This window comes from Agelaius tricolor, unplaced genomic scaffold, assembly GCF_023055355.1.
Source record: "Agelaius tricolor isolate 1412-34295 unplaced genomic scaffold, bAgeTri1.0.p SCAF_1, whole genome shotgun sequence".
Classification (NCBI taxonomy): domain Eukaryota; kingdom Metazoa; phylum Chordata; class Aves; order Passeriformes; family Icteridae; genus Agelaius; species Agelaius tricolor.
In genome coordinates this window covers 105,740,476-105,845,520 of record NW_027269261.1, presented here as the reverse complement: position 1 = coordinate 105,845,520, position 105,045 = coordinate 105,740,476, and the positions used below count along the sequence as shown (strand labels likewise).

Sequence of the window (105,045 nt, the reverse complement as noted above, 5' to 3'; positions counted from 1 at the left end):
AATTGCAGAAATGGTGGAAAAATGATTATTCAAAATGATTCATAATCTATTTTCTTGTAAATGAGATTATAAAATATATTTTTCAGATGGATGTCTGGGCAAGTCAAAACACTTTCTTTGCACAACATTACATAATAAGTCTAAGTGAATTTTTATGTTATAATAAAGCCATTGCAATGCACTGCAGCCACTTCAAAACTACTTGGTGTACATTCCACTTTATATAAAGTTATAAATACTTCCATCATCACTGACAGCAGTAAAAAATGCTAACTTTTAAGTGTCAAGAATGTTTCCTACATCTATTGTAGCTTCCAGTATTTTTCTAGCACAAAATGTAAAGGTGCAGAACTACTTTTAAAAGAAAACAAGAACATTTATTTTGTGAGAGTTTATGACTTCTTAGCAATTACCTCATTGCTTTGTTAGTTTAGGGTTTTTTTGCTTTTGAGCTGTGTAACGTGGGAATTGTTTTCATGTATTCTGTAGTGAAACCACCCTGTCAATGGCCACCATTCCCTATTTAGCCTTTCCACAAAGCTGAGTTCTGATTCTACTGACATTTATACATGGAGATAATCTCTGGTATGTTCATGTGTGCTTGCACTTACACAAAAGACAATCCAATAATCAAAAATCTTGTTGCTAAGTTCAAAATACTTGTGTCTAATAAATCAAGCATGTTAAAATTTTCATCTAGTTTTCATTCATTTCCTTTTTTCATCTATTTGAACTAATAGTCTGACTCTACTCTGCAGGTATTTAAATAACAAATAGTATTTTAGAATTTGACTACAGTGCTGATACATGGTACATTTCATTTGTAGATTTCTAATTCCAATATTACCAAATAAACAGGGTCTTACATACAGACTGTATTTAAAAAACAAACACAAGTCTGATCAGTTTTCCAGTCTACCCAAGGTGCTTTAAGAAGTTCTGAGAGAATAGCTGCATTTGTCATTTATTCATTTTGTCTTTTCATCTGTTATATATTGTTAGAAAAATGTGTAAATAAAACATCCAGCCATTTGGAAAGCATTTAAACATAGGCTGTATGTTGTACATCTGTTAATGTACATCTGTTAATGTATTTTTGCTTGTGTCTTGTCTCACTTCATCACTGCCTGTGGAAGAGCTCCCCAGAGATGAATCCATATCCTTGAACACTTAAGGTGCACCTCTTGTTTCCCCTGCCTTACCCCCTGTGGCAAAGGCCGTGGATAAAGTTTGTTCCCTTTATGAGAACTGAGTTCTGTAATTCTGTGATAAAACCAGGACCAAGAGTGGGACTCCCTCGCATGCTCGCTTTCAGTAGCAGCTGGAAGTTTGTCCATCCATAAGCATCACTACAGAGTTCCAGCTGTGAGTCAACGCTGGACAGACTTAAAACTTCTACAACAATTCCGTCCGTGGAAAGCATGCTCAATCCTGCCATTCCATGTGACACAAAAAGGGCAAATCTAGAATGCTTCAGCCAACACTAATATGTAGCCTAACTGGCACTGACAATCATAACAAAAGTTTCTTGAATTTTCTATAGATTTATACGAGTCAGTTTTGTTACTCGGTGTGAGTATTAATATAACTTTATGCAATGATCAGAGCGACTGTGGGTGTTTTAGGCATTTACATCCATGACGCTGAGGGGAGGGAAGGCAGCGATCCCAGCCGTGAGTAATGTGCCGGCCAATGGAAACCTCTGCTCCACACAAAGGAATGGAATTGCCCAGTTCCTGCCTGCGGAATCATCCCAGGGTCGATACAAGAAGAGCTGTTTACTGCAGGTGATTTTTTTTTTCTCTTCATGCCTTAAAATAAAAGGAAAAAATCCAGGTAGAACTCACAGAAGTTAATGTGGATATTCAGAATAAGCTACTTGGAGAATTGTCCTGCTTCACAAACACTCCTTACAGCCATACCCTGGCCTGACTTTGAACGCTCACACTCTGTAGCTGTGCAGCACAGAAGTTATTATGTATTTCAGTGTAGGGCCAGTGCCCAGAGCCTGTCCACTTCGTACTTACACCACTTACAGGCGTAGCTACCAGCATTATAAACTTCTTCATGCCGACCCCGTACTGGAAGCACGGATCACACTCCGACTACAAGTTACCCGTGGAGGCACGGAGCTAATGCGCCTCCCATGGGCCTCCTGACACTAGCGCAGGCGGGAAGGTGAATCCCGTGTTGTTCATCCCGCTTGGCTCTCCCCGCTCCCGGCCAGGAGCCGTCCCCGCCTCCCTGCCCCGCCGCCGGGGCTGCCCGCAGCAAAGATGGCGGCAGCGGGCGCTGGCGCTCCGGCCGCGCCGAGGGGAGCGGGAAGCGCCGCCCTCAGCAAAGATGGCGGAGGCAGGCGCCCGTGTGTGCCAGGCGAGGGTCAGCACCGTGACGCCTTTCACTTCCGGGGGAGCGCCAGCGGGCGCCATATTGTCTTGTCCGTGAAGACGAGGAGTGATAGCGGGGGCAGCGCGGCCGCGGAGCGGCGGCACCGGCGGCGGGAGGCGGGGGAGCGCGTAAGTAGCAGGGGGGCTGCGCTCGCCAGCGCTCCCGGGGGGCCGGCGGGTGTCGCTGACCCGCTCTTCCCCTTCGCTCCGAGTCGAACCGGGAGGGCGCCGCGCGCCGCGGTGGCGGCGGCAGCAGCTGCTGCTCGCCGGGCGTGAGGAACCGGCGGCGCCGACAGCGGAAACCGGCGGCCAGGACGAGAAGGGACGAGCCGAGAGCCGCTCGCCCTCCCCCGCTGCCCGTCCTGGGGGAGCGGCGCGCCGCGCATGCGCGGTGAGGGCGCGGGGGGGGGCCCGGCGGGGACCCCCGGGACCCTCTCGTCCCGCCCGCCCCCCCGGCGAGGGTCCCCGGTGGGGACGGGCCCGGTGCCGGCAGTGCGCATGCCCCGGGGCCGCCCCGCGCCGCTGCCGCTGCCCCGGCGGCGTCGGGAGAGGCCGGTGCCGAGCGCGCGACCTGGCGGGGCCGGCGGTCCCGGGATGCTGGAGCGCGCGGCCGGGCCGGAGCCGCCGCTGAAAGGGGAGGCAGCGGCCGTGGTTCCGCGGGGCGCAGTGTCTGCCTGGGTTGGCCCGTAACCCAGTTAGGGGAGCAACATGTGCGCTGGGATTTGGGGCTTGGCTGTGTCAGCAGCCTGGCTCCCGCAGATGAAATGTATTCGTGGGGTATTTGTGCTGTTTCATGGGTTTCGTGGCCGCTCCTATGAATTCGTTCCACTGGAGGGCTCCAGAGAACTGAAATTCACACAGCGGCATTTGCGAGATACCTGGACCAGTAGCTTGGCAAACGCAGGGTGTTTTTTAATGGATTCTCAAACAGATTATGGGTTTGAAAGCCTTTTTGCTTTCAGCACTTATCCCTGTAGTTTCTCTGTACATTAGACAATCCCACAAAGTTGTTGAAGTGAATTTTAATGGGATGTGCTAGGCTTTACGGTTGAGGATGGAGACATAAAAGTGGTCCAAGGGCAGGAACCACTCTTCTGTGAAGACAGGCAGAGAGAGCTGGGATTGTTCAGCCTGTATTAGAGAAGGCTTCAGGGAGACCTTACTGTTGGCTTTCAGTACCTAAAGGGAAGGAAAGGTACTTTTGTACATGAAAAAGATGGTAAAAGGCTTGTTGCCAGGGCTCTGGGTGAGGGACAACAGTATTAAACTGAAATATAGATTTAGACTGAACATCAGGAAGAATTTGTTTATGATAAGGATGGAGAAGCTGTGGAATACGTTTCCTAGGGAAGTTGCACGATTGGAAATGTCCAAGATCAGGTTGGACAGAACTTTCAGCAACATCATTTCATGCAGGATGTTGAACTAGACGGTCTTCAAAGGTCCCTTCCAACCCAAGCCATTGGATAATTCTGCGATGTACTACCCCAGCTGAAATTTCCAAAGCTTCTGTAACAAGAGATTATGCAGAGTATTCAGCCACCTTGGTTGTTGATCATTTCTTCTCTTAGAGTTAACACCTGTAAATGAGCAAGCAAACAGTCTGTTGGAAGGTGTGGGATACAGGAAACACGGGTTGCCCTAAGGCTTTGTTTTGAAGCACAGTCAGCCACCTTTCAGAGAAGGGGAATGGTGGTCTTCAAAGCATAAAGCTTGTCTACCAGCAGACAGTATTCTAACATCATCTTCCAAAGGCAGGGTCACAAATACCAGTGCAGTCCAGTCAACACCTGTACTGTTGGTAGGAGTAAGAAACCTCTTTTTGGAGTGCAGCTGCACTAAAGATGGCTCTTATGGGGGTGACAGATGCTGCAGCTCCCCTGACTGTAGAACAGAGGGGAACTGAAAGTCTCTGCTTTGTCCAGGCACAAGCTGCTGGGATTGCTGACAGACAAGCTCCTGGTTTTTAATTTGTTTGGTGCAGCAGCAAACCTTGTGTCATCTCTGCTGTGAGGCCATGACAAGACTTCCTTTGTCCCATATGACATACAAACTCCTGCTCTGATAAGAATGCTTTCAATACTTTGGGCTCAGAGGTGTTGTAGGGCTTAAGAGTCCACAAATTTAGCACAGTTCCACAATTTTTTAGTGGTTAACTCACCTGATAAGCTGTAGTGGTAGAGTGGAGTTATAACCATGTTTGATTTTTAGTTAAGTGCAGGATTATGTAAAGATTCAATGGGGAACAGGAGTGTCCAGTCTCACTACTTTTCATGACTGAGATATGTGGTGATTCTAAGTCTGCTTTTGGTGACAAATAATATTTTGGGTAGGTTTTATTAAAGTCTTCTTGCTTTCATCACTAGCTGATCCCTTATTAAGTGATAACTGTATTTATCATTGAGGTTAATATCTGCTCATGACTAGTGAGGAGTAGTTGTTTATTTAGTTATTGGCACTACTAATTTTTGTGCAGAGCATGTTCATTGCAGAGGAAGTTGCAGATGGACCATTCACTTCGGAAAAAAAAATAATGCTGTGTTACAGGGCTAATTGAAAATCCTGCATCAGGACTTTCAGTGGAATGATACATGAAAAAAATAATCAGATTGGATGTTTTTTTCCCCCAAAATCCAGCACAGTTTTGACTTAAACTGCCTAAGTTATGATAATATTTCTGTGGTAGTAAATGTTCTAGCAGTGATTTTGTTTTGGTACTATATTATAATCAAATAATGTATTTATCTTTATGTCTTAGAAATAGAAAAAATAATTAATGGTACCTGGATGCCAATATCTGGTCCTTTTGCTCTTTTAAAAAAGTTGTGTTCAGCTCAGTGGATATGTGGATGTAAGTTTGTATTGACAGACCTTGGAAGCTGTACTGCTGGAGTGACTCCCTGAAGAAGATTTCACAGTACTTTTTTTTTTCTTTTAGTTTTTTTAAATTCGACCTTTGTTCATGCTGCTTCATCTTGTTAGCATTGTAAATATTACTCAGACATACTGATGTGTGAACCAGGTTCTGGGAAAACTTAATGGATCCTGAGCATGCTGTTTTCATCAGTTCTTTTTCTGGTTCTGTATTTTGGATCTTGGTTACACATTTGAAAAGCCTCTGTTCTTCAGTCTGAGAAAGAACAGTTCTGATGTTAAAAAATGCAGTGGAGCAAATTTTAGTGATACACAACTATAAGTGAGCTGGAAGATTTTACATGTTTTTTGACTTGTTATCATACTAACAGATCCCAGCAGACACAAAGGTATAGATAGCTTCTGGTTCTCAAGAGGAGAAGATATGCACAGTATCTGGGCATGAAATACTGGGAGCAGCTTAGGATGGTGCCCTACCTGATGGCAGAAGTCTTTGGCCAAGTGAAAGTGTAATGAGTGAAACAGAGTAGTAGGCAAGACAGTTACTGTAACTTTTCTGATTTATTCCAAGCTTAAAGCACACCATAAATACTTGATTTTCTAATCAACAGCTGAGTATAATATAGTAGTAAATATTAATATAGTAGTAAATATTAGTTCTCCCAAGTAAAATGAAAGCTGGTATGTTTTTGTCTGAGTGATGGAATGCATTTGTTCTGACTCTGAGTGAATGTGTCTGCAGCCACTCTGTAGTAACTTGCAGGGTTTGTTCCTATGTGGGTGCATAGGATGCAGCACTTTTCCAGACTCCCACATCCTTTTAACTGCAGAAGTGTTCTGACTCACCTGGGTCTCCTATGCTAAGACCACCACCTAATGATAATTCTTGTGACACCCTTTCTGCATTAAATTTTTCTTCTTGGTAGGGGGATTCCTTTGGATGTGCAAAGCTATTTTTCATTTGCAGTTCTTTTCAGTTGCACCTCTTATGTACAAATTCTTGCAGAAAAGTATCTTTTATTCCAGTGGCACAGTCATGGAAGAAGTGCTCAGTTTACATTTCCTTCCAGTTGGGAGCACTTTGAAATGGACATCTTTGGAGTTTGTACCATGTCTGTCCATTATTGACTTTGGATTCCAGCGTGGTTGGATATTGATGATACCATGGAGGAGCTGCTTTTTCTAATTCCTTGGGAGAGCTCTGTAAGCTGTTGGTGTGGTATCCCCAGAGTATTTATCCACTAGTTCAACCTCATTGGTGATGTCTTTGCTACCGTGGCCCTGTTGAAGCAATAGCACAGTGGGAGGAAGGTGAGGGGGGAAGCAGCTCTGCAGCAACACTTGTTCAGTTTGAACTCTTGGAGGTATTGGCCTTATTCCTGTCTTTCTACTAACTGCCCTGATCCTGGTGTGGTGAATGTAGTATTAGGTTTATCCTGCTTGCACCTGAACAGTTCCACAGAATTCATCATGGAAACTCATCATGAACTTTCAGTCACTGTGCTAAAACTTGAATGAAAGGTAAAAGCCTTACATTAGAATAAGGCACCCACATGAAAGATCAAGAAATCAGGCTATGGATTTCAAGGAGCTCTGCTCCTGAAACATCTCCACTTTCCTTTAGGTTTACCTTCAGAGCCTATATCTATATGAGATAAAGAAACTCTGCCCACAGAGAATGTAATGCTTTTGAGATCCTTCTCAAGATGGGCTGTGGATGACTTGTGTAGCCAGGTTCTACAGGGAACATCAGAGACTAATGTGCCTTTGTGGTTTCAAAACCAGTAATTGCAGTTTGTTACAAACCAGGACTCCTACCTCTTGGGGTCTTTCCCTTCAACTCTGTAGACCTAAATGTAGGCAAAAAGTCATGGCTGCACTGCCAGGTTACCTTAGAGGATGTGGAACATCTCTAAACCCTGAGGTACAAAGACTAGCTGAGTAGGGATTCTCCAAGTATGCATGTTGGCCTGCTCTTTCAGCTTCCTTGTTTAATGAGATGATGGATATTTCTCTGCTAAATGCCATGCCTGTTTGGAATGCCTGCAAGACAAATCTTTAGTCACCAGAAAAACTCCTGCAGCTGTGTGTTAAGAGTTCAATTTGCAAGTAAAACCTGTCAGGCCATATTGTGTCATATATTGACCTGCTCTTCAGGAATGATGAGTAGCATGATCAGAAAAGTGATACAACAGCCTCCCCTCAGCATCAGAAGGCTCTTGATTTCTGGCTGTGGGGCTCTGTAGGTTCCAGAATCCTTAGTCTGCCTGTCTACAGTGTTGAATAAACCACCACCACCAGGGTGTGCCCTGAAGATCAGGTCAAATGATATTGTTGATCTCTTCAGCTCAGGACACAGCAGTGTGTGCCACTCTCCTTCTAGTGACAGCTTGACTCCTAGATTGTCTCTCCTGATTTCTTGGAGTTGAGATAGTCTAGCTTCTAACAAATCCTTGATTTCATATTCCAAAGATGACTTCTTTCCTCATTTGTAAGATATTTCACTTTCATGGATTTCCTGACAAGCCATTCAGAATCTGCTGCAGAAGCTGTTGAGCTCTAAGGTGTTCTGCATGGTTAGGAGGGTGTGTAACATTGGTATTAGGAAGAAGCAATTGGCAGAGTGATGGGAGTTACTTAGAAGGAGCAAGAAAGTGTGTACAAGATGCACTCATCAGGACAGCTTGGTATGGTTAGTTATCTTCCTGATGCTTTTCTGGAGCTGAGCTAATTTCCTAGGTCTCTGTGCTTCTCATCTTGGACTAGCTGCATGAATTGGAGCAATTCAGTTTATCCATTAGCTGTATTAAATTTTGTCTGGGGACAGATCTTGCTTATCTTTCCAGGGGAAGTTTCTTGATATTTTTCAGTTCTGCTGCAGCCAATGTCATAAAGCATTTAAGGAAGATAGTATCTCCAGGGTGACAAGCAGGCTTTGTCTTTTGACATTTCCAAGACTGAGCCTGAGACGCCATGGGACTGCTCTTCTCCAGTGTTGAGAGGTCAGAGCACAGTTAGCTCTGCACAAGTGCTGTTGAACTGGGGGTGGATTTTAGGAGTTTACATTATGAAACTGCCTAGGTAGGGTTGTCCAAGGAACCTGAGTGAACCTGTTACTGCTCAAGTTCTGTTGGTGGCCTTGTCTAAAAGATGGCCCCACCTTTGGCATCAAGGACCTTCACTAAGCACTGTGCCATTGGTGAGTTCTTGGGAAACTGTGCTCTGCTTCCTGTTGGTGTGGAAATATGTAATGTCCTTCAGGATAGCTGTGTTTTCTGGGAAGTACTTGGGGGAGTCTCCCAGAGTTAAAGGTGAGCTTGTGAATTATCACTCAAGACTCTGTTTACTGGTAAGTACCTTCTAAATGTGTGCTTTCGGTGTGTGGTGTGTCTGAACACATCATACAACTATGTTGGAAAATACCTTATTATGCTAACAAATAGGGTGAAGGAGATGCCTTTTTTCCCTAGAAGAACAGGTTAACATTGAGGTGTAATTTGTAGTTAAGATGCATGGTACAATCAAGGATGGGAGTGGAAAGGTGCCTTTAAAAATATGTTCTTTGTCTTTACACAAAGAAAAGTTAGTTTAAATACAGTGGTAGAGAGTTTGACACCACATTTAAATGTTTCTGAGTGCTGTTGGCTCTCAGAGGTTGATGGTGATCGAGGTAAGTCCTGTCTATATTGGTGTCTCAGCTTTTATCATCAGCAGTGCAGCCCTCATCAGCAGTCCTGTCAAGGGTAGCACATTTTTGTACCAGTAGTTTGCTTTAATAAGTCTTCAGCAGATTCTAGTCCAGCCTTTGAATAGAAATTTAAAAAGAAAAAACCCCAACACATGAAAGAACGTATTTCAGAACACGTTTGCTCTTAGGAGCTCCTGCAGGATTTTCAGGTATCTTGTGAACTTTCCATAATCTGTTAAATACGTGTAACTGAAATTAAATGTGAGTTGATGGGGTGCTTTTCTCATGTGATTGTGCTTCTGTATAAAACAAAAAGAATCCTGAATTGGCTTCTGTTTCTTCATTGGTAAACAGATTTTTAATAGATTCAGGTTCCTGTACTGTGATCTGACATCAGGGAACAGCTCTTGAAGCACCAATAAATGTTCTTTTGTTTATTTGTGTGTGTATGCTAGAGAGAGAGAAGGAAAGAAAAAAAGGCTATGTCCAATTGAATTGGAGGGTAGAACAGCTAAGTAAAAGAACCTTAACCCATCATTGTAAAGGAGGGATAGTATCTGCGTTTTCCTTTGTAAGTAGGTGCCTACAAAATGGATCCATTCTTTAAACCTGTTGCTTTTCAAGCCTGTTTTAGGTACTAGTCATCACCAGTATGTTTTAATGACTGCTCAATTGAAGCACCCCTCTGTTACTGTCTTGTTAACCTTTTAAATGAGTTAATTTTAGCCAGTGTTCATCTCCCTCCCCTCTACCTTCAGTAGAAAATAAAGTTTGTTTCACTGTCATTTGGATGCTCTGCTGTGTATTTGGCCTTAGGTCACTGGTGGGAAATAGAGCTGTCCATTGTATTAGGTGGAGCCTTTCTTTCAGGTGATGCTGATTTGGGAACTTGTAAGAAATAAAAACTTGTTTATTATTTGTGTGGCAGTATCCTAAGTTAATTTTGTCAGGGCAGGTTTTAGTTAGTAGGAGAGGATTTTGAGTATCTTTTCTCCATTTATTAATTACTACCTGTGTCTTGGGTTGTTTCTTGTCATATACATTAGTACAAGAGGTTCCAGTTGTTTCAAGCCTTTAAGTTACTGGTTTAGTGGGTGAGAGGCATTGTTTGTTGATTTTGGGTTTGTTTCCTCCTCCCCTGCCTTGGTATAGAAGGTGAATCCCTTGCAGTAATTTTAAAATTACTGCGAACAGGCTACATTTTCTCTGCTGTGTTTCGTGAGTTCTTTGTGAAGTAGTTTGTGCCCTTTTCTGTTTATGGACTCAGGTTCAAAAGTATTATTTTGGTAACTCACATCTGGTTTGTTCATTACTGTATGACTTGACTTGATCTGGTTTTATTTTTGACACCTTTAAAATATTACTAGGAAGGAAACTGTCTGTGGGTGTCTGACAGGACAATCCTGAGATTCTGTTGAAAAGTCCTTTCATACTCAGTAAAGTTTTACAAGCAGAATACGAAATTACATTGCCTTTATGTAAAAAAGAGTAGCATCAAATAGCACAAGTGCTTGTTTTACTTACCTTTTAGAACATGACAGCTGCAAATGAGGAGCTAAAAACAGGTTGGGGTTAGCCTCTGAAACTTAAAAGCAGATGGAATTATTAGACACTGCAGTGCTTAGCAAAATAATTTTTTAAGACAATGAACCATTTTTAAATGCCTGTAGTAGATAAAAAATTATATCAAGTATCTTTTTCATGTTTACCTTGTACCAGTTAGTGAAAACTTGGAGAAAATGCAGGAAAATAAGTGGAGAACTAAATAGCAGGGGAGTCTGTTTCCCAGAAAATGATGGTGTCCTGCTGTTCCAGGTGACCATAAAGAGAGAGGTGCTACAAGTAACCTCTTCTGTTCAGTGGCTCTGAGCCACATGTTCAGTCTTCAATATTAAAAATTTTGAATATGGCCTTCTCTTTTAGCCTGTATATGTTAAGATTACTTCTATAAACATTTTAAGGTGCAAATTTTATTCCTTCCATATTTGTGTTTCTGTAAAGCAAACATTGCTCAATAAGGAAGATGTATTGAAATAAATAAAAAATAGTTTTGGACAGTTTTCACATCATATTTGGAAAAGGGCTTCTACAGGTATGGTTGCATAAAAAAAGTGATGTCATTGCTTTAGTGTTTATGCAGTACATATTTCTGATTAGTAATGAATGTGTTTACACTGAATTTGCTAATAAAGCTGTGTACTTGAAAGCCAGCATATTTTATAGTTACCAACCTGTGAAAATCAACATTTCTTCAGGAAAACCGTAGAAGTACAAATGTAATACAGAATTAAGATGTTACAAACCAGGACTTTGTGGTTGAAACCAAGCTTTCAAATACAGTTCACAAACTAAAATTAGCTGCTTCAAATAGCAGTGATTTTAAACTAGTTTGTTTTTGAGTGGCATAAATTGAATTAATCAAACGTTGAAGTTCTTCAGGGTTTTACACTGTTGTTGCTGTCTTGTCCTAATGTTGTGCATCAAAATAGAACCCAGTTCCATGCCTTGACCTATTGCTTTGCACTTCCCCACCTGATTTCTCTCCCCAGAATAGAAGGAGTAAGATGAAATAATCTCTCTAGGGCAAGGAGAAGACTGGGCCATATTATGTTGCAGAGCAGTGGATCAGCAGCTATCTGTGCTAACAACTAAACCCCAACAGTGCTTTTTATTCTGGCCCTGCAGCCAGCTGGCACTGAGGAAAAGCCTGTGGCCTTCCAAACTAGACTGGACAGGTGTGATCTGCTTGTGGGGTCCCAGGTGCATGCAACACCTGAGACGTGCCTGGAAGCAGCCAGGGGGTGTGAGGTGGCCTGGGCAGTGCTGTTCTCTAGTGGGGACGTGGTGGGGTCCTTCAGCCCTTCCTGTAGGAGGGTGGGCTTGGCCTCAGTGTCCTAGGGCACAGTAAACTGCTGATGGGGCAGCAGGAGGTGAGTGAATGCTGCTGCTCCCTGAGGTCACTGCCTGTCTGCTTTATCCCTTGGCCACCATTTCACATGCCACTTGGTACAGGGCTGCAAGGTAATATATCTTTCCCACAAGATTTATTTGAATACCCTGTAAAATAATAAGGCAGTAATTGTCTTAAGGGCAGGTTTTACTGAGATGTGGAGGCATTTGTTGCCTTAGACCTTATTAATGATCTAAACAAGTGCTTCAGTTTGTCCATAGTGAGGATCAAGGCCTGAGAGTAAAGGAAAAAAAAGACAGAATGCTAAGTGTCCATTTCAATTGAGAAATAGATATATAATCATGTTATCTGGAACATGTTTAAAAAAATCTGTAATACTGCAGATTTTAGGACAGAGATAGAACAAGTCCAGTAAAAATAAATCTCATCTAATCCTACCACATAAAAGCTGTGTGTAGGAGGTTTCAGTTTAGTTGCCTGTGTAGATGTGGTCTTAATATTGTTACACTTTGATAAGCGAAATTGGTATTTACCTGTGTAATTTTTTTTTGCATTCAGTTATATGCAAAGCGGTCTCATTAGTGGAAAAAACAGCCTTTTGCTGAGTTTTAGTGTAATTCCACAAACTTGTTTCAACATACTATGTATTGAGGTAAAAAAATGCTACCAGAATTAGTGAAATCCATGTTGATTATTTGCTAGTGGGATTTAACAGCTGGAAACAAAGGGAGCAGTACCATGAGGCTCTGCACAGAAACCCCAATTCTTAAAACTTTTAATATGTAAACAAATTTATTTTGACATTTGAAAGAATCTTTATTCTGGATGGAAAGATGAACTGAGGGAAGGAAAAAACATTTACTTACCTTTTCCTTTAGGGTGAAAATAGTATTTGCAGTTACCTTCTTGTATCTAGTGTATGAAATATGTGTCTGTGAATACCTGGAGAGCTAATTTAAGGGATCAGCTATGTTACATTAAGTGCATTAGTAGCCACCCATACACTCAGCTGGTATAAAAAAGTTAATTTCCTAGGTACAGATAAAATTGTGAAAAGAAAGAGACAAGAGACAGGGCAGTGTCTTCACTTATTAAAGGTTTGGATAGCATAAAAGTATTAATGAAATGGAAAAAGCCTCCATACTTAATTTGGCAAGAAAAGGTAGTGAAAACAATGAAGTATTAGATAGGTTTTGCCCAATACTCCCCCTGTTGCCAAAGTTGATATGGTCTTGTTTGAACCCCCCCCAAAATGCAGCTGAAGGTTTCAGAGCCACAGGTGTAGTTTTTGTACAGTGTTGACAGTAAGTGGTTTCAAACCAAAGGTGATCTACAGTTTTTCTGATAAAGGATTTCATTTGACAGTAGTATGCAAAATACAAATTTGTGTTCATCTCTGCACGGGCCAGTGCTCCTGATTTGAGTGCAGCTCTTTGTGTGGTGCACTTTTGTGGAGTGATGCTCTCTGCCCATGCACTCATGCAGTCCCTTGTTGAGCTGGCGAGCGCAGGATGCCTTTGTGAGCAGGTTCCACTCCAGCAGCTTTGTCCGTGTGCCGAGAGCAGGCTCTGTCTGTGTGTCCCGCTCCCTCGGGGCCACTGGGGCTGCTCCTGGCTGGCCACCCAAGTGGCACTGGCTGCTTTGAACTAGTTTGCTCTGAAGCAGAGAAGCTCTATTCATCTATTCTGTATTGCACTTGGCTGTGAACCATGGCTGGGTCCTGTATGCTGCTCCTTTTACCTCAGGGAATGAATTTTTCTCTTTCTTCTAAGTTTGGAGTGTTTGAAACAATCTACATGCTTGATGTTTTAACAGTGTGAACTCGGGGATTGTATGTTAAATTCCATGAGGATATATTCATTGAGTGGAAAGCCTGTTCAGAAGTTCTTAACAGATTGGCTAGGGCAGATGGGGTCACACTCAGTGCATTCCTACCATACTGGTTTTTGGGAACAGCTGCTGGAGTCAAGCATTCCCAGAACTGTGCCTAGTCTTTGTCTTTGGAGAAGCTCTTTGGAGCAATGCAGGTGGCTGCTCTCAGGTCTTCCATGTGTGGCAGGTTAGGTGTGTGACTGCAAGAGCTGCTGTGCCATTGTGGGCACTCCTGCCTGGAGTGCTGTGCCTCAGCACATTGACCCAGAGCTGGCCTTGGAGCTTCGCTGCAGGCAGGCTGAGGAGCTCTGCTGCTGCCGTCTGGAGCCAGGGCTGCTAATGCCTGCTCAGTGAGGATATATATACAGCACAGCAAAAGTTGTTTCTCATGATTTTAAGGGGCAATGTGGTAATTGTGTGGTCATATTTATTTTTCTTTCTCAGATTTGAAGGTTATATTTAGAAGTTAACAGTCTGTACAATGCATAACATGCATGCGGGCACTGTCTTGTACCTGTGCAGTTCTCCTGTGCAATCATTAACAATGTGTTTTACCATTTGGTGACTTTTGTCTTGCTTAACAGCCTTGCATGACACTTGTTTGAAGAAATACACATCTTTTCCCTAAGAAGCAGGCAAAGATACCAATCATGCCTTTTGTATTTTGACTTGCTTTAAATTGCATTTATTGCCAGTTGAGATCTTGTCGTACAAACTTGTCATATCTCTCCTTGAACATCATTTGGTAGTTAATTTCTTTGTGAAAATACAGAGAAATCATACTAGACTCCTGAAATCTTACAGTAATATTTCAGATATTACTCCAAAAGGATGAACCATTTCCTCCAGCTTAAAATATTAAGCCAGCATTGCTTCAGCTTGCTTTGCAAGGCTTAACTATATCTGCAGTTATGTAAGTTTCAGTTATGTGATATTTCATGGGCATCTATTTAAACATACAACTATTATTTTTAGTTGAAATATAGACTATATAAAGACTTAAAAGATGTGGGATCAAGGTGGACAACCTTGGCAGCAATGGCCTTTGAACCAACAGCAGTGGATGCAGTCATTTCAGCACCAGCAAGATCCAAGTAAGTATATAGAAAGCTTTGTGGATTCATTCTTTTAATGTGTTGTCATTTAAATTTTTGAATCTTCGTAACAGAGTATGACTCATAGTTGCCTTTGTAGCTGCTCTCAAGATAGTACATTTATGATGCTTTTCTGAACTAGAAAACATAGAAAACGTACAAAGGTTCATACAAATGTTTTCACATAGTTAATATATAATATGCAAATACAAGCAAGAAACCTGAGTTATCCTACACAATTTAACAGTATTTTACCAGTCATACAGATCAACATTTAGACCTCTGTTACTAGATATGTATCCCTGTCAGTTCTTTAGATAAGCTAAATCCTTTGTTTGAGAGAATATGCTTTTTTATTCAGTACCTGTGTGGCAGAAGTATTAATGCAGATTTTATATACAGAAAAAAAAAAACTCACTGGAAGACCAATGCAGTTCTTGATTTAGGTTACAGCAGTGATAATCATGATCTCTTGTTTGAATTTTTTCCCCCACCAAAACCACCAAGTGCTTTAAAGAGTAGAACATAATATACCTTAAATTGAGAATGAGGTGGCAACATTCAAAATATCAAGAGAAATAGAGAAATGGATGAAAGTGCAGGTGTGTATTTAATACTAAGGCAAAGTGATCAGGCACACAAGTTTTACTGTCACTTTAATTTCTGTTAAATTCACTGGAAGGTTTTCCTAATTTGATAATAAGCAGAAGACATACTGGTGTTCTTATCTGAGAGTGCTATTTATTTATTTATTGATAGGAATGGCAGTAAAGAAAAAGAATGGGAGAGAGAACTGTAACATAATATAGGGGTTATAACAAGGGTTATATGAAGAGGGTACATTGAAGAATAATTTTCCAAATATGTATCTTTTTTACTCTCAGATATTCATGAATTTATAATATAAGGATAGGTATATTAACTTCTGATGTCAAAATTAGCTCACATATAAAAAAAGTGCATTACTACCACCCATTCAATGCTAATGTGAATGTAAAATAATCTGCCTTGTGACATTTTGAACATATGCAGAGAAACTACTTCAGCAAGTGTGTACACTGACATTTGCTTTGTTTCTTTTACTGTACACTGTGAATAAGTTTAAATGGTGCTCACAGTGCTTGCTGAAGGTAAATATTGCCCATTTATCTTGAGCAATAAGGCATGCAATTGAGAAACAGTGTTAAACTTCAGACATACGAGTTCTAACCTCTTTAACTTCCTCTGTTTATTTTAGGCCAGATTGACTGGGCTGCATTAGCTCAAGCATGGATTGCTCAGCGAGAAGCCTCAGGGCAACAGAACGTGGTGGAACAGCAAGGAATGATGCCAAACGGACAGGATATTTCAGGAATAGAGTCTGGTCCAAACAACCATAATAATTTTCAGGGGGATCCCAATTTCAACAGAATGTGGCAGCCAGGTTTGTTTCCCTTCCTGTTCATTCATTTTTTTCATGTTTTTTCATTTTATTCTTGTCAGATTTTTTTGGTGCAAACATACCCTGTCCCTCAGGCTTCAAAAAGCAAAACTACCAGTTGATTTATTAATCACAGCTCCTACTCAGAGAGCTACTGTTGCCTCTCCTGTCGTGTAATACCTGCTTCTGGCATCATCTTGAAGTGTAGAATGAGTTCACAGTATAACTGATGCTGGCTTTAGATGTCATAAAATCTTTAAAAAGGAAGATCAGCGAAATTCTGTGTGAAAAATATGGTTTTATTGCGTTTCATGTACTTAGGATTTACCCTTTTAACTTAGGTATCTGATTGTCAGTATTTTTCAGTCATTATAAGTTAAAGTTGATTGTACTCTTCTATTAGTATTGATTATTTTCTGTATTTTTTACTTCCTCCAAACTTTATTTTTTCCCAAAAATTAATTTTCTTTTTAAAACTTCACAAGATACCACTGGTAATAAGAATGGGATAGAAATAGGTTATTTTCTCCTAAGAATTTTTCTGAAATTATTTTCTGAAAGCTGGGTTATGACGCTATACTGTAATGCAATTTGAAGTGTATGAGCAACATAGTAAGCCTGTGTGCATGTCCTGAGTTGTTTTGGGGAAAACTGCACTTCATACTTGATTCTGTTAATGGTTGAGAGAATAACGCTCCCAGTTTTCACTGTCACTATCTGAATTTATTGAAATGTAACATTTAATATAAGTAGGCTTAATATGTTATTGGTAGCTTTTATATGTGCATAATAAAAGGGATGTAGTTATCAGGTTTCACCTACCTGCACTAGACTACAAGTTACTGTAGGCACATGTGAGAATTTTTAACTTTTTTATGTGGAAGAGTGTATTCTAGCTGTATTTCTGTACAGTAAGGAGAAATTTTCACAGAAATAGAAAAGCTATAATAGCACTTTTTAGTTGCTACAGTAATAGATGCAATTATGATGCAGATGGGAAGGACAGTAAAAATTAGAAAAATGTACTGAAGGACTGGATGGAAGGTAGGAATTAACCTGAGAGGCTATAATCTAATTCTGTTACTGGTGAGAGTTATAAGGCAGCTCTGTCATGGTCTATAAGTATCTGTATAGTGCACATAGTTTTTGTCTTTTTAAGGAGTCAGTCAAAAATTATGGCCACACGAGCTATTAATTCATTCCTTGGACCCTTTTCACTCTGTTAGCCAATTGTAACATGTGTTTGAGGGCTTACAACTATAGCTTATTCTGGGACCTGTGCTAGATATTGGGCAATCCAAGAAATCATCCATTATCAGGACTCAAGACTTTGGAGCACAGGTTTCAGTGGTTCCAGTGGTTGTGCTGCTTACAGCACCATTTTCCTTCCATAGTAGGTATTTCAAGTCTATTATGCAAAATAGTAAAATTGCTCCTTGCTTTCAAAATTGATGTAGAGAAGTAGGAGCAGGTTTTTAAGTTTAAGCAATTTGTAAGTCTTGTGGTGAACTCATTATTACTAGAAATTTATAAAAACAAATTTACAGGATGTCTGTACCTGTCCAATTCTGTCCCCCAACTGCATGGTTCAGTTCAGCAATAGCTATTTGTATTTCCTTTGTTTAGTTGAAGAAATTATTGAGACAGTATAATATAGTCTGCAGATTGATGATTCTTCCTTGCTTTATCATCTGTGATGCTTTGAGGAACCTTGTGATAAATGCAAGAGCACTGAGTGATTGGTGACTCATATAAATTATACTAACTTGGTGTTGAATTGTATTCTGAATCCTGAACAGAATGGGGAATGCCTCACCAGCCCCCTCACCCACCTCCAGATCAGCAGTGGATGACTCCAACCCCCCCAGGTCAAATGGAAATTGTTCCTCCGTCGGAAGACAGCAACAGTCAGGACAGTGGGGAGTTTACTCCTGACAACAGGCATATGTTTAACCAGAACAATCACAACTTTGGGGGACCTCCCGATAACTTTGCAATGGGGCCAGTGAACCAGTTTGACTATCAGGTGAAACATATTTGTTACTTTAATACTGTAGGCGCGCAGAGTCCCTCCCATGGATGTGTTCCTCTAATATCATCTAGCGGCGACTTTCATTCTTCAGTTCTACCAACATCTACAGAATCTGTTATCTGCTAAGATACATTTTAACCAAACACTTGACAGAAGATACTTTAAAGTTCTCAGTTCTGTTCAGAGGCCAAAGGGTTTTATTTTTCTACAGTATTAATAAGAAATGGCTGTTGTCTGCAGTATTAAAATGAATCACTGTGTTCCAGTATATAAATTAACATTATGTAGCTTTGTGTTTAAAAAAAACAAAAAAGAGGAGAAGGAAAAAAAATAAATTCAGAAAGATATGCTTAAATACGCTAGATAATGTACCACAGGAAACAGTCCTGTATTTGCAGGGAGATAGTCCAGATGATCCATTCATCTTTTCCATATCTATCTACTGTGATTCTTTGAATAAACAATGGTTTTTCTAAAAAAAAAAATAAAAATCCATATCCACTTTTTTCTTCATTCAGGCATATAAGTTGTATAGTATAATAAACATGTAGGTGGTTTTGTTGCTAATAATAGCAGGGTGCATTGGACAGACCTTCAAACACAAAGAAGTTTTGTATCTTCCCTCTATTTTCAGTATTTTTCTTCAGATCTCCTGATATAAATGACAAACTAGCAGTCTAAAAACCTACTTCCTGTTCATAAACAAAAAAAATTTCTGCCCATCTTCCTGCATTTGTTATCTTCTAGGCTATTTTTTATCTTCTAGATAATTTTTCCTCTTACAATTCTCTTGTTCAACACTACTGTTAAATAGGGAATAGGGAACTAATAATTTTCCAATACATGAGTTTGTTATAATTTTTGTTTATTGTCACGGGACAAACTCTTAAAATTAGCTTTTCTTAAAACTACAGGAAACTTGTTTTGCATTGAATGAAAGAGATGCTTAACCTGAAATTGTAGTGGAGAGTGCCTTAGTGCTAGTCACTTAAATACTCAGTGGAATATTTGATACTGTACCCTTTTTCCTGAACACTCTTCTCAAATAGTTTCATTTGGCGTTTCTAGGTAGTAAATATTAAAATAAAAAACTCCTCATATATGCCTCAAGACTTGTGATTTTTGGGTTGTATAGAGATTGCCCAGAACCCAGGATCTGTACTAAAAATTGCATATTATGCATTTAATATTTTAATCATATCAACCATATTAATAAGATCTGTGAAGGATTACTGGAAAGTGCTCAGTGCAAAATTCCTATGTAATAAAAGGCTGGTCTTTAAATTTTTGTTCTCATGCTGTAGTTAAGACTGCTAACATAGCTAGACTTTTAAATCTTAGTTTTGTACACTCTTTATTTAACTGCATGCTCTGATGCTAAGCTGGCATGGAACTGATGGAGATAGATGGTGATTATAGAGCTTAATGTTTAGCACAGTGTGAAAGGAGATTGGTTGAAGCCCTTTCAGGTTTGTTAAGTATCCTTGCTTAAGTCTAAGTTTAGTCATTAAATATTTAAAAGAAACTTGTTTCTTGGGGACCACAGTAAAAGAGATGGAGAGATCTCAGTAGCATAGAAATCATGGATTCCTACTTGCATGGATTTTTGTAGACCGACTTGCTCACATGCTGCATTTAGTGTTACCATGTGAAGAAAAATAAACTGCATTACTCTTTCAGCATGGGGCTGCTTTTGGTCCACCTCAAGGTGGATTTCACCCACCTTATTGGCAGCCAGGACCACCAGGGCCACCAGGTCCTCCAGCACCTCCTGCACCTACTCAGAATCGAAGGGAAAGACCCTCATTCAGAGATCGACAGCGTTCACCTATTGCGATGCCTGTGAAGCAGGAGCCTCCCCAGATTGGTACATGTTAACCACTCCTTAATGAAAAATTTCAAAGCTGTATTTCATAAAGAACTGCAAAATTTGAAGACCTTTTTTCTTTTTAGTAGCAAGTAAAAGCAGGGAAAGAAAAAGCAATTTTAAATGTTTTTTCCACACAATCAGATGTGGGACTTGTTTTGATGGGGATAGGGGGTTTACTTCTTTGTTTAGGGGGATATTTTTATTCCTTTTTGTGGGGGGAAGGTTTTTTCATCTTGCAAAACTGTAAACCTTGCTTATGTAGATGCTGTGAAGCGTAGAACTCTGCCTGCCTGGATTCGTGAGGGCCTGGAAAAGATGGAAAGAGAAAAACAGAAAAAGTTGGAAAAAGAGAGAATGGAGCAGCAACGTTCACAGATGTCTAAAAAAGAGAAAAAGGAAAGTGAGGAGGCTGAAGAAGGGGATGGCCCACGGTTACCTCAGAGAAGTAAATTCGTAAGTATAACTGCTTGTTTTTTGCTCAGGTTTGTATTTCCTGAAAGGTATCAACTTTTTAGTCTCTTACAAGGAGAGACTCTGCGTTCCTGGTTACCTCATTGCTTTTGTTTTTTAAAGTAAGGTTAAGCTGCTGCTCTGTTGATAATTGCTTGATGTTTTGAAGTGTTTAATGGCTAAGAGGTAGAAGTTTATAATTTGATCTGTAATAGCAAAGAAACAAGGAATCGGACTTTTTTTTTCCCTTTTGGAATGTACAGAGTTTTTGAAAGTCAGAATTCCAAATCAGCAGCTGAAAATATTCAGATACCTGTATTTGCTAAACTGAGCTAATTTAGGCAACCTTGCATTGCCTTCATTTTAGCAGTTATATTTTCTGTAGTCCAAAGCATATGTCTGGCAGGGAGCTGACAACTAAGTATTTTCTTAACTTGTGTGGGTACCTGTACCTGCATATTTTTTAGGAAGGGAGAAAATAAATGGTTTTATGATAACTTGTAATACAGATTTCAGTACAAAGTAAATGAAGCTGTCTTATTAAAAATAGAAACTGAGGAGTTTGATATTTAAGTTTTTCCTGAAGTGTATGATGCTCTACTTGTAGGACAGTGATGAGGAAGATGAAGATGCTGAAAACACAGAAGCTGTAAGTGTTGGGAAAATCAGCAGGAGTCCATCCCCAGCTCCTCAAGAGGAGCAAAGTGAACCAGAAATGACAGAAGAAGAAAAGGAGTATCAAATGGTATTAATAATGTAGTTCTCACTAAGTATTTCTGTTTAACTGCTCATATTTTTCAGGCATATCAAAGTAAATCACTTTTTCTATGCCTGATGCTGTCAACAGAGGTGCAGTATGCATTGTACAGTAAAGCAGGGTTATATTTGAGAAACAAGGATATCAGTTATGTAACTCATATTTTGCACAATAGTGAAAGAATGTAATGACTAAAATCTTTACATTGATCTATACTAATTCTAGATTTTGTTTCACTTCACAAATTTCTGAAAACTTTTAGTGATTAAGTGCACCCATTTCAAATCTGTGCTTCAGCCTCAGTTCCTATGAAAGGGTATTTAAGAAATATATTCTTGCAATGAAGTGCTACAGCACTAAATCCTAGATCACCAACAGTTTCACTGTGTCTGCACAACCTTCATACTTGGGAATTCTTGTTAATTAAGGCCCTGAATTCTACTAAGTTTGATGAATATATTTTTGTAGAGCATGTGGCCAAACATAAACGACTTGGGGAACTAGCTACCACCTCAATTTTTTTTTTCAATTTTTGTAGAAAATATGTAATAATAAAATGCTGCATAAGTAACCTCTGATGATCTTTACAGGCAGCATACCAGTCAGAAAAGTGCTCTTTATTTTTTGAAAGAATAATTGGAATCAGTCTAAGTACATTGCTGATTTAGATATTCATTGTTATAATCATTTTAGACATTAAGATCAGTGCCTGGATAGCTGTGTGCAATACATGCAGACACAGTTCACAGTTAAAATAGAAACTTTAGAGTTGTGAAATCAGGTCACATTTAAACAGCTTCAATCTTTTCTTGGTTTTTTAGTCATGTCTTTTGAAAGAAGTTATTAAATAAAATGTGCAGGAGACAACTTTCATAGTCATCAAAAGAAGTGAAGCTGTATGGATATAATTTGAATGCAGAATTTATTCAAGATGTTTTGGCCTTTAATCGTATATGCAATTTTCTTCAGATGATGCTGACAAAAATGCTGCTGACAGAGATTCTCTTAGATGTCACAAATGAAGAAATCTATTATGTGGCCAAAGATGTTCACCGTAAAGCAACTAAAGGTATGCTGGGTTTGGGAGGTTTTTTCTTTTTAGTTTCTTCTGCAAAAATTCTGTATTTGCATGTCTTTAGAACATTTAACCTCCATAGTTCTCCCTCAAGAACAATTCCAGTATAATGCATCCAGCTTGGTAGAGTTCAAATCCAGTAATCATGTACAATTGTCATGTGCAGTGTATTGTGAGTTACTTGAGTTATTCCATTTTTTTCATACAATTCATTTCAGTTAAAATGGTACCTGTGTGTCAATGGCTCTTGAGTTGTAGCTGTTCCTTACTACTATCATCTTTATCTCAAAGCTGTTCAGAAGTGAAAAGAGATGAACTTTGAGTCCTCAATTAGTAATTAATTTGCTTTTGCTATTAACATGTATTGTACTTACAGAACAGATTATTTTAACATAACAGAGTTAATCTAAGTATGTAACTACTGAAGTTGAAAATTATGTCCAGATGCTGTAACTTGGAAAGTGATTTATGAGTATATATTTGGGTTTTTTCTGTTCACTGTTAATTTGCAGTTAAATTCTAAATCTTCATGGTCAGAAAATCTAGAAGTGGTTTTAAATGGATGATGCGTTTTTAATGTTTCTTCTCTCCCTCCAAAGAACAGCAATAGTAGTAGATTTAACAATACCATAGACTCATGACTATGAAATCGTGGCTATTTGTGTTAACATGTTGTTCCTGTTGTTGATGTGATACAAAGCTCCTGCAAAACAGCTGGCACAGTCCAGTGCACTGGCTTCCCTCACTGGACTCGGTAAGTATGTTCCTTATTTTTGAGAGGGCTTAAAGGGGGACTTTCACTTTTGCCTTGCATTTCTAGAAATTGCATTTTGAAACTAGATTTTAATTGCCTGGGAGTATGGGTCACTTTCTGATAACTTTATCATTATCAGCACCTTTGTTTGTTCCACAGGTGGTCCTACTGATATATAAGTGGGATAGTTGCTGAAGTAAAGGACTAGGCAGTGTGATTTAGTGTATGAGAATCTTGCCCTAATTTTGAAAATATGTAAAAATTTTAGATAAATTTACTTGTCAAAGTATGATAGTTTCAAAAGCACACTGCAGCCTTCAAAGAAAGGAATACTATTTCATACTTTTCTTCTGTTTTGATCCATATGAACGAGAGGGGAAAGTTGATAGAAGAGTAATGTGAAAGTCTATAAATAAAAATATTATAATCTTTGTCATTATTATTTTATTGCAAAGCTACATAAACACAAAGGCACCCATATCATATACTGCCAGAAACAACACAGGAAAGAGAGATTGAAATTCCAGCTTGAGACACAACTGCAAGAGGTTTCTCCCAACATGACCTTTATCATCTAAAATGTACTACAGCAGTGTCAGTGATCAGTTATGTGTTCATTACATGGAATATTGATGAATTAGATTAAATGTTATCATCACAAGTATTCATGTTTAAAAACTAACTCAGTAAAGATCCTAAGGACCTCAGACTGAAAGAAATCCATGTCATGTTTAAACTGACTTTATCCTTATCAGTCCAGTAGTTAAATATCTCAGGGGGAGAAGAAAGTCTGTTTCTATTCCATCTCCATACCTGTCAAAGTGCAGTGTTTTCTAAATCATATGGAAAAAATTGTTATGGCATTCAGAATTTCTGTAGCCTTGGACTATGGAGGCAGCTGAAGTCATTTCAGAGATGTCCTCTGGGAAAGATCCCAGACATTTTCTGTCCCGTTGCTGATACAGAGGCAGGCACTGTTACAGTCTCCACAGGGAGCTTTTTTGCCTTTCCATACAATGGAAAAAAAGTACCATAGTCACAGTGGTTGCTTGCTGAAAATAAACAAGCTGTTCCAGAAGGAGTAGAAGCAGACAGTGACCATCATTGCAGATACGGGGGCCTTGAACACACTGGCAAACAGCACTGGCACTTACCAGAATGAAGTGACTTCTTCAGAGAGAGGAAGTGAAGGAAGGGCAATGTTACTCTCCTCTTTGCCTCACAGAAGTATTAAGAGCAAAGCTTAATCTTTCCTCGTGATAGACTGGACTTTATGCACGCAGGTGGACTGGGTGGTTATGGATCAGGAGACAGTGAAGATGAGAGGAGTGACAGAGGCTCTGAATCATCTGATACTGATGATGAGGAATTACGACACAGAATAAGGCAAAAACAGGAAGCGTTTTGGAGAAAAGAGAGAGAACAGCAACTACTACTAGAAAAACAGCTAGAAGGTAAACCTTATGATGTCTTCTTACTGTGCCACTGTATATGGAGTTTACTACTTAGTGTATGTAAATTGATGGCAAAGAAATATGTTTTAAGCAAAAAAAATATGAAACTGAATTTTATAAATAATATTTTTAAAATTCAAATTTAAAAAAGCCAAAACCCTGTGATTTACTTCTGTTTCTCCATACAAGGTAAGGTTTGTCCTTTTGTACAAGTAATGTAGGCCAAAATGGTAGCACATTTGATCCCAGTGCTGAAGAGCTGTCTAAAGATGGATGCAGTGTTAAAAAGTCATGAACCAAGTTCACAGGCTGGAGGAGAAAGTGCTATTATGATACAACTTAAAATTGATGGTTTCCTCCATTAACTTTTTATTTAAAAGCCTGAAAATAAGACATATGGAGCCTTTAATGAAAGGCTGGACTAGCTAAACTTTTGGTTTTCTTAATAGTCCTGTCTCTCTTTGAGTGTTGGAAGATGTATGCATAAAAACATGGCCATGTGGAGAGTGTCTGAGTGGTGGCCTGTGACCTCTGTCTTCTAGTGCAGGAAGCCAGATGTCAGTGTGGAGACATCTCCATGGGACTATTTGCAGAAATACAAAAGTAGGGTGTAAAGCAGCTGATTCTGTATATCCATAATACTGAAGAATGCTAGTGCAGAGTCTCATTTGCAGCAGTGTTTTGGAAAGGCAGAAGATTTCTGATGGACAATACAGCATTATCTAATATACACTGGCTTCAGCCTGTATTGCCCAATAACTTGGGGACCAGCTGGAATTGTTTTCTGGGTTAAATTTGACCATTAGCTGCCATTTGAACCCCTCTGGGTTTCTGGATGCAGTTTTATTCCCTAAATTAATTCAGGAAATGATGGCCCACATCAAAAGCCCATTTTTAGTTAAAAAATGTATGTCAGTTATTTTTTCTGGATTCAATTTAAAATGGGGAGATTAGGTTGGCAGTGATGCAAAGAATCCTAGATTGAATAAAAATAATTTTTATTTTTGAAAACCTCTGAGAAATGCTCTGAGGGTCTCACTTTGTGAGAAATATGGCTTCTTCAGACCAGACAGTAATCCTCAAACCCAGATGAATGGGGCTCTGAGAAAGGCAGGAAGCATCAGTACTTCCTGCTGTATTGATGAGGAGTCTTGTAGGAAGCAGAAGGGGAGAGTCAGGTGTGCAGAAAGGTTGCAAAAGGAAAAAGTCTTTTGTGTAGATGAGTTTGGGAGTTCGGATGTTCCAGGATATTTGTTTGAGAACTTCATCTTAAACCATTAAAACATGGAATAATATCAATACTTCTAAAATGACTGGGCTCTACTTCTAAACCAAGAGGACAACTTTTCTAGAATTATAAGAAGAGAGAGTGGTTTGTTAAGTAGTTGGTATAGTGGCAGTGTTTGAATTATGAGTATTATGAGAGGTGCTTGGAGACTTGGTTTTGTTAATGTAATGGTGTGGAAATTACTGACATACTGCTCAAAATTATTTGCATTTTGTTTTCTGTGTACTTCTTTTTTCAGAAGAAAAGCTACAAAATGAAAAAGTTTCAAAAGAGATGAGTGAATTTACCAACAAAGAACAGAATAGTAACTTAGCATCACAGGAGGCAAAAGAAATTGAAGCAGATATGGTTCATGAAAAGAAGAGATCTCCAAATGCAGTCGCTCCTGATGTAGAACTCAAGAAAGAGGGTAAAGAGAGGACAGGAAGGAGTGGGTCAAGAAGCTCTAGCAGTGGTAGCAGCAGCAGCAATAGCAGGAGCAGCAGCAGTAGCAGCACAGTATCCAGTTCTTCCTACAGCACTAGCTCAGGTAGCAGTCGCAGCACTTCACGTTCTTCCTCTCCCAAAAGGAAGAAGAGACACAGTCGCAGTAGGACCCCATCACATAAAGTTAGGCGCAGTAGAAGCAGGAGTTACTCCCACAGAAACAGGAGAGAGAGGAGTAGGAGCAGGGAGAAAATAAGGGAAAGGAGAAGATCTAGTAGAAATCACAGTGCTGAAAGGGGGGAGAGGCGGAGAAATCGGAGTCCTTCGAGAGAGAGAAGCTGGGACAGACGTAGAAGCGGCAGCCGCTCAAGAGACCGGCGAGCCAACCGTGCGAGCCGCAGCAGGAGCAGGGACAGGCGTAAAGCTGAAGAGCAGCGTAGAAGCCCTACTGGAAATAGGCACAAACATAAAAGTGAGGGTAAAGATCAAGAAAGGAAGAAGGAGCAGGGTGGAGGTGTAGATAAAGACAAAAAAAAGAACAGAGAAAGGGAGAGAGATCAGGAAAAAAGAAAAGATAAGCCCAAAAAAGAGGAAAAAGAAAGTAAGGCCGGCAATCATGATGACAGTAGATTAAAGAGAAAAAGAGACAGCGAAAGAACTTTCTCTCGCAGTGATTCAATATGTGTGAAAATAATAAGACAGGATTCCAGACAAGAAAGCAAAAAAGTTACTACCAAAGATAGCAAAAAACGATCAGGCTCTGAATCTAGTGCAAGGAGTAGTTCTGAATCACCAGGAAGCAGTAAAGAAAAGAAGTCTAAGAAATCGAAGCATATTCGGTCATGCTCCATGGAGAAATCTCAAAGGTCTGGTAAGAAGGCAAGCCGCAAACACAAGTCTAAGTCACGATCAAGGTAGTATACTTTTTAAGTATTTTGTCTGACTTTTTAAAAGTTTTTTTATATTCGTCTTCATGTGTACGGCATATGAACCTTTTTAATAAAGTATGGTATTTATTAAACTTTTTGTCTTAGGCAAAAGTAACTTTGGAAAAATCTTTTAAAACTATTAATTACTAAGCCTAAAGTGTGTGTGGGTTTGGGGGTCTTTTATTTTTTCCTATTAACTTTTTCCCCCTTTTCCTTTATTTTTCAGATCAACAACTCCTCTTCGTCGTAAACGCTGAGGAATTTATGGCACCAGTGCTATGACGTTTAAAAATTCCATGAGTTATAAAAGGCTTGTCTCATTATAGAGGCACATTGTGGCTATGTAGGTGAAACCAGAATCCTTTTTTTTATTTGTAAATAGGTGTATTTTTTCCAAATGCTGCTCAGAATAATAGGATTTCTTTGTATTACATTTTTTCAAGAACGGTAGTGCTTATTAAGACTATAAAACAGGCCATTCTCTTTCAGCTGTAATGTTCTTAAAATTACTATTGAATGTACTGTGATGTCAATAAAGCTCTTTAGTTCATTTTTTTGTTTAAAATTCTTGCACCTGAATTTTGTGGTAAATGGTAGAAAGTACTTAAAAAAAAAGAAAAAGAAAAAGGCAGCTTTTTTGGTATAACAGATTTTTAAAGTACTTGAAAAAGATTTAACGTGAAACACTTGTAGTCCATGGACATTATAAGATTACTTTATTGGGGGTGTGGAAGAACAGAGAAAAGACATCTTATTTTTCTTTAGATATGTGTAATAGATTTTTTAATAACCCTTTTTTTTTTTGGTCTAGCTGGTACTCTATGCTGTTTGTGTAAAATATGGGTCACTGTAATCCAAACTATACTTAAACAGACTGAACCCCATTAGGAATATGTGCGATGAACTGATCTCATGTGGCAGTGTTGAGCTCTGGAACTATATTCCTCACCCAGTTTTCAGAGAGATCTTTGGATGTTCAGGCATATTACACACATCTCACAGTTTTAGATGTTTTTATGGGGCATGTTTATAAACATCACTCAGTACAGCACTGGAAAACTGACAATAGGTTAACTTTACATTTTGGCACATGCATTAAATGTGTAGTGAATATTAAAGCTGGTTCTTAGTGTCACAAGAATTATGACTCGTGTAAAGCTGATACATTGGTGTATTAGCAATGCCACTAAATTTTTGATTTTAATATTACCATAAAATGAAAGAGGTCACTGATTACCTCCTTAAGGAAATTGACTATTGCTATTAGAAACAAGGGTGTGAAATAATAGAAGTTAAAAAACAAACCAACAATACCCAACTCTAGGCCAGTGACTGTTACAGAAGAACATAAATTCAGGGAGAGATCTGTGCCTAAAAGGTCTGGTATGACACCAGTTGTGAAAAAGGTAAAATGCTTAACATCGAAGTAAGTTCTCTTTGATTGGCTCTATCTTCTAAGAAGAAATGGTACTAGTACAGGCAGCTTGGAAAGCATGTCTTCATGAATAGATAAATCCATTTGACTAAATCAAAATTCAGCTATGCAGCTTTTTTCCACTGTAATTTTTTTCATAAATAAGATGCAGAAATGAACTGCTTCAGGGCAAAGAAATGCATTTTAACTATGTGTTTAATAAGCAAGCTAATTGCTAGTGAATACATGCATGTTTATCAAAACACTGTTACAGATAAATAATCAGTTATAAATTATAACATCCCCCTCAATTATATCTTTCACATAGAGTAAGCAGTCATATTTATTAGCAAAATAAGGCATAATTTACAACACACAACTTTTACTTGCATTGGTAAGAATATAAATAATTATGTATTGATCCAATCTCATTACACTCTTGGGTCTGGGTAAGAGTGAGGAATTTTTGGAAAGTAGGTAGCATAACAGTTCAGATGTCCTAGAAGGATATCTTGTGAGAGACAGAAAGAAACTAGAAATAAGCTTAAGAAAAGCTGTTGAGGAATACAGTTTCCAGGATGCATTGAATTTGATTTTCAGTTCAGATTTTATATTCTCTGTCTAATAATAAAAAAGATTGTGTATGAAAAGCTTTATATACTCTGCCAACAACTGGAATTCTGTCACTTCCTGTAAATATGAAAATTATTTTTTTGACACAAATGCACTTCTATGGGTAGTGACTGTATGCCAATAAAAAGAGCATACGATCTCTGTATTTAACTGTTTCAGAAATCTTACTCATCACTCAGTAATTACATACATGTTGGTACTCTTGTCAGCATCACATACATTAAACTTCTTTGGGCTTTGGAAACTCCCCCTAGGAATGTCTTTCACCAGAAAAGGCTAAAATTACTACTGCTCTTTTAATTCCATACACCTGAAGTTATCCTAAAATGTGCAAATACATACAAAAATGGGAATGTATCATTTTAAAATGAATGCTGCAAAAACATTTCAGTGCACTACAGGAAAGCAATACATAGGATTTTGAATGTCATGCAGCAGCATGACATTTGGAGGCATTTCCCTTGAAAACTTTTTTAACAAATGAGGGATGGTGTGGAATCAAATGAATAATGATTTCCATGCAAATTGTTCTGAAGGTGAATACAAGCAAGCCAATGTCTGTATGTACCCCAAGGAGCCTGCTACACCATGTAAGAACAAGAATTAGCTGTGGCTATGCATAGGCCAAAAAAGAGTAGTATAGTAAATATTCTGACTTTAAAGATGGAGCAACTACATGTGTTTTGTGAAATATGGCACAATAACAAAAACTCTGTTCTGTATTTGAAGCTCTGTCTCATGGAATAGCTACTTCTAGTTTCAAACAAGCTTGTCCTGTTAAGTAGAATACATGGCCAGTGTGCATGTATTTACTTGCTTGTAAGCAATTCTAAAATCAAAAATATAAAAGCAATGGCAATGTAAGGTTTGCCTGTCTTGCTCAGATTTTGCGTTTGCCTTGCTAAATGAATGACAAGCAATAAAGTTGAAAATATGTGGATGCATGCCTTGAAGGAAGGCTTAGTTTTGTCTCTGAACAAAACTAAGGAGACTGAAGGAGACTATCCATAAAAGATTTGTTGGAGCTCTGTTTCTTTCAGTAGCTCTGAGGTGTTATTAATAACTCGTAACTCCCGTGCACTGTGAGCTTTGTTGGATAGAAATCAGGTGAGTAGAAAAGTGAGGCAGTTACATACTAAGCAGGTTTGCCTTATGTTTAATTGCTGTCAAGCTTTTCTGAGCCCTTTCAGCAGTCCTTATTTAGCTTTAAAAAGAAAATAATCCAGACTTTAACTACTACATGAATTATACTGTATTTACAGGAGACCTGTAAACAGGCAGATTTCAAGCAGTGAGGGTTGTATTACCAAGCAAGGTCAGTTCATAAAGCAGGCTGGCACTAAAGGGAAGTCAACCAAGACTGGTTATACTACTCCAAATTTCCTGCAGCCCGGAGGATGCTCCTGCCCTTGGCGTTGTCCAGGCCGTGCCTCCTGCATGCGGATGCCAGCATCTGCACAGCCAGGCAGGGAACCTGGCTGGGATCATCCGCCTGGAGGCACGGGAGCGCTGCCAGCTCGGCCTTCACGGCTCACCTTTGCCTTGCTCTGCACTGCTGCCTTCCAGACACCTTTGGTTTTCACTGGGCGTTCTTGTTGGACCTGCAGCTCAATAAAGTGTCAGAAAACGAATCTTTAAAAAAAATGGCTTAATTCTTTTCCATTTGTGTGTATCAGCTCTGAACTGCCAGGGCCACCACCTCAGACCGGGGCCCTAGGCAGCAGTGCCTGTGAGGGAGCAGGGAAAGCAGAAACCCTTCTCGTTCCTGGGCCTCAGCCTGGACTTCATCTAAGAACCGTGACACGGCAGCCTCTCACAGAGGCAGCGGCATGCCAGCTCAGATGGTTCCCGTAAGGGGGCTGCTCCAGGCCAGCTCGGATGGTTCCCGTGAGCGGGCTGCCCCAGGCCAGCTCGGATGGTTCCCGTGAGGGCGCTGCCCCAGGCCAGCTCGGATGGTTCCCGTGAGCGGGCTGCCCCAGGCCAGCTCGGATGGTTCCCGTGAGGGCGCTGCCCCAGGCCCAGCCATGCAGGGGCCCAGAGGTTCTGCTCCAGGCGGCAGTGCCGGCTGCTGGGATCGCTTCCCTCTGAGCCGGCCCCGAAGCGAGGACTCTTGTACTTTGAGCTGTGCCCTGCAAGCCCGGTGTGTTTCTTGGTAATGAACGGGGCTGAGAGCTGTGGGCTCGTCGCTGTGTCATCCGAACGAGCCTCTGCTTGCGGATCTTTTCGTGTTCCAAGACAAGGCAATGACGGGGCACACATTAAAGCAGAGTTGCTCCAGATGAAGCCCTGGCGACAAGTGCCACGGGGGCTGGCATTCGCACCGGCCCCAGCACCGGGCGGAACCTTCCCGGCGCCCGCCCGGCGAGGCAGCCGGCACCGGCGGCCGCGGACCGGGGCGGGGCGAGAGCGCGGCGGCGGCGGCGGCCATGTGGGGCGGCGGGGCTGCCCGGGCGCTCACCCGCGCCCTGCGGCGCCGGCGGGCGGCGGCCGCGCTGCCGGGGGCTGCGGGCGGTGAGCGGGCGCTGGGTGGGCGCGGCAGAGCGGGAGGGACGGAGGGAGGGCCCCGGCGCGGCCGGCGGCAGGGGCGGCGTTACGGGGCTTCGCTTCGCCGGCTCCCTCACAGCCGGGCCCCGCAAGCCTCCGGCCGGCGGCGGCCCCGGGCGGGTGTCTGGCAGCTGCCGGCCGCGTCCCACGGCACTCCCAGCCCGGCGCCGGCCGGACGGGAAGGTGTTGTTCCCTTGCCGCCTCCTTTGCAGTCCGGAGGTGTCTAGATCGCTCCATCGCTCACTGCGGCCTAAAATCGTCTTCAGGGGGTGGTTTACTGTGGGTACAGTGAGGCATTGCTGTGATTCGGGGGCTGTTGGTGACCAGGCAGCAGCTGGATGTGAGCGAGTGTTCGCAGTACCAGCGGGGGCTAAGCAGGAGCGGACAGCAATTGCAGGATATTGTCCCTGGCCTGTCTGTGCGCCGTCGTTTGCTTAGGTTTCCTTACCGTACAATGCAAAATGAGTGTGCGGCTGTGTACGTCTCTTTCCCATGCATAATAAACCCAGCACTGCTGAGTGTGTGTGTGTGCACAACTCACGGTCAGGGTAAACATTTTGGGGAAGTTCACACTAACTGAAACATTTCAGTTGCATAAAAAGCTCTTTTCCATTCAGTCTCTGAATGTGGAAATTATGTTCAAATTCCTGTACATAATTTGAGTACGGCGGTGGTGAACTAGCATACATTCTTTTATTTGATCCCCAACTCCGTAAGTACAATAGTGAGCAAATGTGCAAAGATTTGCATGGTTAGTATTCTGCTAGAGCAGCACTCTTACAACTAGGTGTTTTGTCTCTGACTTCTTGTAAAGCTGATGCTTTCCATTTGGATGTCTTTTATTTATGCAGATGACCATGCTGATCTGTCTTTTCAGACAGGTCTGAGAGATATCCCTCAGGACTCCAACAGGAAAAGACAGCTGAAATTTGGTATTACCTTGCCTGTCTCTCTGACTGAAATGAAAAGCAACATGTAAGTATTGTAGCTAAAATTACCCTGTGTGGTGAGGTCTACCCTTTTCTGTAACAATTTAATTTGACTTCGTGACTTTGTGACAGTGTCACATGGAGTTGTTTTTATATCTCACACGTTTGAATGTTTGGTGTGGCCTCTTCTTGTTTTACTAATTGCCAGCTTAAAAATGACAAGCGTGCAGCCATCTGTTTGGGAAGATATATTACCCATACATGTATGATATCTGTATGCTACCAAACAAGTGGAACTCGAATGTCTAAAGAAACATGAGTTTTAACTTTTTGCATTTTCTGATGCAGTATTTGTTTTTCCCATATTTCAGCTGACACAAAATACTAGTATTGGTTTAATGACGTTCAGCTTTCATTATTTAGGTTCACTGTGAAGAGACCTTTCAGCACTTCACACTCATCAGTGGATTCAAAGGAAATTAAAAAATTCCAGCTCCTTGCACATAAGTGGTGGGATGAAGAAGGAGAATATGCAGCCCTTCATTCTATGAATGATATTAGAGTGCCATTTATTAGGTATGGTTTTGAAGACAGATTTTTTTTTTTTTTAATATGTACTATTTCTGTATGACCTCAGAAAATACTGTAAAAAAAGCTAATTACCAGTACTTAAGATAACCACAGCATCTACTGAAGCACCTTGTGGGTTTGACCTTAATCACATCCCTTTTCTTTCAGAGATACTCTGTTGAGCATGAGTAGTAATTATAATCTGGGAAATCCACTTTCTGGAATCAAGATTCTTGACGTGGGCTGTGGAGGAGGACTGCTAAGTGAGGTAAGAAACAGTGAGCTCTGTGTTTTCTTCTTAAAAGGCGTGCAAGGTATTTGAATTGTTGTACTAATTACACTGCTTAATTTCTAATCCTCCAAGGAGGACTTTTTCTCTTCTATGATATGTTAGTTACTGAGTAGAGTGCAGTGCATTCATACAAAAAAAAAAAAAACATAGAGTATTTGGTTAGCATAGTGGTGGTGGTTTACAGAGAATGAAGGAGTTGGTAATGAGAAATTCTAAAATTCTGAGATTCTGAATCAGGAAAATAAGATTTCAAGCACTGTAAAGTAAAGGAGAGGGGAAGAATGATGAAAAAGTCCTTGAATACTTCTTCTTTTATTTTTCTTTTTTTACTTTATAAGTCTAGGCAGGAATACTTGGAATCATGACATCCTCATTACCAAAGAAGCGATTTTTGTTAAAACCTTGTTCTTACACATTCATTTATTTGAACTGCTTATCTTCAGTGTTTTACATGGGGGTGGGGATTCTCACCTTTGATTTGATCTCATGGGAAATGCCTGGAATAACATCAAGCACCCAAATCATACCTCTCCTGTGTCAGTAGAGATTGCTGTGGTAAAGGGGCTGATGTGACAGTGGCTTCCAGAGAAGTCTGCACAGACTTGGGACTGAGAAGTTACTGTTTGTGGTGGAACACTGTCCACACAGGCTCAATAGACTAGGGATGGTTTGTGAATTTAGGGTTACAGACTTACTATGGGAACTTCCTCAGCATCTGAAGTGAGGTGTTACAAAGGGACCTGAATCTCTCCCATGTTTTGTTTCTTTGTTTTTTCTCCTCTTTTGAGCAAAATCTTGTAGTCTCGTGAGAGGGGTCCCTCCAACAATGCTGGCAAAACTGGTGTGCTGCATCACCTTCTCAGGCTGAACAACTGGTGAATTTCAGGTTGGAATATCATACATGTGGTCATGTTCTACAGCCTGTGTCAGTTTCAGAAGAGGTGATGACTAAGGTGCTAACCTTGGAGTAAGAAGACACTGGAGAAACCTGAGTGACAGCCAAGGCTGATGCTATCCTAGTAAACATCAGTGTTTAGTTCTCAGCAGTGAGAAAGTCCCAGAGATAATCACATATTAAGTAACCATTAAAAAGATATGAGGATTTACCATTACAGGTGGATGTTGAAGAAAGTAATGACAGTAATTAAATAGGGCATTGTTTTCTCCCCTTTAATTACTGTGTTGATTTTCCCTCTTTGTTTTTCCTGTATCAGAGAGTAGTAGTGGAAGAAATCTTTATTTGCTGTAACAAAATGAATTGAGAACAAATTATTCTAAAAGACAATTTAGATGTGTGTATAGTCCACTATATAATTTTCTAAGAAAATTAACACCACCTTTCCCAAATCTAAAGGTGTTTTTGCTTTAACAAACAAAATAAAACTGCCAGATCAGAGCTCATAATTTACTGTTTTTGTCTCGTGTTGATGCATTCTGCATCTTGTATGTACATTGCAAAAGTTTCAGAAACCTTTAAGTAAATTGTTTTCATGCAGAGAATAAATTACACTTTTTTTTTTTAGCCTTTAGGTAGACTGGGAGCTTCAGTTACTGGAATTGATCCTGTGGAGGACAACATTAGAACAGCAGATCGGCACAAGTCATTTGATCCAGTCCTGGCCGAGAGAATACAGTACAAGTCCAGTTCACTGGAGGAGATTGTGGAAGAGTCTATGGAAACCTTTGATGTAATAGTAGCTTCTGAAGTAGTGGAGCATGTGGCTGACCTTGAAATGTTTATCAAGTGTTGCTCTCAGGTGTTAAAGGTAAGAGAGTTTTTGCTTTCATTATTGGGAATATTTATTCTCATTTATTATTGTGGCTTTTTAAAAAGAGCGTGAAAACACATCTGCACACATTTCTCCACTAAGTCAGAAGCATGTTCTAGAAGTGCCTTCCATTCTTCTCCATGATGCAAATGCATCTTCCCAAATTCAGTAACCACAGTTAGGGGAAATTTATTTCTCCAACTCAGCCTCAGAAAAGTGTTAAGGCATTACCTAAGCATTGCAGGTTTGCATTGCATCACGACCTTAAGGAATCTGGGTGCATCTGATTTCACACAGGTGAGAGAAAATGTGGCAGTGCCACTGTTGATGGACAGCCGTGGCTCAGACTGCATGGGAGCTCTGTGATGATGTTTCTGACACAGGATTTTATTCCAGCACTAGCATCACATCAGATGAGATCCTGGATTACTTTTAAAGGTTCCTAGTTAAGCTTTGGAGATAGTCAGGGGGTTATTCATCTTGATGCTAGGTCATTTGCAAAAGAAGGATGGTAAGCTCAGCACACAAGTGGGAACTTTTCTTTGATCTCTTTATCTTTCTGGTCATCAGAAGAAATATTAATTATTTCAATTGAATGCACTACTAACTTTTAGCCTGCTATGCTAGGGACAAAGAAATTATCCCTTATTTCTAACAAACAGTCCTTTAAGGACTTAGAATTTGTTTCTGGCTTTGTTTCTCTGCCCATGTAATTATTAAAACAAGCATGGCATGGCATTCAGCAGTCTCAGAAATTAAGGAAGTGTTTCACATTTTACTTTGGTTTCAATTAAAAAGTGCTTTGTGGTTTTATTTTGTTTTTTTGCTTCATTGGATTTTTGGTTTTTCGTTTTGTTTGTGTTTTTGGATTTTTTTTTTTTTTAACAATAGATATTGTATATGCTTTAATACCTTTTATTTATCCATTTCCTGGGCAGAAAATATTATAAGTGACTTTTCTAGGTGTTCTTTGGGCTAGGGAATAGTTTTTAGGCCACCCAGGACCTGATTATGTTGATTCTTTGAAGATTCCTAAGACATACTGTTAGAAAATTATATTCTTTCTTGTAATAATATGTTATAAATATCTATCCTGGGATGAAATTACTTCTTAGTCTTGCATTGTGTAGACTTTGACATAGACAAATTATTTGTCTTAATGTGATTAAATTTACAATTAAAACCACAAAAAATTCTTCTAATTGAACATTTTAATATTTTAATTAGCCTGAAGGTTCTTTATTCATTACGACAATCAATAAAACACAATTGTCCTACGTCCTGGGAATTGTGGTTGCAGAAAAAATAATGGGGATTGTACCAGAAGGAACACATGAATGGGAGAAATTTGTTCCCCCTGAAGAGCTGGAGCGCCTCCTGGAATCAAGTAAGTTTCAGGCCAGATGGTGGGAATGGAGAGAGAATTCCAAATGGTCCCTGTAGAAATGGCAAGGGGGTAAGTTAGGTGGGGTGAGTGCTAGCAACAATACACAGCTTTTCCTGCTTGAGTTAACAGTCATATATTAAGAGTATGGTTCCTGGTTTAAAGACACTGCTGCTTGCTGGATTTTGCATAAAATAAATTAAATTGAATCCTAAGAATGCAGTGATTACTTGAACAAAATCACTGTTGCAGCTGCCCTCTGTTTAATAGCCTAAATAAAAAACTCCAATGTTTTCCATTGTGTTCTGGTGACAGAATGTATGCTCTGAAGTGGTTCATAAGCTCTAGGTCAGGTTTGAGGAATTAACTGTGTTGGCACTCTGGGGCTGCACTGCTGCCACTGCATTGTTTGTCGCCTTTCCTTTGGGAGGAGGCATTTTTATTTTTGGTTTGCTGCTCTGTGTTCTCTATTCATATTATGTTACTAAAAGATTTCTTCCAAAATGTGAAGATGAAACCTACCACAAATTCATTAGTCAGTTCTTGAGAAACTCTGTGATACTGATTTTAATTATATCTAATTAAGTTACCCTGGTTTGATTGCTTTTAAAATAGACAAAGCAATGAGCTGGGAAGAATTCTGCCCATTGCCCTCCTTCACAACAGATGTTTTAAAACCCTCTCACCAAATATTTCACTTTGCTCTAGTTCACTGCAAAGAAGCTGAAGTATGAGTGCAGCTATTCTCTTGGCAAGGCCTTTTCCTGGCACTTTGCAGTGAAGCCAAAAGAAATATGACTAATACTAGTTCACATACTGGTGGTTTTTTTCAGTTCTTCCTTTGAAAGGAGAAGCAGGTGCAGGGGAGTGATTTGTTTTGGAAGGGTGTTTGTTTTCTGCCTTCCATGCTGTATCCTGCTGGGACACAGCAGATCCATGCAGTGAACTGAGTGCTGCTCAGCCAGAATGATAAATCATTCTTTCTTTGCACTGAGTCCTTGATGGCATTCATCTGCCTTTTTCTTACATTTTTCCATTCCTAAAGGGAATCTGAAGAATCCTTGCAAAGATGTGCTCAGATTTTGGGGTGTGTGATGTCAACCTGAAGCACGTCTCCACCTCCAGAAAACGTTACCAGTCAGCAAGATGGGGAGTGTGAGGCTGGGGTTTTAGCAGAGCCCTGTAGCTGCTGCTGGTGCAGGGCCTGGCACAGAGCTGTTAGAGCCACTGCCAGGAGCAGGACCTGCTGTCAGCAGCGATGCCAGTGGCACTGCATGTCGGGGTGTCTGACAAAGGCCAGCTTCCCCCCCAGCCCAGAGGAAGAAGCATGTTTCAGGCTTGCTGTTCTAAAGAGCTTGATGTTGCAGTGACTTACAACATTTAAGAACATCTGTTGCTTTATGTGGCTTCTTTCTTTCCCAGATGGCTTTTCAGTGAGGAGCATGAAGGGGATGCTGTACAATCCGCTCTCGGGCTCCTGGAGCTGGGTGCAGAGCAGGAGCCTGAACTACGCGCTGCACGCCGTCAGGGCTGCGGCTCCCCCACAGCCACACGCCACGGACACCCTGCCAGAGACAGACGTTCAACAGCGCTCAGCCACAGCTGGCACAGCTGGCACTGCCCCAGACAGCGCTGTCTGACTGTGCTGATGGACTGTCACCAGAACAGAAAGTGAGCTTTTACTCAGATGGACACAATAAAACCTTTGCCAACAACAAGCTTCCTGTTTGCATCAATAATACACACGCTATTTTTGGCCAAATACTTAGGGCGGTCTCAAAAAATCAAGTGCCCACTATCTCAGGAATCTTTTAAGATTGAAATGAGCAAAGCTTCTAAAGAATGAGTATTTTCATGAGAAAGTAGTTTCAAATTGTTGGACAGGGAAATGCAAATTATTCTGTTGGTAGCTTGGAGGGAGCTTTATTATGTGGTGGTGTTTTCAGTCCTGCTGGGACTCAGTTCTCCACAGAATAATGGCGTGGATGTAGAGTGAGTTAAAAACCACAATGCTGTACAATAAATAAAATGCCTTAAGTATTTAAGATACTCAACTCTGTAAAAATATATGAAACACTGAAGATCTACAGAGACTTTTTTCTGTAATACACCTTTTTCCCTGAGCAGGGGAAACAAAATAGCAAACCCTTACTGTTGAGTCCTGCTCTTTCTGCTCTTTCTGTAACTGTGAAATGGAAGAAGAATCTCTGAGACCAGAGCGCCTCAGCTGTGAAAGCACCTTCACCATAAAGATACTTGTATTTGTGCCTATTTTTCAACTTTCTCCCTTTGCCCAAATAAAGAGAAGCTGCAGGTAAAATTTTACTAAGCAACCAGAGCTCCATGCTAGAAGAATGATACATGAGCAGTCTGTCTTATAACTGAGGTGCTATACCTATTTTTTAATGTTCTAGAGCCCAGGTAAGGAAAAGTAATTTACAATGAAACAGAACTTTCTAAATAAAGTGTCTCGTGTGTGTCTATGACTGCATCTCCTTCCTTCTTCTTTTTCTTTCAGCTTGTACACAGCTGGAAAGGTGTCTTGTTTTTGTTTGCAGGGATGAAAATAAAACTTTTTTCCCCCCATTTTTCTCCCTGTTTTAGTTGCTTGTGCATTTCTTCTGCTCTAGAGGTGTGCTGGGCTAAATTAATTTTTTACACATTTGCATTCTTCCTGCTTTGCTGTATCTGCATGTTGCCTTCCGATCCAAGTTTCCTGATGGATTTGATGATGCCCAGAAGAATATAGTTAATTTATAATGGAAATAATAGTTATTCATATCTAAGAAAGATTAAGTAGTATCTGGTGTGATTGCTTCCATGACAATAAGTTCTGCTTCATAATATTTCTGTGGGCTATAGCTTGGCTTTGAGAAGAAGATTGATCATTATGTTAAAAGTTTACTGATGGAGAAGCCACTACACCAGTAAAGAAATTGTTCCAAAGGTTCATCAGTTGAAGTGGTTTAACCTTGGAACCTCACCAGTGATGTCCTAACATCCTCATTTTTACACTTAAGTACCTCTATAAGCTGCAATTTTGAGTTGTCACCCCTTAATTTTCTCTTAGATAAGTGGTCTGAGAGTAGCTCTTGCCACTACATGTGAGTTTCCGAGTTCACGTGAAGTTTTGTGGTAAACATTGTTTCTGGAGCATGGCAGTGGAACTGGCTGCAACAATTCATTAATGGTTTCACTAATGCTGTCCACAGGAGGAATACATCATTCCCTGTCTGCCTTTCTCCTGCAAAGGAGTCTCTGCTCCATTGGTCATGCATGCAGTGTGGTGCACAGTGTTCAGGACAGGAGTGATGCTGGGAGAAAATGAGGAGTCAAAAGAGATAACCAGTAGTCTTTGCTCCTAACTGTGTTCAGGTGTGTTAAACCATGTGCTCCAGTGAGTTCCCCTAATCAAATCACCAAAATCAATCTACAACTGTATGACTCTTGTTTCAAATTTTGCCAGCAGCTCTGAAAAGCACTGAGACCTGGACAGGTTCCTGAGGTAGCCAACAAGAAACATCCCCCATGAGGTAGTCCCTCCTCCACTGATTTGTTTTGAGATTTGTCAAGTGAAATTAATGTTATAAAACTGTCACAGAAAGAGCTGATTTTTGTTTTATTTAGGAGCCCTAAGTCCAGATGCTTGTGTGACTGACTACTGTTATCCTGGCTTTCTCATTCTTTCTGTTTTTCCTCACTTCATAGATTCACAGAATATTCTGAGTTGAGAGGGACACAGATTAAAAATGAATTACTTGTTACTTGTAGTTTTCATTAAACTGAACCACCTAGGGAAAGGGTGTTTTGTTTTGCTTTTTTCACTGTTATTTCTATTGCATAGAGGACAAAAAACCTTTGATGCTGCCTGGGTTCTCTGTCCAAGCTCACTAGAGGGATCCTGTACCTAGTGATCAATGGCTGGCATTTAAAGCACAAGCACACGGACCTGGTTAACCATGGATACCTCTGGTTTTGACAAAAACCTTACCACAAGCATGTAATCTTCTACTCCTACATGGGTATTGGTGCCCTGTCAAACAGGGAGAGTTTTGAGAGCAGTGTGGACAAATGAGTTGGGACTGCTTGAACAACTCCTTGTACCTTTAGTATGTTTCCAGATGTCCTGATATGCTCCATCCCCAGTCCTTACCCCTCAGTTTTCTTCTCCTGGGGATTATTCTAACTACTCTGTGCTGTGAATATGTACAATGCACTTGTCCTCCAGAAACTTTTTTCTTAAAATCTGTGCCTAGAAAACCAATGACATTTTCACACTTCTCTTAGCCCAGCTGCTGCAGAAATTTGATAGATGCTATTGAAATGGACAGAATTTAAATAAAATGATTTTGCAAATGTTTTGTCTTTCATTTTGCAACTTGTTCATGTTTATGCAGCCATAGCTTCAGTGCTTACAGGAACAGTGGTGGTAGGAAGTGAAAAAAGCAATGTCATTGCAGCAGGCATGCACCCAGGACTAGGGATGAGGCAAGAGGTGATTCTTGCCTTAGGATAGGGAAAAAACAATATTTGAGGCTTGCTCTTTTTCAGCCTCTGTGTTTATTTCTGGTTGTATACCCTTGACTCTCCCATTACCAGCCATTTATTCCTGCAACAAAACAAATCAGAGTACGAAGCTGATCCTGGAAAAACAAAAAAAATCCAGCAGAGCAAACAATGGTGTTCTGGGTGGTCTTGGCTATTCAGCTGTGGTTTGGCTTGTTGTGTTGTTTCATCTCTCCCACATTGCTCCACATGGTCCCAGTCTCAACTCTTTGCTCAGACTGATTCTTCTCTGAGGTGTATATTTTTTTCTGCTTTCTTTCCTATTTTATTTTGTTTCCCTGGGATGCTGCTGGTGGTTGGGCTGTTCAGGGAGCTGAATTTTCCCACTTTGGAGGACTAGTGCCATTTGGGAGGTCAGCACTGGGAGTAAATGGAGGGAGAAGATGGGACAGAACAGCCCCTTGAGGGGCAGTAGGCTTTTAGGCTGGCTCAGCCTGTCTTGTGGAACATCACATTCAGATAATAATTGACACATTAATTGTGCTCAAGGCCAACTGGAGTAGTATGAGAGCCTCAGAGGAGATCTGCATTTAATCCCCTTTTAAAATAAAAATACAACTTGAAGTTTCCATGGTTCCCATTATGCCATCTTATTGCCTATTGTTCCTTTGTGGTCCAGTGACATTTCATGGCCATTTTTGCAGGACTTGACAATTTCTTTCCTCTACATTTCCACTAAAACCCTGTGTCAGGTTCCTTGGGGATGGAAAAAAGAGAGAGAGAAAGGAGTGGGAAAGGAATTGTGAAGCAGCTGTGAGCTAAGAATAATGAATATCTTGTAGGAAGTTTTTCTGAAAATGGCTTCTGAAGTTTTTCACTCTGTTGAAATCTCAGCTTTAATTAAAAAGAAAGGCAACAAACAAACAAACTTATTTTCCATACACTTTTAATAAATGCTTGAAAGGAATAATCCCATGCAATCTAGAAGTTTAGAAGTCAGAAGACTCAGTGTCTGTAATTAGCGTGATGAAGCAGACTGGAGGAGAAAAAGTGAGACAGAACATGAATTACTGCATGGGTGCTGATACTGCAGGGGTTTGAGAGGTGCCCAAGAGTGGTGCCTGGAATGGGAGAAAGCACTGAAAAGCCAGAAACAGAAGGAGTGTGAGCAATGCCTGGAAGAGAAGTATGATTCTGACGGAGAGGAGAAATGTGAAGCAGAGGTGTAGAGAGGGCAGTCTGGTTCTAGTGTGCCTTTGAAGAGGAACTACTGATGGAACTATGATGATGGAGAATGGCTCTGTGTCAGGCTGAAGCATAAAAGTTCTGGAGTTCAGCCTCCCACTTGCTCTTGCACATTAACCTCCAGTGCCTCATTCCAAATGCCTACACCCTTGCTGAGCTCCTAGAAGGAAAGGTGGTGACTTACTAGTCATGAGTTGCAGACAGATTACTCATTCATGATGTTCTCCAGGTTACAGGACAAAATTCTAATCACTTAAAGTTTGTGCTGATGGCAAACCTTTTTTTATTGACACGTGTTCCACTGAAGCAATATGAACTGTCATGTTGTATTAGAATATAGGGCTAGAAGGACTGGGATTTCACCTAGACTATAAAATCACCTGACCTGTCTTGACTCAAACAAGCATTAATTGCACAGCCACCTCTCAGTGCATTAGGAATTCAGGATACATACTTTGATCTCCATTTTATTGTGCTTGTACTCCCCTATGGAGTCACTCCAGTGATATGATCAATATTCACTTACTTGTTCTAAAAAGATATAATATTTTTTTCTTCCTAAAAGGATTGTGAAGACCATTAGTGTTCCATTAATAAATCTGAAAAATCTGTTGCATCCTCATGAGGTATGTTAAACCCCCCAGCCCCCCAAAAAAACCCCAAAACAAACAAAAATTTAAAAAAATGACAAAAACCCCCACAACACCAAAACAACAAACCCAAACAAACAAACAAACAAACAAAAAACCCCACCAAAACCAATCCCAAAATAACTGGGAGATTGAATTGCTAACATTGCCTTGTATGGTAGCTGTATTATAAAAACTTACAATAGTAGAAGATAGAGAAAATGATATGGTGTTTATTTTCCTGAGTTAGAATACGCACATATAACCTGCAGACATAAAATAATTAAAGTAAGCAAAACATACAATAAAGGATAGCTCAGAAGGATGTATCCAAATCAAATGTAAATCAGGAGATTTACCTCAAATGCCCTGTGATGGAGCATAGCTCCAGCAGTGACACACGGGGCTTTGCCTTCCAGCTGTTGCAGAAGTGGCAGCTCAGCACTTTGCCTTCCTTGATCCACCTCCGAGCTATGCTCTACAGAACTGACAGGACCTGGCTGTCCCTGGGGGACCCCTTTGGGGTGCTCCCTGCCTTGGTCCAGCTGTAACTGGGGAGGTCCTGGATGGGCACAGCCACCCAGTGCTTGCTGCTGCTGCAGAATACTGAGCACTGTGTCTGTCTCTCCCACACACAGAGATGTTAAAAACCAGTAAAGCCTTATGCTGTTCTTTCTAAACAAAGCACTACCACATTGCCTTTTGATGTCAAAGAGAGGTATGTGTTCATTATCCTCCTCTCAGCCCTCCCAATCCCAACAGCAAGACCATCTAACCTCTCAAGAGCACAAAGTTTTGGAATACTGAGGCAGTTCTCTGACCATGGACTTGTCCAAAGGCCTCTGTTCTGCAGCCAGGAAAAACAACCCCTTGAATTTAGAACCACCAGAACAGCATTTCTCAGTACCCATAGTAAGATAAGTCCTGCCAAAGCTGCCAAGCAAAGGTGTCTGCTAAGAAGAAATATGTGTGTATAGGATGGGGTTTGGGTCACACTGCTATGGCTGAAGATGAAGTGCTCTGGAGAAACCTTATTTTTGCCTTCTCCAGAAGAAATGTGAGGCCCCAGATGAAGACACTGAAGTTGCTGAAGGTGTTGTCAGATGAGATGATGTCCCTTGAAAGGATAACTAAGGGAGGAAGCTACACAGGCTGAAAAACTTAATGGCAAGTAATGAAAGAAACTTTACCTGGCCTGTCAGGGCAGGGCAGCATTCCCATGCGGGTTGTGCAGCACCTCTCCCTTATTGGATCTTACCTGTGGATAAGGAAAAAGCTTCTGTCTACAGGATTACTTAACAAGCATTTTTTTCCAGAACCAAATTTATAATAAACCAAAATCCTCCTACATTCTACGTGCTCAACAGTTCACCTTCTTGGAGGATGCAGACTGCAGGCCTTCAGCTCTGCCACTGTCTCTCCCATCTGTCTGTATTTCCAGAGCTCTTGGGAGATGAAAGCACAACCTTGGCCTCAGGAATATGGCCTCTGGAAAGGTCTCTCCTCCTCCCTGTTCCCATCCCTTCTCATTCCCCTCCCACTGCTTTCAGCTGACAGTTTATTTGCAGACGAATGTGTCATGCTGGAATGATTTCCTCTTCCCATTTCGTGGCCCAATTGCTCTGGATTGGCAGGGTTTGTTTTCCCTAATGGTAAACTGCTCCATTTTGCAGTGTCTGCAGTAGCCAGTGCTTTTACCTCTATTACCACCTTAGGCTACTTACAAGCAAATCTAAGGCAGATGAATTGAACCAACTCATTTTCCCTGAAAATCTGAAGACCATATAGACCTGTTGAAAAAAGTAAATATGGTAAGGAAAGGAAATCTGTGTAAGAAAATCTGTAAAAACTTCATACATCTCTATTATTAGTCAAATATGAACTGAGATGCCAACCAGGTCACAGCAGTATGTACTGTAAATCTTACTTCTTCTGAGGATGCAGTAAATCAGAGAGCACCTATAAATGGGCAAAGACTGGGAACCACTGCACCAGGCTATGGCAAGCAATCTGTAGCAGGTTCCCAACATTATTCTTCTATTGAGAAAATTTTATATGAAAGACCTGACTATAAATCATGTAACTGCCCCCATGACATTGGGAGGGTTGCCAGTTGTCCAAAAAGCTTGTAAAACAGAGTAATAAAACTAAAAACAACTAAAGAATTGTGAGACTGTAGGTCTGTCAGCTGAGTAGCAGTCAGCTATACTCAGCTACCAGCCTGAGTACTTCCACCTGCAGAAAGAAGGAGGTTTCATGCAAAGCTTTTTCTTTTTTTTTCCCCCCGTGAAAGGAAGGAACTTGAGTTACATAATTCAGGGCAGTCTCAGGGTATGTGTTGCCTTAGAAAGTGGCTTTGTTTACCAGCAAGTGCAAAGTAAACTTTGCAGAACTGCTGGAATTGCACTTAATGTTGACTTACATACAGACACTTCCATATAGCACTGAAGTAGTTTAGATTCTTGATGTTCTGCATTTTCTATGCATTCGTACCTTTATATGTCATTAAAGTACCATTAGTTCCTTTTCTAAATCCAAACTGAAACACAGCATTACTGTTTTGCATCTATACCTTGGCTATTCTTATCTGAATAATTAAAAAGACATGTTTATGAAACTCAAGCTGCCCTGAGAGATCATTAATATTACAACAAAACCAATCCTGGCAGCAGTCAGGGATTGTTTCAGAAGGATCCTGGAAGCCTGCTGGTGATGAAAAACCTTTTCTTCATCCTCTCATAAACTCAGACCTCACTGCAAAACCCATTAAATTATGTCATTGGCAGTGAAGGGCTCAGTAAGTCTGGGCTACTTCAAAGAGAAGAAAGCACTTCCATACCATGGGATGATGACCCCAGCAGCACTCAAAGTGAGAGCCCAGCCTGAGCTGGGGACAGCCAGTCCCTGTGCAAGGGCACAGCAAGGTGCTTTCACTTCAGGCAGAACAACCTGTAAAACCAACCCACCCTGATTCATGGAGCTGTTCAAAGCTCTGTGCTGCCCAGCCTTTGAGCACTTGGAAGAGAGGCAGTGAGTAGGAGCTATGGATGACACCAGTGCGGGAAGGAAGTGAAAAATGGGTGGCCCTATTGATAAAAACGGGAGCAGGCTCCTGGTACTAAAGTGATTTCAGTATTTATTATAAGAAAAAGAAAGGCCCAAAGCAAGGGGGCCCGCGGCCCGAGCAGGAGTGTTCCCATCGAGGATGCTGCAATGCCAGCGCTGGGGCTTCTTGAGCAGCGATGGCCCCGATGTCCCAGATGGAGCAGCACAAATCCAGTGGGTCAGAAGCCCCTTTTTATCCTGTTTTTTATCCCTTTGGATTGGTTTCTTTTGGGATCCTTCATTTTCATGAAGGTTTAAGGCGCTTGATTGGCCCATTACAGGCTGGCTCGTTTCGCTTGGGGCGGATGCACTTTACTTAGGTGTATTATGGTACATTAAGAATTTCTTAATACATTAAGGTATTTCTTAAAACTACCTTTTTTAACCTCTTTTACAATATAATAACCAAACTAACAGTACATGCTTAACGATCTATCAGCTATTTTACAACAGTTTCTAACCCATTTTTAACCCTATTTCTTAAAGCCCCAGAGAAGACCTGGTGAGTGAAACTCTGTTGTTCAAGCCCAGCTGGCAGCAGGACATAGAAGTAAACCTGTGGTAAGCATGAGCTCAGAGCATGAGCTCTGATTTTTAAAAAGCTGACTTAGTTCTGAGCTAAAACACAGATGGGACAGCTTGTGCACTGGCACTTCACAAAGTCCCATCACAAACCACTGGGTTCAGACTGTGGTTTCTACCCGATGCCACCTTCGTGGGCAGCCTGCCATGGTAACCTCAGGCTTTTTTAAAGATGTGCATCAAACTCAAGGACATTATAGGGGAAAAAAAAAAGGTAATGAAGATCAAGAGTCTTTATGCCAATGTAACATTCTAAGTGCCTTCCTGCCCCCAAATCAAATTGCAGGCTTCAGAAGAAAAATCTGACTTGCTATATAACAAGGTCAGATTTATGGTAACTAGAAAAATCTACTTATTTTATTCTGTTACTCTGTCTTCCTTTAGGCAGCTGCAGTAGAACAGATAGAAGTGTACTTTAATGTATTCGGTCTTTTGCTCTGTGAGATGTATCTGAGGGATGACTGTTCCAGTCTGTGTTGCACTCAGTGTGTCTTTGCAGCCAGACAGACTTTGAGTGCATCACTCTTAGCTCTCATTTTCCCCACTCAAAAAAGAGAACAGTGATAATGAAGCAAACATGCTAAATTAGCTGGATTTCCACCCTCCCTAAGGGAGACAGCAAGGCAGCTGCCAGTGCAGTGGGCATCACTTGTGAGCCTCTCTGAGGCAAATTTGGGAAAATCAGACCATGCCTCAGGAACCACCCAGACTGCGGCACCTGCAATGCACGGGAGCAGGAAACAATACTTGGGTTTGTGGACATTGCTACCAGCTAATAATCCTCCCTAAAACAAGTTATTGCCACAGGCAACAGTGCCTGAAGGAATGGACATTACATTCTTCTGCAGCCAGGGAAAAAGCAGGCTAAGGACACACTTTTTGCTTGTTTGTCTGTCAATAAACTACCAGACTGCCAGGCCAAATGGATTCAATATCTGCTGGCAGAAATCTATGAAACCTGAAGGAAGAAAGGCTGGCAGAGCACCACTAGTGACCCAACCTAGTGTGGGACAGGTATGAGGGTACTTGTGTTCTACCCATGCTCTTTATTTGCTGTTAAACTCTGGCAAACAAGATGTGACATTGGGACCTTCACCTTTTAAATGGCCAGGTCTGGTCAGCACCATGCAGATTGTAATCTACCTCTAAAAATGCTGTTTATAAGCAGGACAGCAGGGCTGCTGGGGTTTCCATGCAGATCTGTATCTGACATACCATGAGGTACATGTGCTGTTGCTGAGGCTTCCACACTGTTCCAGGAGGCATCATTGTGCTCTGGGCTCTTGCAGCTTCCAGGCAACACTGCAGCCAGAATGGGATTAACACAGCATAAAGTCCTCCTCTGAAAGAGGGGTAGCAGTGCCCTTACTGAGCAAGTGCTAAACACCTGGCTGAAGTCCTGCTCTAAGAATCCTGGGGCAACCAGGAATAAACTGGGCTACCAGAACACAGCATTGATCTTCAGAGCATAAACTGCAGTAGTGCACCCAGGTTTGCCTGACTTTTCTGGGTCTGCACCAGGACCTTCCCTGTCTGCTCTCCCCCACAGGTCTCACTTGTGCTGGCCATTGATAAAAACACAGATTTCAGGATAACTCATTTGTCTCTGAAAGTCAAGCAGTGGCAGCAGCTGGGATGTGGATGCCCAGGACCTCTCCCTGCCCTCACAGAAACTTAGATCCCAGCTGTAACTGGATTCCTCTTATCAGTAACACAGCAAGCAATTCCCATGCAGGAACAAAAGCTGAGACCAGCCACCAGGCTGTGACAGTCCAGATTTATTAGGCTGTCTGCCACTTGAAACAAATCTTCGGCCTGAGATTTGCAGGTGCTGTAGCAGAGAAAAAGCACTTTCCTTCTTTGTCTCTTCATCGCCCTGTCGTAAGAATTTAAAAAAAACTGTATGCTGCAAATGATCAGCTGTGGCATGAAAAAGCTGCTGCTCTCACCTTCCACTCTTGTTTCATTACCTGTGCATCACCTGTCATGTGGGATAGCTCAAAAGCTGTGCAGAAGCTGCTCAGCCAGCACCTTGCAAAGGATGAGTGGAGGGCACAACCTGTATGTGGAATGAGATTTACTGGGAGGACCTCTCTGACCCCATTGACTCCTGAGAGCAGAGTATCAGCACAGTATTGAACACATACTTGCATGGCAGCCCGTGGCTACTGAGTATGTGTAAACAACAAGCTCAAAGTGAGGAACAAAACAAAATGCTGCAAGGAGCTGCTGCAGGAAAGTTGCAGAGCACAGCAGCCTTCCCTGGTGAGTGCAGGCAGGAGGCAGAGAGAGTTCATAGAATCACAGAATCATAGACTGTCCTGAGATGGAAAGGACCACAAGGGTCACAGAAGAAGAGCTCCTGGCCCTGCACGGGACAACTTCAAGAATCACACTTGAGAACTTCTTGGCCTCTGCCAGGCTTGGTGCTGTGACCACTTCCCTGGGGAGTCTATTCTAGTGTCCAAACATCCTCTAGGTGAAGAACCTTTCCCTACCATCCAACCTAAACCTCTCCTGACAGTATCAAGTTGCTCTCATTGACACTGCACAGAAAAATTAAACGCAAAACTGGCTACTGCTGGCACTAGGAGAAGTCACCATATGGATCTGAACTTCATGAGTTTGTTCAAGGACCTCCTCTTCCTCATTCGCCTCCTTTGTCCCACCTGTCCCGCATCCTGAGGTAAAGCATCTAAAAAGTCCTGGTCACAGACTTTGTCCATCCCTACTGGACACTGTAAACTGGTACATTTGTGTTAAGGATAAGGTGATTTCTCTTACCCGATGCCATAATAAAATATCCAACTTGTGGGAGCATTTTGGAGCAGTGGAGCAGCTCTGTACACATCACAGCATTTGACAAGGGGTTGTTTAGGCAGTGGAATTACCCAAAACACAAAGGGCACTGTTTTGGGGTTGGTGTGATATGCAGAGCTGAGGATATTTGGCAGGATGCAGGTGTAGTCCTGCTCATGCCATCATGGGATACCCAAAGATCCTACTGCAGCAGGGAGGCCGGAGGCCAGGGAATGCTGGGCCCCTCAGTGCCAGTAAAATTTCATGACCTTGTGGGACAAGGGATTTGCTCTGAAGCCATTTTGCTTCCCTGTCTGCTCACAGGGATGTTTTCCTCAGTCACCTCATCGAGCACCAGACTAATAATAAGAAAATCGCGGCGGTGTTTGCAGACACAGTGTGGCAATGCTCAGCTGCGACCGGGGGCGGAGGCGTAGGGGGGTGGCTCTTTTTGTCCCAAATACCGGGTGAATGCGAGGCTTCTGTTCCTCCAGGAGCAGCAAGGCGATGCTCGGACCGCGGCCAGTCTGACAGGGCAGGCTCCCCACCGTGGAACCGAGCCTCCTCGCCCTCAACTCCGCACAGCGGCTGCCGGGCCCGGGGCACTCCGCAAGGGCAGGGCAGGACACACCCGGCCGGGTCCACCCCATCCCCTCCTTCTCCTTCTCCTCCCCATCCCCTCCCTTCGCAGCGCGGTCGCGCAGCCGCGCAGCGCCGGCCGCGGGAGCCGCCGGAGCCGCCCAGCGCGGCGCGGCCCTTCCCCGCCGCGGGGCCGGGCTGGGCCCGGGGGCCGGGCCGGGCCGAGCAGGGCAGGGCAGGGGGCTCGGCGGCTCCGCGGCGGGGGATGCGGGTGCCGGGCGCAGGATGCTGTGGGGGGTGGGCCTGGCGGCGCCGCGCTCCTGCGTGGCGGACCTGAGCCGCAACCGCAGCCTGTCGCTGGGCTGGTGCGCGGGGCCCGAGGAGCCGCCGCCCGCCTTCTATGGGGGCGAGATCGTCGCCTTCCCGCTGTCGGGCGGCGGCGGCACCATGGCGGCGCTGGGCTCCGACTCCTGGTGGAAGAAGACGCTGTACCTGACGGGCGGAGCCCTGCTGGCCGCCGCCGCGTACCTGCTCCACGAGCTGCTGGCCATACGGTGAGGCTGCGGGGCTGCGGGGGCTGCGAGCCCAGGGCGCTCCCCGCGGGGCCGGCGCGGCGCTCGGAGCCGCTTATACCTGAGGGGTCAGGTTGGCGAGGGCCGGCGGGTCGGGGTCTCCCCTTCACCGTGCTTCTGCCATTTACTTTTCTTTCCCCCCCATTCGCCCTTTGCAGCAGCGCAGGAGGCGGCTCCGCGGCGAGCCCTGCGCTCGCCCCCACAGGTGGCCCGGGCTGGGCCCTCTCGCTGCCTCCGGACCCGGCTTGCAACCAAAACCTGCAGCAAAACCCCTTAAGGGCTGACGAGAGGGTTGCCAGGGCCGCGGTTTCTCCTTTGTCTGTTTGATGTACTGATGTATCGTGCACCTGTCCGGTTTGGCTTGGTTTTCTTGTTTGTTTGTTGGTGGGTTTTAATTTTTTTTTAATTCTGTTTTTTTTTTTTGTTTGTTTGTTTGTTTTTTGACAGGAAAGAGGAAGAGCTCGATTCGAAGGATGCTATCATACTGCATCAGTTTTCAAGGCCTAGGAATGGCGTTCCGAGTTTATCCCCATTCTGCCTGAAAATGGAAACGTACTTGAGGATGGCTGATTTACCCTACCAGGTACATCGTGCAGTTTGCCTTTGCCTTGCAGCTCTCTGTAATTGCATGAAATGGCACATAGGCGTCCTGCCTCTCCTTCCCCCAGTCTGTCTCACCCAGGGAGATGTAAACATACACCTACTGCTAGGTGGGTTTGCCAACGTTTTTATGTCTCCAATTAAATTTAGTGTATAACCTTTAAAGATATGACTTGAATAAGATTATCTGGAACAGCTGTAGACTTAACTGGTGAAGCTAAATCAATGTTAAAATGCTGAAGTGGGAGAATAGTCTGGAGTTTATGTAACACTAAATAGCACCCCAAAACTAAAGCAGAAGACTATTTGATCCTTGAATTTCACCATGCTAAAGACATCATGATTAGACAGCTGCAGGTTCTTGTTTTTCTGGAGGCCTTATCTCTAAAGCTGTCTGGGAAGAAGTGTTTACCTTTTGCTTCCCCTCCTATGGCTAATGCTTCCTCCCCAGTGAAGTGAGATAGGATTGCTTTTAGAGGTCATGAATACTGCTCCTTAATTGTGGTTGGGTGCATCCCATACCATCTTCCTGCAGGGAATGAAGCCTGAGCTACTCCAGTGAAAGAAAGCTGTGAGAGTGGACACTTGAATCTCATGGTCTTGCCCGTTAGCATCGAGGTTGAGCTGGGACACTGCAAGTGTGGCACACATCTTGTGGTGTTGGCAAGCTGTGCAGCACCCAGGCTCTTTGAGACATGAGATGGTTTTCTTCTTCTGTATGTGTTAAGCACTGAAGACCTTTAAGATGATAAAATAATGATGATATATATAACTAAGATCTTAGGTAGAAGAAGTGTCTGGACTTTTTTTCCTTTTTTCTTCTCCCTCTGTTTTTTCCTCAGTAATATAAATTTGGCTTTTTATTCCATACCAACGTGTTAAGAAGAATATTTTGTATAAGTCAAATGTTGTACAGTGGAAAACCAACCCTATTGCACCTTTTTTTAACACATTTGCCATCGATATTTAGCTTCATATGTGGCTAAACTCCTTTACATTGGAAGAGAAAGAAAGTCTAATCAGTACATTTTGCTTAATTCTTTAAAAGCCTGAGTTTAATGTTTTCTTAAAATTCAGTGGGACTTGAATCAGATACTTGGGAGTACTAAAGAGGAAGACTTCTGTCCTGTGGGATGTATTTTCCTTGTTTAGGTTTACAGAACTTGCAAGATTCTGAAGGTTGAACATGTCATGGAAGCAGGAGGGCTTTGTGCACATTGCTTTTCTCAAAATAATTTGGGTAGAAATTGCACGTTTGAGGGGATGACTTTTTTGGTCAGATCTGTTTTCTTTCTAATGGCAGCTGATGCAATTCAAAAGTTTGTGATGGTCAGGTTTGCTCTGGTGGAGAGTAGGTAAAGAAAGCTGCATTATAAAAGATGGCTGTGACTGGACATGGTCACTTCTGAAAGATAACACAGCATTTGTGTGGTTCAGGATGGAGTTGTTTGGAGAGCTCATGCTGGTCAGAAATCACACAGCTTTTTGGAGAGAGGAATTTCCAGAGGGTTATCCTCCCCTCTTTGGTTTTTGTACTGAAGGTCAGCATTACTTTTTGGTGTTGCATGTCTCTCACTAGCTGTGAATACACAAAACTGACAAGACCATCAAAAGCAACATGCCTACTTCAGCTCTTGTCCCTTCCTGCACATGCTTTTCTGTGGCAGCTCAGGCTGATCAGAGCTGGCCTAGCTAGAGCCATGACATTTAGTTTATTTGGTTTTAACTCAGCTTGGTTCCCCACATGCTCTGTGTGCCATTTTTTAGGAGCAGGAATGAGTCCTGTGGGTGCTGGGAACACCAGGATGGCGCTTTTAGCCGTGCTGGCTTACATGGGCTTAAGGTGTTTGTGGGGTCACTGACCCTCTGAAGGGTTATAGAGGTAAGTTTGGTGGAGCTGAAGACACAGCTCTTTTTTTCTGGAAGAAGGGGATATTGTTTCTGTCCTTGTGTTAGGAGTGTGGTGCTGCATTGGGCTCTGTCGAGTGGAAGAAAGTATGGCTGCTGCTGTGGGATTGGGTGGGAGGGGAGCTGAAGAGGGCATTGGTCTTGGCTGGAGTCTCTTATACTCTTCCTGTAGACTTTTATCTTGTTCCCTCATGACTGTGCTACCCTTAGGATGCTGTAGGTGATCCAATGGCTGCCTGGCAGGCAGCAGGGTGGGTGTGAAGGGGGATCAGCAGGATCCAGAAGGAAACACCTTGCTTCCCTGCACACTGTCAGGGCCCATGATGGAGAAGTGCTGCAGGTGGCAGCTGGTGCTCAGCCCAGGAGACCTGCAGTGGTCATCACCTTGCTGGGGAGGGACTGCTTTGAAGGGAGGGTTCTGAAATGGGGTGAAGAGAAGACAGTGAGGTGCTCAGACAGCTTTTGCACTTTCGATTCCTTGTGTTTATTGTGGTGCATCAGACTGTTGAGTATTGTGCTTTGTGTTATGCAACGTGCTTTCATGGCATGTGAGGGTTGGAGTAGAGTGATGTATTCCTACCTTACTCTCACCTGAATTTCTCCCAAAACATACAGTATTGTTATGTGCCTATGTTTTCTGGGATCTGCCTATCTATGTGTGAGTTTCCATGAAAAATGATTTGGGCAGCCCCACCCCAGCTGGGCTGTCATAATCCCTAGCTGTGTTTTCAAAACATTTGATGCTTTTCTTGGTAAAGCTTGCTTTGAAAGAGCCCTGTCTGTGTGCTCATCAAGATCTTTTGGGTATTCCCTCATTTCATCAAGAATATGAAGAGCTGAGCCTTTATGTAATCTGATAAATAATTAGCACAGCAGGAATGTGCTGTTTTCATGCCAGGTCTGTGGAAATGGCAGCCTCCTCAGGAAAAGACATGAGTGAACGTAAAATCATAAACAGGAGTAATGGAAAATGTGAAATCTAATTTCTTCTGTATAGTACTGTAAAATTACCCTAGAAATACCTTGTGCCATTCTTTTTGTAAATTCCTTATGAATGAGGTTCTGTAGAGCTATTGTTATTGTTGCTCTGCAGGCACTTAATGTACTGTGAGTGAAAAGGGATATTCTTTTGGTTTGTTTTTGGTTTTTAATAATACTGTAGCTTTTTCCTGCTTAGCAGCTGGAACAATTTTTAAGTGGAAAATTGATAAATATTTGATAGCAATTAGTATCAGCCGTAAGGATGCAGAGGTTTCAAGCCTAAAAATGTCTGTTTGAGAACAGTGGATACAAAAACAATAGAACAGATTTCTCAAGAGACTAAGATTTTTCTTAGGTCACTGAAAGATATTTCCTATTTTGTTTGATAAACCGTATGTAATGAAACACAAAAATATTTTTAGGCAATGTATTTATATGTATTAGATATATGTGCTTGAAGAAATGTGCAGCTGAGTAATAACTTCCTTTTTTTCTGGGTTGCAAATGGTATGGACTGCAGTAATTGGAAGATGTAATAAACACATCTTCAAGTCCAGTAGCTTCTGCAAACCACCAGTGTTTGTGCACAAGAAGGGAAATATCTTAATGGAAGGGCTTAATGAAGATTAAGCCAGCAATGCTCAGGATCTTCTAAGCATGCTGTGTAGTTCCAGGAAAACCTTGTGCTTCTGTAGTAAAGTCATAATGAAGAATTATGGAAATGTATCAGTCAGTTTCAGTGCTGAAAGATCATTTTTGATGAAGGAGAGGTCTTGGAAGGTGGAAGGACAGGGCAGTGCTCTCCCTTCAGTTTCAGACATTCAGCGGTTTTAGAGCTTGTGCCATGGGATTGGCCCCCTGTGTCACCCACACATGCCAGTGGGAGGGATTCAGGTGCTTTATTCATCCACACAGGGGTGAGGTGGGTCACACATGGTATCATCCGGTGTCCCTGCCATGCTGTTTGTTGGGGACAGGCCCTGGAAAGGCTGCAGCCAGCAGGCATTGCTTCCCAGAGGTGTTACCCGTTCGTTTCCATCTGGAAGGAAGAGCCTTTGGGAACAGCTGCATGATCCCAGTGCATTGCACATCTGCATTTGGGGTGGCAGCCAGGATGCTGGCACTCTCAGACTGAGCTGGAGGCGTGTTCTGGTGTATGCTCCTTGCTGCCAGAGCACCTCAATCTGTTTTAAGTGGATTCAGGAAGAGTAAGTACTTGACACCCAAACAGATCAATCTAGAACTGCAAACCCTAAACCTCCAGCAATTAGGAGCTAGGTCCTGAAATTCTTGGGGTGACTGCCAGAGATTGAGTGCAGAGCCTTTACTGTTCAGCTTTCTGTGCTAGGAGTTTTCATTCACTAAATAACAGGATGCGAGGATGGGAATCACAAGAAAGGAAAAAGGTTGTGCCTTGTGTCTCTGCCTTCAGGAGTAAGAGAATTGGAGACAAATGTCTGATCATGTTTTGGCAGCCAGCACGTCCTCTCATGCTTGTTACATGAGACAGAAATTCTCTAATCTCTGTTTCGCCTTGTCATAGGAAAACACATTGCTGCTTCTGTGTGAGTGCTGTGCTGAGCAGGCATAGCAGTATTCAGCAGTGCAGTAGTGCTGTGCTCTGCTGTGCTGGGCTCTTGGGAGACACAGTTGTAACAAGTATATCTGTAAATGTCTGAGATATCTAAGTTTTGAAGTTGCAGAAAGCAGAAAATCAGATTTCCCTTCTGCTCATGGAATGATATGCCTTCTGGAATGATATGCCTTTCATATATGCTTGTGACTCTGTGTGTTTTGTCCTTGGAAGTAATGCAGCCATCTGAGTTGGGCAGTGAATTTATTTTTTTAAGGTACTTTTAACATGGAAAGTGCAGATGCATGCAGGAACTGAATTTAGTTGTGAGTCCTGTGATTTAAAACTTCTTTAGGATAATGGGCACTGTCTTCTGGGAGATCTGAGCATCTCCAACCCTTAAATAACCCAGGTATTTAAATAATAAATAATATCATTTAAATAATGTTATATCACATGACATTCAGCATAGAAGCATGGAGCACCTTGCAGGACCTGGAAATAATTCTGTCTGAATTTTCATGTAGGGTAAAGCTGCTGCTCTGATTGAATAGCCATTGCTACTCTAGAGTATCATTTAAAAAAAAAAGATTTGTGGATTTGTTTCTTTAAGAACACAGAAATGATTTAAAAATATTTATTCTCATTAAAACAGAACCTGAAGGGCTTTTTTTGTCTGTATATTTGTTTGTTTACTTGATTTTTTTTTCCTTAGAACTATTTTGATGGAAAACTTTCCCCTCAAGGGAAAATGCCTTGGATTGAATACAATCACAAGAAAGTATCTGGCACCGAGTTCATTATTGACTTTTTGGAAGAGAAACTTGGAGTGAATTTAAATAAACACCTTGGTCCACATGAAAGAGCTGTTTCCAGAGCTGTGACCAAAATGGTGGAGGAGCACCTGTACTGGTAAGCTTGCATGGCAAAGCTGGCTGTGTTCCTGTGCTGTCAGATGTGTTCCTGAGCTTGGGCTTCGACACAAATGCTTCTTTTCTCTTGCAGAAATCTTGGGTACCCAATTATTAACTTCACAACTCTCTTCATCCTAGGAAATTGCTGCTCCTTTATGTGTGCAGTGGTATGAGCCAGGGATAATTATTTTGAAAAGCTGTGCTGTGCAAGCACTGAAAAGTCAGGCCCTTTGACTGCAGCTTTGTAGAAGGAAGCAGCAGTGGGATGCTCCTCTGTTCAATGTGACTTCTGTACACGAGCAGCCTTGTTAATAAAGACCAAAAGATCAAGGTGGCTGAATGTATTTGTGGTTTGAGGGGTGTAGAGGAATGAATCCAGTGTTCGTGGTGAATCCAGAATGTTGTTTTCTTACTTTTACTGATTTTCATTATGTGTGAGTGATTGCATTATGGCTCATTGCCTTTCCTGTAACACAGGATTCTCCTGTTGATATGGATTGTTAACAGTTACTGCTCATTGATAATGTCCAGTATTAGTCACAGTATCCTGAGAAGCTGAAATATTTATATGAATGGAGAATAGAAATAGAACCTTTCTGGAACTTTATGCATTTTACTGACACCTTTGAAAATAATTCCTGTGATTTCCTCTGTGCTTTACATTTCTGTCCTTCTTAAGTGCCCTTTCCAGTTTGGGCATAGAGGCATCAGCTGGACATGCACCTTGGATACTGCATTTGCTCCCTTAGCAGGCACAAGGCTTTCTCCCAATAGTTTACTTTCTAGTTTGCATTTAAGTCCTTGCTACACTAAGTTTTGCATTTATGTTGCATGTTTTTTCTTCAAAACGGTGTATGATTTTTAAATTGAATGCATTTACCTGCTTTTTCTTTCACGTTTTGATCGAAGATCAGCAGCAATATGTGTACATATAGTTCTTCAAATAATTTTTAGTGTCTCCTGAGAGAACAATTTTAGCACTCAGTAATTAGCATATTGAAGTGATTTGGTTTAGAAATTAAATCTTTGCCTTCCAAGAAGTGTGGCCTTCACCAATTATACCCATCTGCAGTGTCATAGCCTCCCAGACATGATACAGGCAGCCTGTAAGTTAACATTTTTTTTGTTCATTTTTCCACCCTCAGTTATTGCGGCTGCCAAAAGGGGGATGAAGCCTTTTAGTCCCCTAATGCTTCATCTCTTTGCCATAGTGTCAGTTGTTTTGTGGTTCATAGATTTAACTATGTTAAATGTATCATTACTGATGGCAGGCTTATACTGCTGTTGTGTCTCAATTACACAGTGCTTTCCTCTGTGAAGCTGTCATCCATCCATCCAGGCTCCCCTGGAGCTGGCTGGGCACTGCTGGACATGACACAGGCAGATGTGGAAGACAGGTATTGCAAATTCAGGCACTGGTCCAGAGAGGAGGCACCTGTTTTAACAGGTGGACAAAGTTACATGAGGAACAGAGATGGGCATGCCTGGCTGTGTATCCCTGTTGCCTTTCCTGTGTAGTCACACAGAGCTGAGTTCCTCCAAGGCATATATTTTTGCTGCAGTGCAGTAAAAAGTCCAACTGTGAGTCACTGTATGTCCCTCTGGCTGTACCAGAGGCTTGATATGTTGGTGAGGTTAAACCTTGCAATTCCTTGTAGTAGGCAAAGCCTGAGCCATGAAGTGTTGCAGTTGTACTGCTGTAATCCCAAGAGAACAACTTAGCCCATCCTGTACCTACACCAAAGTAAAATCAGGCTTTCACTGTGTAGGACCATATTTCTCCTTGACAGCATTGCATCTGTGGTTGTGGGATCCCTTCACATCTGTCCCTGAACGTTCCCACGAGAAGCTTAGGGTTTTTTCTTGGTGTCCTCATGTCCCACAGTGAGGAATTTGAAACAGTGATTGCCTTTCTGCAGAATGAGGTATATAAAACCAAGCCTCCAAAGCCGTGATGCATAATGTGATTCCTGCTGTTTTGTGCCAGCAGCATGCAAAGTAGCTTCATCATAAATTAGTAATACTGTAGTACATTTATCGGACAAAGAAGAAGAGTACATCCTGTGGTGTGCTGTCTCTGGGTGGAGCTAATCCTGGTGGATGCTCAGCATTTCCTCCAGAAATGTTTAGTTTTGCCAAGCAGTGGCTCATCTCCGGCAGTTAATGCCACTTACATGTAGAAGTGACTGCTGTGGCTGGAGTTGGGAGCAGTGTGGGGCTGTTGAGAACCTCAGCCTCTGGACACCTTCTCTCTGCCCCAGGCTGGGACACCCAGCAGGGCTCAGGCAGGAAGACAGCAAGTGGGCGTGCCTGTTTCCATGCTGGGGTTACACCGTGTCTCTGAGATGCACAAGACTCATTTGGAGCTGGTGCTGGAGCTCCAGCCCCTGGAGAAGGCAGTAAGCCATTCAGCTTTTGCTATGTTTAGTTGGCAAAAGAAAAAAAAGTCCTCTAAGCTGAATGGGTGTTGAGGCGAGCCAGCAGTAAAGAGATGGAAATGAAATAATTTTGTGACTCTCACTCCAGGCCTGGATCCAATGCAGACCTCTGCCATCTGCTGTAGGCCTGCTCTGACTTACCTCCACTGCCTGCAGTGACCCATGGACCCCCAGAAACCAGTGGGGCACCCTAGGCCACTGTCGAGGTTTAGGGCAAATTTGGAGGAGAATTTCCCAATTAGGGCTCCTCCAGTTAGCAAACCCACACAGCCCCTCCCCCCAACCGGTTCGGGAAGGATTTCTCGGAGAGGAGTGGAAAGAACCTGTTTATTTAACAAGCACAGCACCCCCCAGCACACAAAATGAACAATACCGGATGACACCGCTCTGAAAAAAGATGACAAATTCAGAAAGTCTCTCTGGGGGTGGTCACTCTGTTCTCAGTCCCTCCGGCGCTGGGGCAGCTGCTGCAGGCCAGAAGGTGCAGGATCTTGGTGTTTCTCAGGTCCCAGTCCGGAGCAGGTTCGAAGTGATCAGAAAAAGGAAAGGAGAAACCGTCCAGGAAGAAATTGGACAGTTTAGCTGAATTAGCTAAAGAGCAAAAGCAAGCAGAAGCAAAGCAAGCAAGAGCGAGAGAGCCAAAGCAAAAAGCAAAAGCAGCAAAAGCAAAAGCTGCAGTCTCTGTGTCCTGCCAGGCTGATAAGAAAACCAAAACAAAACTTTCCCGCTTCAGAGCCGGTCTTAAAGGTACAGAACATAATATCCAACATTAACAGAACACATGAATGGGGATACAAGCATCATAACGTCACCCTAGGACAGCCACCTTTGGGGAATGCGTTGAGTTTTTGGTGTAACTGCAGCACATTTGTGGGATCAGACCTCTGATTAAGAGAGGTCTGAGTCTCACTTCCTTCTGGAGCTGGCATGCTGGGCTCCACAATACTGCTGGGATTCAGGCCAGGCACCTCCTGGGTGCCTGTAGAGCTAGCAGTTGCTGTGAGATGCTTTCTGTCACTTCGATCTCAGGAGACAGATCTTGGGTTGGTGACACTAATGTGCTTAGTGAGAACATAAAGCCTTGAATATTCGGCTTAAGCAGATGAACCCATTAGATTGGTTGAGCTGCATTGTCAAACACAGCTGCAGTGATTTATAAATGTGTGTGTGTGTGTGTGGTTTATAAATGCATGTGTATGGGTGTATATACACTTGCAAATATATTTGACTTGTTTCTTGCTTTGTCTTTCAAGAAGCAAGGATCATATGTGATGAATGCTTGACGTACAGGAAGAGCATAATATAAGAATACAGATGAATCTGACTTTGGTCAGTATTCAGACTTGCCAAGTGTTAAACATAAAATATTTTTATAATGTAAATATGTTTAAATACATCAAGCCAGTTTTAAGAGTTGCATCTCTCCTACTGCTAACAGTGATGAGGCTTGAATGCTGCTGGTGGCTTAAAAACCAGTTGCTCTGAGAAGTTGCACAGCAGGTGGGGTTTCTACAGCTGATTGTGGAATGAATTTGTTATAATCCTTTTGAATGTCAAGGAATTCTGGTCTGTGCATGTTCAGACAGGAAAAATAACCCCCTGTTTGCATCCTTGTGAATGCCTTCCCCTTGCCTGGAAGTTCAGACAGTTTTGGGATAATCAGGCAAGCTGCTGTTGATGAGTCATTTTCTTCATCTCCTTGCCTGATGTATGTATTGAGGCCAAAACTGCTGTTACATTTAGAGTTAGGATTTACTTCACCCCCACAGCATTGCTCCTTAATGCATTATTGTTTTATTTCTACCCTAAGATTTGTACAGATGTGCTGGCACAAATACGAATGGTAATGTTTCCCAAAATGCTCAGTTCAGGCCAATATTTAAATAATTATGTCATCCCATAAATACTTACTTCGGTGTAAAATGTATAGTTATGATGGACTGAAGTAGATTATTATGTAGAATACCCAATTTCTGGGATTTCCTAACCTTCTGTAATATTGATCATCCTCCACTAATGCAGTTTGAATATAGGAGTGATGGGTGGAATTAAATGCTGAGAAGCATATTTTGGCAGAAAACACAAATTAATGAACCCTTGAATAGAATTCTTTTAACTCTTCCTGAATTGGAGCCTACTGTTTTCCTTGTTTTTTCTACTCAGAACCATTACATTTTGGAAGTAAATTCTATGCTTGTCTATTTAGCTGCCTTCATTGCCCATGTAAATTTGAGATTTGGGACATGTAACAATTCTGCTCATTCAAAGGGACAACCAGATGTCTGAAGATTTGTGCTTGACAGTTTAGCCTATGCAGGATTACCTAAATTCTGTGTAGTTCTCTGTTGCTGTCCTAGTCATTACATACCTGATCTAATTTCTGCCTCTTCCAGACCCAAAGACCTTCTCTGCCAGGGCAAGCAAGTGAGCTCTGGGGAAGTGTATTTTTGCATTAAAGTATGGGCCAATTAGTTTTGTGGGAAATCTTGTTCATTCTGTTTTATGAAATTAAAACAATTTTGGACATGGTTGATCACTCTTGGTGCGATGCCAGGTGGTCGGAGTGAGCAAGTTTAATCTTGTGCAACTGGGGTGACTTAAAAAACACTGCAATGGAATTCCTGTGTTCTTTTCCTGTTTTGTTTTGACTTCTTTTTCTTGTTGCCCTTCTCCAGGCCAGGCCTGTTGTCCAAAGTAACTAAATTGTATTGCAGAGATGAAGCAGGTCAGGTCCATCCTGGGGAAGGAGGGTCTTTGCAGCAAGGCAGAGCAGTGCTTTCAGAGAGCAAGTTCTTCTTAGCTTATTCAAATAATAAATACTAACTTAGAGAATAGGAGAGGAACTCATTCAGAGCAGCACTGTGGAGAAGGACTTGGGGGCTCTGGTGGATGAAAAAACTGGACATGAGATGGCATCCTGGGCTGCATCAAGAGAAGTCAAGGGAGGAGATTCTCCCCTTCTACTCTGTGTTTGTGAGACCTCACCTCTTTCCAGCTCTGGAGTCCCCAGCATAAGAAAGATCTGGACCTGTTAGAGCAGGTCCAAAGGAAGCCACAAAGATGATCAGAGGACTGGAGCACCTCTCCTGTGAAGACAGGCTGGGAGAGCTGAGGTTTTTCAGCATCAAGAGCAGAAGGCTCCAGGGAGAGCTCATTTTGGCCTTCCAGTACTTAATCAGGGCTTATAAGAAAGAGGGAGAGTGACTTTTTACGTGGGTAGATAGTGATAGGACAAGGGAGAACAGTTTTAAACCAAAAGAGGAGAGATATAAATTAGATGTTAGGAAGAAGTTCTTTACTTGAAGGGTGGTGAGGCGCAGGTTGCCCAGAAAATTGTGGATGCCCTATCCCTGGAAGTGCCCAAGGCCAGGCTGGATGGGACCCTGAGCAACCTGGTCTAATGGGTAATAATACCCCTGCCCATGGAGCAGGCATCCCTGCAGTGCACATCTAGTTGGAAGTAGAGGATTTTAAGGTCCCTTCCAACCCAAGTCATAGTATTGTAATTGTTTTCTAGTGTTCACATGAAGAGGTTTTCCTATTCAGAGCTGCTGAAGAGACCTTGTCCTTTGCCAGGCCAGTGAAACATGACCAGTGCAACATTCTGCTCTATGGAGTGCCCTTATGCCTTCAGGCCAGTCTTTCCATTCGTCTGAAGTCCTGCTTTACTGTTGTTCCTGGAACAGGGCAGTCTCACACCACATCTTCCAGACAGAGTCAATGCTTTAGGAGTTTCAGTAGCTCTTTACTGCTGCGTTTGTTGGCTTCACATTCCTCCTGCACTGCTGGTGCCTCTGCTAAATCTGTCTCTGATTCAAACTTTGCATTGCTGAAACCTGCTCAATGACTTGAGTTCATCCATCAAGTTTGAAAAATCACAACTGTGCAGAACACTCCATTCTGAAAGTGGTGTTGAAGCATGTGAGCTGCCAGCAGGATGCTTTTGTTATAATTACACAGTGCTGGAGGTTTAGTAATCTGTTGAGGGACAAAGCTGTCAGTAGCAGAGCAGGTACATTTTTGTTCTTCCCTGTTTATACATTTGCAGCAAAGCCTGTTCACACCTCACTGTTACTGACTTCAGTGAAACCAGTTAGAGCAGAAGGCATTGAACTGCAGTGGACCATGTGAATTTGATAAAATGTACATTATCAAAAGAAGTCACAGGAGTTCTCCAGCAGATGTTTTTTTTTTTTTACTTTCCTTTCATGAATTAGGTGAATTATATGAGCACTAAGGAAATTATGTGGAGTTGGAAATATGTACAGTGATAAAACTGAAGTCATATTCCAGACTAAAACAATGAAGCCTTGGAATGGCTTGGATTGGAATGTGTCTATCAATTCCCAGTGTTTCTGAGACCCTGCAGGCTTTCTATGTTTATCTTGTCTACTTTCAGATGCCTTTAGCTGTTTTTCCAACAACCCTTGAACTTTGTGACAAAAGTTCATCTGTATAGTCTTTTTAGTTTATTTGTAATTTCTGAAGATGCTGGATATTAAAAAAGTTAATGTTTCTTTTTTCATAGGTTTCTGTAGCAACAAATCAATATATGTTTCCCTGTAATATGAATAAATAATTAAAACTCATGTGGGTAACAAAAATTCAAGTTGCTGAGACAAATTATGTAAAAAGACTTTTTAAAAGATATTTTTTACCATTCAATTAAGCATGGAACACAACAGAGTCCTTTAGAAATGTCTCTCTCATAAAATCAGCATTTTGAATAGAGGAAACTGTACAGGAGAAAACCAACTGAATAACCACCACCTCTTAATTTTTTGTATTTTATTTTTAAAATATCATGTTATTCTTAGTTTCTGAAGAGAAACCTTCTGAAAAATTACTGCTTCAGTATTTATTTTGGAGCAAAATTACAGCTTGCCTAAGTGTCAGCAGCATAGAAAGGAGAAAGGTTGGTGGGAAAGATTGATTTTTTGGGAGGCTGTTTTGTTGTTGTTTTCCCCAGGTCTGTGCAGTGAGTCGTCTTTATCTAATAAATGCGTTTTGTTACAAGAGTTTAGCAGAATTCTGCAGCTTTTACTTTATATTTCAACATGAATCTTGTTTTCTCCTGAAGTGAGTCATGATGTAATGAGAGAATAAGCACTGGGCAGTCTGCCTAAATACTGTAAAGTGGGTTTGCTCTGCTGGCACTCCGATTGCCTCAGAGTCTGCTGTTTATGGCAGCTGCCTCTCCATCAGGGCAGTGAGCACCTGCCTGACCTCTGTGCGAGCCTCTGGGGGTGGTGTTGGGGATTACACTGCTATAATTTCTTTCTGCATCCTTCCAGGACTTTAGCTTATTGCCAGTGGGTGGAAAACCTTCACGAGACACAAAAGATGGTTTCGCTTTTCGGCCCCTTCAGCGACTTGCTGAAGTGGATCTTCTGCCACCTGACCAAAGGGATCGTGAAGCGGGAGATGTACGGCCATGGCATCGGGCGCTTCTCAGAGGAGGAGATGTACACGCTGATGGAGAAGGACATGCGGACTCTGGCGGGCCTCCTGGGTAAGGTACAGCGGGTTATGGGGCTCTGTTCACAGCCCCTCTCTCCACAGGCTGGAACTGACCTCCAGGGCTTCCTGACAGCTTGATCACACACAAATAATCTCATTTTGGCAGAAGGTAGAGGCTGTCATTTAGTGCCTTCCTTGCTCTGGCAGAGACACTGTTTTCTTTTCCCACTGTTTGCTGCCAAATTGTGTGTCTAGAGGCATAAGAGGCTTCCTTCTCTGAGCACAGAGTATATGTATGTGGAGCAGCAAAACATGGCCTGCTGTTTTGGAAGAGCATTTAGTGATATGAAATGAGGAAAATGCAGTGTTTAGTTCTGCAAATGAAGCCTCTTTATACCTTTTCTGGGGGCTGGGGAGTGTGTGTCTCATTTTTTTTTCCTGGTTGTATTTCCTTTCCTGTTTTTTGTTTGTGGCTGTTTGACAGATTGCTCTGAGGCTGCCATTTGAAAACCCTTTGCAGATGTTATTTTGATGAGCTGAACTTTGTTGTGTTTGGTTGGTGTCAGCAGCTTTATTCAAAGCTCCCAGTAGGAGATGGTTCTGTGCTGTCAAAATACATGTGTTTAAGACTCTTGGTTATCTTGGGTGCATCCCATACAATTAGTCTTAAGGGTGACTTCACTTAGCTAGAATTACATGAACCTCATATCTGCTGTGTGGCTTAGGTTGAAATATGCACTGAAACTGTTTTGCACTGTGCTTCTTGCCTTCTGCTCCACTGAGAGCTAAGCATACTGTGCATCTGTGTATGACTTGCATTTTGAGGAATTGCTGTGGTGCAGGTGATCACTTTCCTTGAGCTTATGTCTCTCTTGTGGGAGAAACCAAGAGAGATGGCACCTGTGTTGTTCCCTGTAACAATTGCTTTAAAGAGGTGGCTGAGTGGAGGACAGGAGGATGCCTCCCTGCCCTGTGCTCCAGAGGGACTGTACATGCTGTAAAGAGACAGGTGTGGAGTAGATGAAAGGAACAAGCTGAGGAGAGCCCAGCAGAAGGCAGAAGCTGAGTGCTTGCTGAGAAAGGGAAGGAAAAAACATGCTTCTGGACTTCCAAGCTGTTTTGGAAAGGAAGGTATTTGCAGTGGACCCAAATATAGAATTTTTTATAACTTTGTTTTCTGAAACAAATCTGTTGAGTTGCTGGGTTGGGAACAGGGTGGGAAAAAACCCATTAGGTGCATGGACACAATGGGCACATGGACACAATGGGCAGGAGGAAGATTAGTTGACAGCTCCTCCTTTAACAGCACTTTCTTATGCTGCCTTTTGTTTGTTAACAGAAGCCATTATCTATTCTAGTGTCTCTTCAGAGACAATCTGTTGTTTGGAGATTAAGAAGTCCCTTTTCTTTGAGAGGGAGGAAGGGAGGGAGCAATTAATTTTAGAAGAGGAGATCTGGTCATATCTGCTGCAGAGCTGTGGCCATCACCTCAGAGGAGAGGTGCTCTCCTCTGTGGGACTGCTGATGTTGTAGTTTTGAGATTGGCACTGTGTGGTTCCATGTTCATCACAAGGAGGAGAGGGGCTGGGACAGGAGCTGGACCAAGTTCACTCTGACTCAGAAGCTCAGCAGAGCTGATTCTGGTTCTGGTTCTGGCTAGACAACTCTGTCAGGCTGAAAGGAGTGGCAGTGGATATGTCTGTGCTAAAGTCATCCCTGTCTACCAAGAGCAGACAGAACCTTCAAAAGAAAACTAAAACATGTGCCTGTAAAAGTATCTCGGTTTGCTTATTTCTTTGGAGTGTATACTGACACTGAGATTTGTAAGATTTCAAGTTCAAAGGGATCATTTAATCACCTAGACAGATCTCTGTGGATTGGACTGCTTGACTGCTGTCTTGAGGCCTGTGCCTTTTTGCTGGCTTGGGGATGGCTTTCTAAAAGCCATCCAGTTTTAATTATGAGATTTCAGCAGGTGGAGGTGCCACCATGTTTTGCTGACAGATGTTACTTACTCTCTAAATCTGTTCAAAATTGGACTTGTTTCAAATGAGAGTTTGATTCTAGCCTGCAGACCAATTTTCTTCCTACTCCTTTCTCCCTTCCTGGGTGGCCTGGGTCATCTCCCTGTGAAGGTAAATGCTATAATCAGTCTCTGGCTTTTATAGAAAATGTACTGAAAATCCTCAAGCACTTCTTCACTATATCAAATTTTAAATTGTTTTATACATATGTTACCAGCAGAGTTTTTCTTCTTAATTCCAGATTGTTGTTGAGAGTGTACCTGTGTACTTGAAAAAGCCTTGATGGCTGTTTGCTGTATTCCTGTTCTTTTATTATATTACCAGCTGAATGTTGTACATTTTTTTCCTCTTCCCCTCTGAAATGGATGTCAGATTAGTCAGTGTGCAGTTACATGAGTAATTTTATTTTCCCTTTTGATTATTGATGAGTTTGTCTACTTTTCTGTAATTGCCTTAGTTTTCGTTAACATCACTATGCTCCTGTTTCTTCAGCCAACTGTTTATGGTAGGGTTTAGGTAACTGTGGCTCAAGGTGGTATCCTGGAATGGGGACAGGAGGTGGGATGAAGACTTCCAGCCTGACTAGAGGCTCCCCTGTTTGAAAGAGGAAAGGAGAAGGCAGTCAGTCAGCTTACTGCCTGCACAGTCTTTGTGAGATTCCCCTCCATATATATGTACCCAAGTGTTTCCCCAGAAGAGAAAGTAGCTGAGATTTTGGCTGTTATCTTAAGAGCTTAAAAATGATGCCTTTTGTGCAGAATAGGTGCACATACCAAACTGTAGCTGTCAGCCATCAGGAATATCAGATTAATGCTCCCCTTTTTTAACAAGGACCATTCACATGGGAACAAAAATAACTTTTAATTCTAAGAGCTGCTTTGAGAGAATGATAACTTTGCAGCTCTTGGTTCTTATGACATGAATTTTGACATTTCCAATCACATCTTTGGTGCTTTTTTATTTTCTTTATTTTTATTTCTGAGAATAATTTTTCTATCTCCCTTATACCCATTTTCCTGACAGACTCCTCCAGACCTTATAAACATGGAAATTGGAGCTAATCCCTCTGTGATGGATCAGCCTATCCCATTGGTATCACCTTTCTCTCTGTCCTGCAGTCTTTAAACCACAAATGTAATTTCCTTGTATTGTAGCAGTTTCCTACTGCCTGGTAATAGTGTAAGAAAGTGTGGGAAATGAGAACATGAATTAGCAATATATAAAAATACACATTTTGGTAATTGTTTAGAAGAGGCAAGTGAGTGACCATAAACTTAGTGGTGCCCTCTCATCTCTCTGCCTCTCAGGCTCTTTGGTAGATGAGGATTTTGAGCAGGGAGTTGCAGGCCAGCAGCTTCCTGAAGTGGATTTTGAAAAGCATTTGATGCTTTGGGGAGGGCAGGGGTGCTCAGAGCTGAAAACTCAGAGGTTGGACTAACCTGGATCTGAGCCTCTAAAGTTAGTTAAATGCCCTGTAGCAGCCTGCAAGTGCTGTAGCTGCCTCTGTCTGTCCCACAGACCTGCTTCTTGCTGGGGTTTCTTCACCCACTGTTGAAGTGGCTGTTTTTGAATCCTCTGGTGCATGCGTTTGTAAACAGTGGAGTTGGGTGCTCTCAAATTCCTGTGAATTCAGTACAAAGTTGATCCAAGTCCAGTGTGACCAGGTGATTTAATTTCTGTTGGATTAGCCAGGGGATGCAGAGGGGTGTTTGAGATGATCAGTGCTATGGCAGCCTGGATGTGACAGACACTGTGTAATCCTGGCTAAAAACAGACACAGAGATATCTGGTCTATCAGAAAGTCTTCTGGACTAAAGTTGCACTGGAAGCTTTGAGAACACATTGGGAATGGTGGAAGAAAATGTGCACAGGTGCCATATTTTGTGGTGCAGCATGACTTAAAAGCAGATTTGGAGTTTTATGACCCCACAGTTTCATTTTCTCCTCTTGCTCTTTGTTTCCATGCATATGAAGGTGTGGGGTGTTGTGCCTGGGGAGCCAGAGGGTGGGATGGTTTAGCCCTCACTCAGAGCCTGCTTTAGTTGTAGCAAGATGGAAATGACAGTATTTCTTCCCAGCACAACATCACTATGGATTGGATCTCAAGACCCAGTTGTATGGTGCTAAATTCCTGCTGCTGGCATGTAACTGTGGTTTAGGGACCCATTTTTGAGCTATGTTTGAGATTGATGAGTGCTTAGGTGTCAGATAAATACCGAAAAGACTCAACATTTACCCTGTACAGAGTTTTCAAACAATAAATTGATGGAACTGTGGAAGGAGCTGGGGAGAGTTAACTTCATGTTCAAATGACATCTGACAGGCCAGAGAAGGTTGTTGTTACTGGGTATTCCTGAGCACTGTTTTGCTGTGCTCTTGTGCAGGGGCTTGGCAGCATTCCTTGGACTGTGGAATTTGATGCATTTTACACTGGAGAGTTCCTCTGGACTTGCTCAATAAACTGAACATTGAATAACCTGCTGAATTACAGGCAGCTTGGAAGAATGTCCTGGGGAGATGGGATAACTGGATTTTGAGAATTCAATTAGGTGCCACATTTCACAGAGTTAATGGCACTTTGGGCCGAGGCAGGAGCAGTGCAGCCAGCTAACCTGACCTCTGCAATACTTCATGTTTCACTGTGTGCTCTGTGCCTGGTCTTTGTTCCAGGTCTTCTGCCTGTGATGGGAAGACAAGTCTACAGTGGATGTTTTGTTGCAAACAGTGGCTTTGAAACATGTATTTTCTTCCCTTAGTTAGTTACCCATCTGTTTGTGCTGTGTGGCTCTTTAGGACCATCATGATATTGGGGTGCCCAGAGAGGTAAAGCAGAACTGCTGTGAGGAGCAGACATGTCCCTCCACTGCCCCAGGCCAGTCCCAAAGGGCTGCTGTTTCACTCAGTGCCTGGCATGCCTCTGAATTCTCCCTGTGAGGGATCAGTGGGGGTGAGGGCACTGCAGTGGTGGTGTGTGAGAGGACCTGTCCACTCCTGCCCATGGCTTTGTCCTCTTCCTGGAGATGCAGGTTATTTCTGAGCACTTGCTGCAGGTCTGACTGGTGCATCCATTTCATCCTGAACAAACAGGGAGAGAGGAAAGCTTTGGGTGTGACTTTTCTTTTTCCAGCTGATCAGATGAGAAAATTGAACCTGGATCTGGATGAGTGGGAGGTAAAGGGTGACAAACTTCTTTCAGCAAGTTCATGATTTTGAATCGTGTTGAGTGGTTTTGGGTTTGCAGCAAAGGCAGAAATGGTGTTTTCAGGCATCTTGTAGCTGCAGAGCAGATTTTAAATGCAGCAGAACGAGTACATTTTGTGAACACTGCCAGCTGTGAGGAGCAGAGGAGGTTCCTTGGCCAGTGGTGGCTCTATAATTGGCCTGCTTATAGAAGTCTTGAGCACAGGGGCAACTGCAGTAGTAGATTTCACCTGCTGAATCCTTGAAACAGTTTTGGAATCCCTGTCTTTGGACAAGTGAACCTTTTCATTGGAATTATTTAATTAAAATAAATATGCTAAAGGTGGAACTGTGATTTTTCTTTTTTTCATTTGGGGAAAAGTGACATCCAGTGAAGAAATATTTGCTGTTGTATTTACAGGTGACAAGAAGTACATTATGGGATCAACTGTTTCTACTGTTGATGCCACTGTCTTTGGGCATCTAGCACAGGCAATGTGGACATTACCAGGGACTCGACCAGAGAGACTAATCAAAGGTAAGAAGGCATAAGTGAGCTCTGATTAAAAGCTCTTGGTGGCATTTTTCACTTTTCAACTTGGAGTACCTTGGAAGGATATTTTGAAGACTGCAGTTCTTCAGCAGACTGTTCTTGCCTTTGATGTAGCATTTGTATCCTGTAATATTGTTTTCTCTTAAAATTCTTTGTTTTCTCTTTAATGTTCTACACAGTAATTGTTTTTATTTCTGTACTTGATCTTTTCCCTGTTTAATATGGCAAAGCCTTAAAGCTTCTAAAGAGCGAATGCTGGGTGATGTATGAGAAAACAGAACAGCCATTAGCCAAATTCTGCTGAGCTGAGAACTTTCCTTGATAGTAGAACTGCAAGTGCTGTTGTCTCACTGAAATTACAGCCTTTGCTGTTCCTGAAGATTCCAGGCAAGGAAGAAATCCAGCTTGGTTTTGGAGTCACTTTGCTTTTGCATGAATTGGAAGCCAACATACCCCTTCTTCCCACAGAAGGTTGTTCTTTGGTTTGGTTCCTTTTTGTTGGATAAAGTATCTTTGCATCCATTTTCATAGTAAAACCACACAGCATGAAAAATGGGAAGAGCTAAGGAGGAAAAGGATGTAAAATAGTGTAAAAGGAGTGAATCTGACCTGTAAACCTACTCTGTGCAAGACAGCTCTGCTAAACCTGTGGTGAAGAGGGACAGGCTTACTCTTTTCCTCAGATAATGAGGAAAGGATATAAATATTGGTTATGCAGTTCTTCCCCTTGATGTCTGGAGCATCACAGGTAAAATTCTGAAGGGCTCATGGCTGTCTAGAAGGATTACTATGCTTGTTGAATTAGTCAGTCTCTAATGAAAATAAATAGAAGATAATAGATTGAAATACCCAAGCAGTGTGGTTGATTCTCTGTACCTATCAACCTGCTTATGCTGTCACGAGTACAGATTTTGCATTCACCTCTCCTTTAACACGCTGTTATTTCTTTTTTGAATTTTTTAATGATTTATTCTGTAAGCATACATGTATTTATAAACAAGGCGTAAGATACTTCAGCTGGGAGCAGTAGGAGTGAGCCGGTGGCCATATTAAATGTGAATTTATGTTGCAGACAACGCTGCCATCTGGTGGTGAAAACCCCACATTCACTGTATTTAATAAGAATGCTGTGCCGTCTAAAGATCAAATTCTGTCTTTAGGAACCAAATGTTTGCAATTAAGCAAAAAGTTCTACTACAGAAACTAGTATTAGTGTCTTGTCTTGACTTCTTTTTGTAGAGGTTGAATTTGGGATACTTACTTTGTTATTTGTGTGACCATGAATTTGTGCTTATTCCTGTGTAACCCTTCTTGTATGTGGTTACATTAAAATTAAAAACAGCTGCTAAGAGGATTGATGGCATCTTGGAATTTTGAAACTTCTTTGGAAAGGCCCTACACAGTTTGTTTCCTAACACAGCTAATGTGTTTTTGCATCATCAGGTGAGTTAGAGCATTATTGCCTGGATATATTTACTGAAGTCTGTTGTGTTGTGTTGCAGGTGAACTGATTAACCTTGCTATGTATTGTGAAAGAATAAGGAGGAAATTTTGGCCAGAATGGCACCATGATGATGACAACACTCTGTATGAATCTGAGGAAAGCAGCGAAGCAAGCAAGACTTACTCCCCTTTGCAGGACTTCAGTTTTTATTCAAGGACAGAAACATTTGATGAGGAAGGGAACAGTATTTCCCAAACCCCTGACACAGATTACACTGGACACTCCCTCTTTGACTCAGATGTGGACATGGATGAGTACAGAGATCATGAACAATGCAAGTGATGTGTACAAGTGTCTCTCATTGTGCAGATAAGCTGTTTCTTGGGATCACTGATTTGTTTTCTCCTTCAGGTCAGGAAGAGGTTTATACCACTTTGGAAGAGACCATTGTGCTTGATTCAGCTGTCACATACTGCTTGGACTATTTCAACTGTATTTTGTTTTGTGTAATTGTTCAGGTGGACCAAGGTAAACACATTTAAAACACACGTGGGCAAACTGGAGGTCTAGAGGGCAGCAGGACCTTCCAACCTGTTTTTGTTCAAGTTCAAAACCAGATCCCCCCCCCCCCCCCCCCCATCGAAGTGGGATGAACTTCTGGGAAGTGGAGCATTTGTCACAACTGGTTTGTGTTGTTATCTTATCTTTACAGCAACGGGTTGAGGACAAAAATGGAAGAGGTATGACTGGCACAGCTTTCTTCCATCTAAGAGAATGATGGATGCTCTAATGAAAATGCCCTGATGGTGTTGGTTGACTGCCATGTCAGCATAAGCCAGTGGTGTTCTGAGGTGCATCAGATTCATGCAGCACCCTGGCCTGTATCAGCAGTAGTGTGGCCAGCAGGACCAGGGCAGTTATTGGCCCCCTGTCTCAGCACTGGTGAGGCTGCATCTCGAGTCCTGTGTTCTGTTGTGGGCCCTTCACTACAAGAAAGTCATTGAGGTGCTGGAGCATGTCCAGAGAAGGACAATGAAGCTGGTGAAAGGAACTGGAACACGAGTCTTGTGAGCAGCAGCTGAGGGAGCTGGGGGTGTTTAGCCTGGGGAAAAGGAGTCTCAGGAGAGACCTTATTGCTCTCTACAGCTGCCTGAAAGGAGGTTGTGGCAAGGTGGGGGTTGGTCTCTTCTCCCAGGTAACAAGCTCTAGGATAAGAGAAATGGCCTCAAAGTGTGCCAGGGGAGGTTTAGATTGGATATTGGGAAAAACTTCACTGAAAGGGTTGTCAAACATTGGAAGAGGCTGCCCAGTCACCAACCCTGGAGGTATTTAAAAGCCATGCAGATGTGGCACTTCAAGGACATTGTTTGGTGGTGGACTTGGTAGTGCTAGGTTAAAACTTGGACTTGATGATCTCAAAGGTCTTTTCCAACCTAAAAAGATTCTGTGATTTGGCAAAGTTTCAGGGGAATTTTATTTGATAGCTACTCATACTTTGGGTATTACAGGGTCTGCAGGAAAGAACTGCTCCCAGTTCTTTTGGAGACAGTCAGGGAAGGATGGAGGAAAACATAATCTTGCAGAAAGGAGCTGGTTAGTGTTTCTTGTTCTGTGCAGAGGGTTGAAATCACTACTCTAGAATACATTAATGCAGGAGGGAGATGTCAGTGTTAACTCATCTGGAATTGGTCAAATTTCTTCTGTGTTATTGAATTATTATTATGTTTTTACTCCCTGCCCATGGCTGCTGTCTGCTATTTCTAGGCAAGGCTAAAGAGCTGGGATTTGTTGCTAAAAGCCTGGTGTGTGTCAGCAGTGAGTGCTTTGTGTTCCTTACCAACAGACAAGAAACCCATGAAGGTGGCAGAGCAGTTTGAGGTGTTAGTAGGCATGGGGTGCTGTGTAGCTGCAAGCTGTTGGCCCAGGCAATTGAATGTTTTATAGCTGCCTTGGGAGGTGCTTCAGGGGGTGCTGGGCACTGTGCTGGCTTGCAGTGCACAGTCCCTAAAGCTGATGCATGGGAGGAGGTGAGATGGGACAGTTCCCTCAGCACTGCCATGTGTGTGGGGAAATTCAGATGCTGAAAGCATGACCAGAATTTAATTTAACTTGCCTTTGCTGACATATCTGTGGATCTGGATCCCAAAATGATTGCACAGGTTCTGACATGCTTCACGTTCACGTCTCCCTAAATGCAGGTTAGACATGAGAATGAATCCATTGGATTTACTCACAGCTTTGAAGTTAAGCATGTACTTCAGTGTTGCTTGGCCATGATTTGTTGATTTTGGTAGAGAGAGAGCATATCAAACATACTGAGCTGTTGTGTTTTTGAATATACATATAGAATTGGGTATTTGACTGCAGACTTTGTTGGTGGCCTACTTTAATTATGACATTCTCAGTGACTTACAGTTAGATGAATCAGGATCCCTCAGCAAGTTTTTTTATAATGTGTTGGTTGTACCAAATGTTCTAGGAGCAGACAGGGCAGACAGCTGCTTTAGGATGTTAATTGTTGGTAGTTGTAGTGAGTCTGGAGCTTGAAATAACTCCAGCACTCAAAGAATACCTTGCTCCCTAGGATCCTGCAGTGCCTCCTGCAGAGGAAAGTGCCTGCCCTGGGGAAATTTGGAGTTAGCCTTGGCTTTGAAAGCAGGGACACCTTTGCCTGCACTGAAACCCAGGACTGTTCATGCATGGGAGCCACTGCAGTGAGAGCTGACAAGTTTGGTGTGAATTTGCACCTGTTTCCACAATTCCCTAGGCATGTCCTTGGAGCCTTATTCCAGTCAATGTTGTGGGCAAGTATGAATGGCAAAGTGAACCAAAACCGAGGAGGAAGATATCATCCAGTTACTTGGGACCCTTCTCAGGAAACTAAGCACAAAAATAGGACACAAGAAGAGAAGTCTTGGGCTTGAAAGTGCAGAGGTGATGGCCTGGGTAACTCCATGGCCAAGTCAGGAGAGATTTTATCTGCAAAAATGTAGGTATTGATATTCTGAATAAAAGGAATCTGCACCAAAAAGCTCCTATTTAAAATCATTAGTGTGTTGGAAATTCTGATGGAGATGTTCTCATTCATTTACTGATGCATGTTTGAAGGCTGTGCTTTCTCTATTTGTTCAGCATTGCAAGTTGTGCTTGCAGCAGATGAGTCCCAGTCATTAAAAGACCATTAAAGGATGGTCAGACCTCTTTAAAAGGATTTTATCCATGCATTTTTTTTGAAAGCTGTCTTGATAAATTGTTGTGGGGAAACAAACAAACAAACAAAAAGTTTAAAAAAATAAAAAGTGTTCATTTGTTTTGGATTGCATTGGAAAAAAAAGATGTGTTTTCTTAAAAAGGGAACAATTGGTTTTGACTTTCCAAAATTTTGCTAAAAGAACAACGTTTTCTTAGTCCTGCAGTTTGTTTTTTTTCCCATTCCATCATATCTATTTTTAATGTTAGTGCTAAGGGGCTGTACAGAACTAAAAATAGAGAGCATCTTAATTTCCTTGTGGTTTTTTTTCCTTTTTCTTTTTTTTTTCCTCCCTCACTGATGAAAATTTGAGCGAGTCCATTGTAGGGATGCTGGAGATCCTGATGGTGCTGCTGTGGGGGTTGAGGGTCAGCAGGTGTCTCTGCAGCCATGAAACCTGCTGGGGACAGCTGTGGATTGCCAGCTGGGATAGCAGCTCCTGCCAGGAGCTGGAGGCTGATGGATGCCAGGACATCATGTCTGAGGTGACACAGAACACAGAAGGCTTTTCCTGGTTGCAGATCCCTCTGCCACAGCCAGAAACTCCCTGTGGGGTGATGTTAGGAAGGGTTCAGGAGCCACTGTTGTACTGGATGGGTGGGACCCCTGCCCTGCTTATGAGCTGGAGCATAGCCCCAGTCCTAGTGAGGAAACAGCACTGTTCCTCCTGGTTACTTTACCCTAAATACTGCCAAAGGCTGAGTACTGCCTTTGTGTTTCCATAGTGCTGCTTTAAAGGAATGAGTAATTGCTCTGCCCCTCATTTGGCAAAGGGGAGTTCAAGGCAAGCCCTGCATTTCCAATGGAGTTAGATTTGAAGCAGTCTGTTGGTTTTTTATCATGTGAGTGGCAGTGTTTGACTGTGTGACACTCTGCCATGTCAGAAGGGATTTGTTTGCCCCTGTCGGTCTCACTGGCTCTGTCAGCAGAGCTCACTGTTACCGAGTGGGGGAAACAGGCACTGGGATGTATAGGTCCTACAGAAATCCTGCAAATGTGGTGTTTGATTTAAAAACCAAACTGAACCTGATGTTTCAGATCTGGAGGACTGTTTCCATCCAATTATAGCACTGCAAGTAACACATTTTGATCTTTAAAACCTTGGCAATGTCCCTCCAGATCTATATTCTCTTTGAAAAAATACTGCCTGAAATATTTCTGCAGCAACAGTTCAGGCACAAATTTGCTTTTGTCAGTGATGTCTGCTCAAGTAATCATGACAGTTTCATACTGTTTTCCTTGAAAGGCCTGTATCTGTCAGATGCTAAGCCTTACAAAATATTGCCTGCTGGAAAAGCGTGTTATGTGCAGATTTATGCAGGGCAGCTCACCAAGTGAAATTTCTGTGGCAGGGGATGAATTCAAGTGGGTCTTGTCCTTAGATGTTTGAATAAGAATTTGAAGCTGTTTTTTGACAAGTAGCTGTTTGGCCTAGTCCTCCTTCCCTCCCCAAATACTGCAAAATTATGATTTAGGCATGTGATACTAATAAAGCAAATTATGCTCTCTAAATGCAGAATTAAATTGGATGATCCAGTAGCTGGGATATGGAAATGGGCACCCACAGGTGTGAGTCATGGCCCTATCTCTCAGCAGCTGTGATCCAGAGCAGCATGCAGGTTGTAGTGTTTAATCCCATGGAAGCAGAGGACTAGAGGTAACTCTGAATGGCTGCAGTGGCGTTCAGCAGTTCATCTGTGCTATGGGGTATCCATGTATGCTGTGCCTTGGGTATTCCTTAGTGCTGGGTAGATTGTGCAGGGGCTCATTGTGGTAGCTGTGGCTCCTATGGGGCACCAGCCTGCTGTCAGCCTGTGGCTGAGCTGCAGAGCCAAGGGTCTGTTTGGGAGTGAGCCTTGCAGTGAGCAGAGCTTTGGGCCTGCTGGTGAATGTGGGCTGTTGTACTGGTGTCCTGTGGAGGGAAGTTGTTCCTGCACACTGCAATGTGCATTCAGTTTTCAGGGCAGTGACCCCAGTCTTCACAGCTTGGCCTTGGTGGAGAGAAGGGTTGCAGCAGGAATCAGCTCTGTCTCACTGCTTTGGGGCAGTCCTCTCTTTGATGGCCATTGGGGAGGGCTTTGTCTGTGTTCATTCCCTATGGACATGCCCCAGTGTGAAATACTTCCTAGCAAAGGTTTCTGCAGCTCTCTGAGCAATTTGGAAAGTTAAATGGTGTTAGTCTGTGTACAGCACAGGAATGCCAGTCACTGAAAGCACTGTGTGTCACTAGAGTGTTAAACCCTTAGTTCTGTGTCCTGGTTGCACCACTCCCAGGTTTTTCAAGGCCAAGGAGATCCTTATGGGCTTTTGGTCAGACTTCAGCATGAAAAGGTTTGTGGGATTTCATGTAATGATTTACACATTCAGCTCAACAAGTTACAGCTGAAACATATGCTTCCAAAAGGCATTCAAGTTTTGTGGAATAAATAAAATCCTGCTCCACTTTGAAGTCGTTGACAAAAGTGCCATTTGCTTCAGTGGTGCTGGAGTTTCCAACAGAGCTTCCAAACGACCCTGAAATTACGACTTCTCTCATTCCTGTCTAATTATACTTAAATAAAATTTTGCTTTATTGGTGGCAGTAAGGCAAACAAGATGTGACTGTTGTTCTTTTTTAAGCTCCCTTAAAAAAAAGTGCTTTTTTCGTCTGCACTGGTCACATTGGTATTTTCACTGGGCACTATGATTGTGTGTGTTCTTCTCTCACTTCTTGATTTGTTCTTCTGACTTATCTTTCCTCAAATGTACAAGTTCTTATTTTTCAGGATACTTGAAGAATGCAAGTCCCAAAGACAGGGGTGTGCAATCCAGCAAGAATAAAGTTTATGTAGATGTAAATGGGCAAGGGATATTTCCAGCTAGCTGCAGTGTACAAGGTTTAACTAACAAAATGAAGCAACACATTTCTAAATGGGGACTCTGATGCTGCAGCTGCATTATGTTGTTTGTCTATGAACTACACGAGACATACATTATTTTAGCACTGTTATTACTAGTTTATAAAGCCATATTTAAAATTGTACACTTGATTGTAACATAACTTTAAATTGTGCACTGTGTTGATCAATGTACATATATATGAAGATCTGTATATTTTGTCTTTATGCTGTATGTCATTGGTGTGTAAATTACAACTAATGGATCTAAAATACCTTTCTGGTTCATGTCCTTATTCTGTGTCTGTGCTTTCTGTGGAGCTGTGAACAGCTGAGAGTTGCTCTCTTGAGAGCAGGGATTGCATGAAACTTTAATGACCAGTCAGTTAAACCCTCATCTCCCCAGGCAAATACTTCAGCCGCCAGCATTGTTTGAATGGAGTCGTTCTGTCACTGATCCCCCCTCCCCTTGACACTCAGGAAGGATTTCAGGGTGTAGCACAAGAGGAAGGACTGACATAAACTTGGGTGTGAGGAGGGGGGTCCCTGCTCTCCTCACTCTGTTTTTATAGTAGGCAACTCTGTCAGGAGTGCAGAACCTTTAAGGTCTTTGCTCAGAGCACTGTGGTAGCTACTTTCACTATATTTTTGAAAATTTTCAGCAAGTCCTTAGCCAGGCTTAGTGTGCTGCCCCAAATGCAGCAGAGGGGCTGTGTGACAGGAGATGGGACCTGGCTGGAACAAACACAGGGAGACAGGAGGCAGGCAATAAAGGTGCAAAACTATGCACAGGTCTTTCAGACCTCACAGAGGCCTGACATCAAGTCCAGCTTCCTAAGTGATAGTGTCAGTGCTGCATTAAAAAACAACAACAAAAAAAAAAATCCCAGAACACCCAACTCTAACTACCAAAAATAATACAATCCCCCAAAGAAAACAAAAGACAAGTCAAGCCCAAGTGTGTAGTACCATGCTAGTAGATTGCTCCTTTCACTGCCTTAAACTTCTATGATTGGTGAGGTTGTTTATAGACTTTTTCTCTCCATGAAGGCTAGAAATTTCAATGAATTTAATAAACATGGGGGTCAGAAACATGCACCTATTGAAACATTAAATATTGCAGGCTTGGAAGAGCTGGCAGCCAAAGCAGAATCCTGTCAAGTTCAGGGGTCTCTGTTCCCAGTGAACTTCTGTCTTGGCGAAATACTCGCAAACTCTGTTTATCCTCTACTCCCAAAAACTTTAAATTGGGGCATGTGAGAAATATTCTGGATGCTGCACAGTAGTTCTGGGCCATATGGGCACACACAGCTGCTCACTGCAGCTTTGTCAGTGGGAATTTGGTCAATTATAGTAACTGGCTGTAAACCTGATCCTTACTTCAGAGAGTGCTGCCAAAAAGCTGAGGGTGGGTGTCTGAGTTCTCTGCTTGAGGAGATGGAGGCAGGCACATGGTCCAAGGGTGCCCCAGGACAGCAACCCTTGGGAAACTGCCCAGATAAGTTCCCTGGAAAGCCATTTATCTATTGGCCAAATCCTGCATGGCAACATCCCTACTCATTGAAATGGGATTCAACTAGGTGACCTATAAAGGTCCATTCAACCCCAAAACCTTCCAATATTGCTCATTTCCCAGTTAAATTGTTCACAGCAGCTTATCAGGTCTCTGCCAGCTTTTCCCTCATGCTGGTGTCTGTTGTGAGATGGGCTCAAGGGCGCAAGGTGGGTGCCCAGTATGTCCTGGGAGACCTGAGGCATCTGTGTAGAGAAGGCTGGCAGGACCCAGGTAAAACCAGGAGCAGCAGCTGGAGGCCAGACAGGCTATCCATAGCATCTGAAATGATGGCTGAAGAGCTGCAAACAAATCCTACCTAAAGGGAACATCTAAAGGGAAAATGAAAGTGATGGTGGTGTTGCAACTAATGTTATTCAATGTTTATGTTGTGGTAGGGCCCAAATAATCTGGCCAGCATGAGTCCTTGCATGCAGTGCTCTTCAATGGCTCAGATTCACTACTGTGAAGTTTGCAGTCTGTGAAAAAAAAGGTGCAGCAAGAAAGAGAAGAGAAAGTCTCAGTTCAGTGTTGGTGTGCATTTAGCCATGAACATTTGGTTTTATTTTCAGACTTTTCTAGGCTTCTCTAGGTGCCTGCATTATTGAAATCCATGAAGATCTGCTCTGAGTGGCCGTGCAGCCTCAGGGCTCCTCAGAAGAGCAGAAGTGTCTGCTGTTGGGTGAGCAGAGCTGCTCCTGCTGCACTGACTGCATGGACCAGATTTCCCTGGGGGCCTGTGGAAGATGAACGTGGCTCAGGAGTGTACCCTATGGTCAGACATCAAATTTAACACCTCAGTCCCAGGCTGAATCCCACCCAAAACCAGTTGTGTCTTTACCTGGAAGCCCAGTGATCACATCTACTTTGATACTTTTTCTGGACCATGATGAACCATTTCAGACAGAGGAAGTTGTTCAAGGGAACTTCAGATTTCAGAACACTGAGCACTCCATGGTTAGGAAATACCAGAGTTCCATTGCACATGTAGTTTTAGTGCCACCTCTTTTTGCATAGGTATGGAGTACAGATTTCAATTCTTTCTTTTTCTTACTGTTTTCTTTTCCTTAAGACCTCTGCCTCATCTGGTGCAGGAGGTAGAGACTGATGAATTAATGATGAGCTGGTGGGGATTTCTTTTGAAGTTTGAACTCCGAGCCTTACTTACTGCACAGGATTCAAGTCCTACAATGGAAGCAGAATGATTAATTTCCTCATGAGCTTCTCTGTGGCAGTCATTACCATGGTTTCTGGGTGCTTCACAAATACTAACAAGATGATAAATGCAGTAATAGACAAGACTAGAAAGATAGAGTTGTCATGAGCCTTGAAACTAAGTGCAAGAAATTGCAATTTGATATAGGAAGCACCAGTGGGTGGACTCAAAGAAAGAAGGAAAGATATAAACAATAGCCATCAAAGAGTTTCTTAGCAGATGCAATTTAAGTGGGTTAGAGGGTCTTAGAGAAGCACTGATTAGGATGGAAATTGAGGGTCTAAAATAAAGACTTGTTTATCAAAATAGGGAGGAAATTTAAACAAGAAAATGTGATGCAGAAATAATAACATTTGGAGAGAGGACGCATGGGCTGACACCAGGCAGATGCAGTTTTTCTGTCCTTCACAGTAGACTCCGCAGTGGCTGAGGGTGTGCTAACCTTACAGACAGCAGTGAAAGGAGCTGAGTTTTCTCTGAGTTTTCTCTGCTTAGGCATGAAGGCTTTGAGGTTGGGACATCCTTTGGAAGGCAGCATTTCTTTGGGAGCCACCTGAAGCGTGGCTATTATCCAGTAAAGCAGCTTTGATTTATCAACTACGTCTCTGCATAGGGAAATTGCCGTAATTTCACATGCAGTGATTCACTGTGACAAAGAAAACCATAATTACCCGGGGTGCAAACTTCACCGCATGCTAATGCGGCTCTGTGCGAGCAGCGCTGCAGAAATAGCCCGTGGAGCAGGGAGAGGTGATCGCTCCCAGGAGGATCTGCATGTTTGGAGGTAGAACAGCGGGCTCACTCTTGCTTGGGAGAGCCAGGGCTGAACATAGGAAAGGTGGCCCCTACCCCAGCCTTTCTCTGCGCCCAGCCCTATTTTTGGTCCCGCTGCTGAGGATCATCAGTGATTCACTGTCACACAATGATTCAGAAGGGGAAAATGCGAAGGTTTGCTGGTGAAGGAAGCATCACTGTGAAAGCAGGTGGCTCCCAAATGTGTGCATGTTTTGATAGAGCAGGGGGTGAAGTTTGTGCCTTCTCTCTCCTGAGTTGTTGAGCAAGTTGTGAACAGCCCATGCTTTTTACAGCTCCAGAGAATTTTCCTGTAATTTTTCAACTGTTTCAAAGCACGGTTACACATTTTTAAAGGTGGGACCATAGCTACTCTGCCTGCCCAGCTTAGTGCTATCTGAATAGTAAATATTCTCCCAGCTATTTTCTGAAATGGCAGCCCTGCTATTCCAATAAAATAATTCAAATATCACACTCACTTTATTCTACATTTCTTAACAAACATGACTTGGGGTTTCATTGTAGCACATAACCAGCAACCAAAATCCTTCAGAATAACAAAGAATTGTGAAAGTGTGAGGATGATATGAAGAATTTCTAGCTTCTGTAACTATTGTTAGGTATTTGATTTCTGCTGAGGCCAAAAGAGGAGAACTGAAGAGGAGAAAAAAGCAACTCCATCTGATACACCATTTATATAGCTATGGATACACTTGGAACCCACTTGGAGCGTCAGAGTGAATACCAGCCTTTTTAAAGCCTGCTTACTGAAGTAGTTCACAAAATCAAATCCCTCAGAAAAGTTGTTAAAGAAGTCTTCATTTCTTCAATTGAAATATGAGTACTTTTACAATAAGCCAAAAAATATGACAAACAAGAATGAATGGTATGACTGTAAAACTAATCTTTCTGTGGTTTTGGATGCATAAATATCAAGTGCTTCATAATGATGTGCCTTGCCTATTATTGTATATATTTTTTAATCTGTACATGGATTGTGGAGAGCTTTGGAACCATGCATCACATGAGCCTGGTAGCATTAGACAAGACCATGTACTGTGATACCATCTGGTAAATAGGCCTGATTGGTGAGTCAGAAGGAGCAAGCATTTAAACAAATGGAGTAAACCAGAAGCTTTGAATAGGAGGAGGATAATAGAAGACAGGCAATCATTTTACACATGCAAGGTGTGAAGCTTTAAAATTCTAGCCAGTATGATTGTAAAGCTTCACGGGGAAGAAAGGGAATGAGATCCGCAGGAGGGTGTCTCTTGCCATCTTATTTAACGCTGTGATACCTGACAATAGAGATCAAGTGGCTGCAGCAGACAAGTTCCTCTGCACAGAGTGTAAGAAGCAGCTTGCTTTATTGCAACTATGGCTCAGGCTGTCTTGAAGTAGCTGCTGGCCAGCTAGATTTTGTGATAAACTTTTACCAGTCTAAAACCAGGCTCTGAAACTTGGTGGCATCTTGAAAGTTTCGGAATGGCTTCTATCAGATTGTCTTAGCATTGAGCATTTGCCATGCTAACAAGGTGAGAAACTTCTGGATTTGCTGCTGACATTTGGGGTTTCCTTTCAAGATGGGAACTAACCATTAGTAGGTTCTGTGACATCTTTTACTTGCACAAATCTAAGTGCATACTTGTCTCATTGAATTATAAGGCAGGAAGGGGTTCATTCATCATCTAAATTAAACAGTCTCTCAGCTCTATAGACAATCTGTATTCTACTGGCTTTTGATAGCTGAGGAGATGGAAAGAGGGAAAAGAAACTGGGGTGAGGAAGGAAATGATAAATACAATACTTAATATTTGGTAAACAATGCTTATAAAATCATAATTTGTACAGCCTTTATTACAAATATTGATGACTTAGTTTCACAGATACCGAAACATGGCAGAAATGACTCGAAGGAGCCGCAAGCCATGTATTTTGGGGTGGATATTTCCCTGCAGCCTGGGATGGTGCAGCCCCCTGGGACAGCCTCTCCACACACTCTGTGCCACTCAGTGAGGCAAAAAATATTGAAGCAGAACGAGTCATCCTGCAGCATTTCAGCTTGCAAATCTTGTGGAACTTTCCTGTTTCCATTCAGGTTCAAGACCGAATGATGCTTCAAACTTAAAAAAAAATTATAGAAATGAGTTTGAGTCTTGAGCCCTGGCCCAAGAAGCAGCTCACACCATGCCCCTTATCTGATTCCACGCTGCTGGGAGGCACCAGGCCCAGTTATTAATTGCACATCCCCAAACTTCCATGCTGGGGTTAAAATGACAGCTTAGGCATCAATCACCCTGATTTTGATCTGGTATAACATTGCCCTGAATAAGGAAAGGCCCAACAGGGTCCCTGTTTAGCTGGTTTTTCATTCTCGCTCTGTGTGTAATCTCCCTCAAACAGAAGTGCTGTTTTTAGCTGTAATCTAAGCCCATTTGCCCCTGTGCTGGAGCTGAGGGGAGCTCATGTCATCAGACCACTGCTAGCATAAGCACACGATGCTTTGTTAGGCAAGTAAACATTTTTTCTCTTTGACATGTGAATGAAATGAAACAGATATGAGTGATTGACTGGCACCAGAGATGTCAGACCCCTTGGATGCCCCCCTTCTGGCCTAGTTTAGTCAGCATTTTGTTCCATATGTATTCAAAAATGTAATGAGTTTTTGTTTATCCAGAACTTTAAATGACTCAATGATGTTTGTAATTTAAAGTGCTGATCTTTCCCTCTTGTAACCTCCCCATCCTAAGCAGGATGTAGTCAGACAGTTTAACATTCAAGCCAAGTGAATCAGGCCACAAGCTTTCAGCAACAAAATGACATCATCTAATGCAGACATACCATGCTTTTGAAACGTGTTTTGCTCCCTACTTGGTACTTCATCTCTTAGCAGCCATATATCAGGAAGCAGAAATAAATCATCCACTTTGCATTCAGCAAAACATCACTGTGGATGACTGAAGTTGGGCTTCTACCTTATTTGCCTTCAGCTTGCTTGTGCTGCTCAGCCTCCTCCTGGCTGCTCTGACAAGTCTCCAGCAGAGCTGGCTGCTCCTGCACACGATGATGTGCATCCTCCTGCTCATGCAGCCTGCCATCTCACTAGGAGAGGATCGAGTAGTGGAACTTTTGATCATAAATATTCCTATTTTCTTTCCTGGGGAAAATTGAAAGAGACTCTGAAGAGATCTGCTGGAAGAAGCTGCAAAAAAGACCCTGACATCTTTCTTTAAGGGGTTGCCCATGTGACACTGTTGTTGATTTTAGTTATGTCTTATTCCTAGAAGAGAGACATGAGATGTCCCATCCAATCTTGCCGTATTTATTCATCAGGGAAGCGTACATAATTCTGTTGTTTGTGCCCCTTTCTTCTGTTGCAGAGTCCTTGCTGATGATCAGTGGCTGTCAGCTGCAGGGATGTTCCCAGTTCTGTCCTGAATCACTCCTTTGCAAACACCTCTTCTGTGCTTGCCTTGATGGATACACAGGTGGTAGCACAGCATTGCCAGCATGCTTGGCTGACTCCTGGATCCCTCTGTGCTGACAAATCTGCCTCCTTAGTTTCTCTTGTTTCAGTTCCTGACCACCTACTCTTCATTTCGTGGTGCCTGTCCAAGTGTACGTGCTCTCTGGATGCTGTGCTAAACAAATGCCTCCAGGCTTTGCTGCATCTCACCAAATCACTCCTCTCTCCTGTGTTCTTGTGGAGAGGAAACCAGGGCCCAGCCTTCTCCCTCTCTGTTGGCTACTACTGAGAAGCTGTATTTAAATAGAAAGACTTGTCCATCCTTGAAAATTCCCTCCCCAGCCCTTGCTTAGGATTTTCCTCACAGCAGTTCAGAGGGTGGCTGCAGTGGGTCTGAGCCCCAAGGGACACCCATGCACTGGATTCCCCTGGCACTGCATGGTGTGGGGACACCCACAGGACAGGTGCTGGCCCTTAATTATGGCACGTGCAATGACACCTGCCCTTCAGCTTCTGCCTCTGTGGTGACAGCACACCTCCCCATTATTTTCATAGAAATGTGACACACCTGTATGGTGTCGGCAGTGCGGCAGTAATTTAGCAATCTGTAGAATATTGATGGGTGAAATTGGGAAACAGTTTAGACAAACAGCAGAAATTCTGAAAAATGTACTCAATTTTTTTGATTTAGGATTGCTGAGTATCTCTTAAACCTCAGTTGTATATCTGTTGACAACAAATACAGCACATGCCAAAAATGAGTCTGGATTAAAATCTGCAAAATAACAATTTCAACACACTTGACAATCCCAATCCTTCCCCTTTGGCAACAGCACAGGAAAATGAGTAACACTGTGTAATCCTACCTGAACCTGATCAGGAATTTTTCAGGGACTCTTGTTGTATTAAAAAAAAAAAAAAAGCGTAATTTCAGAGAATACTATTTTTATAATAAGGTTTTTAAATTCCCTTTTTCACAAGAATGCACTATTACAATTTTCTAAAAACTGTAGACAACTATTAATACATTGTATCTTCTCACAGTTTTTTTCAATTCAGTTGTACATGTAACATACCCTCTGTTATTTTCTAGTAATATTCTACCAGTATTTAACGTATTAACTATTTTTCAGCCAACAGCCAAACATTAAATGATGGTGAAAGAAAAGGTAAAGAAAATCTACTAATTTGGCAAATGTATTTGCACTGACTTGAAGAGGAGGCCTTCCTTTGCTGCCAAGTGCTTTGGATGTGCTTTACACACAGCCACGGGAGGGCAGTGAATGACTTGGATATGCAGCTCCTTTCTAGTTTTTATCTGTTTTTTAATCGTTTCGTTTCCCTTCCACTGAGCTCCTATCTTGTCAAGAAATAAAAATTTGACGCTGATGCAAGAAAGGGGATTTGATTTTCATTTCCCTCTGTGGGTTTGGCACATTTTCCTCATACTCTTGTTAGTTCAGCTTATCATCAGTGTGTGGAGAGCGTGTGATACCATCCCTGGTGCTGCATGCAGGGCAAGAAGAGAGCGGGGGAAATGTGTTTGCACAACTCCCATGTTTGCACAACTTTCAAGGTCAGGACTTCCTTCCAAGAAAAAAAATAACAGAGAGCCCACAAACAGTTTAATGGTTATCTGTGATGCTCACAAGTTCTCTTAGATACACTCCAAATTATTCCTTCTTCATTGAAAGACCTGACCCACATTCCACACAGGTTTCAGCCAACACACAGTTTAATAAAATCATAGACCTGGACCCTCCTGTGGGTTGCTAATAGGCTGGTTTCTCTTTTTGCCATAGCTTTTTGCTAAGTTTAGCAAAAGGTAAAAGTTGTAGTTATAATAAGAATTAGAAATTTCTGGTAAAACCAAAGGAAAACAAATGTCCTCATGATCAGTGTTAGTGACCAGGAGGTCTCTTACAACTAGAAATGCTGGGACCAGCTCTCCAGACTGACCCTGTGTGCTGATCAAAGGTATAGAAATTGGCAAATAGTCAGGATCAGAGGAAGTCCAGCCTAGCAGCAAGCAGAAACAGCCACATACTGGTTGGACAAGTGCTCCATAGAGTCCAAGCAGGAGTTTTACAGTTCACAGCAGAAGTGATGTTTGAAACATTTGGAAGGAAGTTAGGGAGAACAAAGGCTGTTTTTGTGGCACACACAGTGAGGGGAGGAGACGAGAGCACCCGCAGCCTGCCAAGGCAGCATGAAATATATGCCTGTGTCTCAATATGCCAGAAGCTTCTGGGCTTTATTCCCAGAACTCCCACTGGCATGTATGACCTTGTGCTAGTCACCCACGCTTGCCGTGCCTCAGTTTCCCTATTGCACACTGGGGACAAGAGTACCTCTGAGCATCTGTCAAGGAGCCCATTTTGCAACTTTAGGATTGTAGGGATAGGATGTCTTTTGAGTCGTATCAGCTCTCCAGCATTCTGGAGCTTTTTGACATTTTCAGTAGAGTAGCCAGTCTTTGCATTGAGGCATTACAGAAAAAGAAGGTCACAGCAGAAGCAAAACTCACATTTCCCTAAGAACAATCTCCACCAGCTTCTGATGTAAAAACCACCCTTAGCAGCTGACAAGGTGGGAGCTCTGTGCCTGGTGCTGAGGCAGTTTTGACCCATGCAGCAGGCAGTGTACAGATACAGTGGCCAGATGCATACCAGCAGGTTATTGACCCATCCTCTCAGCTGCCAGGCTGGCTGGCCACCAGCTCCCAGGGCAAGGCTCAGCACACCCACACTGGCAGGAGGGGATGCTCAGGCAGCACTGGAAAAGCAGAAGGAGCCTGACCCTTAACCGTGAAGGGCAGATGAGAAACCATGGGGTGACTGATGAAAATCTCCATTTGGCCAGCCTGGTGCTTGCTGGGTCAGACTCCACATGCCCACTGTGAATGGATTGGACTCGCTGTGTAGGTACATGTGTGATTTATCTCTCAGTGGTTTTACACAGATTTACAAATCTGGCTTATTTTGCATGGAATTACAGCCTCCCAGTTCTGCCTTGGGTTGCAACATGTTTCTTTCAAATTAAGGTTTGGATCCAAACTCCAATCCATTTGGATTTTACATCCAAAATTGAACGTAAACGTCAAGAAGTGGGATTTCTCTGTACTTACATTGCTTTCACAAATACACCTATATCAAACTGAGCCTTCAGGCTCATACCCAGCACTGGTGCATGAGCACAATTTCCTACACAGCCCACCAGTAAATGATTTTAGGGGAAGAAGGAGAGAGCATTTTTGCTATTAGATCCTTGTTCCCTTTTCTAATTGATTACCTCAATAGTCAGGGGATTAAGTTTGTTGACAGAAACACCTTCTAATAAAATAGATTGCAAATGACTTCTGTAACAAACCAGGAAGTAATAGAGAATCCATATCTGCAGAGACACTTGTGGTACCTCCTCTCAGCAGCAAATGCAGCACGGGGGCTGTGACCACTTCAGCTGTTCAAATATTGGACATTTCCTACTGTCAGCTGGTTCCTTGTGAGCTATCTACCAATAAGCAGACAGTCCTCTTTTAATTTTATTTTTTTTAAAGTATTGTTTCTTTTTATACTTTTGATATCTGGATCTTCTCCCAACATCTCAACAGCCAGTTCTAAAAACTCATCTCCTCTGAGGTCTTGGCAGCCCCACCTGGCCTCCAAGTTCTTTATTTATAGAAAACAATAATCTCTTATTTTTTCCTCTTCTGAAGAAAAATATACTGGAAACTGAGGTTTTGCTGTCCTAAGATAGAGACATATGAATATCAACAGTAGATATTTTTAACTTTTTTTTTGTATGGAGTGTTGTTACCTTGGGAGCAATGTTTGAAGACATGGAAAAATGATGCTGTGTAGGAGGCTGGAAACCTGCCTTGGTACATACAGGTCCCACCTGGAACATAAGTACAAAGTTCCCACTGAAGGAGTACTGATGTTTCTCCTGTAAGAAACATGCTTTTCTGGGGGGAAAGGGAATTATTGCCTGCGGCTGGTAGGCCTGTGTCAAGTGAAAATGAAGGGAACCAACCCCACACCAATGCACCCCAACCTCCACCAGTGCCTCCAGCACCAGAACACAAAGCTCCTCCTCATCATGACCTACCCCTTCATGAGAGATATTTTTTGACTCTAACTCCACTCAAGTGATTTAGTCTTAACCAAAAATGACTCCAAATGCAGTCTAAATTAACAGGAAATACTGAAAAAAAATGTTAATCCGAGTCAACCTGGAGGAAAATTTTGGTTCTAAGAGCTATTTCTGTTGCCTGTAGAGCTGAAAGCCAAATGCTTATTTTCCCAGGCTATGCAGTGAAGTGGGTGGTGGAAGGGGAGAGAAGAACATGAGGTTACCAAGATCAGCTAGTCTTCACTGAGAGTTTCGAGACATGTCTGGTTTTGTTGCTGTTGTTATTTTTAAGCCACCAAATAAACAAGAAATGTTAATGACATCAGTAATCCCTCATGGACATATGCTTGGTCATTCACTTCTCTTATTTTTGTAAGAAAAAGCAACAGCATTACATTGTGTTGATGCTTTTTCAAGAAAATACCACTGGCAAATAATCCTCTTAAGGAAGTGAAAGTGGCTGGAGGCAATGCTTGGGGCTGAAAAACACAAAGTGGACTCAAAACAAAACAACTGCTGCCCTCCGTGCTACTGGTGCTGGGCCACCCTCAGCATACTAATACAGAGAGGTCTGGTTAGCCAGGCACCAGCTCACAAAACAAAAGGGTTTGACCACCTTTTCTGATTGAAGAAAGCGATGTTTGATCAGTGAACACTGTCATATCTCATAAAGGGTGGAAGATAAATCAGCTACCAGATAATTATGGTGTCAGAACAGTAGATCAAGTCCATCTCTGCTGCATGCCAGTGGAATTCTGACACATTTGACCAAATGTATTCAGTATTTTTACCTGCTGCTTCAGTTCCAGTTAAACTTCCAATGAAGGTGCTGATAGCTGCTTTCCAGTGGGCCTTCAAAAGATTTTTTTGAGGAGTACTCAAACCCATTGCCTGTTTTTTCCTCACCTTCATAACATTCCCTTTCATTCTAAATAGAAGAACATCCTCTAGATCTGATCCTGCTCTTTCAGATTCACCCCTGACTATGCAGTCAGTCCTGTGTGCTCTTCATGGCATCTCAATTTTAAATCAGAAGAACCAAACCTTGGTGAGATCTGTGCCTGTACTACCCAGTCTGAAATGTTGCCTCACCTTTATATTATTTTCTTTGCTTATGCCCATCAAAGCTGCTGTATTGCTCTTCTCCTCAGCTGGAAAGGGGAGAGAAAAGATAACAAAAATGTTGTGGGATGAGATAAGGAGACATCCCTGAGCACTTAACATTACAGGCAAAACATACTTGACTTGAGGGAATTAATTTAATTTATTGCCCTTTAAATCAGACTGATTTGAGACAATGGGAAACAACTCAAAACCTTAAAAACACATCCCCACCCCTCACTTCTCCCTGGGCTCAACTTTATTCCTGAATTCTCTACCTCCTCCCTTCCAAGCAGCATGGGGAGTAGGGAGCAGGGGCTGTGTTGTCTCTGCTGCTCCTTCCTCCTCATGGGGGAGAATTCCTCACACTCTTCCCCTGCTCCAGTGGGGAGTCTGCAGTTCTTCATGAGCTACTGGAGTGCAGGTCCTTTCCTTGGAGTGCAGCCCTCCAGGAGCAGGCTGCTCCACTGGTTCTCCCCACAGGCCTACGGGTCCTGCCAGCAAACCTGCTCCAGTGTGGGCTCCTCTCTCCACGGGTTCACAGGTCCTGCCAGGAGCCTGCTCCAGCACAGGCTTCCCACAGGGGCACAGTCTCCTTTGGGCATCCAGCTGCTCTGACACAGGCTCCTCCACAGGCTGCAGGTGGAACTCTGCTCTCCCTGAGCCTCCATGGGCAGCAGGGACACAGCTGCCACACCATGGGCTGCCCCAGGGGCTGCAGGGGAATCTCTGCTGCAACACCTGGAGCACTTCCTCCCCCTCCTTCTGCAGACCTTGGTGTCTGCAGAGCTGTTTCTCTCATGTTCTTGCTCCTCTTCTCCAGCTGCAGTTGCTGTTGCACTGTTCCCTCCTCCTGCCCACCCCAGCTTAAACCTGGCATCCCAGAGGCTCCATTTACCATTTGCTGATGGGCTCAGCTGTGGTCAGCAGAGAGTCTGTGTTGGAGCTGGCTGGCATTGACTCCAATGGACACAGGGGAAGCTTCTGGTAGCTTCTCACAGAGGGCTCTCCTGTAGCAAATACAATGAACTTATCAAACTATACCCTTCTTCTCCACTTCTCATGAAGATGGGCAGATGATACATGCACATTCTTGCATCATATGATGCACATACATGCACATTCTAGGGAAGTCTGTGACAAGGACTCTAGTAAGTGTGGTTTAAAAGCACTTTACATTTTTGTAATCTTTCTGAGCCTGTTTGCCTTTATTTTTGCTCTAACAGAATTCAGTGAATATTTTTTTAAAATCTTTTCTTGTGCAGGGGAACTAAGTTCTCTAGGAAGTCTGCATATTTATATGTTCAATTAACTCTTCCTTAAACCATGGGGTTATCAGCATTGAGTGAATTTCTGGGAGCCCACAGCAGAGCCAGGAGGGTGTGTAGGAGATGCTCCAGTACTGGATGGTGGAATAAACTATTGCCTAGACTATGTTGTATGGCAAGGCAGCTGCTGGAGCACAGCCTTGGTCTGTCTGATGAGGTCTGATGGCAAGAGAAGTTCGGTGGCAACAAACTGATGGTGTCGTGTTGTTGCATCATTAGGGTTGAATTCTATTTCTTTATCTTGTTTTTATTTCTTGTTTTTTTATTTCTTTATCTGCTTTTTATCATTCCTTGTCGTTATCTCTAAAGTTCATACTGCACTCAGCTGTTGTGCCTGTGTTTGGTCTATATAGAACTTCCATCAGAGCAGAATTTGAGCTGGACTCTTGGCCAGGGGTAAAGCTGGTGATACAGGCCATGAGAATTATGAGCTTATTTCCCTGGTCTGATCACAGAGGGATAAACCAGTCCATATATATTATGAGGCAATTATATGAGCTAATGATCGAGTTTTCCTACTCAAATTTTAATAGCCATGCTTTTTAATTCCAGCAAGAACAAATCTGACACAGGCTCTGGCCAGGCCAATAATGATTGCCAGTTCCCGTTACACCTTTAAAAGTTGAATAATATGTGCAGCACTTGCAGTGTTTTAGAGGCACTTAACATTGCCAAAGAGCTGAACAAGCACTATTGCATTTCACACTCTTTTCTGTCAAGCAGGTGCTCACAACTACCAACCCCACCAACCTTCCTGCAATGAAACTAATGTCTGAGAAGAGACCAGGGTGAGTTTTTAGCTCCTGCACATCCTTGAAGTAATGCAGCTCTCTGTTTTCCATGCTGGAGTGAGATTACATCCGTCTGCACGTAGTCATGTAAGTGTGCCTCTCATGGCTGCTCATGTTTCCCTTTCTTCTCTTCATTGTGGGTTTAATGGGGTATTAGGGAAAAATTTGCAGGTTTGTGTTTTGTTTTCTTCAGGTGTCTGCAAGCAATTTTGATTCTTTGCAGTACATGAGGTGTTAGCCTGAGTCTTCCCGTGCTTTGCAGCAGAAAGCAGAATTCTATACTGAAGTCTTCCTAGCTAAAAACTGGCCAAGCTCAGTTCTGGAGCAGCTGCTGCAATGTCAGCTGCTGCAGGCTGCTGCTGTGCTCAGCACCTCCTTTGGGTCCATGCACAGGGAGCACCTGAGGTCACTGTGCTCTGGAGTCACAATCTTTCCTTTGGGAATGAAGATGGAATTCAACAAAAGGAAGACTGGGTAAAGTATGTCCAAGTGAATTCAGCTGTCTTCAAGTTAGATGTTTAAATCAAATGGGTTCCCTTACTCTCTTGGATCTCTACAGTGGAATGATATCATGGAGGCACCCTTCAGTGTCCAATGTATAGAACAGGTATCTCTCTATCTCTGGAGAGCATTTTGTAACATCCTCAGATAGACATCTACAACAGATGGCAATGCATCACCTCTGCAGGCTTCTTTTTATTCCTTTTCATAATTAAAAACCCACAAATCAACGAGGTCAGGATTTGCCATCTTTTCAGCCCTGACAATTTGGTCAGATGGCTCCTTTTGTCATGTAATAGGTTCCCATATTTCATTACCTCTTTGAAAATCTTGGCCTTTCCTCATTACATAATTGTATATTGTCTTCAGACACTGTCCAGGTAGCAGTTTTTCTGTCATGCAAGTGGGTCAGTGATACTATTTTATTGTTAAGAACTTTGGGGCCAGGCATAATTGCACATTTTCCTCTTGTTTGTCTGCATTTCTAATCAATTTACACTCTGGAAGATCCAGGCTGAAGACATGTCATTATGGATAACTAATGGACTGTGGTGTCCGTGGTTATAAAACTTGAAAGAATAATTCTTCCACCTCCTGCAGAGGATTTGCCATATTCTTACTTGTTTATACTTATATCAGCAAGCCATACTTCTCTTTCTCTCTCTCACCCTTTCTCCTTTGGTGGGCATGTTGGAATTTGTTCTGCATAATTTTACTTTAGCCTTAAAGCAAAAATAACCAGACTTAAAATGTATTTTTGGACCTTGTGTTTATTGAGCTACTAGGTCAAGGCCTAGGAAGTATCAGCACAAACATGTGTTACTGATCCATGGTGTAAACCTTTCCTTGTTTGGATGAAAACTTTCATGATACACAGGGAGAGAAATTAACTCCTCTAGTTTATGCAAAGAATTAATGAAGGAGGGTGGACACATCAACTCAGGCCTAGACCAGAAGTCAGGTAGGAAGTACTGGGGTGGAAACTAAGACCAACTAAGACCAGTAGGAAAACGTTCAATGACCTGAGAGAAGAGATTATGCCAAAATCTCTTGGTGTTGACTATCAGGTTTTGAAAAGAGGATTTATAAAAGAAAATAAATTATTTAATAGATTGTGATGCAGAAAGCGCTGATTTCTGCTCACAGTGAATACAAGGGAGCTTAAATTATTCTGTTCATTGGAAGGAGTAGATTAAACTACTCATAAATATTGTTGGGATCTCAGTTCAGCATAACTGAGAAAAGAATTGGCGTAGCCAGTGGAAGTGGCTGATCAATAGGGAGCTGTAGGTGAAAGGATTGAAAGGTGGGCTGTGCTTGGAGTGGATCTGAAGGCAGAGCACATTCCAGTCTCACCTGACATGTCATGAAGATGCAAATCATAAAATATGAGAAGATGAAAATCATAAAATATGACATCACCCAGAATTCTGGTCTGAGTTCTGCTTTCTTTGTCTCAAAAAAGAAGTGTGAAGCAGAAGCTGCCATCTCAGTAGCAGAGGTGGTTGTTAAAATAGAAGGTGCTCCCATCTGAGTTATGGTTGAAATGACTAAGACTGCTTAGCTTGGAAAGAAAATAAGGAAGTGGGAACATATTGGCAGAATTTATAACACTGAAAATGAAAAAAGTAAATAGATTGCATATACTTTCTGGTAATGCCAGATGAAATGAATATCTAAACTAGAAAGCACTACTACTACTCAAAAACAAAAAAAAGGCTTTTTAACATGATGCAAAATAAACATGTGAAGTCATGGTGGCTCGATATGATAGAGCTCCAAGTGGTTAGCAGGATTAAAAGCAAATTAGACATTTACTATTAGGGCAATTGCAGATAATGAAGAAGTCTACAGCTATATTAGATGCAATGAAAAATGCAAAGGGATATAAACCTTTTTGCCTCAGTGAATACAGAAACCAGTCAAGAGATGGGGTTTAAGCAGACATTTACTCCATGTAGAGTCCCACATTTCGAGAGCAGCTTTCTCCTTAATTATCTGTATGAAGATTTTTGCATCTTTCTTCAAGCCATCTGTCACTGGACACTATCAAACTTTGGTTGACTATTCTATTTTTATGGTGCAGATTAGGGAAAACCTGATCAAAACTTGTGAATGTGGCAACTATACTGCATTCAGGACCAAAATAGATACAACAGTTGCAGAAAATGTAGATTTCTTGTGAACCTGGTTGGAAATGAACTTATTTAGGGGAAGGAGAGGAAGAGTTTGGTGAACTATATAGCTAAGAAAATCGAAGAGATTCAAGAAAAAGGAAAGAAGATATGATGTTGGAAAAGACAAGGGAAGAGAACTCATTTTTTGGGTACAGTGTGGGCTGGAGGAGATGTAGAACTGTGATGGTGGAAAAAAGGCTTTGTACATATGCCTGTAAATAAAAACTACTCAAAGAGATAGCAGACTGTATCATCAACTTAAACTACTCCTAATTGTAGAATATAGGCTAATTGACCTGTACAAAGAAGCAACTTCTGTTCTGCTCTATCTTATTCTCTCTATTCTATCACAATAACAGTAACTTCAGCATGTCTATACTAAGCTCCTTCTAACTTGCATTGAATAATATGTATTTAATTTTTTATCTTTAAATTTTGTATTTTTTTGATGGCAAAGAGCTGCGAAGGCATTTGTAGTAGGGTCTTACAGATTTTTTAAAAGGTAGCTTGCTGATAGTGTTAAAGATGACAAGGATGGTGAAATGTGTTCTGCATATGGATCAGGCAGAATTAGCAATGGTTCACCACTCCTGTGAGAGTTCATTCGGCTGCCACAGACTGGCCCATGAGAATATTTCTGGAGAGATGAACTTTATCTAATAATAAAAAGTCCACTGACCTGCTCTCATGTCACAATTCCTATAGCATGAATAATTGCACCCTCCTGTATAATTGGCAACATTAAGAATGCTAAGTGAAATAATTAGGCAAGACTCCGATTTCACGAGCGCGCCGCGCTCTCACTTTGAGGATTTCACCCGTACCTCTGCCCCTCTGCTGGATAGTCACTGCTGGGCAGGGCTGGGAGATGTGGGCAAGCATCTGCCTCAGCAGCTCCTGCCAGCCTGGCTCTGGCAGGGTGTCAGCAGGGCCCCAGGGCAATGCATATCTGGCCTTGGGTGTTCCAGCAAATCCGGGGTGAGACGCGAGCCCATGGCACAGAGTTTTACACCAGGTGCCTGGAACTGGGCTTTTCTGGGGCTGGGGGTAGCAGCGTGCTCCCAGGCACCACGGAACAAATCACTCAGTAACTGCAAGGTCCCTGCTCCACAAATTAATAAAGATGGATCCTTCCCTCCCAGATCTCTTGATAAAAGTGACAGTATCACATTTATGGGAGAGCAGCCATTCAAAACTGGATGAGTGAGGGCACAGCTCTGTGCTGGGTCACGTAGATGGGAGCGTGCCATCTTTGCTGGGTCAGTCTAAAACCAAAGGAGAAAAATCCCTGACCATCTGGCAGGAGGCAGCTGGCACCTGGGGTAGTTAAAGATATTTTTGCTGGTTGCAGGGCAAGGCAGAGCTTGCCACAGAGTGCTGAATGAAGTTCCCAGACAACCCCAGGGAAAAACTCCAGCGATGTGTTCCAGCTTTGACTGGGACTGATCTGTGCAGATAATGTGTTTGACAACCATCCGCTGCCTAATAAAAAAAACAAACCAGAGGAGATGGAAATCCACATAAAGACAGGAAATATGAGCTGCTGAGATTTAGCTTGGAATTAGGTGAGTGTGAAAGGTACTATGATAATTCTTAGGTCACATGTTGGGGTGGAAATCTGGCATACTGAGTCATATGATGGATACAGTCGTGTGCACTGATCACAAAAGAGCTGTGTCCCAAAATATGCCAGATCACAGACTGAGGGAGCAGGACCTTGTAGGCGATGAACTCCTGGTTCCCTGTGCTCATGCCACACATCCCCAGCACCCATGTGTGACTGGGAGGCAGGGGCATCACACAGACTGGAGACTGGGAGAGGGGATGGTCCAGCCTCTGTGCCTTGCGGCAAAGCGGGAGTAAGGGGACCACAGCTGAATGGGTCTCATGGGAAACACCTGATGCTTCCTTCAATAGAAAAAGTCATGTGAGAAAATCTTGAAATTAGTATAATCAAAGTTTAATCTAGGAAGACAAATGGGGGGCAATAGGAAGAGCTGAGTTATTTCTGGAGAAACCAGTAGTCAAAGCTACTACAGGCCCTCTTGTGAACACAGAAGATAAAGAATTGGTTACGCTTTTGAAGAACAGATGGTCTTCTCAAGATGCTGCATTGCCACAGGTTTGTGATCTTTGATGCTTGACAGCTGACCTCTGATTATCTGACACAATTTGGGAGAGGCCAGAGGAATAAGTGACAGCAGGCAGTTGTCCTCAGGTCCAATTCTGGTGTATCTTTTCTATCATACTTTGTCTGTGACTTACCTTTGTGTGGGTCTCCAGAACACATGCACAATTCACACATAGTACCCATTTCTCATACATCCCTTCCCTGATTCACTCAGTAACCCCCACAGCCCTTGTTCTCAGCACAGCCCCCATGTAATACTGGAGTTTTCACCCCCAACTCATTCAACTTTAAACTCTGACATGCACCACTGCTTCTGCCAGGGCTTCCCTGTGTGCCAGCATTAGCCTGGGACTTGCTTTTGCAGGCTTTGGGAAGAGGTGTGAGGAGAGGATGGACAGTGAAAGCAGACAAACAAATGTGCCAGAACAGGCCTTAAACAGGGACTGATACTGTGGTTTTGTGCAGACTGCTAAGCTCTTCAGAGCATCTGCTGGGAAAATGCTGGAACCCAGGTCCCAGCCACTGTCCATTACGCCAACTGTTCCTGCAAGCCAGCCTAAATGCAGATGTCTTTTTCCCTTAGGTTCATTAGTTTCCATACGTCAACACAAACAATAATAAAGATTAAGGGAGAAAAATCTTTCTAGTCAGATAAAATATAAGGGGAAGGGAATTGAATATAAAGAAGGGTTCCAAGGCATGAGGCAACAGGCTGCCTGCTGGGAATGGAGGAAATAAGCACTGCTACAGATGAAGATTTATGGGGAGATTTCTACATGTGCTCAGCTGAAGCTGTTTCAGAAAGAGGATGGATCCTAGTCTCTTAAGCTAGGTTTTAAACTGGATTCTGCCTGTCTTAACACTCTTTTATTTTGGCAATTATAACATTTGTGTTTATCCACACTTCTCAAACTCCATGTAATCTGAGGAGATTGTAGTATCATGTGGTATGGCTGACTCAGACACTAGGAACAGCTTATGTAGTGAGATTATGTGGAGAGATGTTTAACATTTTTGTCACATTCTTTCCAAAATGTCACATGAACAAAATTATTTCTGCATTATTGTTTATAAGAACAATAGTTAAGGCAAAACCATTATGCTCTACATATTTTTTGATTTTGCCATTTTTTCATGGAATAGAGACCAGAATGGTGGGAGACATGCAGTAGTAAATGACGATTTAGCATGTGTTTAGACCAGTTGTTTGCTTTTCACACAGTGGTAATATAGACTAATTGCCATTTCCTGCAGTAGAAGACAATTCTGATTAATACACAGTGAGCTCATAATCAATTAATTTTGATTATGCTTTACTAATGATGAACTATTGTGCAACTTGTCAATAAAAATTAAAGGTGTGCCGGACATTCAAAAATCATAAATTTGCAAATATTAGGAGTGCGTGACTGGAACTACCTTGCCTTACAATTTAATGGAAATGCATAGTGTTTTTGCATAGTCTGTTCTGGCTGTACAGAGAAAATCACAGTTTCACTGTGCCTGGGGCTGTCAGGTAGGCTGGAAGAGTGGAGATCAATGGTGCACAAAGGACTCATAAAGAAGGATTGCAGAATGAAGAAACTGGTGCTTGGTGGTTGGTACTGGCTGAAAACTTTCCTTCCAGTCTGTTTTCTTCAAATGGGAAATTGGTAATTTGGCAGAAGAAAAGTAATTTTCCTTGAAACTGTTGCTTGCAAAACAAAAACTATAAACTGATGCTCTTTGGCAGACAACTGAAGAAAAAAAGGTTCCTAGACTCAGCAAAATTTCAAACTTCTGAAACAAAGGCTCCCACTGTCTAGTCATGGGGACAGTCCCCATGGGCCTGTCCCTTCTGCCTCCTGAAATAGCTCCACAGTAGGTCAAGCAGGACACTTTAGGAAAGGTCATGCTCTGCAGATGCCCTCTCTCATCTAGATGTAAGATGCGAAGCCTGACAAGTTGTGCTTCCGTATCACTTTTTTTGCCATGTCACACTTATGCCTGGGTCAAATGCTGCCTGCTTAAGTTATTAGCATTGTAAACTCTTATTATGTTCAGCATGCACTTCATGTGTCATTGGCCTCCAGCTGTTGGTGCTAGTGTAGGAGGAGATGACTTGACCCTAGGTGGAGAGGAGGGGCGTTCTGGGAGACCCTTGGAGTGAGGCAGCCTGGGAAGCTGTCCAAGGGCATGCATGTGTAAAGAGCAGCTGTGAGAGGTAGGACTTGCACAGAGAGCCATGCCCTATCACTCAGATTAGCAATTTCCTTATCGTTTCACACTTTTCTGTGCTATCAGCCGAGCCTGCAGCTGGTGTGGTGGTGTCAGTGAGGCATTAATGCACTGGCTGATCTGTGACACTGGTCCTTCCCAGCCATACAGGGCAGGAATCCAGGACATGAATCCAGCATGGTGCATAAAGAGCCAGCAGCCAGCCCAACCAGGGCACCTCATGTTCAGAACTCAAGGGAGGGACACATCTCACTTCTGCAAAACTAGCACTGAGGGCAGGCCATTGCTCTAAAGGGAAAGGAGTCTGGCCGCCTCAGTGGTTGCAGAATGGCCAAGACTTTTTAATGTGGAAGAGATGTTCCTTTCACTCAGCTGGAAATCACTAAAGAGTATGGAAGAGGGAATTTTGAAAGATGGAAGCTAAATGGAAAGACCAGGAAAATGGAGTTCCAATGGGTACCTTAACAAACAGAATGCAAATGCATCCCAGAAGGCAGGAGGAAAGGAGAGAGGGAAGGGGTGAGCTGCAGAAGAGATAGGAGATGTTAAATGGCTTCGGTCAAGGCATGGTGACAAATCTGCAAGAGAGGAGAAAAGGGGCAGGGGAGGGAAAGCAGCTAGGACAACAGTAAGGTGATACAAGGCCCTTTCATTCCAAGCTTCCCATGAGCAGTGAGCTGGAGAAGTTGTTCTGTTGTGTTGTCAAGAGCACTGTTGCAGTTTTCAAGAGCAAAAAGACTGCTGGAGCTCTTCCCAGCATGGGCTTCTTTGCAGGAGGGGATGGCCCTTGGTGTGGAGTTCAGATGCATGGTGAGGTACTTCAAGGGATTTTTGGGAGCACAGCCCAGAGCCCATAGGAAATGGAAGAGGGAAGCATTTCTGCCACTAGTAGGACACCGTGGCTTTATGGCTATAGGACCTGTGGCAGTCAGGAAAAAAGACAGGTCTCATGTTCTTCCTAATGCTACTTCAGGCCCACAGGTGACATGCTAGGCATGCTTTAGCACTAGTTTCATCTCTTTCAGTTTGGCAGACTGTGTTCCAGAGTATTTTTATGGCTTTTTAAGTAACAGTATAGCCATGACGTAAGTAACCAGGGGGAAAAAAGTGATTCTTACAGGGAAAATTTAAGATCATTCCTTTCCAAAGTGGGAGAACAGAAAGTCAGTGAATGCACCTATATGTCAGGCAAATTTGGATACAAGGCTTGCACCTGAAAGAATCAACAGCACTTCTTACACATGTGTATGCATACATGCATGTACTTATGACTCACACATGGGTGCACATGCAATTTCTTGTTAGGATTATTTTTTCTAGTGAAAAAATCTAACCATGCTGTCAGCATCCTATAAATGAGATCTCTTAAAACCAAAGATGGATGAAGATCAGAAATGCCCAAAGGCCTGAATGACTTGGGGACACGATTGTGACCTGCAATCCACCTTGGGCTTTGCTGTTTGGGGAAGAGGTTGTTCCCAGTCTCCAGAAGAGCCTGAAGGAGGACTGCACTGCTCCCAGACCCTGGGGAGGGTGGGACAGGGTGGTTTCTGGATTTGTGGCCCCCTTTCAGTGCTAATTGTGTGAATGCAGAGTTTTGAATCCAACTGAGCACCACTGTGTTTCAGGTTACACAATACAGCAGAATGGGATGCGATTGAAAAGGCTACAGATAAAATCAAGTGCGAGGGAAGGATGAGAACACGTCCTTTCTTCTAGCCATGACTATTTTGTTGTGTCTGTTATCTAACCCTGTAATTAGGACGGCATTCAGAAAATGCGAACAAAGTTGGTATTCTTTTCATAACCCCCAAATCTTTGCATTGCTGCATGAAACTTTTGGCTTCAGCTTTTCCCTGTTCATTAACCATGCCAAAATTTTTAATCTAACACCACTGTTAAAGAGTGGCAGGCTTCCAGGGAAATATATCAGCCAGGCTTATTAATTTCATGCCAAGTGCTGGAGGCGTGAATGTAGAGAACGCTGTTTGAGTTTGGATAATAGGAATCAGGCAGCTTAAAGGCAGGGGATAAAGATCAGGAGCCCCGTGTCTCAAGAGGAGGAGCAGGTGCAGGCTGCAAGCAAGGCCTTCAGGCCCAAAGGGGCAGCCAGTGCTTAAAACAATCTGCGGTGCCTTTCCCCCCTCCCCCCTTTTTTTTTTAATTTGGCATGTGCCTCTCACAGCTTAACAGACCGCTGCTCCACAAAGAGTGGTAAACAGAGAAAGGGAAATTAAAAAGGGAAGTCCCATGATAGACAAAAACAAATTAGGGCAAACAAATTACACAGAGTCAACAAATAAACAAGGGAACATCTGTGAATATATTTCTTGGATTTTCTGATTCTGAAAGCAACCTGAGAAACAGTGGAGGGATGTATAAAATTTAATTGGGGAACCGAGCCTCCCCTCCTCTCCCTGGCCCCGTCTTCCCTGGGAAGGTTGAGTTGCAGCAGGGGATCCCTGTGCTGTCACTGGGGACCTCACTGGCAAGGCACATGTCGCTTCCTCCCCGGCCCCATCCCAGCCCCTGTCCTGCTCCTGTCCTGCTGCTTCCACCAGAGCCATCCCCGCTGGCTGCTGCCCTGGGAGCACCAGCAGGAGCCAAGGCAGCCTCTGCTGGCGCTGGGGTGGGATGAGGCTGCAGCCACATCAGTACAGGAGTGGTTTCCCTTTCCCTGGTGCATTGCCCAGACACTCAGGCTGGGTCTGCAACAAACTGGGGAGTCAATCTTTGCTTCTCCAGCCCTTTGATTTACCACTTGCTATATCCAGATAGAAATATATGGATACATGAATACATCTAAATGGAAACATAAATATAAGTATATATTTAGTACATACATATGTGTTTTTATATACAATATAAAGAGGCATTCCTGGATATAGAGATACAGACACAGATCCTAAACATTTTAAGGTTTCTCTTCGGGGAGGTTTTGCTGGGATGCCTCAGGATCTGAGGACATATAATTATAAACCTGAACTTATATAAAAATTCTGTGACAACCTCTTCACAAATCAATCTGGATCATCAAAAAAACCAGTCCTCTAACAGCTGTATTTGCCTTTTATGCAAACACTATCAGAAAAAGACATTTACTTACCATTGGTTGTGGGGATGTATGGAAAAGAAAACAGAAGAAACTTTAATTTAGCAAACAAATGTTTGTTTTAGCTTCTAGAAATTTTTGGATTTTTTCATTTTGGAAAGTTCATATAAAGGGTTTGAAATCAGAGAAATCCATGTAAGGAACCCTGATCTCAGAGTCGACTCAAGAGCACAAACCAAATATTTCTTTTATCTCTGGATCTTCACATTGCACTAAATAATTTTCTCTCCCTCAATTGCATTTATTACACTAAAAGATGCTTTCAAAAGAAATTTCTATGTGGATAAGCACTCAGAAGAGATACATCAATGCTGTCCAAGTTTTCTATGCAGCCTTTAATTTGCCCCCTTCATAAGAAGTTTTAGTTATAGCATTGCACAATATTTTTCTCACAGAGCTGTGGCCTTACTCTGTACATGGAAGGGGCAATACTTATTTAAGAGGCAAGTATTCAGCCCTTTGGTTTTGAATTATTCTGTGTGTGGTCTCTGCCTGCTATTCAAACTTGGCTCGGCAGGCAGAAGTTCGTTTTTGTGAAGTTTTTCTGTATTGTTCAAAACCATGGTTTTGAGGTGCTTCAGAAGCCTTGTTTTGTTTTTATGGCTCTCCAATAAGGGTGGTGATGATGACAGTGGTGTTTTTGTCTTACAGATGAGAAGTGGAGGCAAGGAGGAGCTGCAGGTAGGCTTTTTTCAGGTGACCAGTTTGAAATGTGTGGGACCTGGGCTTTATTGTCCCCAGACATTTGTATTTCTATTTAAGCATGCATCTATAAAGCACAGTTGCTCTTGGCACATTTTTTCTTGTGAATCTCTCTCCATGACTTTCATATTTTCTGATCTGCCCAGCTATTGTTTCAGCTCATTTTCCTATTTTGTTACATATAGTCAAATATTTCTTTAGCCCTTGGTGTATTACACAGCAACATTACAGAAGACATAGGAAAAAATCTGCCTGGTCTTGCTATAGAAAGCCTCCATGTGGTCCTGTGCAGCATCATATCCTACATATGTGAAATTTCTCCATTTCAGGTGAGCAAGCCATAGGAGCAGCTGTGGGAAGTGACAGCTCTGTGGACATTTCCCAATCACTACTTTCTCTTTTGCTGTAGAGAATATCAATTAAAGGGGTCAATTAACTCTGACTAACAAGAAGAAACTTTAGTGAAAAAGACAAAGAAGACCTTTTCTATTTCTGATAATTTTAGAATCATAGAATCATACAATCTCTGAGGTTGGATAGGACCTTTAAGATAATTATGAATCCAGTAGTTAACCCTGCACTGTCAAGTGCACCACTAAACTGTCCCCACGTGCCACATCCACAGTTTTTAAAATACCTCCAGGGATGGTGATTCCACCACTTCCTGGATTGTCCTTCTGACCCTTCTTGTAGATGGGCTTCACATTTGCCAGCATCCAGTCAGCAGGGCCCTCCCTGATTAGTCAGGACTGATGATGAATGATGGAAAGACTCTTGGTGAGCCCTGACACCATCTCCCCAGGCAACCTTGGGTGAATCTCATCCCGGCCCCATAGACTTGTGTGGGTTGAATCTGCAATTATATCTATTGATCAGCAGTCCTCTGGGCATTTGAAATTATCCAGAACTGTTGTGATTAAAACAATGAAAAGTAGATAAATCCCAGGCAAACCAAAAGTTGAGCAGAAAGCGCAGTGCACGGGTAAAGTTCCTGCCTTACAGACTGAGGCTGGAACTTTCCCCGTAGACTTGGACGCTTAGCTGCTCAACTTTCAAGAGTAATTTTTAAATGCAAAATCTGGGAGAGAAGTTAGAATTCAGCTTGCTCTGAGTAAAACGCATTTATCTGAAAGGAAAATCACATTTTTGAAATGCACTTTCTGCCTCACAGCCTTCATGTGGCTCGGTATGCAGATCAAACCGAGTAGGTGCTGGATAAACATGATCAGTAAAGGCTCATATCAGACTGATGCACACCAGGCTTGTGGCTCCCAGTGTTATCCAGGCTGGTTATACCATGCAGAGAGAGGAAAGTAGATGAGGCAATGAACACTGTTTCTTCCTTTCTCCATGATCAGGCTGGCTTGGTCAGGTGCTGTAACAGAAATGCTGAAAAAAGTTGAAGAAACTTTTGTTATCTAAGAGTTGCTATTTAAGGGGGCTGAAGGAGGAGGAGAAGTTAGGAGAGAGTCTGGGCATGCCAGTATACTTCAGGCACTGAAGTTTCTGCACAATCCTGAGCACAAGAATGAAAAGTTTCATTAGAACAAAAAAAAAGGTTATCCAGAAATTTAATATAGGCTTTGATAAAGTTTTTAAATGGCAGGGATTGTTTGCCTAGACTCCCTTTATTTTTCTTATCATTCTTTCATCTGATTGTGGATAAACATAGCCCAGAAGTTTAATAAGTTTTGCTGGTTGGTCTTTCTGAGTCTAAGTGAAGGACAGGAATCCAGTGTGAATTTGTCTTTGAGGAATTTTGTTCTTTGTCCAAATGGTGTCTGCCACCTTGGA

The 105,045-nt window shown here is 42.4% G+C and overlaps 3 protein-coding genes across 5 annotated transcripts; all 3 read left to right on the top strand.

Annotated features, from left to right (window-relative positions):
* Nucleotides 1–2,381: 2,381 nt before the first annotated feature.
* PNISR (PNN interacting serine and arginine rich protein) lies at nt 2,382–29,473 on the top strand. The gene is made up of 12 exons (XM_071446299.1): nt 2,382–2,516; nt 14,708–14,826; nt 16,064–16,249; nt 18,046–18,272; nt 19,959–20,145; nt 20,411–20,601; nt 21,206–21,343; nt 22,325–22,424; nt 23,131–23,184; nt 24,468–24,638; nt 26,165–27,266; nt 27,508–29,473. Exons 2-12 carry the CDS (start codon nt 14,739–14,741, stop codon nt 27,536–27,538), a joined length of 2,475 nt encoding a protein of 824 aa, XP_071302400.1. The 5' UTR covers nt 2,382–2,516; nt 14,708–14,738; the 3' UTR covers nt 27,539–29,473.
* Nucleotides 29,474–31,705: 2,232 nt separating this feature from the next.
* COQ3 (coenzyme Q3, methyltransferase) lies at nt 31,706–39,299 on the top strand. Of its 3 annotated transcripts, none has more exons than XM_071446392.1 (7): nt 31,706–31,839; nt 32,724–32,847; nt 33,225–33,377; nt 33,540–33,639; nt 35,187–35,429; nt 36,660–36,819; nt 38,239–39,299. In XM_071446392.1, exons 1-7 carry the CDS (start codon nt 31,755–31,757, stop codon nt 38,454–38,456), a joined length of 1,083 nt encoding a protein of 360 aa, XP_071302493.1. In that variant the 5' UTR covers nt 31,706–31,754; the 3' UTR covers nt 38,457–39,299. The 3 variants fall into 3 exon arrangements, with proteins under 3 accessions (XP_071302493.1, XP_071302502.1, XP_071302512.1); XM_071446401.1 differs by having other exon boundaries at nt 31,717–31,839; nt 32,754–32,847; XM_071446411.1 differs by having other exon boundaries at nt 31,721–31,839; nt 32,750–32,847.
* A 10,842-nt stretch (nt 39,300–50,141) lies between these two features.
* On the top strand, nt 50,142–78,309 carry FAXC (failed axon connections homolog, metaxin like GST domain containing). Its single transcript, XM_071446289.1, has 6 exons — nt 50,142–50,815; nt 51,281–51,416; nt 56,611–56,807; nt 64,542–64,759; nt 70,333–70,449; nt 71,967–78,309. The coding sequence occupies exons 1-6, from the start codon at nt 50,547–50,549 to the stop codon at nt 72,248–72,250; spliced, it is 1,221 nt and encodes a 406-aa protein (XP_071302390.1). The 5' UTR covers nt 50,142–50,546; the 3' UTR covers nt 72,251–78,309.
* The last annotated feature ends 26,736 nt before the right edge of the window (nt 78,310–105,045 follow it).

What these genes read in the sequence shown, in the direction of transcription:
- PNISR (XM_071446299.1), top strand. Translation starts at nt 14,739, where the DNA reads ATGTGGGATCAAGGTGGACAACCTTGGCAGCAATGGCCTTTGAACCAA. An exon ending in AAGAAAAGGAGTATCAAATG is followed by an intron (nt 21,344 to 22,324) that starts GTATTAATAATG and finishes AATTTTCTTCAG; the next exon opens with ATGATGCTGACAAAAATGCT. An exon ending in GGCTTCCCTCACTGGACTCG is followed by an intron (nt 23,185 to 24,467) that starts GTAAGTATGTTC and finishes TTATGCACGCAG; the next exon opens with GTGGACTGGGTGGTTATGGA.
- COQ3 (XM_071446392.1), top strand. Translation starts at nt 31,755, where the DNA reads ATGTGGGGCGGCGGGGCTGCCCGGGCGCTCACCCGCGCCCTGCGGCGC. An exon ending in ATTAGAGTGCCATTTATTAG is followed by an intron (nt 33,378 to 33,539) that starts GTATGGTTTTGA and finishes CTTTTCTTTCAG; the next exon opens with AGATACTCTGTTGAGCATGA. An exon ending in GTTGCTCTCAGGTGTTAAAG is followed by an intron (nt 35,430 to 36,659) that starts GTAAGAGAGTTT and finishes TATTTTAATTAG; the next exon opens with CCTGAAGGTTCTTTATTCAT.
- FAXC (XM_071446289.1), top strand. Translation starts at nt 50,547, where the DNA reads ATGCTGTGGGGGGTGGGCCTGGCGGCGCCGCGCTCCTGCGTGGCGGAC. An exon ending in TGGCTGATTTACCCTACCAG is followed by an intron (nt 51,417 to 56,610) that starts GTACATCGTGCA and finishes TTTTTTCCTTAG; the next exon opens with AACTATTTTGATGGAAAACT. An exon ending in GTGGAGGAGCACCTGTACTG is followed by an intron (nt 56,808 to 64,541) that starts GTAAGCTTGCAT and finishes GCATCCTTCCAG; the next exon opens with GACTTTAGCTTATTGCCAGT.